The sequence below is a fragment of the Toxotes jaculatrix genome, chromosome 3, assembly GCF_017976425.1.
Source record: "Toxotes jaculatrix isolate fToxJac2 chromosome 3, fToxJac2.pri, whole genome shotgun sequence".
NCBI classification, from domain to species: Eukaryota; Metazoa; Chordata; class Actinopteri; family Toxotidae; genus Toxotes; species Toxotes jaculatrix.
In genome coordinates this window covers 5,127,153-5,271,331 of record NC_054396.1, presented here as the reverse complement: position 1 = coordinate 5,271,331, position 144,179 = coordinate 5,127,153, and the positions used below count along the sequence as shown (strand labels likewise).

At 39.9% G+C, this 144,179-nt stretch overlaps 1 protein-coding gene across 1 annotated transcript; it reads left to right on the top strand.

Moving 5' to 3' along the window:
- The first annotated feature begins 41,527 nt into the window (after positions 1–41,527).
- On the top strand, positions 41,528–138,893 carry cntn4 (contactin 4). Its single transcript, XM_041033436.1, has 22 exons — positions 41,528–41,582; positions 43,712–43,844; positions 49,842–50,017; positions 73,635–73,730; positions 90,822–91,025; positions 93,479–93,581; positions 94,617–94,801; positions 99,192–99,331; positions 103,061–103,190; positions 104,088–104,238; positions 120,904–121,031; positions 129,675–129,850; positions 131,914–132,034; positions 132,492–132,650; positions 133,528–133,677; positions 134,677–134,747; positions 136,141–136,375; positions 136,662–136,777; positions 137,701–137,887; positions 137,977–138,089; positions 138,180–138,348; positions 138,792–138,893. The coding sequence occupies exons 1-22, from the start codon at positions 41,528–41,530 to the stop codon at positions 138,881–138,883; spliced, it is 3,090 nt and encodes a 1,029-aa protein (XP_040889370.1). The 3' UTR covers positions 138,884–138,893.
- The last annotated feature ends 5,286 nt before the right edge of the window (positions 138,894–144,179 follow it).

Sequence of the window (144,179 nt, the reverse complement as noted above, 5' to 3'; positions counted from 1 at the left end):
GTAGTGTCCGTCATTCTTGTTTCTGACCTCATGCCTCTTTCATAAATATGCTCTAAAAGACAATGTAAGATTTGACAGGTGTATATTTCTACGACTGCCTTGCTGATCAGGTTGCGTTCAGAGTTCTCAGGTACACACAGAAACAAGCAGCGAATAAAAACAAATACCTGGTGTCAGTTGTTTAGCGCCGCTGCTTTTCTGCCTCACTCTGCTAGATTTTCAAAGTGAACAGCGCTGTGAGATTTTCCACAGCACCATAATGGATGAGAAGGCTGCAGGCCCCTGATACTGCTTCACCAGAGTGCGGTGTGGTTTTATGTATGCCTTGCATTACTTTCTTGAATCTGGCAAAACAGAGTTGTTTTGACAAGCTGAGATGTGAGTTATGAAGAAATCTTGTCTTTCAAGCAGGATACTGGAAAATAACATGTTTCTTCCTTCGTCAAACTCCAAAAAACTGGTCTGATAGTTGTGATTAGGCTGTATTCCAGGAGTGTCAGCATGCCATCGAGCACGCACGGGAAAGATGAATTTTGTTTTCACTGTATCAAAGCGACTGTGGCGTATGGAGTCAGCATGGAATGAAAGTGAAAATAATGTAGAGAACTCGCTGTGTCTACCACTTTATACAGTTGTGTGCATCGTTTTTTCCTTTTTTTTGGGAACTGCTTTTCTTAAAAAATACAATTACTCAAAAAAAAACACTCTTCAGAAGTCGATGTCTGCAAATGAGCTGCCTTCGTTTTTTTTTTTTTTTTTTTGTTCTGCACGGCACAGACTGTGTTTCAACGAAATGAATCTTTTATCTGCATCTGTCTGCGTTCAAAATCTTCCACCCACTACTACACGTCAAAGAGCATGAAGAGTTGTTGTCTAATTCAGTCAAATGAAGGTCATGAATAAGAGTAATTTACACACAAATATGTCCCTTCTTCACCATCCAGAGTGATTGTGTGCACACTGCTGTGAATTGGGGGCCAACAACTGCCAGGAATGAGTACACTTGACTATAATATAGCAGAGCTCCTCAGAGTTGTCCACCTAGTCCCATCACTCTGTTCATTTTTAGTATTTAAAATGAAGAGAAAAAGATCCAACACAGCTCAACGAGACAGCTCCATTTCCTGCTCTATTTATGTAGTCTCATTGGTTCTGTAAACGCCCTATTTGTAATCCAATCATATTAGAATAATTTCCCTGGTTTAGCAGTGCTTTATGATGCTCCGTCACTTCTAGGCCTTTGGTTTCGAGGCGCCGTGGTCCTTTGGGGTAAGTCTTCACAGGCTGTCTGAGGCCCGCAACATTTCCTGATTCAAACATTGTTGCACACTGCCTCTCCTTGGGAATGGTTTTAATTGAGTGCTTAATAAGAGCAACACCACACAGCAACCAACTTCAAGGGGGGGAGATCTGAGTACTGGGACTGTTGCATTATTAAATGTACTTATATAAGGCCTGCAAACATCTTCTTTTTAAGTAGTCTCTGGATGAAGCCAGGTCGATGATTCTCCTCGGTGGATTTGTTTTTCACTGGTGATCCATGAGAGGACATTTTCAGAGGTGTATTGTGCTCCACTGGGTGTGGCTGCTGTGTGAGAGCCATCTTTTCCTCCTTCATTTAGCACAGTGTAAGCACTCGATAAAACTGGGATGCAAACAGGGTATTGTTATTTTCTTTGTCTGAATCAAGATTAAAGGACTGAATAGAGCAGGTGGGATGACTCAAAAGAAGGTTTCAAATACGCCCTAAACGCCGTGTCTCTTTCTATTGATAACTGTCGATGAAATACAAGCAGCCTCACACTTTGTGTCTGATTCTGTCACAAGCTTTTTAGGGTAGAATCACACAGACAAAAAAAGTAAATGGGCTATCTCAAACCACAGGTGTAGCAATTTGTAAACTTCTCCTTTAACCAGTTTTTCTTTCGTTTAAATGAATGCAAGGAAAACAGAGATGCTAGAAAGTGTTCTCAGCTCATACATCGTCCTGTGAAGTGCGGGATCATACCCTGTTTTACTTTACATAACAGCATCAAAATAACAATTAATGCACAGACAGTTTTACTTAAAAAGCACTGTTTGTCCTTGTATTTCTCCTAAAACTACAGAATCTTTGTGCATGTTCCTTGCCAGGAGCTGCATAGAAACGGTTCCGAACTGGAGCATCAGACCAAACAATGTGTCCTGGTTATTTTAAAAGAAGAGGATTATTTTGAGCAAGACAAACAAATTAGAGCAAGAGATGGAAATTAAGGTAAATAAGCAAGGTCGTAGTATCCACTGTGGCAAATCTAGTTTTCAGCTGTCTATGTCAGGTAATTCTTATTCAAAAGAGATTTGACACATTCGAGTTCAAAAGAAACTTGGTACTAGTAACAATGACATCCAAAAATTCATCACTTGCAAGTGCATTTTGATTTGCTACTATAATGGAATAGCAGTTGGTAATTCGTGTTGTCAGGATCTATTGCAAAAGAATTCATGCAATTTATGGACAATTGAACAAAATCACTGGCACCAGCTACTTGTCATGAAATTTCCCAGCCGCAGTTAGTGTAATTTTTTTTCCCTGTTTTGAATTGGATTTAATCCTCTAGTATAATGGAGGTAAACTGGTGTTAACAGCCAATAAAACAGTATTTTTCTACTAGAAGACCCAGAATGCTGATAGAAAGCATATTAGTAAAAAGTTCACTTAATTTCTTTTTTTCAACAGTTGGTTCTGTTTACCACTTAGGGTTTGGGGAAACATGGCCATCTTGGTTTAATACAGAAAAGTTTCCCAGAGGCTTGAAGTTTGAAACATGGGCTGTTTATTAGTATCTAATTAAAATCTTTCAGTTTAACATCTTTCCCTAACCTGAACATCTTTAGTTGTGTAACTCTAACCAGACTTGGGACTTACACCCTTCCACCTCTGCAACTTCTGTGCTGTAGAAAAAACAGAAAAAAAAAAAACTGACTGAAAAAAACCATCTGTGAACATAATTCATACAGGATTCCCATTACAACATAATTGGAAAAACTAAACTGGTTAGTTTAGTTTATGATTCTTTCAGAAATTCTTTTTGTATATGTGGGACTGGTCAGAAAAGTACTTTAACAACTAAACTAAAAACTAAACCTTCTTTCTAGAGGACAGGGTTGCAACAAATATCAAACTCACTGATGATGATAGATCATATGTTAATGTATATATTGTATAATAAATTAAAACTAGAGTGAAGTTTGACCTAAAAAGAAATTAAAATGAGCCTCTTGAAGAGCCACTAAACTCTAACAGATAAGTCCTGACAGGGATGTTACTTTTGATGAGTAACTGTTTCAGTCATTATTCTACAAAATATTATTTGGCTTCAGATACCACTAGATAAAATACGAAACCTGAAGTTTTTTTTTTTTTTTTTTTTTATCTTTCTTGTGGTTAAAGTTCTTGTTGTTAATCTTTCTTGCTGTTAATTTTCAGTCCCATTACCACCGGCTACAGATACCACTGCCACACACCGCTGTACTCTCGCTAAAGTCTTACACATTTTTCCCTTTATGTATCCAAATCAAATGAAATTCTGAGCATACTTACTGTAGTATTTTTCAGTGTTTCACACACGTGTGAGCTGCTAAGTACAACTACAGTCTGGAGGGTCCTCCTCAAGGGCACCTCCATAGTATCAACAGCCTCTGGAGCATGGTTTGTTTTTATGCATATTTTGACATTTATTTGATGGTTTTTGAATTAAACTAATCAATTAGAGGTCACATTATGAGGCTCCGTCATCCACATTCACCAACAACACAGTGTATTAAATGAATTCCTTACTGGAAAAAAGATTGCGAATATGAATTTGGTGATGAGCCCGGTGGTAAATGGACACATGTTGCAGCTGTGCAATTAATGTTTTGAAATTGTTAAATGAGGAAATTATGATGTGGCGTCTCTGGTCATTATCATTACTTCCATTTTATTGAAGTCCCTTGGAGACTTTTTTTTTTTTTAGTTTTTGTATCCAGAGAAGAAAAATTTTCTAATGAACATTTTTACATGGAGAGAGAGAGAAGTGCAGATAATGCAAAGTGCAGGTATTCAAAAACTCATCTGTTTCTCAAAGGAAATAATTAGGCATTCCAGAAAGGCACTGTTTGTTTAGCAGACCATTTCAGATGTCTGTGGTTCAGATAAATGAGATTCTGTAGTCATTGTATCAGAGTGCAATTAGCTGGTTCATCCATTTAAACCAAAGACAATAAGAAAAAAGGACAAAATAATGCCTGTTTGGAATGCCTTTGGAATCAAACTATGTGTTTTGGATCATATAAGAAGTGCAGATCTAATTTGTGTCAGACCAAGTGGAAGTTAGGTTCGTATTTAGGGAGGTTCAATCAAGTCCACTCTCTACGGCCTTTGTGTGGTAATGTGACAGTTGTCAGTGCATTTGTATAATTTGAGCTGGAAACAATAATAACTGTGCGATACACCTCACTTATTATTTTGCCTGAAATTTACCTTTCTGAAAAACTGATGCATGTCATTTTTGTCTGAAAGTGTTATTACTTGACCTCAGATAAGACCTGACAGGATTATGTGATACTGAATTATTGAACATGAGTCAAATTATTATGTAAGCATCAGAGTTTTTGCCATAATAAGACAAACAAAATAGATTAAAACATAATATAGTGAGTGATGTACTGCAGTTACTACACTAGGATTGTGCCAGCTATAAAAACACAGCCATGCTCAAAATGCTTCTAAACAAACCATGTTAAATCTGGGACTGTCTTAAAGCAAGTTATAAATAGATCCACTATGCAGATACATGCATAAATGTGGACATAAGCTTTTTTCCCTCAGTAAAAGCCATGGCTCATGTCAAAATGTATTCATTTTATTAGTGCAGCTGTAGTGTCCTACATGCAGAGACGCTGCATGTTTTGAGTTATATATTGAGCAATTTTGGGTTTTCTTATTTTACAAAAACAAGTAAAGCAACTTTCAGTCGGCACAGTGAGTTTGTATTGGGAGTTACACTCACAGTTACGTGTTTAGTTGTCCTCAAAGGGAAACAGGTTTGGAAATGTGTGACAGATTTTTATTTGGTGTCTTTTTGTTGTGACTACATTTAAGAAGAATGTTGAGACCTTGTCCTTAGCAGAGAAATGGCAACATCAATTGAGTGTTCAAATACCTGAAATTACCTACGTTTATGTTGTCCTGAGTGAAATGGAACAAGAAAACACACCAATGAAAAAAAAAAAAACATAAAATCATAAGATCTTATAAAAAAAAAAAAATCTGTATTTTATTTTCTCTCAGCTCAAGTTTAAGTTCAGTTTTTCTTTAAGTTCTCTGCCTTGGAGTGGCACTTGAGATGCATCAGGGTGATAGAGTTTGGAAAAGTCACTCTCCGGTTCCAAACTATCCGAATGTGCCACCCACATCAGCAGTGATGTGGATGCACAGCAGAAAGCGGCTTCATGGGGCTGTCACAGTTTGGCTTTACCACCACCATAGCTGTGCACAGAGCTTAACATAACAGCATGAAGTGTTAAATTGAGCCTCAGGCCTGTGGCATATGTAAATTACTTCACAACAAAGGTGCTGATGCCCATGTATGATAACCCTCTTACAACTAGACCTGTTATAGAATAGATCTGCAGCTGGTGTCATGGACTGTAAGTGTATGGAAACGACAGTGGAAGGCAATTAAATTCAGTTTTTATTTATTTATTTATTTATTTACTTGCTTAATAAGACAGTAAGAACAGCCACAGATGCTCTGACAAAGTTTATATCTGACTGGTAATACAGCTATTTATAATTAATATTTATAATAAAGAGTCAAAATTAAATTAAAATTGGCTAATATGATATGTGTATCCCCATGAGTGTAGATGCGCTGATTAAGTGATGTTGTTGCTGGTATCACTGTTGTGCTTTGGGCACTAAAATGTGAAGAGACAATCATAATAATCTTTCTTGGACTTCATTATTTCAACCAGGTAAATAACGTGAAGAGAGGACAGCTGCGTATTGCTGACATTGTTAGCCATCAGGGTGTGTCATGGAGCTAATTTAGACGTGACATTTGTGAAACTCAGCAGCCATTCAGCTGAGGTGATTGTTGAGATGAATGGCCTGAGTAAGCTTGGTAGAGGACAGTCAGTGGAATGCAAGCAAGCAATATCAAGGCTATAAACATACATCTGAATGTTATATGATATAACATTCAGTGTTGTGTTTCCTGATTACTGTTCAGCTCCTCTAGGTGGATGACCTGCTTTCAAGATCCTAGCAAACCGAATCCCTGCAATTACTACATTTGCCTACATTTTGTCATGAATTTCTATTTTCACTGTGGCAACCAAACCTTATATACTATAGGTTCTAATCATGGCTGATATAGTAACTGGTGTAATTTATGCCAAGGAGCAAAATGGGAAACTTAGGTTTCTCTGCAGAAAAACGTGACATTGTGGTAGATCCGGTAAATTACACTGTATAGCCTACTAATGGCTTTTATGTCTGCATTTCTGTAGCTGAAACAAGAACTAGAGAAATATAATAATACATTTGTTCATCAACTTATTTATTAAGTGAGATCCAAGTTAGCCTGCAATTTCTCAGTTATGAATGTTTCCTTTTCCTTATTTGGTACAACTGCTGAATGAATACATTACTGTTTTATTGACTGCTTATTTTTTATTTAGACTTTGATAATTTCTGGTGTGGATTTGTCATTATTTAAATCATTTTGTACACTAAGTGATTAATCCACAGGTAGTTGTAGGATTAGTGGGCAGATTATTAACCGCGGATATGTAATTGATCATAAAAATAATAACTTCAACCCTAGAGATATCAGCTAATTTATTTGAAAATTACATGTCTTCCATTTCTATTTGTGTCACAATTCCATTATCTTCTCATATACATCAACATTTCTGTGCAGAAATATGATCAATTTGAATTATACTTTTATGATCTTGACTGGTGGGTAATTGCTGCAGATACATGTGCTCGCCTTGTCAGTGTTATCAGGACTGATCAAGCTGAGATAACTTACATTTTTCATATACTCATGTAATCTAACTATGTAGCTGTGGTATCATTGTCATCCAGCATAAAGCAGTCGGTACCTGGCACAATGCATGAGGTGGCTGCATCCTGTTTAGATGTTAGAAACTGAGCGGTAGGTACACCTGTCTTAAATTTGAACAGCGCTTTCGATCACCGCTGGTTCTGTTTGGCTCTCTGCCCTGATATCATTGAACACTCGGCGATGGATCTCTTAGGACCAGCGCAGTACATTAACCAAACACGTATCTCCTCCCAGGCTAATTTAATTCAAAGTGCGATTCTGCACAAAGACATCAAAGCACAAAGATTTCAGCTTCTTCTTGGAACAAGGTTTTGTAATTCATTGATCCCAAACTGTTCCGCGTATCACCAAAATTTGGAGTGGCAAACAGTGCACTGACTTTAAGGTGAATAAAACAGAGGATTTAAGTGAGCATGCCCATCTTTCAGCAGTATTGTAATTGTAAGTGATCATTGTGTTGAATTTTTTTTAGACACACATCCTTTTATCTACAGTGTGTGTGAGTAATTTCAAAACAATTGTACACTTCCATTGTTCAAAACTTACAGCAGAAACATACAGAACACCGCAGTTAGTTGCTAATATAGTGAATAGTTTTTCGTGTACACACGTACATTCCCTTCACCTGGATATTCCTATTCAGGACCGTAGCATTCACAGTAGCGTTTCTCAGAATGCAATAGGCAGAATAACCATGCAATCACTTTCTTTTTTACAAAAAGGTCCTATGTGTATACTTACAATTATTGTCCTCATTTTGCACATGAAATTTTTAATTAAGCCGTTGACTATATGATGGACAAAAATCTATCAATCTTTCAATTTTCTGGTAATTTGTTACTGACTGAATACATTGATTATCTCCTCCCCTTGTTCCCTGAAGCATCATCAGTCATTTTCCTCTAACAAATGCAGCTGCAGTATCATCTATAATATGTAACGCTCGAGAGGCACTGAGCCCAACTGCAAATTAGGGAATTATGGCAAGAAGTCAAGGAAAATCAGCATTATAAAAAAGGTGAATGATATCTGTGAATTATAAATTAACACAATAGTGGCAGTAGTTGTGCTATCAACAGTAGTATTAATAATGGCAATATTATTATAACCAGGCTACTGGTAGGAATAGTCTATATTAATAGTATTGGCAGCAGTAGTAGCAGTAGCGTTTGGTGATACTGCAGCAGTAGTAGCACTGTTCTAATTTTAATTTTAATACAGTGGCAATGGAAGGGAATGCATTTAAGATAACCACTCATCCTTTCATCCTATTTGAATGTTTTTAATCACTGCAGGCCTTCTCTGTGCACAAACAGCAGTATGAATTCTATTATTTGTGGGTCAGAGTATCACCACAGTTACAGAGTGTCAACCTTGTTTTTAATTTGTCTTTTGTCATCTTTGCCTTTGCTTGTTAAGTGTTTTGAAAATTTGTCCTTGTAAGTGAAATGAGTAAGAATGTGTCATAATGTGTGTCAGAGTTGTAACATTACAAGCACTGGTAAACCCTGTAATCCTGCCCAGAACCCTTGTTAATAAAGCACAGCTGGATATGCTCTGTGTAGCCAGAACATTTATCAACTTCCATTTTCCTGGCATCAAGTAACTAAATAGATTAGAGCAGCAATAGGCAAGAGCAAGTCTGTGAGGTGCTCAGTAGTGTGTTATCTTTAGCTGCCGGGGTGCTTTATCAGGTCGAGTTGAAAGGAGTGGAGGGACCAAGGCAAGGCTCTGATACTGTAAAAACATCTCTTAACAAAGTGGAGGAAAGTAGTAACCAAGAGTAACTGCAGCTGTGTGTAAGACCTGATGAGGCAGCATCATGGTGCACTGATACAGATCAATGCTTTAACTGCCAAATCAGATGCATACAAAACTTATAAATGAACAAAGGGCCAATTGGCATGGAGTTAGAGGGTGGGTGGGGGGAGTCGCTGGCTCCAGGTGTGGCACTGTGGTCCAGCACGAAAAAATAAATCAGTCTCATGCCTGTTATAAAAGGATGCATATGAGCCTTTTATGCCACGCTTGTGGTTAAGGTTTTGTTAAGCAGCAACTAAAATGATTTGGTTAACATCACAGAAAGATTCAAAGAAACAAAGGTTAACTGTAGGAGACAGGATGGGAACTAAAGTCTGTGCTTGGTTCTTGGCTTTCAATTGTTGATCTTTAAAACTGTGTTATTTTTGTTCCTTTTTTAAATTTATTTGTTTATTTGTTTTTGCCACTTGGGGGTATCTGACTAATTTATGTCCATATTCGCTTTCCTTTGAGCTCTGTATCTCTGTATTGGTCTCTACCAGTTATATACCTGGATCTTTAGCTGTGTTCACCAACTAGTTGCTAACTGTCTGGCTGCTGTTTGGTCCTGGGCAGGTCGTGTTCAGTGGGTTAACAGAGCTTTTTTCCACTGAAAGCAGCTGCTTGCTGCTGGAATTGAGGTTGATGTGAGTGAACCAAAACAGTAAAGTTTTTAAAGCCCAAACAATGAGCTGAAAGACACTCAAATGGTCTCTAGAGCTGAGGTGAACTGCAGAGTCAGATTCTGTGTGGGTTTGTCACTGAGCGACCGACTGTTCTCACATTACACTGTCATTTTTTCCATTGTTAATATAAAGATATTGATTAGTGCAGCTTTAACTTGTCAATAATTAATAAGGGAACATGATCTATAGAGACTTGGACCATCTTTGTTACCTGATGTTGATGTTAATACAGTCATATGCTGCATTTTGCCTGCTCTAGTTTTCGTGCATCATGTCCCATGTCCCTGCTGTTGAAAGTGGGATTATTACAGGAGATGTTGTCTTCTTGTAAGTAAAATAACTGAAATGGTTTGTTGTGTCCCCAAAACAGAGCTCTGCTATTATACCTGTCATGCTCCCGTGCATCATACGAAATGTTTTGCACAATTTCATCTATCAAATAAATGCTGGTGTAAAATGTTAAAAGTAAACTAACACAGACAAAAGAGACATTAGCATAATAGGCACAGGGCTGGGTGCTTTCACAAGCCACACTTTAATATGCTTAAAACAACTCTGTAAGAGTTAGGCACAGCTTTGCACCGCTGATGTATCCGAGACACACTCTGACAACCTTCTATATGATGGATGAAGATAAAAGGCCTCTTTTCTGTAGGTGGAGACAGGAGACAGAGCTGGAAGGTAGAGAATCTGAGATTAATGAGAACGTGGCCTATTCAAACAGTTTCAGGTGCCTTTTTGTAGGTGTTTTTCACTGGTTTTGTCTCACTCTTGCTCACTGTGTTTTAAAACTTTGTGTTGTCTGTGTTGAATCACAGCAGGGTTCAATCACAGAGAGCTCTTCTGTGTGTCTTTATAAAGGCAAAATTACACAAATAGTTGTAATTTTGGAGAGGTTTCTGTCGAATATGCCTCAGCTCTAAATATATTTTTACCCAGGAGACATTAGATTAATGCTGCTTGTTTCCTGGAGGAGTTCTGCAAAAGGTAGATTTCACTTCTTAGCTGGTTGTATTGCTTTAATTCTTACATCAGTACAGCTTATCCAGAGGCAGCTGCTGACATTTCTTCCAACTTATTTTGTATTCTGCGCTCAAAGTTCCTGGCACACTAAATCTGCCTCCTTCGCTGTGCCCTATTTACATTCTTTACTCAACAACCCCTTTAAACCAAATGTCTATCAATTTGGTTCCAAACTTGGAAAATGTTTCAATGTTTAACCTGGTAATGGAGAATTAAATGTGCCCCGCTAATACTTGCTAATACATTGGCATTGGCAGTATTAGCCATTTTTGACAAATGCTGGCGGTGTAGAGCAGTGTTTCGAAGAATGGTTTCTTGCATTGTCTGTATCCCATGTTCCCTGATGTGTCTTCACAAGGAGGCACAGGTATGCCATGAGCACACAGGTGCAGGACCCACATTTCAGATGACTGCAGAGGGCAGTAATGCATATTTATATTTGGTTGCTGTAAAGGTTTTTAAAAGAAGAATAAGTGCAAACTTGCTAACCCACAGAGCACTAAAATTGTTCCCCTTCTTTTGTTCTTGATGTCAAAAATCTGTCAAATAAGAACACACATACTGATGGAAAAAAGTAAACTCATTCCTAAGGGTGCGTTCAGGCCGACTTCAGTCCTGTGTGGAAAAATTGCAGACTTCTTATTCATCTGAATGGAGTCACCTTTGAGGGCGGGTACAGCAGGAGTGCCAACGCAGAGGGCTCCGGCAGATAAGTTTAATGTGGCTCAGCTTTTGCAGCAACACATGTTGTCATCGGGCAAGACGCTCCAGTGGCCAATCATTCAGTAAATATGCAAGGACACATTCCTGGTAGATAACTTTGTAAAATGAACAGAGTATTTCTTGTGTTTACCTTGTCATCATTGTGACAAAAGATAAAATAGTTGCTTCCATGATAACTTTCCAGAGGAAAAACCTCTCTCAGAGTATTACCAGCTGTGCCTTCAGATTCATGGATGTGCTACTTAAACTGGACTTTGTGGATTTTATTTCATTTCTCACTGCTACCTAAAGCAACACACACCCACCAATGTGTCCTTGCATTGTTGAGAGGAGTACCTATCTATCCTATGATGGGGTACTCAGCGGCCTTGTTGTTAGAGGCATGCCATATAAGCCTCAATGTGCTTGATCAGCCAGAGACCATCCAATCAGGAAAAGTGCCATCAAAAATGATCCTAAGCCATTTTCTTGAAGCTAGATGAAGATAAAAAAAATCCATTACTTTGTTAAGAAACAACACAAACCATAATTTAATTTTTAGAACCTTTGGTCTTGCCTCACAATTTAATTGAATCTATTTCAGTCAAGGCACAAATCCACAAACTTCAGCTGTGAAGACCACACCTAAGACACTAATTCCATGCCAACATTTCAGTGTTTTCAAGTCACAAAAAGAGAAGTGATGTATTGAATGATTCAGTGTCTGTGACAAAATGGGTGAGACACTCCATTTGTCCCCCTTTTCACCCCTGCATTGCCATATTGCATGTTTCTTTTAGCCATAGTTCCATCATTGGTTTGTAGCTTTTAGACACACACTATGCTGGTTAAAGTAAAACACAGACAAGTTTTGTTAAGTTTAGTCATTGTTTATTGGTTCAATTCATGTGTTCCAGGAGTTAATAACTTTCTTCCTTTGTTACTCACCATATCCACCTTGTGTTCCAGGGACTAAAGGAGGAGGTGCCCAAACACTTCCTGTCTTTATACACTGATCAGTGATGTCACTGGGATAGACCAAGTATGGGGGTGATCATTTATATTAAGTGAGTGTTATTTACCATATATAGACTGTTATTTGCTTATGTAAGGTCACAGTGTATGTTATGGGGTAAACTGAAGTATGAGAAATTGAGTAACTTTATCACAGACCTGTTTTCAGGAGTGGTATGGTAAGCAGTTATGGTACAGCCTAGATTGACTCCTGCTGATAAAGGGACTACTTAAGCAGTTGCTTTTTGCTGTTGGTGGTGGATGGAGCTCAGAGAGTAGCTGTGTGCATGCAAAGTTAAGTTGCGGTACGTAACTGTGGATTGAGTTTTGTTCAGTTAAGCTAGCTGTTCACTTGGTTTTTGGGGGATTTTTTTGGTATATAGTTTTGGTTCACTTGTAACACAGTGCCACTTTTTATAAATAAATCACTGTTTGTAATATCTGGACACAGTTTTTTGAGTGCCTCCTACAGCTTTCCCTAACCTCTATGTATTGTTATTCATAACAAAAGGAAATGAGAAAAAAAAAAGAATATATAGCATGCCTGGAAGACATGTAGTCACTATGGCAAAAGTCTGTGGATAAAGGGAGTGAAAACTAAACAAAACCAGCAGAAGGTTCAAATTATAAACACAGTGTTGTGGTAAGAAATCTGCAAAGCTCAGTTTGTAAGTTTTTGTGTAACCTAATCTGTTTTTAAAGAAGATTGCTGACAAGGCAGATGACTCGCTGTAAATCCTCTTTTGTACTCAGTACAACATGTATTGTATCAAGATAATGAATGTGTCAAAAACTGTCATGTATCAGTGAGTAGTACATCTCCAACAAAAACAATTTCATAATGTTTGGGTTTCCTTTCGGACAAAAAAAACAAAACAAACATTATAAAGCATCTTCGTGAGTACTGACAGACTTTTAACGGAGCTTTTTTTTGTTTGTTTTATTTTGTTTTGTTTTGTTTTGTTTTTTTTCACCTCAGCTTCAGTCATACCTTGAGCTCCTTTCCTGTTGCGGAGGTTTAAGACCCTGAGAAGTCGTGCCTTCCTGACACTCAACAAACTTTCGAGTTTTAATTCCTACTCCGGGGAGATAACGTCTGAGAGGGAAAAGCACACGATTGTTGTGAAATTCCTCTAGATCTTTCAGAATTTTTCATCTTTTGGCTGCGTGCTTTTATGAGCATAAAAGCTATGAGGCTTCAAGCAAGAACGATGCTGTGAGAACTTATAGGAATGGCTTTGCTTTTATATTGACTGTCCCTGGAGTTGCTTAAGATATGGAAATGAATGTATATGAGATATTTTGTGTTCATGTGCCCGGCACTGAAATCTTTTGTTTGTTTTTTCTGTGGTGCAACTTTTCAGAAAGTGGAAACAGGAGTAATTTGCACTGTGGATTTGATTAAAACAGTTTATTCATCATACGGTCACAGGGTTGAGTTAAGTTGTGGCTATCAGCTATAAAAGCAGTTCATTATTACTGCGATCACAGTGCTCTTTGTTGTTCGGTCCTGCTGTCTCTTCACGTTCCACACCTTCTGAAATGAGCATGCTGAGCAGTAAAAATAAAAAGACTCATTTTCAAAGGTGCTGCTAGGAGAACCTTGCCACCACACTCACCTTACCTGTTTCTTTTTCTACAGATTGGGAAACCAGACAGGTGCAAATCGGATTCCATACATTTGTGATTGAATGTGAGACTACTTTGGCCCTACAAAATTGAAGATGATGTTGCTATGGAAACTGCTGGTGCTGCAGTCACTTATGGGGTGCCTTGCAGGTAAAGTATCTTATTAAGAACTTTTGATGCATGCCAAAGCTGCCTTTGTGAAGTCTGAGTCCTTATTCATATGTATTTGGGGCAGGTGACAGTTTGAAAGCCGTAGATTTGAAAGGAGCAACCTCAGGAAGATTAGCCATGAGGAAACATTTTTTTTTCCTGTTGATATAAAATAATAAGAATGTAGAATCCATTCCACAAGGAAATTATTGTTAAAATAATCCGTTGTCTGCTAAAGACTTCCAGTCACAGGCAATATTGCATTTTGGCTTTGCTTTAGTGTTGTATCTGGCACTCAGAAAAGGTTATCGATATCATCCTGAATATGAATGAGGGGAACGTACCACAAAATGGGGATGAAAATATTCAGTCCAGATGCACAGATCACAAATAAGATTTTATCAGGAGGGGGAAACTGCCATTGAGCCCAAGTAGCATAAAATCAGTAATTATATCAATTAATATACACACATTAAAGGTACACTGTGGAGTTTAGACCACTTGATGTGCTGTGGAGCAAAAAAAAAAAAAAAAAAAAACCCCTCCACAGAGCAGCTTTAATTCTGATTTCAGTACAAATGTATAGATAATACATCTAAATAGATTTTAAAAACATTTATAGAAATAAAATACAGCTACAGATAAAATCATTTGTTCATATTCCACATGTAACAAAATGAATCCAGTGTGACCTGAATTAATTTGTATTGAGTTTCTGGGAGAGAAGTGGTGAAGCATTTTAGTTACTAATCAATGAATCAGTCAATGAATCAATCAGTGAGTGAATGCATGAGTGTATATGATGAGCAAGTGAGTGAGTGAATGACTGAATAAATGAGTTAATAAATCAATGAATGAATCAACCAATCAACAGTGAACCAATCAACAAAATATATAAAAACAGCACTTTGAAATTTTAGTAACAGTAATGATTTTTTTTTTTTTTTTTTTAAGAAATACTATAAAAGAAGGTTGGATTTAAGCTAATTTCTCAAACTGATATATAAAAGAGGCAGCGAGTTAACGGGTAATCCTTTCTGGGTTCTTTCAAATGTCCATCATTCATTTACCGTGCAGTAAAGTTGAATTATAGCTTCATTATACCGTGGTGCCCATTTCAGCCAGAGGCTCTGTGGCATTGATCACATTTTGATGGAGGACTTTAATTTGTCTCCTTTACAAATAGGAGGGGTCAGCAGAGAGCATCAGTTGAATCACTCAGAGTGTTTAATCAACAGGCATTATACGAATCAAGATGAAGAAAAGGCTTTATTGAGGTCTGTGTTCTGGTGAAACACTCCTTCTCATTACTCAGCACACATTAGGTCTGTAGTGAACCCCTTGCCCTCTTCTGAACATAATATTATCAGATTTGTTCGAGGGAACTTGTAGCTATATTGCATTGCCCTCACTGTTTCGCCTATGCACGTCACTGCTCTTCTCACGGTGGGTCTAACGGTCCCACATGATCTTGAGGCAGACAGCTGGTAATAACCTAACAGCACACTTAGGGTGTAGCTGAATCCTCATGGAGGTGACACATTGTGGAGGTCATTTCTGTTACGGAGAAATGCATCAAGCGTGCAGAACATAAGCTGACACAAATTAACAGCCTAGTGATGCATGTGGATGCAAACCTTTGCGGACTACATTCAGAGTAAGCTAGTTTACCCCCACTGGCATTTGACAATTCCCAGTAAATGCTTTGTCCTAACAGTAATGGCGTCATTTCATATCTGAAGTGATGACAGTATTGAGCAGAAGCATGGAACAGTATATCATTAGCTAAAGAAGCTTGTGATTAAAAAAAAAAAAAAAAAAAAGTGCTTCCAGTCGAGATTGAATGCTCTCCACCTTCAAATCATGTCTGAAAACCCATCTGTTTAGATTAGCCTACCCCACATGATCCTCACCATCCTCACCATCGCACTTATTTATTTTATTCATCTTTGTATATTTTTAAGTCTGTGTTTTAGGCTGTTTTGTGTTTAATCCTTTACATTTTAGTCACTTTTATATATTTTGTGTATTGTTTGTAATGTAAGGTGACCTTGAGGGTCTGAAAGGCTCCTAGAAATAAAATGTATTATTATAAGGCTAACAGAATGGGATAGCTGGCTGAATTTATTTCTTTTGAACTGTTTCTTTGATAGACCAGCATCTTATTGAAATTATGAATTTTCCACAATATTCTACAAAATTTGCAGCTCCCATAATAATTTACCAGCTCAGCAGTGCAGGTACTTATGCCACTGTGTAACTTTATTTCATCCAAAATTCACCAGCAGGGTCTTCCTTCGACTCTCTCGTGGACTCAGCTCTTCTGTCAAGCTGTGACGTTTAATCCACATTAGTCTGGGGCTCATGGGAAATATTGTTAATTAAAGGCCACAAAAAAGGAACAGACATGTTGAATAAACAACTAGATTAGATTTTTTTTTTTTTCTTTGGAAACACTACCATCCCTGATCGGCACATTTCAGCATCTCTATATTGCATCCCACGTGCCCCGTAATGCCTCCAATTCAAGTTCCATCTTCAGCTATAAATAAACCTTTAAACATGTTCTAGAGAAGGTGATGTCAGGCAGTATATACAGATACATCCATATCTTTGCAAAACGAATATTTGTCGTCTTCTACATTCAGACGTCTTTGATGTGAGAGTGAGAGCAGTGAATGCATTTTTACATCATGGAAAAGTGGGGTTAATGAGGACAGAGTTCCTACATTTTTAAATTACAGAGTGAGAGCAGTGTGTGCGAACAGACCCACTGAGAACGTCCATGAACCACAGCCGTGAAAAGGGTTCCCCTTAGTCTAAAATTGGTTTATCCTCCTTGGAAAATTCACTAGGAATGAACATTTGCTTTAAACAATCTTTCAGGGAAGCATATGCTCAGACCTCTGTGCCACTAATGTGTTTTCAGCTGAGCTGGAAATGAACATTTTGAAGCATTTTTTTTTAGATCTTTAATCTTGAGCACAGGATTATTGTGCTAACCCTGCCGCTTATCAGTTTGAGAAAAAAAAAAAAAAAACTGGCTTTACAATGGATGATATGGCCTCGATGATATGGATTAGAGCAGAGGCTGAAAACTGGCTATTGGAAACAAGAATGATGCGCAATATGCAGCCCGGCTTGGCTTTCAAATGTTGCACAGAGCAAGAATGGATTTGCAAGTAGAGTAAACCACATATAGGCTTGGGGAAAAGGAATTGTACAAATGGTTATTGCGGCTTTAGTTACACTCCTCAGCCTGGGGAGTTTAAACTTGATTTGTTTTTCATGCACAAATGAATAAAAAGCTTGATAATAACACATGTGCCAGTTGAAACTAAAAATCCAATTACATTTTTAAATTAGTCACCTGCCTGTTCAACAAAATTATGAGAAGTGTGTTGCTTCATTTCCGATAGAGTAGCATGGCACAACAACTGAAACAATGCCATTTCTAGTGTTTTAGGATTATCTCTGAGAAATTGAAGGAAAACTCCAGTATTTGTCAATATTGGTGTTATTCTCACATATTCCCATTGTTAATATTGGTCATGATAAGGTTTTGTTTGTCACCTTTGTTGTGGAGATTTGGGAAATGCAGATTCTGACTGGAAAATTCTTCATACATTTAACCCACTGATGCATACGATCGCACTAGTGTGAGGATTTTTGTAGTCCCTGCAACATACTGTGTGTCTGCATTAAAACCACATTCGTGGTTTCTAATGGAACAATTTTAAACTTGTGTGCAAAAATGTGAAATCACAAGCAAGTTAAATTTAACAAAGCGTTATTCAGTCCAGGCAGTGGCACACATGGCCTCCCACCACATCCACACAGGTAAACAGTATTTGATCCACCACTTTGATCTAGACTGAACTATCTCAACAACTATTGGATGGATTACCATGAAATTTGGTACATACATTTATGTTATCCTCAGGATAAAGTCCAAGGACTGTGGTGATTCCTCTGATGTTTCATCTAGCACCATCACAATGTCAAGCATCTAGTACTCAACAGTATTCTGTGCTGGGTGGTAGTAAGAAAATGCTAGCATGCTAAAATGCTAAGATGGTAGCATGCTGGCACGGTTATTTCGAATAATGTTAACTTGGAAACCGCTGTGTATAATTTCAACCTCACAGAGCTTGATGAAGCAGAACAAAACTGTCTCCATTTCTGTCCATTGCATTGGTGTTTTATGTAGTGTGGGTGGAGGTGTAGATATTTAGAGTTTCTGGCATTCTTCGTTTTCTAGGGGGCAGCATTTCAGATGTTGAAACAAATTTGTGGTACTGCTACCTTTTGTTGCAAAAGTTTTTGCTGCATATTTTGGAGTTTGCCGTTGTTCGTCCGTGCTGTTTCGTTCCAGAACCAGTTCATCCACTTCTTTTATCTGTTACAGCTTCCTCACTCAACATGTATAAACTGGCTTTGGAGCTTCGCTTCTTTTGCTCTCTCCAGACTCTTTCTCTGTACCCTCCAGATACAAAAACACACTCTGGCCCAGGAGAGTGTTTGGATGAGTGGGTGAGTGTGTGTGTGTGTGTGCTATATGTATGTGAGTTTTTTTTGTCTTTTTGTGCCTGTGAGAGGGAGAGAGAGCCATAGGAGAGAGCGAGAGAAGCCAAAAGCCAAAGCAAGTCTCATGCTGGTGGCTTAAAAAAAATACCTGACAATTTGCTCTTAGTGTTTGCTATATACTGTTTACTACACCCCACATAGAACAAACCGTGAGCATATTCAACATATCACCCACCCCTAGTTCTATGTATATTTTTCTTACTGTCAGCAAATCCCATGAAACCAGTGATGACTTTATCCCAGTAGCAGGTATCTTGTCTTTGTCTGTGTAGCCTCTGAGCTAGAGAGCTCCATTCTTATGGAAAATTATTGAAAGGAACTGTTGCCATGCGTGACATGTTCCTTCATTATAATGAACCTGAGCGCTGTAGTTTATTTTGATTCAATCCCACATACACCTGCTGCCATGAATACTCACTACAGCACTAACTGTGTATTAATCCACAGATGAAAATAGTCCATAACAAACACAAAGTTTCCCACTGTTTGAGTATCTCTTGAGTGGCTGGTGCTGCAGAGAAGTTACACTCACATCTTCAACCCGGCAGCACAGAAGATCTATACAATCACCGCAGTAGGCACCCAAGATAAGTGTCACCAGTTCAGTATCCAACCAAAGGTGAAATATGGTCACAATCCCCCCGCTTCTTGAGCTGAGCTATGTTGTTGAATAATGGCTCGAAAAGTCACATGATGTCACAGCAAAGTTGACCTTCATCAGCATCAGCCTCAATATATTATACTACGGCATATCACCAGTCTTAACTTCTAAGGGTCGGCTGCCCTCGTTCCAGGTGACATGGTAACTTTAATGGATTTTAACAATAGCAACACAATCTTTGTTTTGTTCAGAGAAAATAATCCTAGCTGTTAGGGAAACGGGTGTTGAAAAAGGGTGGGATATTTTAAAACCTGAAATATTCGATGTTAAAACTCAAAGAAGCCATGCACTGACTGCACTTCGTCTTTTCTTGTTACCCAACCATTCCTTATTTAATCCATGATGTCGATGTGTTGTTTGGGAGCCAAAAGGCTCTCAGGAAGTAAATTAGGTGGGTGGAGGGCTGTGCTGATACTGAGGTGATTTAGTGTATATACATGTTTTCAGTTATTTTGCTTACTTTTTTTTTCCCCTGTGTGCTCAGTGAATCACTCCTCTCTGTTAGAGAGTGATTGCCTACCGCACTCCTGCTTCCCCATACATCTAGAATCTTAATTCCCTGCTTGTTGCCCCAGCTTATTCTACCATGATAATAGGAGCACACACCCTTTACTTTTGTTCACGATCTCTTGCACATTTTTCACCAAGCTGCTGTTTTGTGTGTGATTTTTGGATCCTGTTTCAAATCCGTTTGATTTCTTCACCCTGGGAGTTGCTGTGGAGCAGATTAAAGATGCTGTCATTCCAGACAGGCTCAGCATTTTATACAGGCACACACACACACACACACACACACACACACACACACAAACACATACGCATACACACACACACACACACACACATTGGACACAAGCATATTTTTGCTTTGTGAGCAAAAGAGCCTGGTTTCCAGACATTTTGTTTGAAATGGGCATAACATCGTAAAATGCAAATATGTGCCCAGTGTATGAAAAGTGAGAAATATTGTTTTCTCTCAACAAAAGGATTCTGGGGAGGAAACACAACCAGAAACAGGAAGTCATTTTACACAGAAATAGCAGCTGTAAGCATCATGTTCAGGGTGAGGTCTCTGGTTTCATTTAAAAGGTGGTTTCATTTTTCATTTAAAAGATGCACCAGGATTTTTTTCTACTTTGAGTGAAAATTACATATTTTACTGAAAGTTTCTCTCTTTCATAACATCTGCCACAACTTTACCTTGAAGGAATAGTTTGACATTTTTGGAAATGTTGTTTGCTTTCTTGCCAGCAGTAAAACTGGCAGATTGATACCACTCTAATACTTGTGGGCGAAGCGTGAAGTGAGAGCCACCACCTAAGCATATTGATTGGACTTGTGTTAATGTTGGAGTTTGTTTAGATCTAACAGTTTGTTGACTTTCTGTAGTTCTTTTCGCTATTGCAGAAATTTGTTACATCTCCAACTCAGAGGCTGACGTGAATGTTTTTTCTGACACGTAATCACCGTCTCTGTTAGAGACGATATGATGTGAACTGCTAGCTAAGTTATCGTCTCTACAGTTGGGGTATTGGCTGTTTCTATACATGGCCTGCACAAAAGGCCCAGCTGTTAAATTCACATCAGTAACGTCAATATTTTCTGTCTGCATGCGCCATAATCCTTGGCAGGAAAGTAAATAAGTGTCAAAAAACTCCAATAGCTTTAACCAACATTGATTTACAGATCTGTCAATCTACCTTTATACACCACCACCTACCTTTATACCAACAGGCTGAATCCATTTTGTGATTGAGGAACATAGTTGACATTTTTTGTGTGCACCAATCATAATCTACATTTTAGAGTTTATGCTCTTTTTTTTTTTCCAAATTACAAGAAAGAAAAAGGCATTGAAAAGAAGAATATTCTAGTGTTGAGCTTGAGTTGACCTCAGCAGCTAATAAAACATTACTGGAGCTGCTCACAGTTTTCCCAACACATCTGTGGTTTGTGTAGAGGACAACCTGTTGTGAATTCTTTTGGATTTTTGCAGCACTAATGCACCATCAAGGTTTTCTTTTCAGCTAAAAGCATGCATGACATCTCTAATCAGAAATACAGGACTCGTGTGTTAGCCTTGATACAAGTCCCCGGTGTAGCCTTGCACTTTAATTGACCCTTTTTAGCAGCGACAAATAGATTTTCTCCAACTTGAAATAAGTTAGTGCATAAGCTGTATTTTCCACACTTTCACCCAGACCCACTGACACATGCAGCAACTCTGGTGTTCTGTCTGCTTTCAGTCTGAAAAAATGAAAAATGGATGAAATCCACCCAAACAGACTGTGTACGATCTGTAAAATATGAACTACCCTCAAATGACATCTTTATGTATTGTTTATTTCATTCATTATTCACCACCATACTGTGTGGATTAGTGCATACTGAGAACAATGCGATGTTCAGCTTTCCATGACCTGTTCCTATGAAAAACAAAACACACTGAAACAATTAAGCTGTTTTTGTGCTTTATCTGTGTTCTTATCATTAAGAGTACAGCAACATTTTGTTTGTCTGACTCTGTCAAAAGTCCTTCTCACGCCTGCAGTTTGAACAATATGCAGCAGCCTGAAAAGACTAGATCATATCACCCCAATTTTTAATTTTTGACTTCGGGGCCTCCAGACTGTTTAAGAAATACTTCTGCATTGTCTTAAAACAGTGTCATTATTACATCTTATAAAATGGGATGGTATCTGGTGTCATTTATTTACTCAGAGCCCCTTTCTCACATGTAGGGATCACAGTGGAGAGCTAAGCAAACGGTCGCAACATAATGTGACCATCACCACAATCTTCCCTGAACCTTAACCCAGTGTTTTTTTACTGTAACCAAGCAGGATCTTTCTCTACATCTGACCAGGTCGTTTAACCAGACCTTAACCACAGCTCTGTCTGATCTTAAAACTGATCTTTTCTAAGTGTTTTGGAAGGAACGGACAAATTATGTCAACCTGTCTGTGGGAGACAGATCAGAAAACACTTCTATATCTGGCATGGACAAACAAGGAGCTCTTGCATTTGCTAGCTGTGAAGTGTAACATGAAGTCACTTCCCATAATTTTATTTTCTGTTCCACAAAACGAATGACTTTGACATGACATGCATGATTATGTAAGAGCCCTGTAGCACTTGCAAATTTACCTGTAGTTTCTGAGTGACAGTCATTTGTGTCATGTGTTGGACATGCCTTGAACATTGAGGGTGTTATTTAGAAGTTAAGAAAAGTTCATCTGTTTTTGTGCACATATTGTTCAATAGACGATTTTTGGATGACAGTCTATAGCAGGTGAATTAGCCACACAGTAACCTCGTATTTACCTGCCCTTCTAACATATTCCACCTCACCTTTGTCTCCAACACCTATGGAAGCAAACCTCTGTTACAGCAGATTATTTTAGTGGACATCAGAATGTAAACATTGCGTATGCCTAAATGCTTATTAAGTCACTACCCTGAAACATAGCTAATACATGAATACACAACATAAACTACAGATACACACTTGCTATACATTTTCAAGCACTGCACATATCTTAATGGAAGGAGCTTTTGTTTTATTAATGAAAGAGTAACTAGTTTTTGTTTTGTTTGCTTGTTTGTTTGTTTGTTTGTTTGTTTGTTTGTAGTAAAATTTAATGAATAAATGATGTAGCACATAATTTATCCAAGGTGTGTGTTGCTTATCAAGTGACTTACAAATAGAGCAATTAAACAGATCATATCTAAATTAGTTATAATAAATGATTCAGAGTGCCAGGCTCTTTATTATTTCATATGTAAAGATAACTGCCTACAGCACACTGCTGATGTGAGTAAGTATGCTAATGTAACAAAGCTTACTCTGTGCTATACATTATTAAATATTTATTAGAATTTTTGATTAATTTATTTGAATATTCATTAAAGAAGATTATATAGAGATCATATATCTCTTTTTTTTTTGTCTCTGAGCTTTATTCACGTGAGGATTATTTGCTGAGCACACTTCAGTGTTCAGTGTTACATGATTTATACTCATACTCACAATCTCTCCTGGGAACTGCCCAGCATGATCAAATTTGTGCGTGCTGTTAGCCATTGAGCAGTTCTACTGAGGGAAGTGTGTTTCTTTGTGTGTCTGTGTGTGTCTGTGTGTGTGTATAGATTGAATCAGTTCATAAGCATCTTCCGCTGAAGTAAGAGTATCCACTGATATACATCTCCCATCTGTGATATTCAGCGTCGCAGGCGCTTTTTTATAGAGCCCAAGAAAGGTATTATTGCTGAGGTAACAACTAAATAAACACTAAACAGTACTTTGCAAGTAAGGTCATCCACAGAAATAGGAAATGCCAGACAAAAACACAAGATAAATAAGACATTATTGTTTCCCAGTGGGAAATTCACGTATTGCAGCAGCATAAGAGACAGACTTAGTTACAACAATAAAAAACATACAAATAAATACAGACAAAATAAGAAAAGAAGCGTATTAGAGAGATTACATTACATTACAGTACACACATTACAATGTGTTATACTATGTAAGAGAATTGCGCATAAGAAACTGTGCAAAAGAAATCCAGAAAAAAATCAGTAGTAATGATTTAAGATTAAGAGTTATTTTATTAATACCCGTGGGAAAATTCAGAAATTTAATGAAGAGGTTTGGCACACATCATTTACTAAAATCAAACCCACAACACATGAGAGGTTTATGGTTTCAGTTTTAGTTCAGCAGATAATATTATATTATCCTATATATTATATTACAATCTCCACATTGGTTTTATAGGGCTAACAAAAGTATTAGCTTTAGGTGAATATTCCCTGCACTTTATGTAGTGTCAGCCAGGTTGTATATCCTTTAATTTAGGTTAACACATTACACATTTAGCTGGTTTTTACTTGACAACATTTGACAACATTTCAGCTGCCCTCCCAAACAGTGGAACTGAATCAGATTCATTTGTGGTGCTCAAAACATTGCAAAATTAAATTTGAAATAAACCACATTTGAAAAGCTCAACAGCAACAGCTCTTCCCAAACAGTGTCCCGGTTTCTGAGTTTATTCCACAGACCTCACTATAAAGTGTTTTCTTATTTGTACTGTTTCAGTGGTACAAAGTGGTGCCAATTAAAACAAATTGACAGTGGGGTCTGTGGATTATTCCAAGTAACCAGGACATTGTTTCTGGAAAGACATGTTGATGTTTTTCAAGTGTCATTTTTTTCAATTTGTTGAGCACCAGAAGCAAAATTAGATTGGAAGAAATCTTATTGATGGGTATTTCAAAACCTCAGCAGCGTGAGCAGGGAAATGCTGCCTGAAGTTGTATTTTATCACTTCTTGTCTTTGTTTGAGAGTACCTCACATTGACTGGGATAATGTATCCCGTTTTCTGCAAAGACCTTCAGACAACCCACAAATGGATGTGCTCAATTCACTGTTCAGTCATATATAAGTTGTCCTTACAGTTAGAGCTCCTCATAACTCATAACAGATGTTTGATCTGTGAGTGACTGTGACCTGCAGCCTGCCACTGTCTCTGGTGGCCTTAAACAAGATCACTGTAAACACTAAATGGCTCTAACCATTAGGAATTGCAGTAATTCCATTATATGTAGCGCATCGCGGCAACATGCAATATTTATATCTGAGGCTAGCTCTGCAGAGCAACACACTTCTGTGTACAGGTAGCAGAAAAACATAACTAAACAATTACATAAATAATTAAATAAATGAATCAGACAGATGGCAATTTGATTGCTGCCGCTGACATTTTTATAAATGTGGGCATCTAATCAAAAGTGAAAGCCTAAGAGGAGTACCAAAATTAAAAGCCGAACAAAACTAATCAGAAGCATTTTATAGTTGTTAATTATTGTGCTGCACCAAAGTAGGTCATGGAGATGGGAGAAAACTTGAGTCGGTAATGAGTGCATATTTATAAAAAAAAAAATACTAACGATCATAATGGAAGCAACTTTTTACATGAGAATACAAATGTTTTCATGCATATTAGCGAAAAAGTTAAAAATGAGGTTGGTCGCTCCTGTCAGCTGCTCATTAATTAAAGTGCCGTGTCCATTTACTGTGCGACACATGGAACTAGGATGCATGGTTTTCTGAAACTGAATCAGAAATTATGCAGTTTGTTTTTATAATTTTGCTTTAATAATGCTCTCGCTAAATTATGAGTGTTTTAAACTGTATTATTATTCTGTTATGTTTGGTTTTCATTCTCTCTGTTTTTACTAGACCACTGGGTGTGAACTGAACCCTTCCTGTTAAAACACATTCCATATATCAGTGTCCTCGCTATAGAAAATGAATATTTCCAGCTCAGTGAACTACTTATGTGCTGTGACAGAACTATGTATTCTGATAGTCACAAGGAAGCATGAAAGATACGTGCAGATATTCCCCGTTCTCGTCACCTTGAACACGTTTATGAAGCCTTTACGTCCTCGCGGGTTTGCCCAGACTGTTGGCGGGGGCCTCCCGGCAGCATGGAGAAATAACACTTTCTTCAAGGTTCATGTGTTGACACTGTATCTGTTGTAGAGCAGAGCCTTGTGTATTATCTCCAGCAATCACAGAGGACACTATCTCTAATGAACTCCACGCAGAGTCTCTGAAAAAACATCTGCACAAGATATTTGATCCGCCTCCTCAGAAGATGCGCTCTCTGTGTTTGAGGGCAGGTTGTTATATGAGAGTTAGAGTATGTGAGGGAGTTGATGAAAACCTTATTTCATAAAGTGGACTCCGTGTTTTTTTTTGTTTATGCTGCGCCATGCTCAAGCATAAATTCATACACTGTCACCTGCAGTTGGACTAGAGATTTTTTTTTTTTTGGTTTGTTTTCTTTTTAAATTGTCAATTGTCAGCACGAAAACTGCTCTTTGACAGACCAAAGCAGCTCTTCTGTGAACACTATCTGGAGAGTGGGAGCAGGGAGATGAATAGGAGGCTGATATCCTCTTATTTGTAACCCTTGCCTGTCAGTTTAGGCACATTCTGGATTACTGCATGTGCTATTTTTAGATGATTTTTTTGACAAAGACCACACAGTAAAATAGATCACAGATACACACAGATTCACTGATTGACCTGATTTAACTTTGTACACTTATTGGTAAATGGTAACATAAGGCTGTTAAAAACAACCAGAGCTGGTCTACAAAGTAGGGGCTCTTGATCAGGATTCCAGGGTTCATAGCCAAATGACAATGGGTTTTAAATTACTATCTTTTAATACATAAAAATCACCCCAGTTAGGGAACATTATGTTTAGGACTGACAGTGTAATTAGTAACCACTGTCATCTTTCCACATACAAAGTAGACAGATGTAAAATTTAGCACTAAATTAAGATCAATTTCCTTGTCAACAGGTCGTCAGTTGGAGAGAGACCAGTATACAACTCCTCTTCTGTCATTAAACATGCCACAGAAATGATCATCCTGAAAACATGTCAGTCTAAAAAAGCCTGGTTTGAAATAGAAAATTTTTAAAACAAAAACATACAATGTTAACAACAAGTTTGATGATTAATGTTTTTTTTTTTTGTTGTTGTTGTTGTTTGTTTGTTTTTTGTGACCGAGATGCATACAGATTGGACATGTTTCATTTTTAAAAATTCAAGCTGTCAGTGGTCTCTAGTGGACAAACAACTGTATGTAATGATGACAGTCTTCCTAAATTATCCAATTTCTTGTCGCTGTACTTATGACGTGACATGTACACTGATACTGATATATCTGCAATAAGCTCATATCAGCTGATGAATCAGCCAGGCCAATTTATCCATCCAGCACTGCTTCTCAGCCAAAGCCATCTTGAGTCAAAGTTATTTCACCAAGCTAAATGTAAAAATGATCCAAATTCCGAGTATGAAAAACATGTTGAAATTGTTTGTCCGGTCATCACCTGATTCTTCACATCATTTGTATCTCCAACTTGTAAACCGCGTTTCAGCATTTCACAACATTTTCTGAGACTGTGTCAGAAGTGCAACCAATGCAAGTATTCATCTAAAATGCTCAGTGAGCAGCTTAGCAGCACCTCTAGTCAGTGGCTGTGAGAGCACTAATGCTGAGACAGACACATAGCTGGGGGAACTGTGCAGCCATTTAGCCATGTGTCACCCCAAGACTGGATTCACTAAGTGAGTCATAGGCTGCCCTGAGCAGGACACAGTATGCTCTTGACCACTGCAAGCCGACTGTCATCTCAAATAGGAAAATAGGACAAACTGCTGAAGTCATGGCAAAGGGCTGCAGATGCTGACATTTGAAAACAAGGTTGCAACTATTTTTTTATCATCACTCTTATGCTAAATGAACAAGATTCCTACTTATGCCCTTTTCTAAACCGCAATATAACTGCACTCAACCCTGTTAGCATGAAAATTCCTGTATATATTTAGAATAAATTATATTCTATTCAGATAAAACATTTTTGGCCCTAAAGGGCAGTAGAACAATAGAACCGATAGAAACATCCAGATAACACACCACATAGTACAAGGCTGCTATACATATGAAGTACAATTGTACAATCCTACACAGTACACTGCACCATACATTGTTCCTCATAAAACACAAAAGGATATAGAAGACTATCAAGTACAGTACAATAACAGACAACTCTGCAAACTGTATCTGGAGAGAACAAATGCATTTGAGCAAAGTGCACATTTCTAGATGTTCAGTAAAACCACATCCTGTGCTCACATGCATTCATACATGCACATTCTTCAAACACATCGCACTCCTCAACCTCACCTGGTGTGAAACTGTGCGCAACATCATATTACTAACAATTGCAGGCATCGTGGCAAAAGGACAAACTGTGAAATATGATAAAAAATGGTATAGTTTTCACAGACATTAATCCCCTCAGACGTTAGAGCAACTAAACTTCCAAATGAACTGGCCAATTTGAGACTTTTTGACATTGTAGAAAGGTTAAAGACTCTCAGGTCAGGATTACACTTGTGCATTATGCATTAACCAAACTCATTACATTATGCAATGAGTTGTTCCAGCAGATTTCTGTTGGTGCTAATGTGCAGAATTGATATAGGGAGTTATTGGGACAGACAGATAGATGACTTGCAGGCCTAATTATGACATTTCATTAAAGAGATCTCTGTGGAGGTGTTATTGCAGTTTTTACTCAAGCGTGCAGTGAGAATGCTGCTCCGTTTTGCCTGAAAGTAAATTATTAAGCGGCTGCACATTTGATGAGATAAACTGCAGTCGGTCGAATTGATGCACGGCACCACGATTCACACTTCTGCTTCTGCTTTGCTTCCACAAAGACGATAACTATTTGATGTGATATCAAACATGTGAAAGTACAGGTTCAGTAACAGGCAGTCGTTTCCTGTTTGTGCTGGTGAAGGGTTATGAGCAATGGTGGGGATCATTACTTGTACTTCAAAACATACTTTGAAAGTAATGAAGTCAAATGGCACTATCTACTCAATACATTAGGTTATTGATGGCAACAGATGGCTCTGTTTAGCATATCTAGCCTTTCTCTCGATGCAGTCTATCATTCCGCCCTCAGGTTCATAGCTGGGGATGGCTTTAGACCACATCGCTGCTTACTATAGGAGAAAGTTCGGGTGGCAGTGAGAGGACAACGGCACTGCATTCTGTTTACTTTTGAAGCACTTCTTGGTAAACTTCCTGGGTATCTTATATGTCTTTATTGACCAATTTCACGCTGCACAACATCCCAATACTATTTGGTCCTCGAAAATCTCTGTGTTAATACCGAGATTGGGCAACCGGCTCTTAAATACTAGGCTCCACACAAGTGGAACAATCTGCAAAAGATTATTACATTCGATAAACTAATCCCTTTTAATCAATTTAAATCCCTTTTGACTGACATAGAGCAGTGAGAATGTGTGTGTTTACTTTGAATTGATGTTGTCCCTAGTGCAGATGTCCTTGGCCTGTTTGTTTTACAATTTGTTGAATTGCATATGGTAACTCGTGCACTTTTATTTATTTAATTAAATCTTTTAATTCTTTAATGTGCTGTAATCAGGGCATCCTTGTAAAAGAAAGCTTGCTCTCAATGTCCCTCCCTGTTTAAATAAAGGTTGAAGAATATCAAAGAGTCCCTCCTCTGCCAGTGTGCGCAGATATGATTTGTAATTATGTTGGCTGTGAACATTTTATTCTGCAGTGATGTAATTTGTGTAGAATTTACATTTCCTCACTGAAATGCTTCTTCAATTAACACCAAACCTAGACCAAAGTAGAGAAATAGAAGAGCAGGCCTTTTCATGACATTCTAACATGTGATCGCAGGAAAACCACAGGTGTAAATAATAGTAACATTAATAAAGGCTGCATGGTGCATGCTGGATCATTTGCATGTCTTACTATGCCACGTAAATGGAACAAGAGCCATAGTTAATGTTGTTAGTGGTATTTGTGAAAATGGTCTGAATAAGCAGGGGCAGTACTTTTAAGTTACAGAAACTGGTATGTGCTTGTTAATTGAAATGTTGAAACCCACACAAAGAATGTGTTGAATGGCTTAATGTGGTAAGCACTATTTAACACTGAATGCAGTGCCTTGAAATTGAATGGGATTGTTGTTTTAATTGCATTTCAGCTTTTTTTGAAACACACATGCAGTATCTAGGGGACTTGACTGGAGGACTGCTGCCTCTTCTAAGTCAGCCAATAGTGAATCAGCTTCACTTAGCCAATTAGCCATGTGGCACTGTGCCTCGTTTCCTCAGCCAGTGATCTAGCACTGTAATCCCCTCTTGATGAAAGAGTTAGTAACTGTGTTCTTGCTGCTTGCCTTGGCCCACACTGAGGGATAAATACCCCCGTTTGTTGTGTTGCTGCAGAAAGGTTTGGCTAAATTAAGTGTTCTGAAACTTGGCAGCAATAATTAGTGGTGATAGAATAGGATATACTCCTGTACAATGTAATGCTATCCAGTATAATAGGTCTGCCATAAAATCTGCTTTTTACAAAGCTTATAATGGTCAGGTTTGTTTCAGAGGTGTTTCTAACGTCCAGTGTAGATACACAGGGGAAGGTCAGGATGAGAAACTCTTTTAAATATAATACAGTCCGGGATAAAGCCACCACAAACTGCAATAATAAAGTTATTGTTGAATTTACATTACTCAGACAGTGTCAACAAAACCTGAATATGTACTTTGTAAACCACATTGTGGTTAATGTGATGTGAGGTTTATTATTACCTCACAAATAAAACATTTTTTTACATTTAAATTTCTAAACTAATACTGAGTTGAAGCTGTTAGTCGATGTGTTAGCAGCTATAAGAACCAGCTCATTTTGCATTTACTGATAGGATACACACTGGCATCAGACAAAGATGAAGACTTTTAATTCTTTCACCAAGTAGGAAAATATGGTTGAAATGAAAACACAGCACAGCTCCACGTTTGTTTTGTTGCTAAATGACTAAGTGAAGCTGACTCATCGTTGGCTCAGTGTTTGCAGGCTTAGAGAAGAGAAGGTGTTAGCCATGGCAGACGTCTCAGGAAGGACAATGTGAAGGACATACACTACAAATCCCATATACTTTGGAATCCTGCCAAACATGTCACTATTGTGTTTTTACACGTCTGAGTGTCTTTTTATACCTTTTCTGCTGCTGCTACTTTCCTTTCATTTCTCCAGGCTATGATGAAAAGAAAAATGTAGAAAAACATGCTGAAGATAGACTATCCATCACATTGAATATCATGTCAGCTTTTATTTATATGAGATTATTGTTGTGTGGTAATGCTGCGCAGACTTTCCAAATCATTCTGCATTTACAACTGCATGACCATACAATCGCGATTTAACCACAGCAGCAGTAAATGCTGACAGGATGTTTACTGTGATGTATGACATGTCTCAGGCAAGTTAAGATTCCACAAATTAAGTTTAAAATGTGGTGAAATAAATAAAAACAAGTTACTGTGTGCAAGGTGGCAAGAAAATCTGAAATCATCCTTCAAGCAAACTGAATTTAAAGCTGTGGATAATTCAACAATGACATCCACATTTTTCCCTCATAATCCCACAGTTCAAAATAAATATGCAAAGTAACTGCATTTCAAATAAAATCAACTGGTACTCACCTCTTTTATAGTGTTATAGCTGCTCACTGATAAAGATATTCTCTTCTATCAGTTCTGCGGTTTAAGTTTGTTGACTAAGTAAAGTGTGCGTGTAGCATCTGTCATCGCAGCAGTGCTCCTGGATGTTGCAGTAACTGCCATCCAGAATGATGCACTCGTAATGTGTCCCCATAATCATGACCATTGCCCATGAAGGGCATTCCTTAGGTTGACGTGCATGTCAGATGGCCTTATATGTCAAGGTCTCTTCTAGTAGTGCTGCCCTGATCTCTTCAGGCCATTTTACATTGACAGGATGAACATTGACCTCTGTCATTCCACTGAGTGAGCAGCCTGCGGGTGAGCCTGCCGGTGCCAGGCCAGCTGAGCCATGCTGCTAGGCAGACTCCATGGCCCTTTGCCCCTGAGTCTGTGTCCATGCGCACCTCCAAACCGGCCCAGCTGTCCCCACTTCATTATGTCCTGATTAGGAGTAGATTACTTTGTGAGGTGGGTTTGATCATCTAGTCTGCAGCGCTGCTTAAGGAGGCAACTTCATTTCAATGAAAACTGGTCACTTTTTAGTAAATTTGTACCTGGTAATATGACCTCGGAACTCCACAATTTAAACTATATCACTCACGAAGGTTTTCATTATTTTAAATAATGTTCCCTGGCCTATTAAAGCTTTCATTAGTGTTGAGATCTGCTTGATGACAGTATTAGTGAGAGCTCAGCTGCATCTCATGAAATTGAAGAGCATGTCTAGCAAACCTGGAGCAGGCGTCTCTAGGTGCACTCACCTGCTCTTCCTCAGGAGGAGCAATTATGTCAAGATGAAGGAGGGGGGCATCCCCAGATGGCCTGCGAGCCAAGCCCCTGCTAATTGGCGGTGTTAGGGATTCAGAGCAGGTTCAAGGGAAAGCTCCCTCCTCTCCTCTCTTCACTGCACCTACATCTTTGTTTGGCTTTGTTTTGCTTTGTCAACTCTTGTCTTTTGATATGCATATCAATACATGTTTTATTCATGGCCTTTTGGAGTAAAATCAGTCAAGATCACCGTTCTGTTGTCTGTAGGCACAAGAAGTGTTTGCTGTGAGCGTGTGTGGATGGGGTTGCCATTTCAAAGCCAATTTTGTGATGCCGCCTCACTCTCACGCAACCTGAAGAAATGAATGATTTATGTGACTGTGACTTTGAGGGTGCAGAACAACTCAGACTGTACATCCCATACCATTCTTTTAGTTTTCCGACAGCTTGTTGTTTTTTTTTTTTTTTTTTTTTAACGAGACGGCGATGCTAATTGAGTGGCTGGAAAAGGGCACTGATGAGACGTTCCTGGCACAGTGAGCTGGAGGGGTTTGCTACCCACATCCCAACGGGCACACGTACAGTACCTGTTTCACCAGAGCAGAGACTTTATGTTAATCACAATGCTAAAGATGTGAAGTTTAATTAAAATTTTCTCTCATTACAATCATGTCAGCATTTATTAAATCTCAGGATCCTGTCATGTTAGAGGTCATATCTGTGAAATCAGTGCACGTGTGTGACTATTACAGTGCATTATGCAAGCCAATTCAACGCTTCCCTAATTATCTGATTATCAGACCAGCCACAAGCTGCTATCTGATTCAGCACAGACTTCTGTTTCCTGCAGGCTTTGGCCTCTAATGGGACTCTATGGGCCGGGTAACTCATTAAGAGACTCTGCCTGCAACCATAAACCATAGAGTTACAATGCTTTAGTATCAATAAGGATCCCACTGTTGAAAAGAAGATACACTGTATTATATGAACATCATCAATGCCTGGTAGAAAATTAAGATTTGATTTTCGAGGCGGCACTTGTCTGCCCAAGAAAAACCACAGCATCCGACTTTTTGCAAATGCCCCAAAAACTAGATATGTTTACACTGGAGTGACACAGAACTCCAGGATTTAGGACACTGGTCTATCGATAGAGAAGAAGGGAGTAGTGTGACTTTGTTATAGAGCCGCAAAGTTCACAGAGAGGTCTGAGTGGTAGGATGGGTCATCAAACAAGAGTGAGATCAGAGGACTGGCACCGCTCTTACGCCTGTATGGTAAATAATTTAACTTAGCAAAGTGTCAAGACAAGGGCAAACAGCTCTGCCTGAAGGTAAGAAAATCTGCCAACCAGCAGCTCTAAAGCTAACTAATTAAAAAGGTATATCTTGTTTGTTTAATATGTACAAAACCTGAGGTGTAAGATTTAGTATTTTGCAGAGGGTATTTCTTGACTGGGACCAGTAACTTCCTAGAGTCTCCCAGCAAAGAAATAGTCTGGCATGTAACCCCCTGTGAGACAGTTAGCTTTAAAGTGTGTGTGTGGGGGGGGGGCAGGCAGCCTGGCTTTATAAAAAAAAAAAAAAAAAAAATCCACCTGCACCACAGCCACAGCTTTTTGCACTTGTTTTTTACATTTTACAGACTTTCTAACCCCTGGACACAGTGAGGCTTTGCTTTTTTCCTCTGTTTCCAGTCTTTACACTAAGCTAAGAAAACTGGCTACTGGCTCTAGCTTCATCTCTAGTGTACAGATATAAGTCTACTTATCTAACTCTCAGGAAAAAAGCAAATATGTGTATTTTGCAGATGTTTTTCCTGTCCAAAATAAACCAAACCTCAACCATAGCTGAGCCAGACCAGGAAAACTGTTTGATATTGATATTCTGTTTTAGAGGAGAAATACAAGAGGATGTTGTTCTGGTGATAGATTTGTCATTCACAAATAAGAAATTTGGATGTTTAATGTCTCGGACTTGTTGTGAAGGTGAGGTCTCTCCTTTGTTGTTTAATGCCAGGCGTTGCTGCCCGGATGCTATGCAGGTGTTACATCATACATGCTAAGGCTTGTATACTCATTTGTCACCTCACTGGGGAATTCAGTCACCCTAGTGAGGACTGCGACTACATGTCTGTCTGAGTGGAAAAAACATCAGTGCAATTATACTGTTCAAATACATTGTAATTAGAGAGAGATGCAATAAGAAAATAGGATTTATTTCTGTCTCAACAAACCTTCATTTACAGTATGTTGGTGCAGAGTGTTTACCTATAACGTTGATTGGCTCAGTGTTTGCACTGCAGACTGTGCAGTAAGGCTTTAAAATGGCCACGTTGGAGTGCCATGCTGTTCACTAACCATGCACAATAAATTTACAGCATGTCTAATAGTGTTGGCAGAAGAGCATTGGTGGTGGGCAAAACAAACAAAAAGTCTGTTTGGAAGCAGTCATTTTGTAGTGTATTATGTTCCAAAGCACAAACAGTTCTTACAGGGATTACACAGGAAACCATGAGTCAGGAGTTCCTTTTTCCATTATATTAAATTCTGCTGCAGGAATAATATAATGCATTCATTGTATCTGTGTAATGCTAAATACATATTTCTGAAGAAGAAAAGGTGCTAATCAAATTGTGCAAATAAAATCCGTGTGTTCTTTATTCTCTGTCAAAGCACTTGGCCCACAGTTGCCAAACATAACAATGTTTCTATTGAAACCCACTGACCACAGCCTTTGGGGCACTTAATTCTGTTCCATTCTTGCTAACTTAACCATAGCAAACAATAATAACACATCCAACCAGCTATTTCACATTTCACACATGATGAACCCTAACGTAGATGTCCTGAAATGTCCTTCTCTTTACTCAGAATAGTTTGCGCCTCATCTCTGTGGGTGTTCCATTGTGGCTCCAACTGAGGAAAAACCTTTCCAAACAGGTTGGAGTCAGAGCATGAGAGACAGCTCAGGACGGCCAAATCAGAACCGTTTTCAGGCCCTTAATCTTCTCCTTTATGGCCAGCTTAAGTGAGGGGAAGCATAGTCGTTCCAAAAATATCTCCCTTCCAGCTCTTAGAAGATTGGTGCTGATACCATCTGAATAGCCGTTTGATTGTGGCGCTGTTGGATGACATTAAAACCTGCCAGGCCTCAGTGGATTAGATTCAAAGACCTAGTACGCACATGGCTGTAGCAGCAGGCGATGGAGAGGGTGCACATCTATAATGATGCATATTAACCAGACAACATCGTAGTGTTAGAAAGTGGTGTATTCTTTTGTAAGGTCTTTTCAAATATGTTAAACTAATGCACATGTCAGTGACAGGTGCATAGGAAACTTAAATCATGTTCGCCATGTCTAGTTTTGGTTCCCTGTTTTTGATTGGTTGTTATGTATTAATATGAATAACTTTGTGTTGCTCTGTATAAACCTTTCTGATAATGTATTTTCCATATTCATTTCCCTTCAGTTCTTATCATTTCTGCTTATGTGTTCACAGCTGATAAGCACACGCATCAGACTCTAATTATACAGTCGTCAGCTGTTGTAGAGGTTGTATCACTTCTTCACGTTCACAGTTATAGAGGCCATCGGTTTTGGGTGCACAATGCAAGGGCTATAGTCAAGACCACTTCAGTCAAGTCCAAGTCAAGACTTAGATTTCAAAAAATGTCTCGAGACCGGACTCGAGTACTACAGCCTTCAAAACCAGGTTCAACCTAAATGGCCAAAACACCAGAGAGCTCTTTCTTTGTCCAGGCCTTCATATTTACAGAAGTACAGTGATGTGTCACTTCACTTGCAGTAATAATGATAACTAACACATTGCCAGAAAAACCAACCTACCCAAATGATGGCACAAACTGTTAGGAAACATTTTATTAACCTTGGTCCAGGTTGACACGTAATGAGACCTGAACTGATAATGAAATATTTATAGAATGTAAAAACTTACAGTATAAAAAAGCCTATGATCTTAGGACAAATGGTACCTGTTTAAAGTAACTGTTTAAAGTACCAAAATAAATACAGAAGTTGACTATAATGAGAGAAAGAATTCTCAGGCTGGCACAGGAAGAAGTGAGGACTGAAAAGATCAAAGACTTCTCCTACATCTGTACATATTTTTCATCCCATTTAAAATTTAAAAATCTTTGAATGTCACCATAATGTAGGAAACAGCCAGTTTCCTGAGCGCTGGGGGTATTCCCTGTGGCAGTAACCTGGTGCTTTGGGCTGACGTGTTTCTCCCACACAGTTGCATGCAGATGAATCCGGTTGTAACAGTGAGAAGAGGAGCAGCCCGTTGCAGGTGTATGAGGCCTACAGGGAGGCCCGGTAATGCTACTTGAATGTTAGAGAAACATAGGGTTAGGATTTTAATGGTGACCTATTTCTTCAGCAGCAGGACATGTTGAACAGCCGCATCTGAACTGGATGAGAGGAAAATTTGCAGCAGCTGTTGAAACAAAGCTGGGGTTAGCCTCATACATACTGCACATATACTCTATGTAGACAGACAATATAACTGGTGTGAACAGATACTGTGAAAAGATCCAAACAGCTTCCAAATTTCTGCAGTGATTTTTGTCCTGTCACACAGCTGATCAGAGTCAAACCTGAGTCAAATCAAAACACAGGGATCACATGCACACTGCTACAGTCAACTGAGCTCTCTCTGCCAAAGCGCTGGTAAACTCTCCAATGAGCACATTTAAGATTAATGTCCACAAATCCATTTATAAATAGAGAAGAAAGGTGTTACTTATGTCTACAGATCTTAGACAATGCTTAGCAGAATCAGACTTCAGTATCTGAAATAGCTCAGGCGGCTGGTGTCTGTACAGAATGAGCAGGAACTGATAATATCCAAAGAAACAGGACTTTCCATGATGCAGCGTGACCAAAATGTGAACCATGTTTAAACTGTGGGGGTGTAAGAAGTTAAATGTAGTCAATTTTCATCAGATTAGTTGTGTTTTTTATGATGTGAAAATACTAGGTAAGGTTTAATTAGGTTTAGGCATAACAATTTTGTTGGGTTTATAGAAAAAATCATGGAAAAATGACTACGTTGTCATAGTTACAATGATAACAACTTAAAGCAAGTGGTCATGTTTTAAAGAAATCCATGTTGACAGCACAGGAGACAAACAGCTGACAAACGTTTTGTTGACCCATCCACCCAGATTTTCTTCAATGGCTTTTTTTCACAGACAATCCAAACCAAGTTTATTTTCATCTGGACCTCTTCCATTGCATGCACAACCTTCTTTTACCTCTATTAATAACACATGGACATTTCAGACCAGCTTCTTTTTTTTTTAAACAAAAAATTGTTCCTCCACTGTTAAATCCTTCCATTGTATTGTCACTGTTCATTTCCACCCAGGGTGAGCAGCTAAATTTATTCATAGTATGGGAGGTATAAATATCAGTAGAAATCTATTTAACACAGAAAATATAGCAGGATTTCTGTCGACTTCCATTATAAGCCACACCCCTTTCTAATTTAAAATCTTTTTTTATACAGACAGTAGGTTTGTATCATATCCCCACAGTGTATGCAGCCAACACATGTACTGCTGTTATTCCATGAAGAATGGCATGCCAACTACAAGAGCAAAAGTGAGCATAATGCCTGTAGGAAGACCAGATTAAGATAAATGTGCCTCACCGTCGTCGTTTAGAGCATTACATTTTCAATTTGGCATATAACCACAATAAACAGTACTGCCATATCTGTGCCGATGATTTCACAGGAGTCCCACTGAAAATGGCTCTGATGATTTATGAGTAATAAAGATATTAATCTTCACTGAATATAAAATTGAGTGATGTGGAATTTCTGTCTCTTTATCAACTGACACTGGCCTTGTTTTTTTTTTTTTTTTATTCTGACAGCTGTGGATTAATGGAGACACTGTAGCCTGTTTGGGAAATTATCTTCTTTTTCACAGCTGCACTTTTTTATTACTTTTATTTATTTATTCATTTTGTACCTCAGCCCCCGATTCTTCCTCTTTTGCGTTTTAGTGAGTGACTTTAGATAACACAGAGAAACACTATAAACATGCAATATTCTCTCCTGTTTTCTAGCCTTTGTATAAGGTTTGTTGTAAGGTTTAAATTATTCTTGTAATTCTAGCTAGTGGCAGATACACAACAAGGTTTGTTAAGTGCACTGCCGTTGGAAAGCCCTTGACTCACACTACAACTGCTGTCAAAAAAAAGGCTTTTCTTTGTGACCATGCCGGCTCTTGTGGGACAGTCAGTATTATCTTTTTCTACAAATGGTGCAGTGTTGCCTGTTGGCAATGAACACATAGTCAATTTATTTTGCCTGAGAATTTATGAGGTTACAACAGATATACTGGACTGTTTGTAACCAAAATATTGAAATGTTCTTTGCCAGAAAAGACTTGTTGTGTCCTTGAATGACCTGAGTAATTACTACTGGAGGATCAGGAAACAACTAACTCATACCAGAAATAATTAGAAGGGAAAAGATGAGCAAGCATGTTGCTGTGTTGTATTAAATCCTCTTTTGGGGGGATGTTGGTAAAGGGCTAAAAGGCATTTCTGAGCCAAGTTAAGCAGCATTCTGCTTTCTTTACACAGAACCGTTGTAGTCATAATCACAATTTAACATATAAACCTAAGAAATCAGTTTGAAATCACAAATGCATTGCAAACCTTGTTTCATATAATATCACTCTCCAGACTTTGCAGTTTGCATTGTTGTCAGAGGTGATATATTTAAACATTTTGCATAAAAAAAGAATAGCTTACCCCCATTCTAAAATTAGCATAAGGTTTGAATACTGCTTGGGGATTGGAAGCATACTCTGATGTTGTAAAAATGTGAGATGTGCAGGGAGGTATTTTCCTGAATTAGACTGCCTATTGAGCATCTCTTTGAATTATGCATTACCCTGTACATATCATTCCATACAGCTACGCATAGATCTGCCACTGTTTTCATAACACAAAGCTGAAGGTTCCTGTTGTTTTAAAGTTTCTGTAGACTGAAGACAAAATAAATGGTTGCAGTCACATTGTGGGGGCAGCATCTACCACTGCTGGGCATCAGTAAAGATTGTGTAACTCGGATTCTTAAGATATACAGATTCAAGACATAACACGCTCTCTATGAATTTTGCAGGTCAAAGTTTTAGCCTGATGGAGCTGAGAAAGAAAAGGTCAGAGGATCAAAATGTGAGGTTTCTTCCCTGGGGGGGCTTAAATATCAACTGCAAATTTCATAGGAGTTCTGTCATTAGACGTGGAGAGAGAGCTTGTCAAGGACCAAAAGGGTTTGTCAATAGGAAATTTTGACCTGACTCTGGAGATAGATGAAGGGCCACAGGGTCAACTATATCATTAGAGGCTATCACCTGAGGCTACAAATAACTATAGTAAATTCAAAGGCATGTGGGTAATTGTAGTTGCAGAGCTGTTTTGTGGTCTAAGGAGTACTAATAGGTTTGAAGTGTACCCATAAACTGAGATTGCCACACCTGTAAAACTGGAAGGGTAAATGAGATGCTTGAACATTTCATGCCAAAATAAATGTTAGATATTGACATTGTAGTTTACAAAACTGCAACAATTAAATTTCTATGCAATGGAATAGCCAGTGGTGTTATGATACAAAATTCAGAGTCATGTGTTCTCATTTCTCTCAGTAAATACAAATCAAATCACTGAAGTCAGTAAAAAAAAAAAAAAACAGGTACTGAAAATGCAGTGTTTTTAGAGGATTGTGTGTGATAGTAGGTTAACAGCACTGGCTGAAACTAGATGAGGATAATGCAAATGTTTGCTACTAGGAAAATTAGGCTCCCAGATATCAGCAAAAACTTCAATATCATGTAAGCTCTCCATAGTTAAATAATAAACCATGTCATGTGATTTCTTTTTCTATTTTTTTCTTGCAGAATTGTGAAATTGTAGAGAGTAGAGTCATTTTAAATTCTAACTTACACTGTGGAGCTCCACAGATTGAGGTGTTATTTATTTATTTATACCTCAGATTAAATCTGAGGTAACAAATCATAGCTAAAGTCTGACCGTTTCCAAATCAAAAAGATTCTGAAAAACTCATACCTTTGCTTCAAGCAGATTCGATTACTGCAATGCACTTTTAACCGACCTCCGGAAAAAAAAAATAAATAAATAAATAAAATAAAATAACACTGATAGTTTTCAGCTCATTCAAAACTTTGCAGCTCGGCTGTTAACCAGAACCAAGAGAAGACAGCACATTAGTTCAGTTTTAACTGCTCTGCATTGGTTTCCTGTAACATCTAGAATTGATTTTAGGGTCCTCTTCCTTATATACAGCCCTTTTATGGGCCTAGGACCAGGCTACATTGCGAACTCCCTTGCTAACTGTTTGCCTTCAAGAACACTGCGATCATCTGCTGCTGGTTTATTGAAGGTTCACAGCAACCGCTGAAAGAACATTGAGGATGCAGCCATTGTCAATTATGCCCCAAAGCTATGGAGCACACTACCTATAGATATCAGGGAAGCCAGCTTGTTAAATATTCTTAAAAGAAAGTTAAAAACTTCTCTTCACTTCAGCCTTTAACTAGCCATGACTGTCCCGATGCAGGCATGAAATTCTTTTTTTGAGCTTTGTTTCGCACTGCTGCATAAAATATTGTATTTTCTTTGATTTTTTGCATTATATGTATTCTATTTTTCAAATTTTCTTGTTGTTGTGTTTGTTGTTGTTCAGTGGGTTTTATCTTTCATCTTATGTCCTCTATGCATTTTCATCTCTATTTTTTAAATTTTGTTTTATTATTATTGTTAAGAAGTGGGTTTTAATTTCACCTTATATTACATTATGACAACCTGTCGTTTTTATGTATATTCTGTGTCTGTGTGAAGCAGTCAATGCATATCATTTCATCTTTTACTGTAAAGCTCTGCATTTCTTGGATGAAAGGTGCTATACAGATTCAGTTTATTATTATTATTGTCCCAACCTACCCTGTCTAGGCATGTAGTGCTGTATTTGACATGGGACCACCTTGTCCACCTTGCTTAGTTTAAATGTAATATTAACAGGTCTCCACCCACCTCCACAGCTCAGGCCCATTTAAGACTCAAGAAAAGCTTCATGAAGCCACTTGGACAAGCGTGGAAACTCAATAAGGAAGTGGGAAGGGCAGAAAAAAAAGACTTCCTGATAATATATTAATGTCATCATCCGGCTTCAACTCACATACTGTCAGACCATGATTCAGCTGTACAGCACAGCCTATGTGAAGACTCTGGAGCTCATTATCCACAGTATAGCCAGAACACCAGTCATTTCCCAGTCATTTCTACAGTAGAATGAGACCTACTCTGTTCCTTATGTCACTAAATAATGCCTGATTTTCCATTTCACTGTAACTGCTGAAGCGTACGCCATGTCTCACTTCTTACATATTCATTCTATGTCACAGGTTGAATCATCTTAATATTGTTGAAATTTTAATAATCTGGCATAAAATAATAAGGCAATAAGGCGTTTGCAATAATATCTGGCATGCTGGTAGGACACAATCATATTTCTAATATGCAAATTTATTGTCAAAAAATTAATGTACGATGTTTTAAGGGGTTAAAGAGGCCAAAAGGTGTTGAACCATGAATCAATGGCATAAGCCAAATTGATTATATGTCTGATAGAAAGAGAGTTTTTAGTTCATTGGGATTTCATCTGTTGACAGCACCAACACAACATTAGGCAGATGTCTCGTATGTAATCGGGTCTTGTCCTGCATTTATTATATTCCCCACAGTTAGCATGTGGTCACATTATACTTATTTATATTATGAGTTTTTGCCCAATCACCCATTCACTTCTAATGATGCTTACAGTTTGGATGGTAGCGTAATGGGATAGTACCTGAACTGTTTTTACATTCTTTCATCCCTATGGTACGTAGCAGTGGTTGGCTACGTATTTATATAACTGGAGTTACATTCAGGTAACTTCTTTTCACCTTGTCTCATTTCTGAATAACAGACATCTTATTTATGTTCATTCATTCTCTGTGACCACCACCATAAGCACAGGGTTTTCAGTGGCTTTGGTAGATGTGTGTCATTGAAACAGAGAAGATTACTTTAAGTCTTTCTTCAGCTTCCAAAGCTGCTGTTGGTCTTATTGTTCTATGATTCACTGTGCAAGCAGGTGAGTGGAAGTGATTATATCAAGATCATTTACAGTGGCCGACAAGGGCAAACACACCGCGATGGCCCAAAACATTTGCATTAGGAGAAAGTTCAGAAACCCATTCAAGAACACATCCAAAAAGCGCCAAGTGGAGCAGCTTGAGCTTCCCCCCAACAACACACAACACCAGACACACACCACAACAGTTTACCTTTGCACTTTACACAACTTCAGTGGAGTTATATTGTTTGATGTCATAAACGTTTTGCTGTTCTGTCTTAATGTCTGTAAGTTTTATCATCATCACCATTTCCAAGGCTGTATTATGTCTTCTGTTTTGTATTGCAACCAATGAAAAAAAGATTTTTTTTTTTTTTTTTTTCTCAATTCCTTCAAGTACTGTACCATCAACACTGCTGCTCAGTGTGATACTTTTCATCTGGAATGGGTCCAGACTTCTAAAGAGAAACATGCTTTTTAAATAAAAAAAAAATCTTTATAGTTCTTCTTCTTCTTCTTCTTCTCCTTCTTCTTGTTTCAGATTTGCTTAGGAAAATCCAAGAGCCATGTTTCTTCTCAACTGGATAAAACTTTTAATACAAAAAAACACAAGTTTCATTCACATAAAAAAGCTGACTGATATCAGATAACACTGACTTAGTCAGTGTTATCTCTTATTCTTAGCTTAAAAGAATAAGAACAATTTAAGCAATGACAAAGAAATGAAAGTGATTAATACTTTTTTTCTTTTCCTTGTCTTCTAAGCTTCAATGATGCTATGCACAAGAGGCACGCTGTGTTATTTGGCTGCCTTAATGGTGTAACTGAGACTTCTGTTGCGTCATTTACAACAAAGAGCTCTAATCACATGAAACCGACTGATTGCACCTCTGCATGGACACATAATCCTTCCATAGCTGGGCAAAATAAAATAAATGAACATATAAAAGCAGGTGGACAGAAGTAAATGAAGGCATTTGTCCAGACAATTGTTCAACATAAATCAGGCTCTATATCCTGTTACCACCTAAATAGCTGGTGAAGACACGTCTCTCTTCGAATCATTCTTCTCGGGGCTGTGTTGACATGACAGGCTGTTCAAATTGATATCTTTTGTCTGCTTGTGGTTTTGCCCTTCGAAACACTTAAAGCAGCATCAACCTATTTCTGCCACTGACTAATTGGCTGTTTTACAAACAGGCCGGTGTCTAAGTTTATACTCAGCTCTGTTGTGTTTGTGCTTGTCATCCTACAGAAAGCAGTGTCCTGCAGAGTCCTGTCTTCACAAAGCAGCCTGGCAGCATCGTGTATCCAGTGGAAACCTTGGAGAGGAACAGAGAGGTGGTGTTCAGCTGTGAAGCCCAGGGAAGCCCACCTCCCATCTACCAGTGAGTGTGTGACTGCAGCGTTTCATCTGTCCCCCTCTGCACAATGCTCCTCTCCACTCGATGCTGCTTGCTCATGTACAGCTGACAATGTCAACATCCCTCAGTTTTAGAAAACCTGTCACGGGCAGATGTCTCCGTTTGTCTTCTATCAGCAGTGCCTCTTCACATGTTGACAGCCCTGAATGCCAATAAAAGAGAACTGTTCGAAAACTTCAGTAGCCATAAATCACGTAATGTAATGTAGCATGATCACGTTTTTTTTCCAACTCAACCAATAAGTGATGCTTTATACCAGGCTACTGTTGGCACACTACACATCTGCACCCATCAGCTGATAGCACCTGAGAGAGATGTTAAAAACTGTCATCATTCAGTTAAATGGGAGCACACATGCCATAGACAGGCACAACTTGAAGGGTATCTATATATTCTACATTTTCTATTCTGTATTATGAATATTCTAAATATACATTAAATATAAATCCTGTGAAAAGTTTTGCCTGACCTTTGGTAATAACTAAAGAGCTTAAACAACAACTCAGTAAACTTTTTGCAGAAGTAGGTGGCTTTAAGGGTTCAGTTTAAGAAACAAGCGTGCGGTGCTTCTTGCTATTTTAGCCCCATTTAATAATTTCATATTGGCATTTTTTTACCCAAATACATCTTCGAGCTCTTTTTGATATGTGTTTGATAATAATAGAAATGAAATCTAGAATGAGTTAAAGGGTTATTAAAAAAAACTTCACAGTCTTCTTTAGGAATGTTTAGTCTGTGTAATTCTTGATAGTGTGGAAAGAATACAAAGTAATTACAGAGTTATGGATTTGCAGCTTTCTCGTGCAGTTCAAGCTCAGTCACAAAGCAAAACAATGAACCCTACAACAGAGATCACATACTGTTATTTTGATCCCAGATACTTTAATCCATTCACTGTACATGACACTTCTGCTCTAAAACTAGAAACCAGCAAGTTTCTAATCTGACAAACCCTGAAGCTGCCTCACTGACAGTGAGTTAGACTCTGTTTTTGTCTCGAATGTATTCTGAAATATTTTTTTAATGTGCTTTACTACACTGTAGTCCTAACAGTTACAAAGCATAGACTTCGTCCATATCCTGTAATATCACGCTGGGTATTGTAATTGTGTCCTCAGATTCAGTCTTCCATTCATCTCGGATGAAACCGCTCCTGGATTTGTCTCCTGATGCAGCAACAAGAGAGTCTTGGCTCTGTTGTTTCTAGCTTTAGAGGAGACTTGTTCTTCCTTGCAAATCAAGCCTGAGCTGATCAGGATCATAGGAATGTATTACATGAATTCTATTTTGTGGTGGATTTTTCCTTCAACTCCCTGCTGGAAACGTGTGTTGTCTATCTGTAGCCTGGGAGCGCATGTTAAGCTCTGCATGAACCCAGCTCAAACATCGTTTTTCCTCCTGCAGAGTTCAAAGAGCAGCTGTTTTTTCCCTTCTTTATTTCCTCCTCACTTGGACCATTAGTCTATTGAAAGGGTGTTGTGTTGTGTAGCGGCATCTCTGGCAAGTAAAAGTTCAAATCAATCATGTTTGCTCACTGAAATTGCTGGGGTAAGATTTGGAGGGATTGGTACATTTAATACTTGGGATTGAGCCAGCTTAGAGGATGACCTAATCAGCTGTTTCCTGTCAAGGTCGCTGTGCGGTCCTGTCAGAGCGGCTCCCGCCTTCTAAAGATGTGTTGCAGCAGCTAAGTCGTGTTCAAAGTTTATTTTTATTTTAAGTTTATTAATTGCACATCACACAGCAGTAAACTGTGACAATTTAAGCTGCAGCATTTACATTACATGCCAGGAGCAAAGACATGTGTTCAGTATTGTCCGCACTAAACCCAGATGAAGGAAAACAAAGGCAATTTTTGGCATTTTAAAGATGTGGCATAAAAAATCAATGCCAGGCACTGAAGTGGCTGGTTAAAAATCCTTTAATATCTATGGACTGATATAATACAAAAACACACCGGCATGTATCAGCACACTTGCCCACTTAAGGGTTTCTTGACACACAATGTCTCCAAACCAACAAGCAGTCTAATTCTGCACACCTGCGTTAAAGGAATAGTTCAACATTTTGGGAAGTTTGCCTTCTTGCCAAAGTTAGATGAGACAAATTCAACTCAGCAAAATTAGCTTGTTTTCAGTGTGGTTTACAGAATGTGTGAAAACTACAGCCCAAATGAAGTTTTATATATATATATATATATATATATATATATATATATATATATATATATATATATATAAACCCTAAAAAACTCATACAGCTTAAAACTCCAAAACATTTATACAACTACTGTAAAACAAATATAAAACTCTGTGACTATTGTGTTTTTTTTCCTATTTGGGTTTCATTTTCTTATGTACTTTTATTTTGAAGCCTTGTGCTGAAGGTGCATCCTTTAAAGGCTTGCCATCTATGTGTCTGGATAACTTATATAGACCCTTTTAATAGCAAATATATAGTGTTTTTTTGCATATTCTATAAATCAGGCTGATAAAGGCCCTGTGTGCCTGTGTGTTAGTGTCTAGTTGTCAGGTGAAATAGTGACAGCACATTCCCCCTGGTTTACTTAACTTTTTTTAGCATTTCCTCTATGAGCAGCACCTAAAATACAACATGCTAACATGCAGCTGACAATGTGTCTTAACATCAGACACTTTTAAAGAAACAAAAGGTGGTTAAAAACTGCACTTACAGTTATGTAAGATGAATTGTTTTATGTGAGTACTCCAATATGTTACATCTATCAGTAACTAATGAACCACATCTAAAATGAAGGGGAGAGGTCAACTCCCTCATTTGGGCCGGGATGATTTGTAGCTTTGATGCTATTGATGTAGTGTGCCGCTGGTTTCTTGAGGCATTTGACTCTGTCACCACCTCTGATATTCAACCTTAGGTGTCCAGTGTTTTGTTTGTTTTTTCCTTTCCTTTTCCCACTCTAGTAGTTGGCCTTTGTGACACCCTCCACCAGCTGGTTAATAGGGCTCTTGCAGGCTTGAACTTGTTCCGATCCCCATCGAAGACCTTGCTGGAGTCCAGGTTGTCAAACTATGCCTCCACACTCAGAGTGGAGTCACTGATATGCTGTGCTGCTGGGTAATGCCTGGCCTTGGATAAACAGTTTGATGTCAGTAACAACAACCACACGGGGAATCAAGTCTGTAGACAACATAAGTCTGTGTTACAGTTTATAAAGCCCAGAACTGGAAGAGTTGTCCTGGGAGGAACATCCTTAAAAATCTTGGAATTCCTCCCACATTTTATTCCACATAAACTAGTCAAGAGTTACTTACCAGCTCAGAAAGGGCACAACTGGTTCAGAAGATGCCAGGGCTATTTTCCCTGGAAAATAATTTAATTAAATGTAATTATTTTTATTTAAATAAAATATTTGGATATAATATTTAAAATTTGGATTTTAAAACAAAGCCTAATTAAATGAACTTTAACTGTAACTATCTTAGGTGTGGCAGTACAAACTAATACTTTTTTAACATATTAAAGTACCAGACGTAAGAAAAGGAACAGACCGCCTAACATTCACAGCCTCATAAGCCAGATGGTGTGGTATTATGCCACTGTGTACACGGCCTGTTGTTACATGATTGCATAAAGCATGTGCCTAACAAATGGAACTGCTGTTGTGGCCTGCTTGCCAGCATAAATCATTGTAAATAGAATTATTAAATAATCTAGTTTACATGTGTTTGATGTAATCTGTTGCCCCATACTTCTCACAGAGGAGGATGACACAATCCCAGAATTCAAAGTTCCCCCCATGCTGCTTTCTATCATTGTTCCCACGCTGGTCTGAATTTATCTGGGGCTAAAATGTGCTCGAGTTCTACAGGAATTAGAATATCCGTCACTTAGCGGCTTTAAAGTTGTTATCTAATTGGCTTAAAGCAACAAGAGTTGTCATAGGAAATTCAGTTTGTCACAAAAGAACAGTGGCAACATTGGATGGGCAATTATCTTTAACTACCACTATGTTTAACAGCCACACACACACATCCACAATGTGGCACATTCAGTGATTCTCAGTATCTTCCTCCAACTGGGTTAATTCTTTGGCCTTTTCAACATGGGACATGCTTACTTACTCAGATACATCAAAACACTTTCCAGGCTCAATTAGCTATCTAATCTAATGTTTTAGAAAAGCATAGATAAAGGCGATGAATCAACGACTGTCAGAGGAAACCTTTTGCAACATTTGGTTTTCAAGCTGTCACTCGATTAAACTGTTCCAGTTTGGATACAATGCAGAGTTGCTCAGAGCAATTGCAACTATGAAAAGGCTGCTTTCATATTTGATGGGACCCCTTTTCAGAGCCTAAACTATCTGAGCCTGATACTGAGGTTTGGCATCATCGCTCCCCTTCTCCCCCTCCGGTCCACTCCGCCTTTCTCATTCAATTTGAAGGTGTTACTCAGCTGTAAAATATTTATGTTGATTTTTTTGTTTGTTTCACTTGAGCTGCAAATGAATCGCTGCTGTCGTCCTGTGAGACTGCAGCCACCCCCCCTCAGGCCCTTCCCTATTGTGTGTAGTAATAAGGCTCTAGAGAGTGTGTACTTACTTATGAGTGAATTGGAGAAGGGCCATGAAAGACCATTGCACTACACATTTTGTCTATTAAAAGAAAAAGGTCTGTAGAGGCACTTTGTGAGTGCTGCAATGCCCAACCCACAAATATTCAGCTGTTTGTGAGTCACTTCAGTGTACGGGTAGGCGGGTAAGCAACACAGTCTGACATTGTTTTTCATGTAATCAGCTCCTACTTGTGTATTATGTGATGATCCTGCACCGACTCCTGTGGCCACAGCGCCGAACATTGTTGACTTTCTACAACAAAACAGGCAAATGAGTCTGTTCTATAAGGCATTACGCTGTTTTAGACACAACATTAAAACCTATGCCTTTACTGTAGAAGATGTATTATCGCAAGAAAATACCACAGTGATAACACAATAGCACTGTCAGTGTTTTCTCAAAAAGGTTCTTATGCCTCAAAGGCACCAAATTGGCACAACAAGGGGAGTTAAGATCGCACAAAACAGCTTTGCACAACTTCTGTACAAAAGGGCTTTAGCAAAGCTCTTTTTTTCACATCAAAGCTGCTTTCTTTTTGAAATGAAACAATGCGCTGTTTTCCCAGCTGAACCTCAAATCATTCAATGAAAATTAAAAAATCAAAGCAGAAGGAAATTTAGAAATTCTCCTCAAAGAAATAATCAACCGCCAAATCACCTTGGGCCCTAATCAAATCTGCATTGTCCATTTTCCAATAAGGTATAAAATGCTCCTTTCATGCTTGTTTATCTGTGCAGACCCTTTTATTGCTTTGATGGTTATACATCATTGATAACAAGTACCAGAGTGTGAGCTCTTTTTTTGCCCTGGCTGAAAGTAAGTTATGGCTTGAAAGCATTTTTCTGAAATGACAGATTTTCCACCCACCTGTGTTTCTCCTAACAAGGTGCATCTGTGCGGAGAGATTGGAGGGTCTGTTGCCATTTTAAGTGAATTATACCCTTCGTTGATCACCCCTAACACCAATGATAATCATGTGGACCGGTCTAGAATGCACAAGTGTGAAGGCAAGGTTGCAGGCATTTGTTTTAATTGTCGCACCATCATGATTAAGCAGCATTTTTATGCAGTTTGACTGGGGTCTGGCAAGATGGATGGCCTGCAATGCTATCTATTCTCAGAGAGTCAAGTCCTTGGCACCATAGTGGTTCACTGCTGCTTAGATTAACACTAAGCTGGAGGGCATGATTTCTAGGCCCTCTCCACCTTTTATTTCTTTCCTGTTGAAAAACAATCAAATGTACAAGTCACATCCTTCTTCTTGTTGTCTGGAATGTTTCCATCGCCCCAGTCTACACTGAACAGTGCTTAATTTGTTAATTTACATTTTAGCATTACTCTCACTTATTTAATTTTTTTTTTAGGTGGAAATTGAATGGCACGGAAATCAGTCCCAAATCTGGATCTCACTACAGCCTATCTGGAGGCAACCTCAGAATCAGCCATCTGAACAAAGACCAAGATGCTGGAACGTATCAGTGCCTCGCCTCCAACTCTTTTGGGACCATCGTCAGCCGAGAGGCCAGTCTAACCTTTGCATGTGAGTCTTAGTTTTTTTTTTCATCTCTCTCTGGGGCAAACTTTTGTGGCGTCTGAGCCTCTGCAGTAAAATAAAATAAAATTAAATTAAAACATAAATAAATAAATAAATAAATAACATGCCAGTCGCATTTCAGGATAACATCATGGCCCCTGCTTCTTTGGGTAGGTATTAAGTCCTTGTATTGACTTTCAGCTCATTGTTTAGCTGTCCGGCTCACAACTTTTTGGTCCACTCTCACTTCTCTCACAGAGTTGTTTTTCAGCCACAGCAGGCAATTATTGTCAGTGAAATGGCTCTAAAAAGGCACTTTGCACTACCTGCTCAGCACCCAACAACAGACAGACAGAATTATCAACTAGCTGGTGAACATTCAGCCGTCAGACGTTTCCCACAGGAGGTAGTAGAGACCATAAACAAAGCTGAGTATTAGACTTGATCAGGTGGCCACAAACAGGACTCCAAATGAATGGTAATGTCCTCCCAGTGTATAAATAGGCAGTGGTTTGCTAACATGTTTTCTAAATCAGCTTTATAAGATAATAGTTCAGCTTGTTTTGCTGCCCCTAAGAAGCCAAGAACACTATAATGCAGCTTTAAGCAGAGAAATATTAACAGCTAAGTCTACTTAAGTATTTAAAGTAAAAAACATTAATTATCCAGAACAGCCTCTTCCCAAGTGTTATTTTAGCATATTACCCTGCAGTTGACGCAAGTGGACCTCATTTTAGTTTATAACAGTGCATCATGTTATGAGCTAATTGTGTGTTTGTGTGTAAAATATCAGTCTGAAATTGTTACTATAGCTGCCAACTAAACTAGGGGTATAAAATATGATAAAATCTCAATAAAGTACAAGTGCCTCAAAATTGTGCCTTCCACCTCTGCACTTTTAATGTCTATTTATCTGATTTATACATCAGGAAATGCTTTTGGTCAGTTTGGTTAGCATTCATGTTTGTTATATGCCAGCTGAGCCTGCCAGCCAGATAACAGTTTGATCAGTTTAACTGGGATGTGTTCTACATTACTTTCCACTACTGCAAAGAAGAAATGAATGTCAAACCAAAACTTAGGACACATTCCAAAATGCAAAGTCAGCACTGTCAGTTTTGTGGATTAATGTTTCTGATGACTCTTTTGTAAGCGATTTCTGACCATCATGATCATAGGTTGTTTGATGGATCTTGATGAGTCTGACTGACAGCCTCTGGACTTAATAGTCCTAAAGCAGGAGGAAGTCAATAAGTGCCTACTGTATGTGCCAGTTATCGGACAGACATAAATGATGACATTAACAGCAAGTGAGTGATTGCTTTCTGGGATTAGATTCTGAGGTTTAGCGTTAGGGGACAAGGCCACCAATATGTCTCAGGCCATTTGTTTGGTTCCCTGGACCAGTGAGAAGTCAATCCACAATCAGATTCTGCTGGTGGATTTCCACAGTGATAGGATGACAGTTCGATCAATTGTTAGGTTCTGACCTTACCAGCCTTCAGTTGTCACTGCGTCAGGACGTGCATGTATGACCGGGTGTCATCTATCTTCTTTATTACTCTTGGTATAGCTTAATTAACTCCACAGCATGATTGAATGGTGAAGGTTCAAGCGAATAATTTAAAGGTCAACTGGTATTCCTGGAAAGTGTAACACAATTATTTATAGAAATTTACGGGAAATAAAGTATATGAGTTCTTTTCCACCTGCAGGGAGATATTCTGCTCCTGTAACACAGACTACCAGTCAAATACACACCATGCACACTTTAGGTGCAAGTGGTGTTTCAGCACCTATCCTATTTCTCTCTCCAGTGAAGAACGTGACCTTTTGGTGGTAATTAGTTTTCTACATAATTTGACTGTGATTTTGACACAAGACAGACTTTGAGCCTATTCATACCTCTAATAAGCCCAGCGGTAATTACAGCTGTCAGAGCCAAAATGGGAGTAATCATCTGTAACTATAAAAATGCACATTTGCCTGAAAGGTCAAAAGTCAAGACTTTCAAAGATTCCTATATCCTGGGTATAATTTTGTACTGTCCTAGGAGTAATTTACTTCCTGTAATTGATTTATTTCTTCTTAGATCCAGTAGGACATAATGCAGGGAGAGGGAATCTAAGAGTGTACTCAACTGAAGTGAAGAAGAACCTAATCCTAACAGTAATGTGTTTTTATATAAAAAACAGAACAAAAAAAGAATGTTTTTGTTTGTTATTGTTGAAGGATAAGTCTTCTTCAAATCCCATGACAAAAGGCAAAAAAGAATTGATCCTGCTAAGGTAAGGAAGTGTTCTCTGCGTAGCCAGAGGCCGGTAAAGCTTAGCCCCGTGCATTGAGCTCCATTAGCACACAACGTGTATTAATCCAGAGCTGAAAATAGTCCTCAACAAATTCCCTATTTACTCCTGTTTGAGTAATGTTTGATTAAAAACTACAGTGCTCAGCTGCTGCAGGAAATGACTGATTTTTTAAAAATTAAACTGTGTGTGATTCATTTTTAAAGATTTACATTTTCAGATGGAACCAGAGGGCTTTGGTCTAAGAGCCAGAGACAGGGTAGGGAAGTCGTACAGTCATTGCTTTTGGTTTTTTTATGGGATTTGTCATCAGTAAAGAAATGTAGAACATCTACTTTTTCTTAAAATAGATGTTTCACCTATTCAACAATATGCCTTTTTTTTTTTTTACATTGCTGCTAGCCAGTACAAGTCTGGATTTGACAAGAGGAAGAATCACAAAATATAAACTGACAGAGCATCTTGATCATTCTACACAATTAAATTAAGTTACATTTTTCATTCATTATTTTAAAGCTTAAAATACACTTGGAAAGTAGATATTAACGGTTTGTGCGATTTCTTCCTCACTATGACAACCGTTTGACACTGTCTCTGTACACACTAGCTGAGTGATTTAAAATGAGCACTCTTTATGTTGTTGTTAGTCCTGCACAACCCACACTTACAAGAACTCTGCCCCATAGCGTACATATAGAGATAGGAGGCCATATTATCAGGCCGAGCTCGCGGGCAGGAAGTAATTCTGAAACGAGACAGAGGTTAGAACAACAAAGTAAAACAGGGGCACACAAACTACCTGATTCAGGGGCTAGACGTGACAGTACCCCCCCCCCCCCCCAGGGCCAACTCCTGATGGCCCAGGTAGGTCAGGATGGTCCCTATGGAAGTCCCGAATGAGGGCAGGGTCCAAGATGTTACTAGCAGACACCCAGTACCTCTCCTCTGCACCGTATCCCTCCCAGTCAACTAGATACTGGCGACCTCGGCCCCGACGTCGCACAGCCAGCAGCCGCCGAACAGAATAGACAGGGTCACCATCAATGAGTTGGGGGGGGGGGGGGGGGGGGGCTTGGAGGCGGGAACCAAGGGGCTCTCTTGAGTGGGTTTGACTCTGCTTACATGAAAAGTTGGGTGTATCCTCATGGTCCTAGGGAGCCTCAGCCTAACAGCCAGTGGGAACTGGGAAAGGACTAATGAAACGAGGGGCCAGCTTCCGAGACTCCACTCTCAGCTCACTCGGTGGCCAGGTCTGTAGGCTGGGGCTGGGATTCGATGTCGCCTCACTAAAGCTCAGGCTGATGGTACCTTGATCTCCTTCTCCAGGGCTGGAAACAGGGGTGGTTGGTATCCATAGGCGCACTGAAAAGGAGACATACCAGAAGAAGAGCAGGGCAGTGTGTTGTGGGCATATTCTACCCAAATCAGATGTTTACACCATGACGTGGGATTCTGGGAGGTAAGACATCACAGTCCCGTCTCAAGTTCCTGATTAAGACGCTCGGTCTGTCCATTGGATTGGGGATGGTACCCAGAGGAGAGACTGACTGTGGCTCCCAACAGCGAACAAAACTCCTGCCAAAAACGAGAGACAAACTGGGGCCCCCGGTTTGGGACTCCATGGTGGGAAAACCATGGAGTCTAAAAACATGACAAAGGATGGCCTCTGCCGTCTCTTTGGCAGAGGGGAGCTTGGGCAATGGAATGAAATGCACCATTTTAGAAAAACGATCCACAACAGTAAGGATAGTGGTGTTACCGTCTGAGGGAGGAAGTCCTGTGACGAAATCCAGTGAAATATGAGACCATGGGCGATTGGGCACAGGAAGAGGTTGTAGCAAACCAGGGACGTCGGGATGTCTTGTTACGGGCACAGATCGGACAGGCGGACACATACTCCTTGACCTCTTTCTCCATAGACGGCCACCAGAAGCGCTGTTGGATGATGAACATAGTTCTTCTGGTTCCAGGGTGACAGGAGATGCGGGAGGTGTGAGCCCAATGGATAACCTGAGAACGTAAATCAGAGGGAACAAATAGCCGGTTTGGGGGAACCCCGTCCGGTACATCAACACTCTCAAGGGCACGTTTGACTCGTCTCTCTATTGCCCAGGTAACCGCCCCCACCACACACGAGGAAGGCAGAATGGAAGTGGGAACCTTAGGGCTGGGGTCCGGGTCAAACAAACGTGACAGAGCATCAGGCTTTGCATTCTTTGATCCAGGGTGATAGGACACGGTGAAATTAAATCTGACCTTGGCTGGATCCATCCGCACCTCTCCTTCGGAGATAATGAACCCTAGGAACGACACTGTGGAAACACGAAATTCACATTTCTCAGCCTTGACATACAGTTGATTGTCCAGAAGTCGTTGGAGGACCTGTCGAACATGTCGAGTGTGGGTCTCCTCATCGGGGGAGAAGATGAGTATGTCATCCAGATACACAAACACATACACATTCAGCATCTCCCGGAGAACATCATTCACCAAGGCCTGAAACACAGCTGGAGCATTGGTTAGTCCAAATGGAATCACCAGATACTCGTAGTGACCACTAGGAGTATTGAATGCAGTCTTCCACTCATCCCCCTCCCTAATCTGAACCAGGTGATAAGCATTACGTAGATCCAGTTTAGAAAACACTCTGGCTCCTCTCAACAGTTCAAACGCGCTGGAAATCAAAGGGAGGGGGTACCTGTTCTTGATTGTGATGGCGTTCAATCCTCGATAGTCAATGCAGGGATGAAGGGTCCTGTCTTTCTTGTCCACGAAGAAGAACCCAGCCCCAGCTGGAGATGAAGAAGGGCGAATGATCCCTGCCGCCAGCGAGGAGTCAATATATTCCTTCATGGACTGCACCTCTAGACAGTGAGTAGAGTCTCCCCTTGGGAGGGGAGGTTCCAGGGAGGAGGTCGATGGCGCAGTCGAAGGGACGGTGAGGAGGTAGAGAGGTGGCCTTGGACTTATTGAACACCTCCTCGAGGTCCCAATAATGTGAAGGCACGTGGGAGAGATCAGGAAAATCCATTTCAGAGGCATCCTGGTAAACCTGAACGGAACTGAAAGGCTCCGGGGGAACACACTTCTCACTGGGAAAGCAAGTCTCTTTGCAGCTCTCCCCCCAAGAAACCACAGTCCCTTTAACCCAATAAATTACTGGGTTGTGTTTTACCAACCAAGTGTGTCCCATAATTAGGGGATGAGAAGGAGCTCTATATAAAAAGAAAACTTATTGTCTCTGTGTGGTGATCGGGGAAAGAAAGTTCAACTGGCTGTGACATGTGGGTTACTCAGCAGAGTAAGCGTCCATCTAGAGCACTGGCTTCCAGGGGTTCAGGGAGTTGTGTCTTAGCCAGGCCCAGTCTCAGAGCCAGGTCATAGTCCATAAATTCAGCGTCTGACCACAAATCCACTAACACAGCCTAAGGGAGAGAGAGGGAGAAGAAAGGCTAACAACAGGCAGTGTACGAGAGGGACAATCAGAACTTGTGGTATGGCTCACCAGTGTCCTCTTCCTCACTGATGAGCCTGGTCTTTTACTGGGCAGGTGGCCAGGAAATGTCCCAACTGCGTGCAGTAGAGGCACCGCCGCTCGCGAAGACGGCGCTGTCGCTCTTCCGGGGTCAGCCGGGTCCGTCCCAACTGCATGGGTTCCTCTGACGCGGCAGGGGCCGCTGGGTGGGCAGGTTGCAGACGCCAAGGAGCGGACTCCGAACTGGAGTGCTGCCTACTCAGGTGAGGCAGGGACTCACGCTGTCTTTCTTTGTCTCTCTCCATTAGTCTCTTATCGATCTTAAACGTGAAGGCAATAAGAGAGTCCAAGTCCGCGGGAAGCTCTAAAGGAGCAAGCTGGTCTTTTACGGCGCTGGATAGCCCGTGAATGAATGCGTTGAACATCGCTGCCTGATTCCAGCCGCTCTCAGCTGCTAGGGTGCGGAAATGAATGGCGTAGTCGGCGACCCGTCTTCTCCCCTGTCGAAGTCCGACTAACACACGAGCTGCCTCTCGGCCAGGAGTTATGTGCTGGAAGATTTGTGTGAAAGTCTTAGAAAACAAAGGGAAAGAGGAACACACCGGTGATCTCCGATTCCACTCCGCTGTGGCCCAGGCTTCAGCTCTACCGGTGAGGTGGGAGATGTACGCAATCTTGACTCTGTCTGTCGGAAAAGCTGCGGCTTGCAGCTCAAAGTGCAGGTCACACTGGGTCAGAAACGCTCTACAATCACCCAAATCTCCAGAAAATCTCTCCGGCCGGGAAAGGTGAAGTGGTAATACCGGGTAGTGATGAGGGGGAGCAGGGTATGGTGCGGGTGCTGCTGGAGGGATGACTGGACCGACTGCTGCCGCAGCAGTCTGAACTTGCAACTTCTGGAATTGTTCGTTAAGGTTAGCGAGTTGCTCGCGAACCGCAGCCTTGACACTTCCCTGCCGATCCGCCATCTCCCTCATCTTGTGTCTCAGGAGACTAATCTGTTCCTCCTGGTTACGGATCTTGTCCTCTTGGATCTGGAGGACGAGGCGGACCTGGTCGGAGTTGGCTGAGTCCATGTTGGCCAGTTTGTACTATCAGGCCGAGCTCGGACCGGAGACTCAAAAGCACAACTCAACGCTGGCTCCGGTGAGTTAAGGGAGGTTTATTAACAAGCAGGGTTTGGTACACGGGGGTCAGAAGAACAAGGCAAAGGTATCCAAATCGTAAGGCTAACTCGAGAAACACAAGGGGAAAAACTGGGTGGAAAAACACTAGAACACACATGAGGAAAATACTGCTGGAATGCTTGCCACAAGGACGAAGATGAACTGGCAGAGAACAATGGGGAAGACACGACTAAATACAAGAGGGGGTGGAGAGAACAATGGGAAACAGGTGCAACACATTAGGGCGGGGCCAGGTAATCAAACAAGCGGGAAACACAGGAGGGCAGGAAGTAATTCTGAAACGAGACAGAGGTTAGAACAACAAAGTAAAACAGGGGCACACAAACTAGAATGACAAGCAGGAAAGAAAAGCCATAACCTGATTCAGGGGCTAGACGTGACACATATTTGTTGTAAATGGAACATAGTCATTGTAGGAGACACATCATAAGATAGATGCTGCACAGATCCAACATATACTGAACTAAACAGATTACAGGATACATTATATCTGATATGAGGACTACTGTCATAAAGCAAACTTTTAAGTGTCCAGAATAAGCAATCTTAATCTAAAGCTGCCATGCGTGCATTTTTAAGCTACACAATGTATTTTGACAGGCAGGTCAGAAATCTGAACTCTGTAGTAGAAACACAAAAACTTGTTTTAAAAGGTTTTTTGTGTCACAGCACAGTAACAGAGGAGAAAATGCCTCTCATATCAGCAGTGATTCTGCCAGCTATTCCTTTCCTGAATGCTCCAGTAGGAGCCAGGCTCAGCTATTAGCTGTAAAGATGGACCCCGTGAACCTGCTCTTTCCTAGTTACATGACTGGCAGGAAGTATCAGAAATCAAATATAGATGAGAGGAGTTGCTTTTCTGGAGCTGACATGAGACCAAGTCTGTTTTTACAGATCAGTGCCCCACACAGATGCATGATACAGCATGTGGAGTATATGGACAGGATCGTGGGATATTTGTACAATTAATTAAAAGAAAAGAAAAATATATATTATCAGAAGCACTGATTTTATATATGACCCATTTCTCACATTCTGTTGAATTGAATACAAAAGTATATACTCCAAGTGACATGAGGACTTACTCTCTAAATGCTTGTGTCAGCCACCAGTACTGTAGCATTATGAGAGGTATTTTAAAGCAGCTAAAGGTGGAGAATGCATGTAGAAGCTGATATGTGAAGTAGCTTGATATCCTAATGAAAGATACATCTCTCATTTACAGCACAGATTAGATTAGAGCCATTTTATTATGCTTTGTGTTAAATCCCACCACAAAGGACAGTAAAAACACTGCATTGTTATGTTAGCCCTGCTTAAAACCACAGTAACTGATATTTTTTATATCAACAATGTGTCAAATAACTGTGTGTAATGTGAAAAGTGTCTCTTGGAATGAAAAAAAGGACAGAGTATTATGACCTGATTGAGCAGCTTCCCTCAGCTCTACAGTGTTGAGCATTTACTAGCTACAGATATTTTGTTGGAGTTGGTGGAGACCAAAACAGAGTTAAAAGAGAGTGAATATTTGGCTTTTATTCCGCAGGTAGCCAGAAACACATGTAGCTACATGTATGCTGGATGTGTAAAGAGGGAGCTTTGGCTAACATGTTAGCCATATCAATTGTATAAGGCTATAATATCTTAACTGTGTTGCAGTGTTCAGCGTGTCATGGATTTCTGCTCTCAATTGGCCCAAAACCAAAAACAAATTAACCCCTTAACACTCCGGCCTAATTTGCCCAAAACACCTGTCAAAAACATGCCCAAATTAAATTCAAAGCTGTTCTTGAGCCCTTTGAAGGACATTCAAAAGTTTGGTCTCTTTGTGAAGGTAACACTCTAAAGTTTTTATTTCAGCAGTCTGATGTACTGTAGGTGTAACTGGTATCGAGTAAGAGAATATTAAACACAGAAAAAAGATAGGATTAGATGACAACATATTTCTGTAGACTGAAGTCCTACCCATTCCATGTTAAAATTTCATAGCAATTGTACAAAAAATTGACTGTTTTGCACAGGTTTTTCAGTGGGTATGTCCAGGCGTTCTCAAGAGCTATCCAAAATGGCCACTTTGGATAGCTCTTGGGCACGCCAGGTGCCAAGTGTATAACTCCTGAATGCTTCAACATACAGACATCAATGACGGCTCTAATGAAAGGTGACACTTAGAGGAATCATATTCCATATTGATTCCTCCAATATATTAATATTCATATTAATATTCATATTCATATTCACAATTAGTAGTACAAAAATCGTTATGGAAGAGAGAACACATTGAATGCTCATTATTCTATTGAAACTAAACCTGCATTATAAGAAATTAGTCAGAAAAAGTGCTATGGTCAGAAATCAACACCTTTATGTGAATGAATCACATACTATTCACAGCAAACTGTTTACATATTTACAATTTCACCTTCCTAAGTTTGGCCGCCTGGTTAGCTCAATTGGTAGAACATGAGACTCAATATCTCAGGATCGTGGGTTTGAGCCCCACTCTGGACGGCACCACCTCCACCTCCCCAGGTGGTGAGCCCACAGGTGGTGAGCCCACCGTAGAATTTCGGTGTGGACTGGGCGGCCGCAACCTGGGCCTGGACCCATATAAGCGGCAGATGATGACATTATCACGTTATTCTCAGCATGCCATGCAGTAAAGTAAGAGACTTGACTCATTTAATCAACGGATCTCAGTCTTCAGACAGTTGATTGGTCAAACTGTGTGCTCTTGATTGCTGGGAACAAAAACCCACAGCCACATGGCCCTTTTGCTCTCTCCTGTTTCTAAGTGATGTGTCGGTCGCGACCGCAATGGCCATCTTTGAAGTGAACGACGGGAGCCGCAGCCGCTTTGTTTTTGTTTTTTCGTTCACGTGATTGGTCAACTACGTGACGTGCGGCGTGTCCGCACTAAGCCGAGGGGGGGGTGTTGCGGTAGCGGGGGTTACAGACACAGAAGAGAAAGAGAGAGAACAGCCCCTAAAGAGACAACACGCTGAGAAGGTGACAAAATGAGTGACCGCAGGAAAATTAATTAACTTTACACGTAATTATTTTGTTAATAAATCAATTTAAGCAACAAAAAACATCTGCGGAGAACCTGGGGAGCTGAAAGAACCGGCACTTTTTAGCGAGCCGAGCCATAAGAAAATCACTACTGTTTTCAGTTTTCAGTTCGTACGCACGACTAGCTGACATCCAGTATATTTGTTTACGCACGGTCTTGTAGCCCCTCCTCCTTCCACAATCACAACATGTGACACTTCCCCGCTACTGCAATTTCATTGGCTACACGGCCATTAGATCAGATTCAGCGTAAGATATGATAGGCGGAGAAGACAAGCGTCAAAGTGGGCGGTGCACTTTAACGTGTTAGAGTCGCTCATTGGCTATTTCTGGCTGTGGGGGGGCCATAGATCTTCCTGGATGGCCAAATGAGGTGTCAATCAAAAGCAGAGGGCAAGGACTACAAACCAAGCTCCATGGTATTAATTTTCAAAACAAAACAGAGGCGACAAAACGTAGAAACGAAGGAGCAATAGTGCACTGTAGTTTTCAGTCGGAAAAATTCGATTGCAACTTTTGATCATTTATGCACCTAAAGAAATGTTTTTGACCGCATTTTTCAACTCGGCGTGATTCTTTAGACTTTTCCCGACAAAACAAGACCATTTTTGTTGTTGTTGCGCTGCGTGTTGAACCGCAGGGCGACTAGTAAAAAAATAAAAACAGTGAGCGACGACAGTTATTACTTTGTTGTTTTTTAGAAGATGGTTTAGTTCTACCTAAAGTCGTTGTTTTATCTTGTAAAGGTTTATATCGCTGAAAAGATAAGACTTTCAGCTTTCAAATGATATGCTGCATGCGCACCACCTTAAATGCAGTAGTTATGTAGGTACAAAAAAACACAGACATGTCCGAGAAATAGCATGACGGCCCGCCGGCGGGCCGTCGGAGTGTTAAGGGGTTAAGGCAGCTTTAACTCAGTGATTACCAGTGTATTACTCTACAAATGCGTAGTATAATGTAAACTACATGTATATTTTGAGAAAAAAAATACTAACTCAAGATCTTCTTACTAGCTTTTCCTGGAGCTTTTTAATCACACCTCACAGTCCTTCTCAGTGGATACAGTTTGCTCAGTATATAGTACACAGAACACATTGTACATAAAGACAGAATGGAAAAGTGAGTGGAAGTGCTGAACACCTAAATCCAAAACCGGTGGCATTCAGCAACACAGCTGCCCTTTTTTTTTTTTCAGCACTGATGCCAGTCTGTACTTCAGAGATGCATTTTGTTCACTCTACTTCCTCAGTTAGGACAATGTACTTTAACTTTTTCTCTTGTCAGCTAATTTCAAATATCTGAGCTTAACCACAAAAATAGCATTTTTGACACAAATCAAGGCAAAATCACCCAAATTATCCTCCGGTATTGTTAATAGATGGTAAAAGCTATATACACAATCTATTACTGAGTTACAAATATTCAAAGGTTTCTTTATTTATTAGTTAATTAATCATCAATCAAAATTATTGATCAAAATATTGAGGTTACATGTGCTATTCTCGATATCTACCTCTGATTTTACAGCACCAAAATAAAATGAGACATTTTAAGGCTTAGCAAAGATACTGAAATCATTAATAAGTGAACTCGTGCATCAATTTGAGTCTTTGAAGATTTGATGTCATTTGTTACTTTAATAATTTATAACCTGTACATGCAAAGGATCTGTTGTAGCGTGTTTTTAATGCAGTGGAATATTTTTAATGCAAAATCCACCATGTACAAGAAATGAAAGAAGTTTTTGAACATTTACTTACTTCAGCTGCAAGTTTCTCACCAAATCAAATATATTAGTGCCTTTGCTAATTGTTTTGACTCATTGTGAAGGTCAACTGATATTTAATTTTGAACTGGCTCCTAAATTTGATCATGAAATCCTGATAGCGAGTCATTGGGAGCAGGAGCTTTCAGGTTGTTGTTCAGTGAACATGCTCTGCCTTCTAATTTAGTCATTTAGCACTGGGTGTGAGGGATTTCTCCCTTTACTTTAATTAAATAAGCATCAGTGGCGTCTTAATCTTGTTCCTGGTGCGTAATCTTCCTAAAACACATTACTGGTGTTGTTGAAGTCACAATAAATTGTCCCGTTATAAGGTTGTATTTTCATCTTAAATCTGTTCTCCCAAATATTTACAGCCTTTCTAAAAATAACTGAAAACCTACAGGCTGAATCTTTGTTGTGCTCTGCTTCCTGAACTTGTTCATATTATACATTCTGGAGTCAACAGTAAACACGCTGTATAATGACACCCAGTTCTTCTGCAAAATTATATTTTTCACTTAACATTTGTTAGTCTACATTCTCTACTACACCTTCAAGGTTATTCTTTGAAGCTGGCGGGACTCCAAACACTTCAGTATTCCTCTCCGCGTCACAAACTTTTGATGGATGATGCTACTCCTCACAAGGGTTGTGGCTGTCTACCTCCTGAGGCAAGGATAACTGATGGGCAGTAGGTGCTCCCACTCAATACTCGCTGCCCTTGATTAGTATGTCTATTGATTCTATATCAGTGATTATGTAAAAGATGTACACCCATAATTCATACTGATGAAAGGCTGTGTATTCAATATCGGACTTACTGTGTAGGCCTGTTATATGGGTGGCACCGTGGAGGGCTGTGCTTCGAACGTGACGATGAGCTTATTCAGTGTTGAAGTTTCCATGATGCCACTACATGACCAGAAACGTCAAGAAGGTCCAGAAAAAGACACTCTTGAAAATGGAGCTCGCCTCGAAACGTATCCTGCACCATGTGGGAGTTTATATTCGGCTTCTTACACAATGTCTCATCAGTGTCAGACAAGCTCATGTTTTGCTAAGCATATAGGGGTGAAAATTCCTGATGTCACCAGAGTAGGCTTTAAAGCCTGGAGGGGAAACATGAGTACCTCATTTAAATGCAAATAAATCCTCTAGACTCCTCTCAGCTGTTGTGATAATGTGGAGTGAGTATATTGACTTAGTTAATGAGGTGTAAATAGCTAATTGGTGTACTCTGGCTTTTATTTTTTTATCTGCAGTACATTATCAAGATATCACTCTTGAGAACCTGCTATAAGGTGGCATAACATACTTGGGATTCACCGTTTACTGCTTTCTGAGAACCAAATGGGAACCATGTCTTTGGGAGACTTTGGGAAAATGTTGGAATGGTGAAAATACAGATGCCAATAAAAAGTCTCAGCATCAGCTGTAATGTCAATGTAAACTAAAAACCTCTGGAGCAGATTGTGACCTCAGATTGTTGTTAAAGAGGAACGTCGCCAGTTTGAACGTGATCAGCTCAAGATCAGTTCACTTGCTAAGGTTCAGCCCCGTCTCGTAGAAATTACTTACTTACTTTTACTTTGTAAATAATTAGTTAGTGTTGTAAAGGATTGTAATCAATATCAAATTTTAAAAAAAATGCATATACAGAATGAATTTGCAGAACATTCACTGACAGTGTTTTATTAGTTTTTCATACAATATCTGCTCACAGCAACTAAAGTGTGATTAACATTTTTTTTTTAATGGTTGCGTATGGTTTCCCTTTCAGGGGAAAGAATACAGTCTTGGTTAATTACTGAAAAAGTCAGCAATGACTTGAGGCTCAACACATGATGAGTTCACATTATCCACACTGAGCCAAAACTCCAATCTTTCACTAACCTTGAGCAAAGTGCTTTTGCTGAAACTCAGGATGTGAACCACAGTCTTTGATGGTGATGATGATCATCATCTTCTTCCAACTTGTGTGAGGTACATTGTTTTATTGAACAAAATGGCAGTTCTCAAAATGCCTCCCTCAAAGCATATTTGGCAAAAGAAATTACTTGTGTATATAATGTAAACATAATTTCTAGGTGATAATTGAATGGTTTACCTCTCCAGTGTCAGATGGGGGGGGGGGGGGTCTAACTTTCTCAAACTGACAAACCAACATTCAAATACAGACACTTCACACAGTGACTGTGGCTGTGTGGAGGTGAGAAAGGAGCCAGGATTTCAACTTCTCTCTAACTCGCTTTTCATTTCTTACTCAACTATTTGTGGCACTTTTCATGTCAACAACCAAGTGCAGCACTTAAATGATATCGCATCTCCCCCTCTCTCCGTGGAGAAGGGGGAAGGCTTTTCACTCTGTCTTCCAGTGTGGCCACTGAGATCAGGTAGAAATATTTTTGATCTCAAACATGGTTGGACAGTGCGTCTTACAAACTAGATCTGAGAGACCATAAAACAGGTCTTAGTCTGTGAAAACAGGCTATGTGATGTCTTGTGTGGCTCAGGAGGAGCTTTGTTATGCCTGAAATCTGGGCAAAGTCAGCTTTTAAAAACTGGAGGAATGAAAGATGTGGTCATTTTACAGGCAGGGAGGACCCAGTGTGATGGCTCTGAGTTGCAGGATCCAGTGGCTGTAGAGCTTGAGCCATGCTTTATTGTGCCTGTGCTGCATCACTTGTAAACATTTTTATTTATTTATTTATTTATTTTCACTTTTAATGTAGCTCCCCAAACTTATGTAGGGAAAATCTGGACTGCATTTGAGATGGACAGGGTTTAAAATACATAGACAGACATTTGGTTTTATTCCAGAGGCCACAGGAACTGTAAACAGTTGAGGTGAAAGGAATATTCAAGTTACTCTTTGTGTAGATTGTTAAATGAACTTGCACTTTTTTGTTGATCACTTCCTTTAAATCTTTTAAATCTGTCTTTTTAATCTTTGCTTCATTTTAATTCTTCATCTTTACATGAACATATTTTGTTTTTTTCTGTTGTTTTATGTGTAACTGAACTCTTTGTTCCAGGAGGCCATTTGAGACCAGCTGGTCTCAAATGGCCTCTTGAGGACTGAGTGGCATGCTTTAAATGGAACTGAACTGGATACTTGTTAGGTGCTTACATACTGATATGACATGAGAGGTTAAAGGAAAGCCAGAAAAAAGCCTCTAAAACAGGTTTAAAAAAAACCAAAAAACATTACCTTCATTTAAATGTGATTATATTCTCCAGCAAACTGTTCAAACAGAGCAGTGACACACATGCATATGCACACACACACACAAGCCACCATCCACTTGAAGACAAAGAGCATCCTTAAGGAGTCGCAGGTTGTGATGAATTTCACGGTCACAGTTGGACAGGCTTGTTGAAGTATGATAAGTTGTGCTGGCATTTGGGAAGCTCATATGTCTGGGATGTGATCATCAGCCTAATCTAGATCATTGTTCGTAATGCCAGCCCAGGTTTGTAATAAGTGATGCTAATGGATCTAGATGGGACATCACGTTTACCCGTTCTGAGGCTATTAATCATTGTTAGCTGCTTCCCTTTTGAAAATGACACTGAAGCTTATGCATCACTCAGTGTAGAAAACATTAATTAACAACAATTTAATATTTTTTTTTAAATGAAAATTTGAAAGGAGTTACGTTTACTGCTGTTCCTTTATGTGACAAATTAAATGGATATGTTATTTGAAATATCCCTTGCAGGCAAACTGCGTGCTTTCATGCTTTCTTTTGAACTCAAAGTGAACATGTGCACAGCTGTGTGTGCTCAGAAAAGCCCCCACACAATGTCCCCCTGCATCTGAAGGCATCGGCCGTACCGTGTTGTAAATTATGCTTTTCGCGGCTCTCCTCCAGCCCTTTTCACAACAATGCTTCTTTTGCTCTTTTTTTTTAGCTGTTCAGAGTGGATAGATGGGGAGGGATAGTGGGGTGGTGGTGCTGGGGGGGTGCCAGCGTTGGATTGTACCACTATTGCAGCATGCTTTCAGCACGGGCAAGGCCACGTCTGTGGATGTGGACAAGGACAATCAGTGGCTTTAGTGAAGTAGACATTGCCACTTCACAAATCACAACAGCTTTGATCTCAGCCAAAAATAATGCCAAAAAGACTGTTTTGGAATAAATTCAGTACCTTAGATGTCTCTTGCTCTTGTCTACTTTGTTCTAGGCTCGTATTTTGGGGAGGCTTGGGTGCTTTTATCTAACCTTCTATCGTGCCTTCAGATGAAAGTAAGTGGCGGGGCTACTCAAAAAACAAAAAAAAACAAAAAAAAAAACACACGCTTCTGTCGCCATTTTGGAGTGGCCACCTTGTTTCAGTAAGTCTCTGAAACAGTATTTTTCCATCAGTTCTAACCATGTTTGATTAAGAAAAGTCTTTCTTCCTATCTGTGGCTTTTTAGTGAATCTCCAAGAGTGGAAAAGTAACATGCAGCCAAAATAATTCATTTAACTGAAGGTGCAGAGAAGTTGAAGAAAAAGCAGAGCAGACATTTCAGCTAAAAGCTTTCATCAGTGATCTCTGATGAGCCACACCAGCCAGAGATAAAGCCCACTGACAACAGGGAAGTCAATTAGCCTTGCTGTGGCACTAATCACCTTTGAGTGACAGTTAAGAGATAACCAGGCAGCCAGCGTTCCTTAAAAAGCTGCTGAAAAGTAGCTATTTGTAAAATATGACAAGCCATAAAAATAAATCACCTAATTTAAGCACAGAGACCAGATTGAATTCACAGCACGTCGTAAAAGCCCCAAGAAAGCATCTTAAATTCAGATCTTCAGACGTCTTTGCTCCGTCCTTCTGTTTTAAGCACTTTTACAACCTGGTTACCTACCCGCCAGTGTTGAGAGACTTTTTTTTTTCCCACAGCCCAGAAAATATAATTTGGAAGGACAGTGATTTGCAGAGTAAAAATGACTATAGACAGCGAATTTGTCATCGCATCTATGGACCGCACTCAAATGCTCAATTATTCTGGTTTGGCGATGACGTGTTGTTTTTTCCAGGACAGAGCAGGAACAAACAAGTACATAAATCAAATGATTGGATTTACATGTTATGAGTAGTTTAATGCGGCACTTCTTTTCCCACTTTGATGGCGCGTAAATAATTCACACTTGAGGTGCTGGACAGAAGAAACAGACCTCCTGAGGTTGCATTACGCTCTATGGTAGAGGTGGTGAAAGCACTATGGCAGCAAATACTTATTTCTTTTTTAGAGTGGAAACTTTTAATGACAAATAATGGAGGTTAAGCAAGGCACTTTCATTGTGTAGCACTTTGCAGTACTGATGGCTTATTATAAGGATATAGGGAATTATAAATGTCAATTTCATATCACCAGAATTCAAAATATGACTTTGAATAAGCATGCTGGATCAATAAGCACTATATGCTTTTGGTCAATTTCAGTGATTCCCAGCCTTTTTGGTTTATGATCTTTTTAATAAGGTAATGGAACAGTTCAACCAGTTTCCTTTGAAATGTGATCATTTGAAAAAAAAATGTTATTGGTCTGAAGAGCCAGTATAAGCAAAAAGGGGAAAATGAGAGACATAACCATAGTTATCCATGGTTTCAAAAATGCTAATGTAACAAGTAACAAAGAAATATTGGATTAGTCATGAAAAAGTTGTATTATTTTTTTTCACATTCTTTACTCATGTAGTCATGCAGTGAAATTTTATGCCAACCGTGTTCCCTTGAGTAATGACCTAAAGACTTCATACCGTGTTAACACTGCCAAGAATATTATTCTGATTAAAAAAAAAAAAAAAAAACAACTAAATTTCAGTTTATTTATTCTTTTTTTTTCCTTTGGCCTAAAAGCAAAAACCTAACCCTGAAAGCTATCAAATTCACTCGTCCTTGTAAAATCCTCACATTCCCTCAAACAACCTCAGGCTGTGTTGAATAAATGTCCTCAAAGTCCTCAATGGCAGTGCTGGAAGAAATACTTTGATCCTATACCTAAAGGGGCTATAACTTAAATTTTACAATAATAATTTATCAAATGGCAGTGTGTAAACAGTGTGAAAGGGGCTATTCATACCGACGAACCTTAAAAAGAATTATCACCCAGATCTGCAGCTCTCCTCAGGTCTGTGGGGCTTTGTGGAGAAGCTGTGAACGCAGCATTGACATGACATCACCATTTAAGGTGACCTTGTTAGCAATCAGTTGTTTAATTACATTACATTACATTACATTAGTTACGGAGCAACATTATCACTCATTTAGAGTTGTCTTTCTGGCCACCTGATGAATGTAATCACTCTCTTTCAGCTCTGTTTTTGATCTCTATCAGCTCCTGAGGGAAATATCCGGCTCTTCAGCAGGTCGTCTCTGACTGTGTCTGTCAGCCATTTGGTGCTGAGCAGGTAGTGCACACTGGATGTTTCACTGCAAATAGCTGCCTGCTGCGGCTGAAATTACGCCACAAGAGTGAAGCACCACAGTAAGGACAGAGCTGAGGGGAGCTGCTGATTCAGCTGATAATTCTTCTTCTGTAGGTTCATCACTACAACCGATCGCTTTACACATTGGTCCATTTTTCTTTTCTTTTCTTTTTATATTGTTATAAAAATATTGATTACAGCCGCTCGTATTTTGAAGTAATCATAGATTTTGTATGGAAAATCTAAACTATACACAGCTGACAAATAAGTTAAAAGTACAGTGTGGGCCTCTGACATGTAGTTGGGTTGAAGTATCAACTAGCATAAAATGGAAATATCTATGTTGTTACTTGCCACCACTGGTCAATGGTCTATAGCCCTGTTTGAAATATTTCACATCCCCCAGATTAGGAACCTTCAGTGGTTCTCAAACTGTGGAGCAGACCCCACCTGGCGGGTCCACACAGGAACAATAAACCAACAGGAGCTCCTGTCAAGATTCAGGTTTCAGACAGAGAAAATTAAAATACGAAAGACAGTGGACAGATTTCTGACAGGTGAGAACAGAAAATCAGACGATGCTCATCAAGCAAACACATCAATCAAAGCTGAAGTCAAGAGAAAATGATGAGGTGTGTCCTGCTCTCGAGTTCACTGGCAGTGTTACAGAAAATCAGTGTCTCCTTTAGGTCCAAAAACTTGTGTTTGTGAGGGAAAGGGGGGCACAATAGATAAACTTTGAAAACTTTGTCAAGTTGGTTCCACCTGCACAGCAATCTTGTCTTAGTGTTACTACTTTCTCAGGAGGCAGTCTCTCTCTCTCTCTCTCTCTCTCTCTCTCTCTCTCTCTCTCTCTCTCTCTCTCATGCCCTGGTTCAGTTTATCTCTTAAAGGTTGGAGTCCTTCATGCTCCTTCCTCACAAACACAAACAATCCTCGATGAAACCCACTGGAGCACAGTGACTCGGTCTCTGCTGCAGCAGATGGGAAACTGGAACACAAACACTACCAGTTGCGATCAGCTCCTGGGGGCTCAACACTCCATCAACACGGTTGGATGTGCTACCATCCAGCCAGAGCAGGGGCAACATGAACCTCTGCCTCGCTTTGTTATACTTTCTCAGCGGTGGGCTCATCTTAGTGTGTTTTGACAACTTGCTTTTAAATGTGAATAATCCATAGCGTGTATACACTGGGAATGACCAAGATGCTTTTCTCAGCTCGTGTACCTGACTGAGCACCACAGAGACACAGAGAGGAAAACAAAAGCAAAGTCCTGCTGCAGTTTTTTTTTCTTCTATCTACAACATCACAATAGACCAGGTGATACCAGGAAGACTGGGAGGTATTTTTGACATTATAGATACTTTCTTTATAGATCATTAAATGGAAACAGGGTCAAAAATGTATGTCTTTTCTTAAAATGCGGCACTCTATCAAAACTAGATAAAGGTAAATTAATTCCTGGTAATACCACAGTGAACTATATGTTATAAAAATGACATATATCCCTCTCCATATAGCTTATAGTTTTAGAAGATTTTATATCCTTGAGGTAGACACATCTGACTGACCTAAATCTGGCATTAATCTTTAGAAAAAATATCAGGAATTGCTTTCTTAATAGGGCTTAAGAGTCTTAAATAGCTATTAGTTAAGCTATGCTTGTGGGTTAAAAAGAGATTTATGTTTAAAGAAATAATTAAAGGCTGCTTCTTAATTGACTTGTCCTGCAGCCAATATGACATATATTAACTGACCTTATAGTCCTCTTCATAAATCAGTGAGCCCAATAATTTTACATTTAGATCACTTGGAGCTGAACTAATCAGTAATCTCGTTTGAAAGTGGATTGGTTGCAGTTTTGCGACGAGCAGGTCTGCAAAGAGAGCACCCCTGTCAGCACCGCTGCTCACACTGACTTGAGAATATGCTGCATATTAAAGAGCAAGGTTAATTAAGGTTAATTAATCCAATTTGGAGAATATATATGGGTAAATCTGAGACCCCATATCACCTGTCGTCATATATTACTGTACTGTAGCTTGTTATTTTGTTTAAATTAAAACTTAAAAAACTTAGAACTTAAATGATTGCACTTTGACCTCAAAGAATGCAAGCACTCCTAAATGTACAAACTAAAAAAATCCATAAATAAATAAACAAAATGATCAAATGCAAAAAATAAATAAAATATTTGTGGAAATGGAGCAAGACAAGTTAAAGAACTGATAGTTTTTGTACTGTTTAAAGATATTTAATGAAAAAAATGTTGCCACATAACTACAATTTGTTGTAACTGTTTCATGTTTTCCTGCTGTTTCTTTAAAATGTCTGTACCTCATGTTTGAAAATTGCTTAACAGCTGTTCTCCGATTTAAGTAGCTCCAATACAAACATATTTATCCCCTCCCATCCTCCGACTCAGTTATCAGTGCAGACATGGAGCCTCCATGTGATGTGTGAATTACATTTACCGAGCTCGATCAGGATGTACTCCATCAGCGCAGAGAAATGTTGGGAGTGGTTATGACATGCAATTGTTTCCATCAGCTGTCAAAAGAAAATTAGTTCAGTTTAACAGTAGGTTGGTGTCAAAACCAGACCAGGAATGGCTTTGTAATGTTTAGTGGTGGTGGGCGTGATGAATGAAAGGTAACCTGATTACCACCGGAGCAATTAAAATCCCTCATGTGTGACCCACCACAGCAACCCTCTCTGCGTCGCAGTGGGGCTGCACATTGCTGTTTGGCTCATATTAGTGGGTGTGTGTCACAAATGATTTCAACTCTTTCAGCTCTCTTCTTTTCTTTGCATAATGCATTTAGCACATGCAGGACTTCCACAGCATACAATTACTGCAGCTGGGTACTGGATACAGTAATAGCCCTGATTCAAGTATGCAATTATTGAGCAGGGTTATATTGTATGTCTTCTGCTACACGCAACATGCCGTTCAACATACCTCACTGAATATGACTTTTAAAATCAGTAAGAGGAGAAATGAATCCAGGGAGGAAGCACTGTCTGACAGGGATATTGTCACAGTGGGGGCAAGGACTAGGACCCAAACGCAAAAACCCTCAAGACAGGCAGAAAGGTAGAATTAAAAGAATTGAAATAAATACACCAGGCAATGGGGGCTAGTCATGACAGATGTCACACAAAGCAGGTGCTCCTGGTGCACTGGGAGGAAACAAATAAGTATGTTCTATGTGCCTGTTTTTATTAATACTTTCAATTTGTACATAAGAACACCTGAATGGAACTGCTCGAAATTAAAAAAAAAAAAAAAAAAAACTTTCCCACCAAAAGGTTTCCACTTTGCAGAGATGGAAAAGTTGGCATATAGTGTAGATAAAAACTAAATTTGACAGTGGAAACAGACTAATTCAAACATGAATTAATCATGACACGCAGCATAAACATCACTCTGAAGAGAACTTCTACTGAAGAGACGAAAAATCAGCAGAACAGATCAAAGAACAGAACCTCAAGCAGGTCCAGTTGCCTTTGTACAGCTTTTGCAAATACCATGACCTGGATGACTGAGAATCTTCACAGACAAACATGAAACAAACATAAATGTCATATAATTTCATCATGTTTTCTATATTGTTTAATGGTTTAATAGCACCTGACTGAAAAATTAGCACCAACAAGAGTTTACCTCGACGAATCAATGCCTAATATTCACTGAACAGTAGTGAATGGAAACTTGCATCACTATGAATTTCCTTTTACTGATTTTCTGAAAATTTGGTTAAAGATTCAAACTACATTTGGATGGAAACTTGACCAGTGTCCAACAATCCACGGGAACTGAATTTCATTCTGTCTCCTAAAACACACAAAGACGATGTCAAGTTGTTGTATTCTTTTTGTGAGTCCCATCTGAAAATCCTGAGGTTTGCTGCTGCCTCACATGACTCATTGAAACTTTCATTAGGCTCACCATCTTCAGTTTTTGTAGTTTTTCACAAACATTCCCAGATGTTTTAAAAGCCAATTAGTTAAACCTGATTTTCACCCACGTTATTTTCCTGTACATCTGAAACTTGCTGAATTTCCTGAAGAGGGAACAATCCACTGCAGTTTGCAGTAAATAAGGTCATTCTGATGCTCTGAAAATTCATTTACCAATAGAAGGGGGAAATTGGGAAGGAATGCAAACGCTCAGTCCCTCAAGGAAATGTATTAAAAATAAGTAAACACCAGTAAATTGTTATGTTATAGATGAGGTCATTCAGCCACAAACAAACCTCATCGTAAAAGTCCCAATGTGAAAGAGTGCTGAGAAAGCCCACAGACGTGTACAGATAAATTCATATTTATTTTCATTCATATTCAGAATAAAGTCTCCAGCCCTCCAGTACCAACTTAATGTACAATTTGATTTAATAATATCAAATTGAAACAAATATAAATGCATGAATGTTACGCTGTGTTATCTAGGATGTCCTGGTTATCTTCCATACTGATATTTTAGGCTGTTGTATTTGCTTTGTTTTCCTTTAGTACCACATTGTTTTCAGTTTCCTGAGGCTCAGCCCGTACATTAGACATTTTTGGAAAAATCAGGGTTTTTTTTGGGTTTTTTTTGCATCTTTCTTGTATTTATTCACTCTACGTCGCAGTGTTTATTTCCATAAAATCTTCCAAAACTTGCTAACCAGTTATTACGGTCTTCTTCCAGCCTAAATCCTCACTGGGGGCCCTTTAATTCACTTCTTTCTGATGTGGCACCATCACAATGAGCCTTGGATATCAACAATATACACAGATGCACACAGGGGGTGATTTGGCCTGAGGCAAAGCCAAAGGCTGTTTACCACCCAGTAATTTTCAGTTTGTTGCTGCCGAAGATTCAGCCAGTCTTGAAGATCCACCCCCCACCACCCCCCACTCTTGAAAATGTTCCTTACACAAGTGAAGACAGAGAGGATAATGGCATTGCTGTATTTGTATACTATTTGTTTATGAGGGAGGTGCAGTGGTTCAGTAGTTTGCCCTGCTGTGTGTGTTTGGACCTTAGCCCCTGTTTACAGGTTTAGAGTTTACAGGTACTGTATTTATAGTGCTAAACCTCAGTTTCTGTCCACAGAAAGAACTAGGCCAGGAATTTTCTGGTTCAGTGTGAGCGAAGCAGTGTGAGTGTGAGCTCTATAATGAACTTGCAACCTGTTGTGAGTGTTTCCCCACCTCCTATGTTCTGCTTTATAGGCTGTGACCTTGAATAGCAGTAAGAGGCAAAACCAAAACAATGAAGTAAGAAAAATATGAATAATAGCACACATCATTTGTTCATGACAGCACTTTCATGTGTTGAAGGATCGGATGGATCAGCCTCAGACTTGTGGGGATATTTTACTTACTGTGCCATTTTTATTTTTCAGACTTGGAAAACTTCAAGACTCACAGAAGAAGCTCTGTATCAGTCCGTGAAGGTCAAGGAGTGGTTCTGCTCTGCGGCCCTCCACCACATTCTGGAGGTAAAACGATACATTTTCATTTTTAATTACTTTTCAACCCAGTTGGCAAGCAAACAGATGTCTGTTTTAAACTGGAAATTAGGCGCTGGCTGGTCGAGAAACAAAATGTGAATGAGATTGTGCTGTTTGAAATGTTTTCAGATGGGTATTTGCGGTTTGAAACGCTTAGTGTTTGGTTGGGACTCTGCTGTTTAAGATCCAGCTGTTTCGGTGGCACCTTTAGCTTGGTAATCAACACCTTACATCTGTCGCCATGGGGGACTGAAAGATTTCCATGTGAGTCTTGCATTGCTCAGGTGTGATCTGTCTCGGTCAGGCCATGGGAAGTGCGACAGCCTCGCTGTCAGGAGCCTACAGCTGGGTCCGCTTTGATTCAAGCCTTATTTTTATGCCTCACTTCATAACTATTGTGTTGCCTAATTTATTCATCATTATGTGTTCTCGAGCAGAAAGCAAACAATGCTCTGGATGGATTATATAAAGTGTAATAAGGTACAAATAATGTGCTAATTGGCTAGCGAGATGAGGAGATAAATACCTTCTTATATCTGAACTAAATATGAGGGTGTAGTCAGGATTAGCTTGGTGTAGAATAGCATGAAGACTGGAGTAGTTTAAGGTCACAGTGAGATGGATGTTAAGATTGTCTTTATCTTATGTAATGTAACGTGTGTAATGTAAATGTGTGTTAGATTCAATCTGGGCAATTTAGAAAAAAATTAAATAAGTTATTTTGGAAACGTAAACAGTGATTTTGGCCAACTAATATCCACACACACACACCCCTCACCTATAATGTTAGTAGCTACTTGGACCCACAAGCTAAAGTTTTATTTATATTTTTTGTGATTAGTTAATTCCATTTAATCCCATTTTCACATTGGATAAATTCATGTATACGCCTCTGAATTCAAGATGAGTCATCAAAACATATTTTACTGTTTTACAGGAAGAGAAACAAGAGGAATTCTGATACAGAAACTCAGTTTTTTTATATATATTTGATATCTATAGTGGATCATATACAGTGGAACAATTAAGATGTAAGAACCAAAGTTTAAAAACCAAACCAGTGAGTTCTAGCTATGAAGGCAAGCTTTATATTGAGCCAGACATGAGCATGGTATCAATATTTTTGGCCAAGTCTCTGCAAGAAAGCAAATAAGTGTATTCCCCCAAAATGTCAAACTATTCTTTTAAAATGCTGCAAAGGTAGCAGTGTGCAAAGAGGGCCTGGTAATTTTTTTCTTCAGCTGCTACACACTCCACAGATATTTGAGGAACATGTGGCATGAATTGGATGGGCCCACTGCCTTGTGTGAAGCTAAATGTCTGAATTAAAACTTAGTTTTCCAGCAAAGTTCTTCATATTTTGTGTCTAATTGCAGCAGATGTGTCCTTTCAGAGCTTCTTCTCTTCTCTTACTGGAACCGCTACACATCGCAGCTGCTTGGATTACATCCCCCCAACTGACAATCCACATAACAGAGATCCCTGATTCATGCACTGGTCTGCGGTGGTAAAACTGATGCTTGCCTGGAATTGATCGTAATTGTTTGGAGTTTGTAACCTTTTGGGGGTTTTATCTGGTGAAAGCTTGGCAAGCTCGGTGGCAATCTGGAGTTTTAGATTTATTTGCAAATAGTTCGGCTGACATGCCTGTATTTGATTGTCCTTTATACCGCAAACAGTTGCTTCGCTGAGTCTTTTCATATCTGCCAATTTGTGCTGAAGTAATCCAATTAAGGTCTGGTTTTTAAGACCAACAGGGAAATAATTCCAACATGTCAGGCATCTTCAGGCACATGAAAAGCCCCCTCAAGACACTTGTCTCCTCACTAATATACAGAGCCAATACAAGCTGTCAATTAGAAGTCCATTTTAGTGAGTTACATGTCTCAGCTGTAACAGAAGCTAGTATCACTTGTCACTTGGTTGTTGTGGGGTCCTTCTCGCATTAAGCAGATGCAGTAAACAGAGTGTGTTAATGTGTCTCCAATTTACTGTACACTGGCTGGTCCCTGTCGTGTAATGGTTACTTTGAAACCATTTGCTTTGAAATATGTTTAAGATGCATGTTTGTTTCCATGTTAATTAGACTCACTGGCATGAAGAACAACCAACCAGTTCACCAAAATCACCATAAAACATTTACCTGTGCACTCCAGTACATAATGTATATCAGCACACAACAGTATATTCAGTTCCAGTTACAGTACATCCATCCATTCACTCGTCAGAATAAAATATTAAACAGCAGGCACCGGATCAAGATTCAACAGGCTTCCCCACACATCCTCGGCAGGCTGTTGGCGCTAACACACACAAACACACACACACAAATACATGTTCAGCCAAGCTGCTGGTCAGGGCATCAGTATTCAAACTGGCAACAATGAAAAGCAATCAGTCAGCAGGCAAAGAGCTAAGTGTTTTGCCAGTGCTGGTTTTCTTTGTTGACCTGATATGCTACTTTTGTTACATCTTAAATGGCCCTTGCCTGTGCCAGTAGCAGGAAGTACTGCCGGTAAAGTGGCAACGTAGATTTGTTTTTCCACGTCATGCGGAAACCAAAGTGCTTGCCTTGAAGGAGGAGGATAGGATATCCATTTACTAGAAAGCTCTGCCATTAATCGGCCAATCGCAGTTTCATTTTATATTCTGATGTAATTTAAATTTAATTGGCCTGGAAAGGAAATGAGTGGCATCAAACATACTGAATCAAAATATGTCTGACTAAACTTCATTATACTTGGTGATTGCTCATTCTGTGAAAGTAGTCAATGCTTTGTTAACTGGTTGTGGTTGGCAGTGTATGACCTGTAACTACATATTGCAAATGTGCCAAATATTTGTATAAACTATAATTTTTAGTGGATAATTTCAAAATTTTCCAAGAGCATGACGCAGACTCCTTTTGATATTGCTTGATTGTTATAGAAATAATAGTCTAACTGCTTTTAATGTTGTGGTTCACTGATGTACACTGTCTTGCTGCTGTAAATACTCCATTGGAGTGTTGAGTGAAGTCCACTTAAAGCTACAGTGCCCCACTGTTTTAGTTAATTAGTGAGCCTTTTTGAAAAAGGAAAGAGAATTCAGAAAGTACTAATACATTGTTGGTTTGCTCTTGGGATTTATGAGGAAACACCACCCTTATTCTTAAACTTCTCTCTCTCTCTCTCTCTCTCTCTCTCTCTCTCTCTCTCTCTCTCTCTCTCTCTCTCTCTCTATCTATCTATATATATATATATATAGCGAACAGAGTAATGTAGCATGAGTAGAGTGTGCTTTTGCTAACAGATGCTGATTTCTATATTGTCATTTATTCGTAAAAAGCAGCAGCATGGTTTGCAAAATGGTCAGCTATGATGTATGCATGATCTGTAGCAGCACACAGACTAACCTCATAAACATCCACTGAACATTGACACACCATATGATGGGCTGTCTCAGGTTATACAGCAGATGTGAGCTCTCCCTACCAGCAACACACTCACACACCTTCATGCTTCCATATTCCCTTGAAATTTCTCTCCCTCCATCACCGTCCCCACACATTTTCTCGTGCTCTTTCTTCTGCCCAACACGTCTTTCTGCATGGACGAGCTCATGCTGCATACAGCGGGTGGGACAGCTGTCTGCCATGCATAATGTGTCCTCTGAGAGCTCCCCCCACACCCCCCCCCCCCCCACCCCCCCCCCCAGCAGGTGGAACCCCACCAGAGCCTTGGGCATACACTAAGGGTCCCACCACCATGGGAAGGTCTACAAACATATGGTGCTGAATAGGGATGTGCAGAGCTTTTCCTTGAAAGTGCCACCCACATGCAGAATTTGATTAAAATGCAATGAGGTCCTTGTGAGAGCAGGAAGGTGGCTTAGGTGGCCTGACAGTCATTATTGTCTTGTTATTGGCTGTCAGGCTGCCGATGCCACACTGAGATACAGCTCCTCTATGCCAAAGCAATGTCATGTAATATGACTGCACATGACTGAATATATGAAAGATTTTCTCCAACTCTAAGCATGCAACGGAGCACTACAAGCACTGAATATGTATCATCATCTTTTTTTCATGTTTTATTTTCTCAGATATAGTTAGGTATTCTGGGTTTTGGGAAGGGTTGCCATGCTTTATTATACCTGCTCAAAGCCGCCTGATGCAACCATGAAAATGTCCAATATTCCCTCTGTTCAGAAGCAGGGAAATCGGACTCTCGAGTACGACCCTGTAATGGCAGTCACCTATATCAGGACAGTGCCACCTACACGAACAAAGTTAAAAACACAAACTTTGAAATTTAATTTTTGGATTGTAAATTGTCAGGACAGGAAAGTCTTCTCTCCAGGTCAAATAGGCCTCAGAATCAGAAAAACTACATTTCACAGATATAATTTGTATTCTGTGATCATCATCACTCTTCATTCCCTTTTTAGGCCTCCTGGAGATTTTTGTGTTTTCTCACATCCTGGGTGTATTCTCTCACATCATGCTGTTGTAGCTGGCCTTTTCCTCATTAGTTATCTTGTTTCCATCAATTTATGTGAAAACGTACACCATTACATTTCTTCTGACAGGCCTAACAGATTTGCAATAAAATTAGACCACAACTGAGATTGATGACTGAGCTGCTTCCTGGATTCCTGCCCCTGGTAGAACATGAAAAGGCACGAAAAAAACTTTCACTTTCACTGAGGCACCGCAGCCTTTCACTGCTGTCCAGTATAATCACGTGGCATTCATCAAACTAATGTTGGTGTCACACATGACCTGGAAAGGAAAGTATTGGTTGAAAAGCAACCATTAGCAAAAGAATTGCGTGTAAATGCAGTTTAGTTGTAGCCTGATTTGAAATGTCTGCATTGCTTTATCTAATCTATCTATAAAAATAATGTAACGGACTGATTAATGCAGACCTGTTATTCACTGTAATGCATTACACAGTTCAGAAAAGTTTTAAGAGCCTGATTATTGATTTTAACATACTGTAATGAAATGAAAACAATGGCTAAATAGCAGGAATAAGAAACTAACCAAACCATTTGGTGATGGTCCAGTATGCAACATACTGATAACACATTAACGGAAAAAAAAAACAGCACGGTGAGTCCGTGCACGTTCAGGCAGTTTTTTTTTCTTCATTTTACTAATTCACCCTCATGTGTGGAAAAGTTCTCCTTCTTCTGTTTCACAAATTTAACATTCTGATCTTGATGAGTTAAAGTGAGTGAAGTTTATGATGGTAATGGCGAGGGTAAAAATAGCATGCAGGCTGTTATCTTTGTTAAAGTGAATTAGCGATGAATCATCCTCCTGCAAGAATCATACATCAATAAATAGCCTTATTTTCTGTGTGATCCATGATGATGAAGATAAAGAAAAAATAGAGATGCACTGCAAAAAGGACATATTACTATTAGTAGTCAGTATTTCAGAGCCCTGATTAGACCATGTTTTGCTCATATTGTCTTATTTCCAGAACATACCACTGCGAAATTAGAGGTCTGAGTAAGACTCTGTTTCACCATGAGTCAGCTTCAGTAGTTTCTCTTTGGGTGTAGGACTCGACTGGAGGAATGAACAGCATTCTTCCAAAAGATATTACTTATAAACAAATATGAATTATTAAAGAGCCACATTTAATAGAAGTAATGCAAATGCATTGAAACCAGCAGGTTTTTAGTGTTTTTTTAAATTTTGTGGCTTTCAGTGTCACATACATAATCTTCGACGTCCTTTTGCAGACACCACAAGATGAAGGTAACATCACAGTTTGTTCTCAGTGTCTAATCTCTCCATGCTATGATGAAGAACATGTTTATTCCAGTGGTATTTGCTGATGATACTGCACATGACTCATATTTAGTAGTTTCTCGTTTTTTTTTCCACCAGGGATTATTCTGCCCTTAATCTGATTAGCAGACGACACATTTTACAATCTCCATGAGTAATTTCCTTTCACAGTCCCATAGTCAGTCACATTCCCTGCTTCATCTGTCTGAGGACTTTCAGCTCTCTGAAATAATATCACATGTCACTGTCACACCATCCATTGCTGAGCTCACAGAGCCTTTTCTCCAAAGCCTTACATTTCTGACATAATGTAGCAGTTACCTTACAGTGAAGAGAAACTTCAGTGACAAGCAGCCAACAACATGACAGCAGCATGAAATGGGATATGCTGTACTTGCCGAGAGTGACACTCCGAGTTGATTGGAGTTTCTAATCACGTATGAAAAGGTCACGGAGGAGTCTGAGTGTAGCGCACGCACATTCCCCAGAAGACATGTGTGAGTGACATGCTTCCTAAATCTCCTTTTAAGCTCCTTAAAGTTTGCAGTACACACAGCTGTTGTTATTGTTGCATTTGAAGTGTGTGCATGACAGTGTGTGGGGTATGATGGACAAAAACAGAGGCAGTGTCAAAGGATGTGGAGCATACTGTAGGTTCACATATATACATGCTCATCTGATTGTGTGTGTATACAAAACTTCAATCAGACACTCTCGTATCCTTTTCTTTGTGCAAGCACCTCCATCCTCTCTGCTGGGCTACAGTCACACGTCATGTCCTCAGGCTCCCCGGTGCCGCTACATAAACACAAATCCCTCTGTGCCCGTGGGGATTTCATCCCAGAAGAAATGTGCTGTCACCTGCTTTGCAAGGGGAAAATAACAATTGTTGAAAACATGACAGCTCCGTCCACAGCACCTAGCTTGCTTAGCAGAGCACTGGCCTGCAGTTTTAAGTTGAATCCACAACACCTTATAGCTGGGTAGCCTTTACGGCTATATTTTGGATGCATTTACATGTATGTTGCAGAGAGTTCAGCTTAATTAGTGGGATTGTCTACTGCGTGTGTGGGCTTTGCACAGACCAGGTTTACTTAGTGTTATCAGGCAATGTTTGCTCTCTGCATTGGCCATAGATTTATGATAAAATAATCATATCTAATACATGAATCCTTTACATTTGCTGTTGTACACACTTGGTAACTGTACATATTTACAAAGAGTGTCCAGGCTTCTGGAATAGAGCATACCTGGGAAGTTAGTGGCAACACTCACCATGCTTTAGTTCAAAGCTGCAACTAAAGATCATTTTCACTGTCAGTTCATTTTCTCAATTATTTTCTCAGTTAATTGTTCAGTCTGTGAAATGTCAGAGAAAAGTGAAAAATGGTAATCACTTGCAATCAATTCCAATTTCCCCACATCCCAAGTTGACAAAGTGTCAGATGTCATGTTTTATCTGACCAGCAGACCAAAACGCAACAGTCATTTTATGATGATACAAAACCGAGAAAAGCAACAAATCTTCACTTTTGAGAAGCTGGAACTTGTTACGGAGCATTGGAGCTGTAGCTTAGTTCATCAGTGTCAATGATGTGTCAAAATACCACAGAAATTAGTTAGTCCCAAAATAGCATCAAAATATACAGGGCCGTTAATGACCTTAAAGGGGAGCTCCACCTCTCCAAAGTCTGTTTACAGGTCTTGGTAAGTCCTGCTGCATATGTGAAAATGTTGTATAAAACCTGTTGTGGCTCCAGAGGGAGCTCTGTGAAATTCCCTCTAGTAATGTCACTTGAATCAGCTTCAGTTAGGTCTGAAGGCTATAAGTTTGAAAATGAATGAAATCTGGACGTGTGGACTCACCAGACCTCTGTCACCTGCTCCTCATATGTGCTTGAGGCTAGTTGCTCAAGGCTATCTTAGCCATTACGAGCATGACCCACCTGAATCTCTGACTGTTATACGGCACCAGGTTTTGAAGAATACGTGGAATATAAAAGGAGATATAGACTCTGGTTCTGCTGCATTAATTTTAATCCCTTTTTTAAATCGTCCATCACGACATTGTTTCAATGCAATGCTTGATCTACGTAGTACTCTGTTAATTATAGCTCTTATTTTTAATGTATATTTTCCAGAGGTAATTTTTACTCATGGTAAAATGAGGTTATTGACTTGACCTGTGTGTAGCTGTATCACTGTAACTCAGCTGTCTCATGTGTGCAGGACCGCTGAGGATTCATGTTGTCCCATGCATCCCAGTGCGCTCAGTTTTACCTGTTGAAAGAATGATGCAAGCCAGAGTCTGTGCTAAAGCTGCATCAGATAGTATGTTGCAATCTTGCTGTTCTCCTTCAGGGAACAGTGATATTCATAACATTTGGATTTCTCTGCGGCTTGTGTCTGTGTTGTGTTCTTTGTGATCTAGACTCACTGAGCACTTCATTAGGAACATCACACTAATACTGGGTAGTTCCTCCCTCCCTCCCTCCCTTTGCTCTCAAAACAGCCTCACTTCTTCTTGTCATTGATTCCACTCTTTGAGATTCTGCTCCATGTTGACATGATTCATCACATCATTTCTGCAGATTTATCACCTGCATATTCAAGTTGCCAATCTGTTCTATCACATCCCAGAGGTTCTGCTGGATTCAGATCTGGAGACTGAGGAGGACACTGAAGTTCTCTGAACTCACTGTCATGTTCATGAACCACTCTTTAGCTTACTGACATGGAGCATTATCCTGCTGGAAGTTGCCATTAGAAGATGGTGAACTGTGGCCATAAAGGGATGAACATGATCAGCAACCATACTCAGGATGTGGTTGGGTCCATGGATTCATGCCGCTGAAATTCATCAGACCAGGCTATGTTTTTCCAGTCTTCAGTTATCCAGTGTTGGTGAGCCTCTGTTCTTGTCTGACAGGACTGGAACCTGATGTGGTCTCTGTTGTTGTAGCTCATCCATCTCAAGGATGGACGTGTTGTTCATTCTGAGATCCTTCTCTTCTCACCACAGTTGGTTTCTGGTGGTTATCTGTGTTATCAAAGTCTTTTCTGTCACCTCCAACCAGCCTGGTCATTCTCCTCTGACCTCTCTCATCAACAGTCCACAGAGCTGCTGCTTCACTGGATGCTTTTTGTTTTTTTTTTTTTGTTTGTTTTTTGCTCCATTCTGAGTAAAAACTCTAGAGACTGTTGTGTGTGAAAATCCCAGGAGATCAGCAGTTTCAGAAATACTCAGACCGTCTGGCATCAACACTCATGCTACACTGAAAGTCTCTGAGATTTTTGTGTGACGTTTGATGTGAACATTAACTGAAGCTGCTGACCTGTATCTGCATGATTTTATGCATTTCACAGCTGCCACACGATTGGCTGGTTGGATGATAGCACAAATAGGCAGGTGTTCCTGTATGAAATGCTTGATGAGTGTATTTGAAAGGAAGTTACAGTTGGAGGCAGACATCAAAGGTTAATGTTCCAGTGATAGACAGATTGTAATTCACTTTAATTTGTTTCTTCTGAGCACATTTGATGATCACTCATCCATTTTTACACACTCTTCAGTTTTTCTGGTGTTTCCTTGTCTTGTCTTTTGGTGGTTAGTTTAATTAAATAACATCACACCCCACATAATTTAGATTTGACCACATATATGCTGTAATTTTTTTAACCTTTTTTTTTTTTACAGTTTGCTCAAGATTTTTTTTTATGTATTTGATTTTATTTGAAACCACATTACTTCACCTACATGACAGTACAAACATCATGATGTACAAAAATAAATCCTTTATTTACAACACACATTCTTTATCACCTACCACTGTTACTGTAACATATATTACAGATTAGAGAGGAATATCAGTGGTGTGATGACAAATCCCAAGATAAATAAATGAGGACAGATATAGAAGAGTAAGCAAACCAGGCCAGTCACACCATCACTTATCTCATACTGTATAGGTCAAAAACGTAGGACAAGTGTGTATCATTCCTTTTCTTCTTCTCACTGGCATTCACATTCTAGCACATGCATACACACGAACACACACACACACACATATGTGTGTGTGTGTACACATACATGTACAGAGTCACCTATGCAGCTGTGAGTGTCATCCTTTATTCATTCAGCAGTGGACAAGAAAAGCAAAACTGTGACTCCAGCTAAAAGAAATATGGAACTTCTAAAAATAAGATGTTTTTTTTCACTTCCACTACCCATCCATGTTACAACCTACCTCAAAATATGAACCTGCAACATGACCATAAAACCCCTCTAATCAGCGATTATCAAGTCCTCAATACAATGTAAAGCCACCAGATGTAGAATTTTAATGTGATTTTAGCATCTTAAAGGATTACAGATGCATCTGCTCATTCAATTTATATTTTGTTATTCAAAAGGTCTGTAACCATTTTATTTCTTCTCACAGACTAAAATCCTATTTCTTATTTGGACTACTACTATTTGGTTTATTTTGTAGCATCCCAAGGTAGGCATGAAGAAAAACCTCCCAGCATGCACTGGGTGACCTGCTCCCCAGTGTCAGTGCATATAATGGAATGACTCCAGTTTAGTCATCAGTCCAAGAGTTGGATGTATGACTCTTTCTACTGTCCTCAGTCAGGACATTGAACCTGGAATTGCTCTTGAATAGACCACAGCTTGCAAAACATGATGTGAAATTCAATACCTCGACATCTGAACAAACTTTTTTTAAAAAGGAGATAACCTATTACAGTTTAAATAGATAGTTTGTCCAACGCTGCTCAAATGATTTTCTCTGGCTTTAATTTCAATTCAGTTCAGGTTCAGTTAAATTAATGGAATTATTGAATCAACAGAATTGAATCAACTTAAAGTATTTAGTGCATCAAGATTGCATTTTTTTCACTGTCAATGGCACATGTGTTTTTATAGAATGAGACAATCTGGGTAAAAAAATAGTACAGTCTATGTGTTGGCAACCATTTCAAGAAGAATGGGGTGGGTCTTTTTGAATCAAACACAGGGGACAAAGACAAAGACAGAAATGTTCAGATTGTAAACATAATCAAAACATGACTACTATCACTTTGGCCTCCACTACTGATGTTTCCTAATGTGACTAGTGTCTTTAGAGATCCTACCTGCTCCTACAGTCAGCACTGGAGAGACAGGGAGAAGAGGCTGAGTGCAGATCCGGCATGACACACCCTGCCAGGCCAGATCCGAGCACAAAGGCAGAGCGGGGTGCTGCCTCCATGCTGCATCCACGCACTCACTCTCCAGCTGACAGGCCAATGTCAGAGCCAGCCAGAAATATATGGTAATTACTATCTGCAGAGTCCAAGGCAGGGGAATGGATTAACACAACCTGGTTACAACACGAGTAGTATTTTTTAAACCAATCCGCCTCTGAAATGTTCGCTTCTCCCAGATGTGCGGTTCAGTTCCCCTCCTGTCTGTCACTGTGGATCAGAGGCAGCAAGAGGAGCTGAGAGGCTGTCAGTTTCTGTCTTTTTCAAAGCCAACTGCATTAATGGGCTGCTAGTGTGACCTAGCCGCACCCTTTGTACTACACGATTACTGTGTTTAGTCGTGGACCTAATGCTGCTGACCTCTATTTTCTAATGGGTAGAGACCTTTAAGGGGCACTCAAGATTGAAATCACTTGTGTGCGTCTCTCCACTCTGAGTGTTTTTTTTTTTTTCCTAGTGTCTATGTGTGTGTGTGTGTTGACCCTGTTTGTGCTTTGAAAGCACGGAGCATGTGCATCCTGTCCAGTCCTGTAAAGGAAACAGTGGAACAGAGGATTCCTGGAGCCTGGAGCAGATATGGGAGTACAGCAGTCAGTAACACAATGTGGGATGACAGTAGTTTAACTGAGGAGGCGTTTTTCTGAGTTTCTTTTTCTATTTGTTTGTTTCTGGGCAAAGAGGCAGCCTTTCAAAGATGCTCCCCTAAATCAGTGATTGTGTAGATTGTAATAGGACCAAATTGTGAGTTTGAGACTTTTCTTATACTCGGTCTGTGGCCATGTTGTTTGGCTGTGTGAGTGCTCCTCTCCACGGCTCTGGAAATATTTTAGAAAATGTAGATCACATTGTACCCGATCAGCATGCTTTACCCTGTCTGACATTTCCCAGCAACCCATCCTACTCATGAATGTAATACCATGGTACTGACATCTGTAACCAGAGAATTATTCAGCCCAGAAAAGGACAAGTGTGCCACAGTTTTGTTGTAAATTTGTGCATTTTGCAGCATTCCCACATCCCACTGCTTTGTAATTGGGTGATTAAAAATGCATATTGTTGTCACACTGTGCTCTTACATGTATTATTAATATCAAGTGATGAGGCATCTGATACTGATAATATATCATGATGCCAGACCGTCCTGATGTAACAGTAAAACTGCAGACGTCCTTTTGTATTGACAGATGGCTGCTTTGTTTATTGGCAAAAAAAGAATTTTTTTTAATGCTGTTGTTGTTAATCCTTGTCGGAAACGTTGTCTGTGTCTAAATGAATATGTATTGCTTTAAGCAGTAGGGGCAGACGCCCCTGGGGACAGTGTCAGTGGCTGGCTGTGCTATGAGGCTGCAGAAGGGGGATGAGAAGCAGGCCAGGGCCTGTATTGTGCAGAAATTAATGACATTACAGGAAAAAAAAAAAAACATGGCTGGTTTTTCAGCTGCTGACTGACGTCACTCTCTATAACAGATACACGAGGGCTGCCCGACAACGCAGTCATTTTCAACGACTGCTCCACTTTACAGTGAGTTTACTTAGATGTCACCTGCTGCATTTTGTTGACTTGGATGATGCCATATTTACAGAGCCGAAGAAACCTCTACAGTAAACTGAATGTGCAGGCTTTATTTGAACTGTAGCGTTGAGTGGCAGTGTTCACCCTGCATACATCCTCTAACGAATGTCTTGCATGGATGAAGGGATCAGATTTATTGGTTTTGCTGTGCACAGTGTATGTGGCAGAAGTGAGGTAATAAAATAAATAGAAACATTCAAATTGAAAATTAAATATAAGAATATACTGACATTAAAGGTGCACTCTACCTGTTTTAAGCATGAAGGTCAGTTTACTCATCATGGGGAGAACAACTCAGCCTGTGAACACAGTTGTATAATGACATCTGAGGCTATTTCTAAAATCCGAGAAAATAAGATAGTGGACATGTTGGTTATCTCAGACTTCATATTTTCAATCGGACGCCTGTGTTCCAAAGGCTGTGTGTGAAGTTTTGAAAGACGTGGGGTATTTACCAAACAGGGAGGTGTCTAACAAAAGATGCTATCAAGTTGCGTTGTGCAAAGTGTAGGATATAGCATTTATCTGACCCATATTTTGGAAGATAAAAATCAGAATTTCCTAAATCTATTTTGTTTGTTTATTCTGTTTTTTGTTTGTTTGTCCCCCTGCTATGGAAGAGCAATACTGTTACATCCCCTTAAGAAAGAAATATGAAATATCTTTTGGTGTTTACTGATTTGATTGATTCATCAGCTAACTTGTATAGAAGAGGTTTTTAGTGCTATGAGCATTAGTGTTGGCTGTTTGCTCATTGAGTGTGCTCGGCAGGTGGCGAGATGACAGCTTATTCAGTTTAACTGACCTGTGGAAAGTAAACTAAATATACTAAGTAAATATACTGTAGAGTAACATTTCAGCGCACTGTATATACACACACAACTGTACATGTGTCCTTCCACAGGTGTACCAAACGGATAGAGACTTTCCTTTTCAGACCTTCATAAAGAATGATAGGCCTACTTTGGGATTACAGCCCACCTTCTTTGTCTGCGTGCTCCATCTTTACATTATCACAATTCAATCTGGGCATGATCTTAGCTATCCGAAGAGACGGGCATGTCTGACTTGCACGTCTTGTTCAGCCTTTGAATATTCAGTGAGACCTGTCCTTTGAAGCTGCTCCTGCGTCTCCTTATGTCAGTGAAGCAGCTTTATTCATTGTGACTTCTGCAAAGTGATCTTTAACCTACAGGGAAACCACAAAGAAAACCCCCAATTCTTCTGGGACTTCTGCAGACCCCTCTCCAGTGGATCATCTTTTCAAAACGCTTTTTTTTTAACTAACCAAAAGAAGCCAGTGACAATTACTGTATCTTACAAAAAGTGCAACACCAAGACTGATAATATATTTCCACTTTGCAACACCAGTTTTTCAGAATTTAGTCTAAAATTTTCATTTAGAGCTCAGGTGCAAAGGCTGCTGTTGTCATAATACAAATAAGGCTGATTTCCTGTTACCATGGCAGTGATAGTGATGCTGCCAGGGCAGCTGGATTTCTTTTACAGTTTGTCTTAGAGATGTCCAGGTTTTATACCACAGAGCATTGTGTAACCCATAAAATCAATGCCCTGGATGATTTTGTGAAGACTGTTCGGCCAGCTGTGTGAGACATCTCATTATGTTTTTGCTCTCTGTGGTATTCTGCAGCTCATGTTGTGCCGTGTAGGCATATGGGTTTTAAACATAGAACGAGAGCAGGTGCAGCCATAATCCAAAAGCACTGGAGAGGAAACAAACACAAACAACATGCCTTATCCTGCCTTGAAGTGTCCTGTGTCCCCACGGACTTCTGCTGTGCCATTACTCTGTGTTCAGCTCCACACATACAGCATCCAAACCCTAAGCCCAAGCCCAAAATGGTGCTGATCGGTACAGTACCTGCTCCTTTCAGCCAGCAGGAGGATGGGATCATGCTGTGATAAATGGCCAAGCAGCTAGGGGAGAGGAAGCAAAGGGTTCCTCCTGGACTGTTTTGTTTAATTGCTAGTCTGCTAACAAGAGGTAGGGTTTGATTAAGCTCAGCATGAAAGCAGCACGTGCCTGTCAGTTAGACGGGCTACAAAACTCCAGCACAGCAGATTGTGTCACAACATTCAGATTTGACGAGTCAACATCAATAATGTGAAGAACCCATCCAGGAGTAGGTCTCATATCAACAACCCTGACCTATGGAGGACTATTACTGAGAGTGTGTTCAATGCATTCGACACGGCTACTGAAAGATAAATGGAGGCATGGCAAATATTATCTGACAGCATACAGTGTTTCATATATGGAGGACATAGTGTATTTGCATTTTAAAATGATGCTCGTTTCTCGAAATTGCAGGACACCAGGAGGTTAGATCTCCTTTAAAAAAAAAAAAAAAAAAAAAAATGCTGTAGCAATGCTTCTCTGCAGTCATTCCTGCATCTCCTGCATCACATTTCTGATTTCTCTGTGAAACTCATGGGAGAGATGATGTCTGTGGTTGAATTGTGATTGTAAATACTGGTGAATGTCAAGATGTAGTGATTTTAAAGGGTGTTTATCAATGAAATTTTGTGTTAATCACATAGTGTTATTAAAGACCTGCATTGTTTGCAATTTTGTGCAAAAAATTCAGTTCCAGTTTAAACACTGATTCACTCGTAAATTGCATTATTGACCAAGTTAATGAGTCTCATAATTACTTAATTTCATCTACTGTAGCAGTTAGTCATTAATTATTTTTACACTGTAATTACATAATTATAATTACTTCATCAAATCATCAATAATTCTCAAGGTCATTGATTTTTATGATTACTTCACTTTCTTAAAAGCGTCTCATGATGTCAAACTGGAAGCCTAATGAACCAGGTTACTGACTGAACTGAGTCTCCTGTCCTGATTGGTTTCTCACCACTGTACAAAGATGATTAAAATGAACTCAGCCTTAAATTCTCACCTTTTCTGAAGCCATCCATTAGGTTGTGTATGGAACAAACACCACTGATGTCAGTAGATTAGGAAAGGAATGAAAGAAAGACAGACAGAGGAAAAAAAGGAATGAAAGAAATGATTGAGATCCAGTCCTTTGGTATCTGGATCTCACGTCTTCAGAATGTGTTTTGCTCATTTTGAAATACCCAACACAATGAAGTGACACTGGGGAAAGGCTGACATTTAAACTCCAACAATGTTCATTGATTTTAACAGTGTGACAGGTACTTGTCAACATGAGTGCCACTTCCTGTTGGTGATAAGTCACACCTTTAGTTGATTTAATAACAGCATGTCTGTACAGCTCCTGCCAAATTCTGAAAGTTTGAAACAGAGGAAAATAGACCTGTTTTAAATTATGAGAAATACTCAAGAATTCACTAGTCAAAGTCAAATATGCAATTGTGGCTCAACCAGGGATAATGATTTTGAGTTTAGATGTGTTTCATCCTTTTTATAGATCATACACTGTCTGCTCAAGAGCATCACATCATCATACATCCTTATAACCTGTAATCAATATGAAATGTTTTGCACTTTAAGGTAAGATTATTTAGGTAAGATACAAGGAAGTAATAAGGAACTTGAACTAAGAAAGATCAGGCACTAATATACACAAGGACTTCCTGAATAATTCTGAAAAAGGGATTAGATGACAGATAATGATAAGTTTGAAAAGAACAAGCGAGTATCTATGAGTCTGCTCACTAACCAGCTAACTCCAAATCAGCTGCAATGGCACATAACCTGTAATAATTAATGATTACTTTGTTATTATGTGAATATGCATCACACTGAATTTGTTTCTAAGGGCACATTTTCACTTAGTTTTTACCTTCAAATTATAACAGGCAGTATTTATTTGAACAAAAGCAGTAGTTTAGTAGTTTAGTTGTTTAGTTCAGTAGTTCAGGTATAGTTTTAGCAGCACACACTGTCTCAATGTTGAAAAGCTGGAAGCTTGTAGACTTCTGTTGTTCATGAAGTTTGGAGAAAACAAGGAGGACATCCTGTTGTCTCTGAGAGATGGGACTGATTAGCTTTAGCTTGCCAGTTACCACAATAAAATGCTATGTTATTTTGCCCGTTAGCTGAATAGCTTGTAGTGTGACCGTGTTACCTAGTGTTGTGATAATGATATATGTAACTATTCATTATTCTCTCAATTTATTTATTCATTGGTTTCTTTAGTCATTTGTTATTAATGTTAGCTGTTTGTCTGGTGGTTAGCATGTTGCATTAAATGTTATCTGAAGTGTCCTTAAGCGAGAACTATTTAGAAACTATTTGTCATTCATTACTTAGCAACTTGTTGTATTATTGGTCTTTATTCGATCATTAACTATTCAAGATTTTATGTACTGTATTGTGAAGTGTTACCAATGTTTTTTGTTGTTGGCTCTAGTTGGCTTCCCTCCACCCCGTTCAGTGACCCATCCATACAAGTAAACAAAGAGTGTTTCATTTAAATTAAAAAATTGTTTTTCTCCTCTTCATCCATAGATCTGATATTTTCCTGGATCTTTAATGAGTACCCGACATTTGTGAAGCAGGACACTCGACGCTTCATCTCACAGGAGACAGGGAATCTGTACATCGCCAAAGTGGAGCCCTCAGATGTTGGCAACTACACCTGTGTGGTGACCAATACCGTCACAAAGACTCGAGTCCAGGGTCCACCCACTCCACTGGTGCTCCGCAGTGATGGTGAGCCCTGCGTTTGAACACACTAAGTGCACTCACAACATAAACATTATCAACCACAGCATGTATGACTGCAGGCTTGTTAGTTAAGTTTCATCACACGATAACGTGACGATCAGACTGATTAGACTATGCTGTCAATGTGGATTCAATCTGTGGTGTGTATGTGTTGTTACAGGAAGATTTGTGATACTCCTCTACAGTTGTAGAGTTTTTGTGCAAACAAAAATGCCCTTTTACTGCTTTGGTCACATGTTTGGATGGTGTTTTTCTTCATGCTTTCATTAGTACTAATAAAAAAGTGCAGTTCATCCATTCTCTGCTGGGATCTCTTGGGATGATTTAATACAGCAGTACTGAAAATCAGCACTGGTCCTGGTCGCGATAAACAAAAAGCCAAACTTCTTTCATTGAAAGTAGGACGAGTGGTTTTAAGGAATACAAATGAAATTCAAAGGTTAATTATCTCATTGTTCGCTAATTTCAGCATGTCCTTTAACACGTGGATCGGATGCTTTAGGCTGGCCTTATCAAGGCACTCCAGAGGAAAGGTCATTGTCAGCAAGTAATCTAATTGTAGGCTTTTGTCCTAGAAATGTGTTCCTTACCGTACCTAATATAATGCAGTAGAAGAAATATGAAGATAAATGTAATGTACACTAGAAACGTCCTTTATGACATTTATGTGGGCTTTTACCGTTAATTATAACTGATCTGATTTAACAAGATCCGTATACCTCTTATCAAACAGCTTTGTTATAGGAAACCATGTGGTAATGATTTATTCTCTTTCCTTATTAATTGTTATACTTCTTATAAATGATAAGGATTAAAATAAAGAGTTACCAAATTGGTTTTAGTGTTAGTATTCATCCCAGCAGTGGTAGCATTATTAAGGACATTACGTGTTTACACGAAGAATTAAATGTTTGCACAGGAAGCCAAACCATCATTACATAATATGGGGTTCAGTTAGCAATTTTGTGCACCACAGGCATACCCAGCAACAAAATAAAAAAGGATGACGCAGGGAAATTAGCTGACAAACTTGTGTAAATGTCACAGGGATATCACGTGTAGTTTAAAGAAAAAAAAAAAAAAACAATCAAGTGGGTTGTCCTTGTGCTTTTAGCATTTGATAGTAATAATAATATATAGCATTCAAACTGAGGATGGGAACATATTCTCTGAAAATAAATTCAGGATTGTGGACAGCAAATCTTCCAGTCAGTTCTCCTCCCTGTTTGCTTCCTCTCTTTTTTCACTCCACCTTTATTTCACCGAGGCAGCAGCACAGGCAATAAACCATCAGCCCTACCTCACGGTCACGGGGCCTCAGGTAGAGAGGGGGCAGGCGGGCACATTAAGCAGGTGTCCCCTACAAAAGGTTATGGTATGAGACAATTACCCATCCACTTCCACCTGTCTGCTTTAACATGGATGATAGTGCTGTGGTTACATTCAAGTATGAGACAGTTGTGATAAGGATCTGAATTAGCTTTCACAGTCACTCAGGGAGCCATCCTGATAACACATGCCTCACCAAATCAGCGAGATGAAATTGGCCTGTTTCCTCCATCTCTAGAGCTATTTGTGCAACACAGCCCTGAATTACAGCGAACCTATTGTTACACTGCTGAATGAGAGTGGCTCAAAATACCATATTGTGCACCCAGGATGAGAACTGGCACAGCTTGGAGAAATGAAAGTATTCCCAATTACAAATTCATTGATATGATTCACCTTCGTGTCATTTAAGGAGAAGAACACAGTAGCCTGCACACGTGCCTTTCCAGTGATGTTAGACACTCCAGTCTTGATTTATGAATAAGTCTCTCCTGAAGCTAGAATACCAGAGAGCCAGCATTCCCATCTTCTCCTTTATCCAGAGAATTTTAGCATGCACAGCAGCAATATTATAATCCACCAGAGCTGCTTCACCGACGGTGAATGGGATGCTTTGTAGACACAGTGGCAGTACCCAGGGGGATTTTATGGGCCCATTTTCTGGTTCACAGCTGTTAGCACTACAACAAGATGAAACTCATCTGGATGTAAAAGCTCAAACCGTGTATGAATTCTCAAAGTTGTTTTTTTTTTGTTTTTTTTTTCCATTCAAATCAGTGTGTTGCATGTCCGCTGGAGAGAGAGTTGTGCTTTGGCTTCTTTTTTTTTTTTCATTATTTTCAATGGGAGAGCATTCTGTGACAGCACGGAGAGCAGAGCGTGTTTCTGCTGCTCACATCCCACAGCTTTGGAAGTTGAAAAACGTTCCAGCTCGTAGTGAAAAGACGGCTGTACTTGAAAAAGGTTTTTAGCTGTTGTGTAGCAGCTACAGAAGCTACAACTGGTGTTTATTTATTTATTTATTTTGCTTGAGTTGTTTAACTTGAATGAAAAACACAACTTTTTTTTTTTTTTCGCACTAATACAGGTGCTCATTTTTTCTCTTTCAGGTGTGATGGGTGAATATGAGCCAAAGATTGAAGTTCAGTTTCCAGAGGTTGTTCACGTTGCCAAAGGATCCACTGTAAAGCTGGAGTGCTTCGCTCTGGGAAAGTAAGCCCACTCTTAGTCTGGCTCAACATGCTGAATAACATATAAAAGAAAGAATATTAGTAGAAAAGCACTGAGATATTTTTTTCATGCTTTCCACCACTTTGCTGCAGTCCTCATGTGCTTCAAGCTTGGCTGCACAGCAAAGAAATTAGAGGGCACGTGTTGTGGTGTAAGAATCTTCACTTAAAATGTTTGGTTTTATGACACTGTATTAAAGCCCAAAGTACAAGACTAGATAACATGCATAAAGTTAAAATACTGGAGTGTAAGTTAGTCTTTCTGAGATTTACACATGAACACATGAATTAGCTTTAGCCAAGTATGTTTCTGCATACCATGAATTTGATTCATTGATGTGTGTATACATGTCTATGTACAGTTTATACAGTCATCTTAGTTTTATATTTGATATTTACTTTATTCTGTGTTCCATATATACTGTACTATATCTGAATGGTCATGGAATAGGCATATGTATGGGGTAAAAAAAAAAGTAAATGTAGTGCTCCACAGTCTTCTCTTATGTTAAATATTATGACACAATTTAAGTTTAATATGAGCATCTTTGCCACTAACCTTGCAAATTTAGGGAAAATTAAGACATAAAATTCAAATATTTTAGGGGTCAAGAGTAATGTGCATTCAAAAGGGGTAGTTGAAGCAGTTTTTGCATTCTTAAAGAACAGTCTGCTAATAATTTGGTTTGGTGTGTTTCACCATCCAAACATTTTGCTGTACAAATTCAGCACTAATTTAAATATGAAGACATGTCTAATAAATGTATTGAAAGTTAACTTTTCATAGTTTAGTTTCAATTCCTTGTCTGAGAGATCTAAAATCTTACGTGCTTTTGAGTTTGTGTAACTCAAGATTTTCAGTACAAACCTGATTTTCACTTTGAAAAAAAGCAGAGAGGTAAATACATGTTTCTGCTTATGGTAGATTTTGACTGCTTATGAGCAATAAATCATTCATAAAACTTGAATAGCTGTGGATAGCTGTGACTGTGAGGGTTAAACTTCTCCATTCTCACAGCCCGGTACCCTCTATAAACTGGAGGAGAATGGACGGTGTACCCTTCCCCAGGAAAGTGGACATGAGGAAAGCCAGTGGTGTCCTGGAAATCCCATATTTCCAGCAGGAGGACGCCGGCACTTACGAGTGTGTGGCTGAGAACTCCAGGGGAATGAACACAGTGAAAGGAAAGCTCTCTTTCTACGGTAGGTGATCCTGTCCTGCATGAATATTTGACCAGCGTGCACTGCATCTGTCAGACCTGCTCAGACTGAGAAGCAAAAACTGGAAGCAAAAGCAGACACAACTGGTCTTATAAAGCCGTCAGTGGCGATCAGCGGAGGCTCGTGTGGCATACATGAGGAGGGAGGCTCGTTTTAACAGCACAACAGAATGATTAAAGGCTGTCAGCTGTGATGCCTCTAATATTTTGATCCAGATTAAAGGAGTGATGCGGATGAGACTGAGCCCTTGGATATGACCTTGTTGGTGAGCCTTGTATTGGGTTCCACCAGATGGCATCATGATTGACATCCAACTTGACTGGAGATCAAAGCTGTTAAATGTACTATACATAGACTAGTGGCACATATGTCAGGGACATAATCTGCACCGCAGCATCTGGATCGACAGGAAGGGGGTTAGTAGATTGACTTATTGTTACAGATAGTCCCGTGGTTAGAGCCACACCTACTGAGTTTAGATACGAGAAGTCATGATAACCACCCACTGGAATATGCAGACCATTTCATTCCAAAGTTAAAGCTCCACGATCAGAAAAAAATGATTAGCTGCTCTTAGTCCACATTTTAAAACATTTTTTAAAGGACAAAGTTTGTTCCTTTAGACTCCTGCTAAGAAACATTTATAGGTTATTCAGACTTTTATTTTTCTTTTAGTAATATGGTTGACTCGTATACAGAAATATTACATAAGGCAAATTTATTCACAGAGCACCTCTCAACAGCAAGGCTAATTCAAAATTCTGTACATAAGACTTGCGAAGGCATTAAGACGAGCTATAACAGAAACACAGGATATTATAAGATTACGCATAAATGGGATTTACAGAATAAGAGTCTCTCAGTTCCTTACCACATAGAAATTATCAGCAGGTTTTATAAATGTATACTCGGAACAGTCCTCAAACCCCTGATTTCTGGATGTGCTGTCGGTGAATTTTATTCTCCCACAGTGAAACGCATAAAAGAAAATTGAGGATTCATTCACAGCTGGACAAAAATGAAAGCTAATTGGAGATGGTGATGGAGCAGCTCCAGGAACACCTTAGAAAACCAGAAATAACTAATGTTTTTAAGTTTCTGGGAAACTAGTAGTGTTTTTAACAATACATTGAAAATTATTTTAGTAGGGTATTTCTTTTCCGTTCAGGTTTGCCTGACTGTTAACTTGTGCTTTCTGCTTTGAACAACCTATTGTTTTTTCCTACCACCTCGACCACCGCTCTCAATTTTTTTTCCTTCTGATTTTCTCCCCTTCAAGTCGTGCTGTGTCAGCTGTCAGAAATAACTCATTTGGAGCAATTTGTCATTATTTACAACCCATGGAAGCTCTTAGCCTTGTTCACTATAACAGCCCAGGATCACACTGTGATCTACCAAGGCTTGAATTATCCTTTTTAGCTGCTGGTCCCCTCTCATTTTTGATGTGTTTTGTCAGTCTCTCTCTCTCTCTCTCTCTCTCTCTCTCTCTCTCTCTCTCTCTCTCTCTCCCTCCCTCCCTCCCTCCCTCCCTCTCTTTCCTGCTGTCTGCAGCCAAGTGATAAAAATCAGTAATCTTATTTTGAACTCCTTTTGAATTAAGCCTTTGAGACATTCGTCAGCAGTGTAAGCCAATGGGGGAATCGATAAACGTATCTCTTGTACATCCAAGCAAGCTACAGTGGAAAGAGTGCTGGGCTTTATGTTAGACAAGAAGAAATAAAGGTGTTACTTTATGGGGGCACTATAGTCATTATTTAAACACCAAAATTTAAAAAACCTTGCTTTGTCCTCTTTCTTTAATACATTAGATGGAATGTGTTTTGAGTTTCTTCTGATTGCTCTGGCTGTGAAAGAGCTGTATTGCAAATTTCAAAATAGTGTTTTTCAAGATTTTTCAATCTTCCAATCTTTCAATCAAAAAGTCTCAATGTGCTTAGAAATATATTCACAAAACATTAGATTCAGATTAGATTCAATATATCTTAATGCAAAATAGGTTTTTGGGTGCATCTAGTCACCGTCTTTCTCCCTATTTGCCATAAATCTCTGAATTGGAGGCAGTTTTCAACTAAATTCAGGCCAAAGACTGTTGTGTTTGTTGAATTTCCATCCATGAAAGAAAAGCTTTGAAAAGAAATGGCCATTTGCCTGCTTGTTGATGCTGAAATTACTCAGAGGGAGAGTAAATGCAAAGCTGTGACAGGTTAGTTTCCCTGTTGCGTTCACATTTGTGTTTCTGCAGACTTACTGCTGCATTATCTGATAGTGATTTCACTGATAAAGCAAATTCCCATCTTTCCTCTGCTTTAGCCTCTTGACGTTTGGCCTGATTGTATACGCGCTTGGCCCGGTGCAGGCTGAGATGGGCTGCCTGCTTTCATTTGGTGAGCGTTGACTGAGAGTCGATACGTTCGCAGTGGGTGAGGGATAGAGTGAGAGACCCTGACAGTGAGGAGAGAGAAAAAAAACAACAACAAAAACAAGAGCGCTGTCTTGAAAGGTGCAGTGGGTGGGGCAGCTCAGCCAGGCTCTGATAGAGGGTTGCAGTAGCATGAATGGATGTGGTACTAAATGACTGGTGATGCAAGAGTCTTATAGAATAACTTTCCATGTCCAAACAAGTACAAGCAGATACCACACTAATCAAGCGTAGCCACTGATTACAGAGCTTACACTGATTAAAAAATGTCTTTATGAATATTTGAACCTTGCATTGCATTGTAGAAAATACACCTACAGCAAAGATGGGGTCGTGTAGGGGGTGTGCAGATGTTACATCACAAAGATGGAGAATAAAGGTTTCCTCTTTTCAGCAGGATGAATAACAGATCTTTCTACAGCTTTCAGTCAAAGGACATCGTAACCCTTTATACTGTTTGCACAGACAGCAACAGCACAGCCTCCATACAAGTTAGATGTTCATTAGTTCAGCCAACCTTGTGCCTCAACAAGACCACACAAACACACCCCTCTGGTCTCTACATCCACGTCTTTTTACCAAGTCTTTTGTCTGTTTCCAAACACCCACATAGGCGCACCCTCTCACATCGTCCACATGGTAATGCACAGAGATAGTATGGGGATACATTTGCAGTTATTGAATAGATTTCTAGCTGTTATCCTGCTTTACTCTAAGGCAAAATACTGTATAGCAGAAGCCAATTAGAGCAGGATTTGTACTGTTGCTGAAAGGCCTCCACAAAGGTCAGTCCTTGAGAGTGGCATTAGGTGAGGTGGAATGGAGAAGTGCGGTCAGCCATTACTCTTGTTCTGCCACTGGCCTTGTGTGATATAGGATGATAGTAGCGTGACCTACACATCATCCAGAATGTATAGAGCATTGCACACAGAGAGAGAGAGCTTTACAGATCTGGTTTTATGTACCACCTTTTTTGGCTTCATCATTAACTAGCCTTGAGTTACTTGCATGACACAACAAGAATCAATTCTCCTCCTGTGTAATTATACCATCATTTACTCAGACTGTATTGAAGGGAGGGTTTTTATGGCACCAGTAGCCACCCTAATGTATATGGATCTGGTTTTCATCATTTTTATTCCAGCAAAAGTGCACTGGGAAACTGAAAGAAACCATGAAAGCAAATAAACGCAATAGATGTGGGATCCACACTCCAGAGGACTGGTAGCTACTGTCAGTCCTAAATCAATTGACTGGTCTTTTAGTACATGGACTGAGATAAGAAAGCAACTAAATTAAATGTTATTTCCTGTTTTGATATACATTCATATCAGTCTACCAAATAAGACATTATGGATAACTTTGTTAATTGTATTGTCCACAATAACAATATTAGAAAGGGTCTGGATGTTGCTGTATTAATGAATGCATCCTATAGTATACTTGTGTTTGGTTTTCCTTATAGAGACCTGATCATGATAAATAACAATTCTAATGATCAATAAAAAATAATCATCAAGAATGCTGTCCTTCAATGTACTATCTTCGATTGATGTTCAATTAATTGTATTTCTTTGAGTTTCTATGGGGGAAATATTGAGATTATTGCAAATAAAACCACTAGTAGGCTTCATACAGCCCCAAAAACCTCCAGCAGCATGACAGCGCTGCCTGGGAGTAGCCTGTCAGGCAAACTCTAAGGCTAAAAAGTTTGTAAACCACTTGTTATTGTGCATGAGGCTCAACTGCTGTGAGCACATGGTAATAACTGAAGGCAAACTCAGATAAGCACACAAACACTGTTAACAACTCGTCTGGATTCTGACAGCTGGGCAGTCTGAGGACTAGACATGCGGCGACTGTAAAAATCAAGGATTTTGAATCCCGCTGATCAGTATGTGACAATTGTTTCCAGAATTCTCCAGTTCACTCTCATGTTTTCAATGTTTCCAGCTCCTCCTCATCTCATCGAGAAACCCCAAGATGTGCAGAAGCTCATTGATGACTCAGTGGTGTGGGAGTGTAAAGCCACAGGGAAGCCGAAGCCTTCTTACAGGTGGATGAAAAATGGAGAGAACCTTGAGTCTGCTGAGGTGAGACCTGCCAAGCACCAGCATGTCTTTTGAACTGCAGATAAAGTCCCGCTTCCAAGGTTAGACGTACGACAGCAGCTTTGGCACAGATGCTTCTTGCATACTCGCTGCTGCTGAATGAAGAATGTGAACAACCGTGTACTGTATTTCCAAAGCTTTATTGTGATGCTTGTTCGAGCTTCACTGACTAATTACCGCGCATTATCGTCTTCTTCATTACAACACAGAGCCTCCTCTGCTGCAATACATTATCTTATTCAACTCTGCAAAACAGCATTTATTTTAAAGGAATTAGACTGTGTCTGCTGTGCTTTGCTGTGCTAACAGACTAAACTATAAACAGGCCAAGTATTTCATGCTAGTCTGGACAGCACAGTGATGTAGGAGCTACCCTAATCTTCTGTTAAATCTCTCCCTGCCAAGTGCGCTTATTAATCCTGTGCCACCAAAAACGAAAAAGTAAGATTCTTTATACAAACACTGTGTATCCTACTTTTGTTTTAGCTCCCTGTCCCCTCTGACTCTGTTATGACTCTCTCTCTCTCTTTTATATCTATATCTATATCTATATCTATATCTATATATATATATATATATATATATATATATATATATATATATATATATATATATATATATATCAAACTTAAACTGTATTCTGTTCTGTTCTATTCCTTCATTAAATTAGATTATTATTTTGAATGCTTTAGCCAGGTTGTTTGGAGAAGATTGATTGGACACTCAGGCACAGCTTGCACCTGATAAATAAACAGGCATTATGTTAATTTGCTTCATTATGCAAAAAAGGCGACAAACACACCGGGGGTTATCGATCAGTACTTGAAAGTTATACATGTCGTCAGAATGAACCCAGTCTGTCGTTATATTAGCCGAGGAAAGACTCTGCACAGCAAAGCCTCTTTCTCATAAAGAACAGATTTGGCTTGCTATCAAGGAAGAATAATGAACAGCGTGTTCAGCCAGTGGCTATGTAGTTTCAATGTACATGTAGTTTCTTAAAAGTATTAAATATTGGAGACATTCTAGTACGTCATCAGATTGTTTTTTGTTTTTGATGATGTGACCTTGCTCCTGCTCCTTTCTCATTTCATTACGAGCTGAATCAATTCAAATGAAAGCATTACTGCTTTAAAAATATCCTCATGAAGAGATGAAACTACAAACACGCTTCACCACACTCAGCCATCTGGATTCATAGGATGCATGACTTTCAGGTTATAATGACTGTGTTGATTTTTTGTGCAGCAGATTTCCTCTTAACATAGACGTAATAAATGGATATGTTCAGAATGCCTGGGTGAATGGATTAATCAGCAAAGGTGTTGCATTGTCTGAAATGCCACCATTAACCACAGAGGCTTAATGGGTGGAAGAGGGAAAGGTCAATGATGTAAGGAGCAGTGGGGAGAGGATGCACCATTTGTTGTTATTTATTACAGTGAATCAATTTAGACCTTTCTGATTGTGTAGTTCACTGGAATTTATTTCTGCTGACAGTTTTCTAACTTTGAGCAACAGAAATAGAGCAATCAATCTGTGGAAATAACAAAGCGTAAGCTATGGGATGTATTTGTTGTTGGAAAAACTGAATGCACAATACAGTAAAGTTCTTGGGGGGGCAGGGGATCGTCATATATAAAGCTGAGTATACATGCATTCAGTTATTCAGTGTCAGTCATTTAAAATATTATAAGAACCCCAACTGTTTCGAGTGTTTAATAATGGTAACTTTAAATCTGTTTTTGCAGTTATTGTGTTCTTTGTTGGACATGCTGCTGTGTCCTACCAGTTCTGTTTCTGAGGCAGTCCTTACACATCATGAGACACCCTGTGTCAAATTTGCAATTTTTTATTCAAATGCTTTGTTTCTTGAGGACCCCTCTCACTGCTACTTTATTGACTATGGCAGCAGGATTAAGCGGCTGTGCATTTAAAGGGAAACTCCAGCGTGAAACAGGATTTAGTCCATTCCAAGAAGTATGGGGACCACCATACAGACAGCATACTGTAGCGTACTTGAACTGAGGGTATTCCCTCTAGGACACTAATGTCGAAGCCTTTTAATTTCAAGAATGAATGATGTTATTTTAGTGACAGTCTGATAAGAAGATGGGAGGTGGTTTGGATTTCCTGCATTCCCTAATTATTCAAGCTCAAATGGAGCAAACAAGCTGAGCTTTTATTCTTGCTATTGTAAAACCATATTCGATTAATCAAAAATCTGTCAATAAATGTGAACACAGTTCCACCCTGGCAAGTACCAATAATTACTTGTTGATAAGATTGAAGTCAAGGTGATGTTTTTTATTTGTTGTTGTTTTTCTGTTTTACATATTTGTCTTTGAAGAGGAGAAAAAAATATTATTTTCCTCCTCTTCCTTAAACCCACAGCAGTGGATTGATATTGCTGTGATGCTGTATTATAAAATGTAGCTTGTTTAAATTTTGCAGCTGTTTTGCATCATTCTCACAAAGGCTGCCAGTAATTAGTAATTCTGGGGAACGTGGCTGTAGACAGAAATCAGATTTGAGAAGCTCACTTTTCTAAACCATAAAAGTCATTTCCTTCATGCCCTCCATTGTTTTACATGTTTTTGCAGTTTTATATTGAACAAATCAACCCAGTGTTTTTCGGAAATGACATTGCCAATCATTTTCATTCAGCATAAGGCGTACAGATGGTCCCCCCAGGTCCCTGCATGAAAAACTGCTGATTTGAGAGGAACGTCATGCTTAATTAATAGCAGCCGTAAACGGGGGTGCTTTCTATGCACAGACTGATATACGCCACCATTTGCCTCCCTTGCCAGCAGGGATATTCATCCCTGCACATCCAGAGCTTCCAAGCGTTATGGAAATTCAGGCACAACCTGCTCAAACACAGGATTAGTTTGTGATCTTTCACTGAGGACAGTCTCTCTTTTCATGTGACAATACCTTAATCCCCCGCGACTGGAGTTCAGGCCGCTGAGACACCCCTATGGAAATGGGCTCTAATGACATTATGGGTGAGCCCAAGGAAAACACGGGCGATGAAGGGCACGAGGTGGAAGAACCTGACACAGCTGCATAGAGATGTATGAAAACTGCTCAAGGATTTAATGCTATAGTGAAGGAGCTGAGTGAGAACCTAGGTTCAGAGAGATAAACATATATTGAGGATTAAATGTGCAACCGATGCACTGATCCAACTGAATTTTTAGTTCATCAGGCCCAGCCGTCCTTAAATAGATCTTAATTTGATGGCTCAGTGACGAGCAAGATTTCCCCTGCAGGCAGGCAAGAACGATAGTCCAAACAGATGAAGAGGTGCTACAGCATGACCATCTACACAGCACTTAGTATGTATTTGGCATACCTATCAGAAAAGCAATTTTCACAATGCTGTATACCTCAGATGTTACGATATTCCCCCCCTCTTATCCCCTCCTCCTGCTGAAGGGGAAACAGGCCCCGTGGTGCAGTCAGAGATATAAATAGGGCATGGTTTTATTTCACTCTCATAAACATGCAGATTGATTAGGGTCATTTTCTGCTAGCCTGCCTCCATCCACCCAAGCCTTTCCCTCCATTAGTGATGAAAACCTAGATTTATTGCCACGTCTGTCACTTCCAGACCATAATTCACTGGCCCACTGGCTGCCTGTTTTTATGTAGATGAGCACTGGGAATAAGGCATATTAAAAGCATGTGTCTCTGTGTCCATAGGAGCGCATACAGGTTGCCAATGGGGCGTTGTCAATCAGTCGCCTGACCCTGTCCGACACAGGAATGTACCAGTGTGTGGCTGGGAATAAGCACGGCGAGGTCTACTCCAACGCAGAGCTCCGAGTTATAGGTAAGACACTGGCTGCGCGTGTATGTGTGCGTCTGTGTGTGCACACGCATGTGTGCATACACTAAGTGCGTTGGCATGGAGATGTGTGCGCAAGCATACATTTGTCCGTATTTGTTTTCAAGTTTGTTCCGTCTTCTTCCTCTGCTCAATACCGGCAGAAGACCTCTGGCCTCTCTGTTATTGGCCACTAATTGAAAAGCATTAATTATAAGATGAATGCGTCCGGTTGACAGTGATGTATGCCAGAGCTGCTCTGTGCACCAGCCTCGCCCATCTGCCCTGTCAAGTCTGTCACTCTCCACTCTGGGCAGGCAGCAGCTTTCATTCACTGTTCAACCGCCAACATGTCTCATCCTGACCATGTCGCTGATTGGAATCAGGCTCAGGACAGCCGAGTGTGCTGGTCAGACTCATGGGGGGGGGGACTCAAAAAGAAAAGTTCAGGGACAGTATCAGGCAGTGGCTCACCTTTTTTGAAAAGGGCACATGTTTATTTTAAGCGGTTTCTAGTCAGGGAAAGTTATCGTGCCGGATCACTTGGTGAAAAACTAAACAACAAAATATTTCCCTCTCTGCCGTGAAAATGTCACAGAGAATCACATGCAGCCTAACTGAGAATAATAATCAGTTACACGGATTTCTTCAGCTCTTCAATATCCATTGTGGGCAGTACTACTTAGCTTTGTGGTTACTAATTATTCAGATTGTAAAGAATGTAATCTAGTGCCTTTGAATTATCCATGGCAATAATGTGGTGGATTTATGATCCTATTTTGCGCTTTTTTATTTGGAAAATGAGATTAATTTAATATCAGATAAATAATGAGAGATAATTTGGAGGAAAAGAGATGTGAGACTTTCACAAACACTGGCTTTAATATGCTGCTCTTGTCTCAGCTGTTGCCCCAGATTTCGCTCACAATCAACTGAGGAGCCAGACGCTGGTGAAGGTAGGAGGAGATGTGCTCATCGAGTGCAAGCCCAAGATGTCTCCTTGGGGCGTGATCTCTTGGCGGAAGGGCAGCGAACCACTCCGAGAAAGTAACAGGTAACACAACATTTACACATTTTGTTCTGCTTATACCCCACTGTGAGGACTGCTGGGCTTTCTCCCCTGCACGTGCTCTGATTACTTTTTCAAGGTGCAGATCCCTGGAGGTCGTGTTCATGTGTATTATTACGGACATGTCTTATGCTAAACAGCACTTGCTCCTTCCAGATGTAACATCTCTAATGTGATGTTGCCCCCAGCTGGTTGGAATATTGGACAATAAGCACATATGGTAAAAAAAAAAAAAAAAAAAAAAACATGGTTATAATTAATTAGTGCATTTTCTTTGACAATGTCATCAGTTAGCTTAGCTTTGGCTAATTAGATTTATTAATTAAATAAGCTTGTAGTAAGTTTCCACTTACTATATTGTGAAAGAACAGGGCAGAGACAGTTTAATAGTCAAACTGCATGATTGGAAGTGCAGGATGTAGTGTTTTTGGAGCTTTTAGAGACTAAAAGTCCAAATAACTCGGCTCCTTCTTGTTCAGATGTGACCAATCCTTTTTAAATCTCTGTAGGGAGTCCCAACTTTGTAGAAGTGCTATATTAAATATCTGGAGTGCCTCTTTAAAACATTCATTTTGAAGGATTTGAATCTTGCACTGACAACAGACCTGGAGCAGCCTACAAGTTTGGTTTTTTTTGCACATTATCTGATGCTCTGCTGCAAAATGAAAATGCAAAAGTGGCCACTGTTTTGTTGCTCCATCAGAGTTGTCACCACTAGAAATTAATTTACTTCTCAACATCCAGAATATCTCTCAGATGACGGACTTTGTAATGAGATGCTAGGTTTTGTATGATTTATTTCTTCCTCGAGCAGTTTTGATTTTTGAGAATGTTTTTAGAAATCTAGTATCAGGGTTCACCAGAAGGCCCCCGTCACTGTGGCATACTTTCTTGCTGTATGTCCGTGGAGAGATTTTGATGCTGTCCTCGGATGTGGTGAGAACACTCCCAAAACAGCTAGAAGGAGAAGCAGCATGAAACCTAACTGAATAATGGTTAATGAGGTTTGCAACGTTTTATATCCTGCTCTTTAGTGGTGGCCAAACAGACCAGCTGCTGAGTAAATCCAAAGTGCTAATCAAGTACTTTTCACCTCAGCAGGGATGATAAAGGCTTCAGAAATCAAATTATTCAACTTCTGATACATTTCCAGGTTCCTGAGAAGCAGAGGGCGATCTTCGCGTCCTGCCACATTTGACCCCTGAGGTGTGATGTGTGCTACATGCTATAACTTTTGCCAGTGTTTGTGCGTGTCTGTCTGAATGAGGTGTGAAGTCTGGCCCAGTAGCCTCATTTGCAGACAGGGGTCACCCATTGGGTGTCACCACTCTAGCATGACTCCGCTCTGACAGCAGGCCTGTGTGCACAGTGTCTTGCCAGGCTTTGCATATATACAAAGCAGTGTTGTTGCTTGTCAAACAAAGTGGCGGGGAATTTGCATAGTGGTTTCGCTGTTGGTGCCCTTCACTCGCCCTGTGCCACCTCCATCACACGTTTCAACCTCTCAGCACCAGGAGCGTTTGATTCTGTTGCTCTGAAGTTTAGTTAGATTTCACATTTGTTTTCATAGTTTTCATTTACTTTGGTGTGACATGAATTCACATCCTCCATTAAGTGATAAATGACATGTGTCTGTACCAATGTCAAATAGATGCTTTGTTTCCCTGAAATTCTGTCACTGCGTGTATTTGTCCTTCAGTGTTCACACTTATTCCTAATTATAAATCACACAATGACCAGCTGCTGTGATAAATAATGAACGATTCAAGGTTTAAATCATTTAACTGTTATTAAGGAATTACTTATGAATAATTAAAATCAGAAAATTATTTTTGTTGCAGCTGTATCTGAAGGATAGATTTACTGAAGCCATCTAGTTCTTTAGTGAAGAAAGCGTATTGTGATTAGGGACAATTAGTAGATGGATTCCTTTGACACTGTTCTTATTCTGGTAGCTTTGAAAGTCTGTTTGATGTTCAGAAATATGTTTTAATGCTTTTACTCGAGCTAAATGAACGATATTTGGCTCTGGCCACCTGTGCTGCTGCTCCGAAATGAAGAAGAAATAGACACAGATTTGAAATTAAAATTCAGCAGTCCCAGCTGTATTACATTAAAAGGAAATTTTTTGCCAAGATGCCGGATTGTATTGCCAGCTACTAAGTGCAGTAACTGTTTACAGAGCTTGAAAACACATGCCAGAGGCTTTAAACGTGCTGATTACAGCCCACCCCCACCCCTTACTCTCTTTTCTATTATCTCTCTTTTTCTCTCATCTGTGACATACACACATACACCCCTGTGTTGTATGCCACACAATGAAAATGTTCAGCATCTGTTGCAGTTACCATTAGAACAGTTGTCTTTTAAGCGCCTGCCCACTAATAGCTGTCCTGCCTGTAGGTCGAGTACAGAATTTAGTCTTATCCTGCTGCTTCTTTGGAAAATCATACGACTTCAGTGAAAGCACAGCACTGGTGCAAATGTAAGAGTGTAAATGATGGAACAAACAAAATCCTGCTTTCACACATCAGCTGTGTGATAAGCACAAGTGCTGCATTTCTTGCTTGTTAATTTTATTTATGTTTTTCTTTATATATGAAGTCCAGATAAAATAACCGCGTTTGTATGCATGCATGTGTGAGCGCGTCTGTTTGGTTATACACCTGTACCAAAAGGTGCGAAATCATAAGAGGTAGCTGTGAACCCCTTTTGTTGAAGATTAATTGCCTTAATTGCGTTAGCACTCCACAGTGGCTCCGACAGAAAGGGAACTAGTGTCACCAGCAGGGTAATCCATCTTTATAGCAGCAGCCCCCCTTTTTTTTTTCCACGGGAGGCCGGTGGAGGGAGGGGATGTCTTATCTACCCCAGACAACCCTGCAGGGACGAGGTTTAGATGACATCAGCTGGAACAAAGCAGCTGAGAGCGCAGAGCAGAGCAGGTCTTGCTGATGAGCGTGTAAGTGGGCCGTGTCAGCCGTGGAGAGCAGCCTAAAAAACACACCATTTCAATATGTCACTGACAGGAAGAAGTCAGGTTTGTTAGGCCGCTCACACTAGACGCACTCAATCAACTGTCCTCTCACGAGCTGCCGCAGGATGTGCTGACGTTCCGATGTTGCTCCCTTCTTACGCAAACACTCAAGACATTGAGTATTTATCTCAATTGGGTTTGGCAGTCATGCAAATATTTGTGCTGGATCATTCAATCCTATGAAGAAGGTGTCTGGGTGTGGCTCTGATGCGGCAGGGTTTCCTCAGCTGCACAGCAGATACATGTTTGCTTTGTTTGTTTTGGTGCATACTGTTCTACAGAAGAAAAAGGCATAATCCTGTAGTTAGTTTTTTTTTTTTTTTTAAATATTAGAATAACATAATTTTTTTGCTTTTTAGAGTCCACAGTATGGAGGAGTTGATGGACAGTCACAAGTTCAGCATGCCCCAGGTATCCATGGCAATTCCTTTTTCATAAGCACAGTCCAAAAGGTCAAAATAAATTAATGCTAAAAATGTATTATTATTTTTTCCCCTGTGATTTTTTTTTCTGTGTTATGCATCATACCTCTCAAATAAGAGCGGTATTTAGAATGGGGCGAAATATGAACCCCGCTGGTGGCCGGATTCCTGGGGAAGCTGAATTTAGTCCTTTATGTGTATTATAATTGCAGAGAGGAAATTGAACTCCAAGAACAAAATGCACCTGGCAAACTGCTGCCCAGTCAAAATGCCAGACGGACTCCCATTGTGTCCGTAAGTGCACAACGCAGACAGACAATCTATTAGAAATTTGGTTTATGTATTGATTTATTTATTCAAAATCCTAAATACTTCAAGTAATTGAGAATAATTGCTAACTTTATTAGATTTCAGATTCAGAAATAACATGAACATTTTCTGAACTCTGGAAAGAAAAAACTAACAATAATAGCATTTCAGAAACTCAGTTTAGGAGCCTAAGATTCCACTATTTATATTCTGTTCTTAGGTTTAAAATGAAAAGACTTTCTGAGTTTGCCTAAAATAAAAGTACATATCATTAATACACTGCTCACTGAAACAGTCTACTCTGATGATCTCTGTGACTTGAACTGGAGGGGAAGCAGTTATGTGATGGCTGTAGAGGGCTTGAAATGGTGCTGATGGTTCTTTAAGGTACCGTGATGGTTTAGCTACTACTGTTACACACCCATTGAAATTGTGAACTGCATGAAACTGTGCACCAGTGTTAGCTGTAGCACTCTTTGTTCACTTGGGAGTAAACCATTTGAGTGACATCTTTGAACAAAGTGAGTACATGAAGCTCGTTGCCAAGGTAACATCTGTTCAAAGTTTTATCGGCTCCTTTTTTACCCCAGATTAGTGGTTTCAAACAACTACAGATGTGCAGTTCCACGGAGCATAGAGAGAAACATAAAGGAAGGATTCTACTGCAAAGAAGTACAGAAGTAGTAGTATATATATAGAAAATCTCCCGAATATTGGCAGTATTAAAATTCATATATCATTGCTTGTCGTACATAAGCTGTCAGAGCCTTTCATGCATTCTGAGTACAAATGCAAACTCTTAAATCTTTGCGCTGCCATGCATTAAATGTGTTGTTGTTGTTGTTTTTTGTTGCTTTAGAGTTCACACATCTTAAATTACGACATTTTGTCCCTATTTATGTAGTGCTAAACGTCAAATCTGCATGACAATGGTGTGTGATTTTTACTGAAAAGGTGACAAAAAGAAAGATAGTGGAATTAACAATTTAAATTGAAGAACTTAGAGTTGCATATTTTAGCGCTTTTTGTTTTTATTAAGCTGATAAGGCCTTTAAGGTCTGCTAAAACCATGTGTAAAAATAAAATGCACATTGCTGCCAAGAGATCTCACAGCAGCCACTGTCACAGTGGCCTGCTTGGCCTCTGATCAAAAATGGCCTTTATTGGTTGGTTTGGTTGTGAAATGATAAGACAGAAATACTAATCTTGTTGGAAAACACTCCCCTCTTCAGTGGCTTAAAGAATCAAATTCAACAGTCAGATTCTGTTAGTGCATTTATGGTGGCTCAGTACAAACAAACTGCATCCTTATCACACGCTGCGAATAAATCACTGCTTATTCAGACAGTCAGTCGGGACAGCCATGGGTTAAAGAAAACACTACAGTTAGCAGGATGAAGACTGGAAATGTTTACACTGCTGTCTTCTGACCAGATGGCAGGGATTTTTGGCATCATTGGCGTGAATGGTGGCTGAAGCTGTAGTAATGGTGGCAGAATGTGTAGGTGACATGTTTTAAAGGTTAAAGATAAAGATTTAAAAAAGTGTAAAAGTAAATCTATGATACTATTCATTATACAACATTAAACTGGTCATTGTTGTTATATTTTGCTTCGGTTCTAAGACATTTGGTTTTCTATTGACAATGATGATATTTGACCACGATGTAAACAGTAAACCTGACTGGTATCTATTCTGTCTTTGTTTGTCACTTTTCAGCATCCAATCTTTGGAATGTGTCTTTTTTACTTTAAGCATCTGAAGCACCATATGGATAAGATAAGATAAGATAAGAGAATCCTTTATTAGTCCCTCAGTGGGGAAATTGCATTTAGCAACAGCAGGGGTACAGTACAGTAAGTGAAAGTAAGATATAAGTAAGAGACCAATATGGCCAGAACAAGATTAAATAAGGTAGAATAACTAAGAGACTAAACTAAGAAACAAGAAAATAGCTGCTGTAAAAAAAAAAAAAAAATCCAGGTGTAAGATAACCCTGACCCTAATAATACACTTCCAGACTCCTCCTGTTGAAATACTATTTGTCCAAAGAGAACATAGTCCTCATCTGTGAATCCTTTTCTCTCATAAAAGTGAAACATGAAATATTTTAGCAGGATATAAATCCCGTGGCTTGTTTACCAGTCAATGCTTAGAACCTAATGTCCAGAAAATAATAGCTTATGTTCAGGACAATACAGTACTTCATGTTGGATGAGCAATTTTCCCATCAAAATATAGAACACGTCTTCATCTTCTTAGTATTTGTAAATCTGTGTGAAACAGGAGTACACTAAGACAAGGTTTAAAAAATCATCATGTCCCCTTGAAGAGTTAAAGATGAAATAAAAACCATCATCATTCTTTGTGCTTTATTTCTGATGGCGCAGTGATTCCATTTTTAACGTGCAAATTATACTTACTCTCGGCATATAGAAAACACTATCAAATCTCAAAAGGGCCACATCCGAGGAGCTTGACACCCTAATGGGCCAGTGGTTTCAAAGTCGGCACAATTTACTTTGAGAAATCAAATGCCGTTGGGAAATTGGCGCAAACATCAGTCTCCTCTCATATTTCTTATTTTATCGCTCGTCACGAATTGAGCACAGATGTACATTTTGAGGCCTCTTTAATTCTGCTTTTTACTTTTGCCAAACTATTGACACACACGTTGAAGAGCGAGTGTGCCACATGAATCAGTGAGCATGAGAAATTACTATTGCAGGATGTGCTCTGACTCATCTCACGCCTGGAGCAGTTTTTAAATCATCTGCTAGGTGTGTTTATAGATTTAAGTGGTGTCTGTTAATATCGGAGCTGTAGGTGCGAACGCAACACAACAAGTTTTTGAGTGGCTCGCTGAGTTAAAGTGAGGAGACACAGGAGGATTTCTGTCTGTGGCGTGGATGTTGATTAGTTCATTAGTCTGTAGAGAGAGCAACACTCGCTCTAGCTGGATTGGCCAGATTCTGTCTGTAGTCATGACCCACTGGTATAACTGTCCCTCTTGCATATTATATATCCCTCCTACACTGGCAGAGCAAATAAGCATGGCTGTCACGTAAATGAAGAGATGTCTCGCAGAGTGATCCCCATTTATAGGCCCATCTGCTCTGCCAGACGCACTCCAGAAAGAATCAGTGTCAGGAGAACACCAAAACTGCAGAGGAGGCATAGCAGCGAACATTAATTTACTTATCGCATATCTTCCTATCTTTCTATCATGCCTTTGTTCTTTTTCAAGGAGATTTTAATAAGAGTCTCATCAAATGTCTCAGGGCTTAATTTTATGAGGACTTGGAATTAATAAGCTCTGTATGGAAACAGGTGTATTAATAAAGGTGGTGATTAAATGATCTGTGTGAACGGACGACCCAGCACTGCTATTTCAGTTCCCTCATTCTTAGGTTGCATGCTGTTATTCTTATTAAACACATTGTTTATCATGTTTAAATGTCACTTCACATTTCTTCTCATCAGATCTCTGATTTCCTCGTTTGCTTCTAATTGAACATCTGCTTGTGAAGTGGAGGTCTGACTCTCTGTGGAGGTTAGCAGTGTGAGCGAGCAGTGCCAGTATTTCAGAATACTGAAAGCTTATGGTGCCCAGAAGGACTCATTTCATTACTTTGCCTTGAGGAAAGGTTTACTACCTGACAAGGCTGCAGTGGACAGCTGAGTGGTGCTTTTCATTTTGTCTTTGCCTACACCTCTCCACCACCCTGGCTGCAGTTTAAAAAAAGCCACACGAAGGAGTGCGGTTCCCTTTGCCTGAGAAGGGGAACAAACCGAGGATTAGTGCTTTGCTGATCCTGGCACCTGCAGACAACACCCGCCACGCTGTTCAGAGGTGCCTACTAGCGCACGCATCCGCGTAGCCGATTAAATGTTTTATTTATCCAAACATGTCTCGGAGTTAGAGCTGCTCAGGAAGCGGAAATAATCTCATTGGTTGGTTTAAACCTCAGTGGGCCGAGTCAAAGTCCTACATTTCTTTTGAAGTGGAGGTCAGGTAAAAGCTAGCTTGATTAGAAATCAAAGGAATAATAGAGGGTTTTAAGGGCAAAAAGCATATTTTTATTATTCATTCCTGACATTCATGATGTTGGAAGGTCAGCAGGGCTCACAGAGTGCAGGCTAATGATGGATGCTCGGTCACGCTCCTGACTAACTTTAACATGACAGGGCAGCTACTGCAGGCCAGCTAGCCCATTTAGATGACCTAAAATGGTTTGATCATATCTTATTAACCGTTAGTAGCAATATTCCGAGGATTCATAAGACTAACTTTTCTTTGCTCATCATGTTTCCAACCCTTGGCCACTGGCTGCCCAGAAAGTCACTTCACTTTAGATGAATATGAATCACTGGTTTGATATATTTGTGGCTCTAAGCAGGGGGGACTGCACCATGTGTTTGACATGATGTGATCATCAGATAAATTTGGATTAGATAAATGAGTAGGCCATGATTCACTTTGCTCACTGTGGCCTTACAAGGGTGGATTATAGGCATTTGCCTCTATCAGAGACATATTTTATAGCCAGATGTACAAGTTAATTTCACTTAGATGTTAGAATGAACCCTGATCATCAAATTTTGATTTTTTTTAGGCCATGCAGTTAGAGAATTGTGCTTTATACAGCATGGTAGATTCTTTCCTTTCCACAGTTTACTGATTTGTCCATCTCACACCTGATCCAGCTCAGTTGACTGGTCGCTAAATTCCTCCCTCGAGGCATGGCGTGACGGTAGTCCGTCCTGTGAAGCAGGTTTACTCTTATAATACAGTTTTGTCAAATGGTCTAAATCGGTGTATGTGCATCCATGTGTCAGGCTTTTCATTTTCTTTTATAGACTAAAAGTCCTAAAAAGCTGCTAAATGTAATTTAATTTTAATTCTACTGTGTTAATAGTTTGAAATGCCTCTGGTGCCTCTTTGCCTTCTGGTCAGGGTGCTTCATGTTGAAGGACACATTGCTGATGGACAGACTGTACGTTGGCCTTTGCTTGTCAGGATCACAGACATTAATTGATTTTGTTGTTGTATTTAGAGACCATCAAAATGATTAGTAGATCAATTCACCTTCCAGCTATTTTGGCAGTACTCTCACATCCCACTGCATCACTCACAGACAGGGTATATCCTTCAAACAATTAAGACCCCAGTTCATGTAGTGCTATGAATTTTCAATCAGTCAGGCTGTACATTTGCTTAATTAGCTGTTTTTCTGTAAAAACAGGAGCAGGAGGGGGGAGGGACTGTAAGAACTGTTTGTGCAAGAATCTAGTGCTGACTGACTAAACTCAAATAAATCTCAGACCAGATATAAAGTGAATTCTGAGATGTTTGCTGAGATTAGGTCAGAACCCTCTTTACCCGTCTGCATCCCATGTAGTGCTTGCCAGGATTATTTTTATCTGGAAGACTGTGGCTGATATCATTTTTCAAAGTGAGAATCCGCTAGCACAGCATGAGTAATCCATCTTGGTTCCTCTGACAATTTCCTGTGGAACATGTGTGTGCTCTTTATTCCTGAAGGGATACCTCAGCACATGAGAGGAGATGAATATCTCTGGAAGGGGAATAGACCAGCAGAGCAATTTGCGATTAAAGGAATCCTCTGGAAGTACATACGCAAACCCCTGTGTGGCCCAGGCCGATAAACTCCCTCTCCTCGCAATGCAATTACCAACACAATCACATCGTGGTCCACAGACGGGAGTTAACATGTTCTCAATCAGTCTGCTTCATTAAGACAACTTCCAATAAAAAATGCACTTTTACACAACATTTAATCTGAGAGGCTTCATTTGCACCGAGGTCCTTAGACAGTAGACTACATGTGTGCATGTGTGAGAGAGAGGATTGGGGAGAAAATTAGTTTTTGTCCTTATTTTTTCATTATAGGCACTAACACAGTAACAATATCTTCACGACTGATGACATTTTGTCATCCTGAGCACTTTTTCCCTTTATTGTTGAAGTGAGACCAGATACCAAATTGTGCTGTACATTTAATTTCATTTATCTCAGCATTATGAATATTGAGACTATTCTTAAAATAAAATAATAAAAATAAATCTAGCAACCAATTCCTGGAATGGAAAAATCCAATATTCAAATGGTCTAATAAATTGTAACAAGTTAGTTAGTGTACAATGCCTGCTGTATCTATCAAAAAAGTAAAGGAAAAAAAAAAGAGGCTATAGGGAAGAACTTTCCATTTCCCTGCTTACATTATGGTAAAATACACTGGAGCTGTGGCAGTAGTGTGCATTTCACGGAGTAAGAGATTAATACTTGCGTCGCAGCCCAGCACCCCTGTCCCCTGGCCGTGTTTTTATAAAGCAACCGTATTGGCAAAGACGCTTTAATGCTAGCCAGTGCCCCGGAGACAAGTGTCAATACACAATGAACCAAAAGGAAAGTCATTTCAAGTATTGCCTGCAACTTACTCCACTAGTAATGTAGCCGAATAGACAAAAACAGCACATAGCCCTTCTGGCTGCAGAGCCTGCCTTTTTTGAGACTTGGAGAATGAGTGAATATTTTGTGTCAATCATTCTTAATCATTTGCTCTATCTTAAAGCAAGAGCTGCGTGCAACAGCCGTTGCAAAGGCACTTGTTATATTGTTGTTGAGCTTTGATTGACACCTCCAAAAGATCCTTGTCAGATGGGCATTTTCTACACGATTGATGGTAATTGTCTGCAAGGTACAGTGGTTTCTTACCACTCAAAGTCTGGTAGAGTAAACTGTAATTGAGCTGCCTAATAACTTCTAACACTGAGGGAGTGATTTGTGCTGCTTTTTTGGCCACCAGGCATTTTTAATGTAATCAGGCAGAGCACTGACTCACTGGAATATTTAAAGCACAACCCCTAGCTTCGACCCTCCAAAGCAAGTTAGATTCAATACACTGGTCACTCACTCTGCAATAAGACATCACACTGTGTTCTCTAGGGTTTTTTTTTTTTTTTGAGCAGCGGGGGAGATGGCCAATCTGACTATAAAGGGGTTTGAGGTAATGTGCAGGTAGTATGCCTGGTGTCAGAGTGAAAGTCACTAATACAAACTTCTAACATCTAACTGTTAGCTAGTTCTTTTCTCTCTCTTCTCTTTCTTTTTCTCTTGTTTCTCTGTTTTTTGGACTTCTATGTCTATTGCGTGCAGCTTCCTGTCTACATAGTTGTAGAAAATAAATAGTGATAGTTACCAGGTCAGGGCTAAATTTAAAATTAAATAGAGTCACGACACGCTTTTGATATTTTTGGGGTCACGTTTATTGAAGTATTCAAAGACCCTTTTATTGGCTGTATTAAAAAGATGAGAATACTTGAACACAGAAGAGTTTATAGTTAAAACTGTGGTCAGATTTGCTCAACATGCTACATGCAAAGTTTACAGTCAAAGCTAGAGGCTTTATGACATGTTACTTAGGCACAATGGTGCTGGAGCTAATCCCTAATGTCAGCATACTGTTATTCTGATATTGGCACAATGACAATACAACATCAACATGCTGATGTTTAGTAGATATAAAGTTTACCATGTTCACTGTAATATTTTAACATGTAAACATTTGTTAAGTAGCATTAAACTAACTAAATTTTGACCTATAGCAGCCCTAGATGAAATGTCAGGGCATCTTCAAAATTTTAAGTGGTGAACTGACCAGTAGACTATAAAATGAAAAGAAAAAAGAAAATAAGGACCAGTTTGAGTATGGCCAGAGCTAACCTGTCATTCAAGCAACAGAGTCACCTTTATACTGCAGAGTTAGCTGGATAGTGATATCATTTTTTTGGAATTGGTTTGATTAACTCTGACTCAGAGCATTCAAATTTTCCCAACTTCACATTTCAAATTAGTTAATCATCTCTGATCACAGGGCCATGTGGTAATGCTCTGATCGGTTGCTGCAGCTAATGATCCATGTGACAAGGTGAGAGTCATTGGTACAGGTCTGAGTACAACAAAAATCAATATCAATTACACCTATATTGGAGAATTGTCAAAAGTAAATGCCCAGGTGTCCCTATTTCACCAGCGTCAGCCAATCGCTTTGTTGGCTGAAAGAACAACAAAAAAAAGGAGCATACCTGCTTTGTGGTCTCTAATTGACCGTTAACCTTGATGTTGACAACTTCACAAGAAAATAGAAGGCACATTCATTTAGTCATGATGCTGCATAAAGCAGGCATCTCAGAAGTTGTACCGCAGTTGCATCGCACTCGGCAGGTTTCAGCGTCCTGGGTCTACGCTACACAGCTGGGCTTGATTTATGCCGCTGACAAGGCCGTTTCTCTCCAGCACAGCACACTGTGGGGAACCTGAGGAGAGACAGCCTTTCAATTTATCTCAGACAGCCCCTCCCCCCTCTGCACTTCAGGGCTTTTAAAGCAGTCAAGAGCATAGATCAACACCTGAAGTTAGGTCCCACCCCTTGTCCCGACTCAGAGGATATGGTGACCTCGCCTCTTTCTCCACACACTCGCCACATTACAGCCTCTCGCCTCCAGCACTGTTAGCAACACTGATGTTTTGATACAATTATGATTAGAAACATCACCTGCAGGTAGGTCGATGACGGTCAATGTGGATCGGAAATAGTAACACACACACCTCACCTTATCTGTGAGCTGACCGCGGTGGGCAAACACAATATCAAACACATCCCCTGCAGTACTTTTTTCACTCTTACTTTTTTCCGTTTAGTTAACTGGTATTTGGAAGTGAAAGTCTGCTGCAGTGGTGAGTTGAGCAAGCGGCCTGTGCACTGAGGCAATAATCTTTGTGTGTAGAAGGCCTTAGCTGAGACTAATTATTTGGTGAAATCACCATAAGCTTGTGACGATCACGCTTCCTGTGGTCTCATGGCTGAGTAATTCCATTGATAGAATCTTAACCCCTGTTTTCACAAGCTTTTTATTTACCCTATTAATTAAGTAGAGGAGCACACAGGCCTCCAGCCTGCAATCAGCCATGACATCTCAGAGTCGCTAAGTATTCATGAACGGCCCTGTTTAGAACTCTCAAATCAGAATCTGATCTCTGATTACACATATTGTGTGCATGTTGAATTTTCATGAGTGCCCTGCTATTCTTCGACGGCATTAGCGAGTTAGCGTGTTCATGTCGAAAGAGAGCTAACATGATTTCACTATTTGAGCACGAGGCTCCCGCTGCTACTATTAGAAACTCGCTCCACATTCTAGGCCCACACGCACTTAGTTCAAAGATGCTGCTCTCAACTCACAATTTTCTTGCCTATTTTTTTTTGTGACTCATTATTTAGATTGTGACAGTTTCCTCTCACAACGTAGAATTTATCAGACAGATCAAAGACAAAATATGTCTGAATGAAACATCAAAACAAGCCTTTCAAGTGCCTTTCTGATTGTGAGGAAGCTTACAAAAAGGCAACGTCTGCATCTGTTAACAGTGTCTCAAAGAGAATGTAAGGAAATAACAAAAACAGGCTTTTACTTTGGACTAGGCTCTTTCCTGCGATTTCCACTTCACAGTGCCCATGATAGCTCCTCAGTGACTGATGTTATTTGTCTCTTTCATCTTGTCACAGAGCGGGGAGGATCAACACTGTGCTGCCCCTGTCCTCAGAGGCTTGATCTCATCCAAAATACACACCTGTGTTTTTTAGGATTACGCGAGTGCACTTGGCCATCTCGCTGTGTTCAAAATAATTGCCTCCTTTTAGGAGAATTATTGCCATGTCCATTAAACCTGTGTGAGGCACGGATGAAAGGAGTGGCACTTGTGTTCATCTCACCTGTGAATTATTGATACCTGCCCCACCGCTGGCTTCTCTCGGGATGGAGGTGTGAAATGTCTCCTCACATAATGGGCACATGGTGCAGACATGTTGTCTGGGCTAGGGCAGAGGAGAGGGAAGACAGGAGCAGAACTGAAATGTGTTAATAGTAAGCCTCCATCTCTTATTCACCACTGCTGTGCCTCAGTTGACTTCTACTGTGTTTGACCTCATCTGCTCTTCCATTAGCTTCAGACTAAAATGATGAACACTTATGCAGACACCCGGTCTGCTCCTCTTTCTGTGATGTCGGTGAAAGGGAGGTGCCTCCTCAGTCTTCATATAAAGCTACAAAGAAGGCAAATGATGCAGTGAATGGCCAAGAATGGTCTTGGCTCCACAGGAGGGATACTGAGGATTTAACTCTTTATAAGAGCCATTGTACTTGCACGCTGCACCACTTGTTCGCTCTCAGAGCTCTGCAGAGCCTCCTCTTACAAGATGCATGGTGAACAAGTCCACATGATAGCTGTTTTGTCCCTGAGGATAAGGGGATTGTGGATATACAGAACGCAGTGCACAAATGCAGGTATTTAGTTATGTTGAGGTATTGCTGTGAGGCTTGTGCTGGCTGACTTGAACTGGGTCAGAGCTTGTTCTAGTTAAAATATTATGTTTTCCCATTTGTTTTCACCCTCACAGATTACCCTAGTTAATTGATAATGGATGCATATGTGGTGGGAAAAAAAAGCTCACTGTAACGCAAAACTATTACCTTTAATTCACATTTTCCTTAAGATAATGTGACTCATTCCACTAACTCTGCTAAATACAGGAGCACCAGCGATGTAATTAATGTATAGCAGTTGTGTTAATTGTGCTTACTCTGCTCAGGGTTATGGTCTGTTGTAGTACTGTGGTACCATTTAATGGGCCATTTTCCTAAAATTTATCAGCCTCCAGGTTTGATGTCATTAACTGTGGGCCATCCCACACAGCGATATGCCCCGCATGTAACTGATGGTCATTGTTGGCTACTTTGCATTCAGCACTTTTCCCTCAGCCTCATATAAACCAAGAAGTCTCCACTCAGCAGCTCCATGTGGTTTTCCAAGTAGATTACCTTACACTAACTGTCTCTGCACTTTCTTATCACATCCACCACTTGAAAAAGACTGTGATGGTGAAGCACTGTAAAATATATAACGTTGTGTCACAGTGCATCAGCCGCAGTTCACTAATACGTCCAGTTAAATGCATCACTGGTGCAAACACCTTGCTCATATAACAACAGTGAAAGCTGCTGAACTGTTTTCTGTGTCATGTGTAATTTAGACCCCAACCACAGCTATTAAACTCTTCTCTGTTTGGTCATCAATTATCTTGAACTGCCAAATATAATCTGAAAACGGCAGTGACAGATTGTTTTAAATTGGTGCTTCACACTTAAGAGTCAGAGGGTTAAAGGAATAACCAGTAACCAGCTGAATGGCTGTAAATCTCACACTTACTCAAGTGAAGTGATTATTTAAAAAATGGCACTGGTTTAAAAAGATTTTTTTGAAACCTCAAAGCCGCTATAATCCTATCATCGATCGATCACATGACTACTTGATTCATAGTGATGGACCTACACAATTACAATTACCTGACTCAGTGGTGCTTTATAACATCTTTCAACTCGATGTTTTGGTTTTGTGAGTGGCAACTTTACCATTTATCATCTCTCTAATTCGCTGTTTTTAGGTTACAAAGAGTTGTTTTCAGCCAAAAAGCTTTCCAATATACACTACCTGCCTAGCACTAAATAGCAGAACATAGTGCAACATTTAGCAACTAGAGAACCAGTTATTAGGAATTGGTTCAGACCAAAAAGAGCTTAAAGAAGAGTGAATGTTGGACTTACATTCTCCAGATGGTTTCACAGTTTAGACTCTCTGTTGTTAAACATCTGGTAAAGAAACAGAAGAGACACTGAGCATAGACTAATCTTAAACCTGCATCAATGAACCTGCATTAACATGACATATGGTCTCTACCAGCCCCTGAGGAGAATATAAGGCTCTTTAGATGTTAAATATTCTACTGTGTTCATGAGCTAGTCTTTAACTTTGTCTGGCTGTTAGTAAACAGTGGGTTTATCAGAGCATTTTTCTTGAAAGAGCTGTGTCTGAAAACAACACTGATGAGAGCTGTAAGCAGAACAGTGAGCTACGTGATGCTAAAACTCTCAGTGGAGCTGTGGGGAACTGTAGAGTCGGGTAGGTTTTTCACTACAAGCGATCCCTACACATCGTCGTTTGATTCATTGTTGATCTAAATATACCCACTGTTGTAGCTGTATGTGTTTTAGCACATTGCTTGCATATGTCTGGGATAACAGGTATGTGCATGTTTGTGTCTGTAAATAAAGAACTCTAATTAAAGAACATAATTTCTCCCCTTTGGTTCATTCTTTGGTTTGTTTGAATCTCTAAAACCCTCTCTGTCATCTCACAGTGGATGAGTCTGTTCTCTCTGACTCCTTTGACTCACAGGTGAACTCATTCATAGGTGAATGGAGCAATTTACCGGCCACACATCATTTTCTCCCCTCACAATCAGGCTGACGCCGTTTCATATTTACAGTTTGCAGATTCAGCAGAGCATTTCAGATAATTAAAATTCAGCGTACTTTGATGAGTTGGTCCACCCTTGATTTCCCACAGTACCTTGGTTTCAAGGGCACAATTTCCATTTTTGCTTGTTATTTAGAAAATGTCAAGTTTTGTTAAGGCCTTTTGACCTTTTTTGAAGCACTTGTGGCCATTGTAAAAAGGGCATGAAGCCAGTGTTGTCCTAGATATCTTGAAGTCATGTGCTGAATTAATCACCCCTGAAAATACAGTCCTATTTCTCATCGTTGTCATTTGCTAAGGAGCATAACTTAATTAGAGACACTGAGAAATGTTCTCTGTTCTGTATTAGTCACTTATCTTTGCTGCTAGGTCAGCCTCATGCCATTTAGTTAAACTTCTACGTTGTATGCATAACAGCTTTTGTTACTAACAGCACAAGCCAGTGTAACATCAGTAATATAAATGATTTGCATTTTTAACCACAGGGTCTCCATTCTGGACAACGGTAACCTTCGGATATGGAATGCAACCAAATCTGACGCAGGCCTCTACACCTGTGTGGCAAGAAACCAGTTTGGTGTGGCAAGCAGCACAGGAAGCATCACAGTTAAAGGTATTTCCTATTCCTTCTTTCCATTTCATCACTGTCTCTTTTGCCGCTCAGTCAGCAGGAACCCTGACCAATAAACTACTGGACACCTTTTTCAAATGCATGCTTTTCACCCTGACAGCACATAGAGTTGCTTGATATTTCATTCTGCTTCTTGAAAAACTAACCTGAAGTATTCGATTTCATAAATAAAAAATGGCCAAGATAGAGAAGAAGGACACTGATTTTTAAAGCATCCAACCACCTCTCTCCATCTTCAGTAAGTCATGAGGAGCAGGTTTTTTTTTCTCTCTCTACACTGTCATTACTAGAGAGACAGAGACACCTCTGTTGCTATGTCTTTTTGCAGAGGTGTTGAAAACATTCAGCTCACTGCCTCCGTGCCTCTGGTTCTGTCAGAGGATATGCTGTGTGAAAAAAGCCTAGTGTTGTTAGATCATCTGGGCTGGGGATTGCATTTCTGCTCTGGTGCTGTGACTTATTATACTTCATTAAAAATGAATGTGAGCTGGGTATAAAGTGCTGTGCATTGAGTGGTTTTATTCTGTGCACACTGCTGTTTTTCTGTCCTATTTCCACAGGGGGGTAGTGTGCTCACCTCCTACCTGGGGGATTTGTTGACACGAAGCGAACTATACCCTCACGGTGACCTCCTTTTCGCAGAGGTTGCACGGTTCATTTGTGTTATTGTTATTTGTTCTGCCTTGATCTTCCTTGTTGGCTGGCTTGTGTAGATTTATAGAAGTATTGATCCTCAGTATATTGGCCTGAGGGAGAAAAGTTCATGGCTCGTATTTCACGAGGTTTAGTATAGATTTACATATATATTTCAACAGTTTGTTGGAACCATCACATCAAATCTTTTAGACAAATCAGACAGCAGCCACTGTATTTCTTCAGTTACACTACAAGCAGCGTATTCTGAGACGTTAAGGCAAACCCTTTGGGCATGATCGTGCTCCGCAAATTGACATCAAGAACATGTATTCACCGACCTAAGAGACAATATGTTTCAGTGTAACCACAGCAGCACATGTGGGCAGCACGTAATAATAATTGTTTGCCTGTGCCAATGTAAACCTTTCACCTGGTAAGGAATGAACTTGCACAGGTCAAACAAGAGAATTTAATAAAGTGGTGCCAAAATCCTTCAAGTTCCTCAGACTATATGATGAAAAATGTTTTATATTTCTCTCCACTCTCTGATATTAAATCATTTTTTCATAAAGTCCAGAAGACAGAGCTTTTCTTTCTTCTTCTGTAGGTTCAATCCATTTAATTGTCTTTCTTTTACAAGTTAACAATCTGTAAAATCCCTTGAACTGCTGTGTCAACAGAACAGCGGTTCACTAAAATATCAGTTGGATTTTTTTTTTCCAAGAGGTTGCTATAGAAACCTGGATTAATTGATTTTTATTTATCACCACAGGCTAGTTCTTGATTGAATACTATGAAAAACAATGATTAATGTCAATGTGAATAACAGCAAGAGGGATGTCCTGCACTGTATCTACACAGTAATTCCCTTTTTACCAGAAAACACATCACATAATGGAATTAAAAAAAAAAACTGTGCACTAACTCTGTCTTCTGTAAATCACTATCAAGGCATGTTTCCTCTTTCTGTTGAATTATAAAAGACAGATTTCATATATTATGAATGCTTGAAAGTCAGCAGCAGTCAAGGATGTGGAGAGAGCTTAAAGTGCACCTTGCTGCTGATTTATGCTGATGCCTCACTCTGTCTCCCATTGACGACTGTGGCTTTCTTTGAAAATAATCAGTAAGCAATGAATGTTGTATTTTTGCACATGTATGTGTTAATTGCTTGTCTTCAAGGCATAATGAAAAGCACAGAATTGCTACTCTCTGACAGTTACACTCTAGACCGTCCTTTTACCCATTTATCACACACTGTGAAATGAAAACGGTACAGAACCCCCCCACCCCCACCCCAGCCAATCAGCATGAGCGGGAGGCCAGCGAAACCTGCCGCTCTCACTGTAGGTTCAGGTCGATGGCCTGTGTGTGATTTTTCCAATCAAGCTGCAAGGAAACACACCCTCATATGTCCTCTCAGCATAAATAGACGGCAGCGTTATCCACTTATTATTCTTGTGAAAGGGAATATGGGTTTTATTCGACACCTTCTCTCACTCGCTTCCTTTCCATCATCGTATGTTAAAGCTGTTTTCTGCAGCTGATGTACAAATGTTCTTGTATATGATCTTGTGCCTTTCTGTCACAGTCGATATTGTTTGGAAAATGGGATGGGGTAATTTACATGCACTATTTCATTGAGGATTGGAAACCTGTTTAGCGGGGAGAAATTTGTGTTGCGTGAGCAGCCCTTATGGGAGATGACAGTAGTTTATTCAAATTGACTTTGGTGATATGAATGCTGAAAAATACCTGTCAAAAAGCATTCAGCTTCTCCTGCTGTGAGTAAGCCACCTAGCAAACAGCGGAGGTGCAGTCACAACAGATGAGCCCTGTTAATGTCCCCATTATTCCAACACTGGGGGGATATTAGCAGATTAATCGCACTTGATTATAGACGTGCTCCCTGAATTTTGATTACGCTGGAGATGAGCTGTTGCAATTAGGGCTGCCTCCGATCATTACAGATGGTCAGTGAACTCAAAACTTCTGAGATCATGCTGCGTTCACTTCTGGTTGCCTCTGTAAACCCTGACTGCAATTCATCTTCCAACACTGTGAGGCATCAGTGCAGCCCTCTGCTTCACAGGTGTTTGGAACACAAGAAAGGGATGTTCTGTCTAAGAGGCCATTGTGTCATGGTCATATTTAACACTTTTTATCCAGTACTGTGACTACAGTCACAGCATAACTTTGGTCTTCCATTTAGTTACAGATTGAAATATCTTAACACCTGTTGGATAGACTGCCATGACATTTTCCTTTATGTTCAGACATCAGTGATCCCCAGAGGATGAACTGTAATAACTTGGATGATCCCTTGACTTTTCGTCCAGCACCATCATCAGGTCGAAATTTAAATTTGTCCAATAAAAAATACTGACATTCCCATAAGCCTCAGGTGTACTTTCTGTTTTGTGCAAATTAGCATGTTGGCATGCTAAGACCCCTACAGTGTGAGATTTTTGTCTGAGACAGAATTTGACAACTATGAGAGAAAGACAACAACAAAATCTGTCATCATCAGTCCAAAGCAGTGATCCTAGATTGCACTTCGATACACGTCAACCAGCCATCCATTTGAAGGTTTGGTAACCTGTAGCAAAATTCAGAAATTTAGTGTTGGAAGTTTAGGGCCAAATCCTCACAATGTAACAGCTGCTGCTTCACACATCTACAAACCAACCAAGTAGAATGTGGTATGCAGTGACACAAAATACACTGACAGGCACAACCATTTGAATGTGACATTTTTTTAATAGCTTTAGGGACAAAATAAGACACATGCACACACACTAATGATGGAAGTGAAATGAAAAAGGAAGTTTATGTTGTGTTTTTCAAAACATAAAAGCTGATTGATGATTGATGATGCAATTTGATCAAGTGTCTACTTTCATATTTTTCTATTTACATTGTTGTGACTCATGTTGCGATTTTATGATACTCACCTCATACAGGTGACATGTATTAAACTTACACAGTCATTGTTGTCATAATCTAAAGGTACTTTAAGATGGAGAACAAAGTAAACATACATGATCGGTCATTGTGAGCATGTCAGCGTGCTGATATTAGCATCATAGCTCAGAGCAACACTGTGTCAGAGCAAAGCCTCACAGAGCCACTGGCATGTCTGTAGACTCTTAGATTTGTAAAATAAAAAGGATTCTCTGGGAGCACATGAGATTTGAAGTCAGTCTTAAAAGATGGTACTGATCAGTGCTTTTGACAGTTTTTGGCTTTTGGAGGTTTTAGACAGAACATAAATCATCTGATCAGTTTATGCACTGGAGGGAAGAAGTGGTCATTTCATTTCAAATCATTCCAGTTTCACACCAAGCTCCAGGAGGTCTTTTTCCAAGCAACCCTTTTCATCCATGTTGAATGCCAACAACTATGTGAAACAATGTGATTCCTGACAGCCATATAGAAAAATAATGAGCAGCCATCTGTCAGTGACCACCAGCAGATTGCTACAGATGTGCCACTGCACAGCATACGAATACAGTATTGAGATCACTGTGTATGTATCTGTTGAGCGATGCAGACTAGGTTTTCCCTGCTATTGAAGTTTGTCCTTGAGAAGAAAAAAGTGATGTTTAAAAAATATGTCAGAGGAGCTTGTGATGTGCTGATGAAAGCATTCTTCTTGGTTTGTTGATTTGAAAGCAAGAGGAGGTAAGACTGGGAGTGGAATGATTTCTTTTTGTAACGGTCACCACATTTTTGTTCCAAAATGACCTGAGAGATCTCACTGAGGAATGAAGGGCCTCTTCAGCAACGTGGAATAAGATGCATAATGTTGCAGTGATTTACCTTCAAATACACGTCATGAACTTTAGCCCAGTGTGTACCGTCAGCTTTTGTAGATCCTGGCAGGCTCTGCAAGGGCTTTGACCTGTCAGAGAAATACCATCTCCTCTACAGTTACGTGTTTGTCTTGAAGCTACATGCCTCCAAATCCACCTGTGTCTCAGTCTGAAGCACTGAGAGGGTGAGGGTGACGTGCTGCTCTGGTGAATTTGTTTTCAGAATTCCAGGATCACGTGGCCCGTGGCTCTTCCGTGCCCTACTCTATGCATTATTCAAGCATACACCATTCGCCTTGTGTGAAGAACTATGGTGTATATTCACTGTAGGAGAATTCATGCTTACACATTACAGCTTTAGACCATTAAAGCTGGGAGGGATGGTCCGCAGGGGTTTGGAGTGGGTGGGGGTGTAAGCATTATTCATGATGGCTGCTGTTTGTGGAAAGTCTGGTGAAACTGGTCATGTGAGCCATGACAGTACTCCTCGGAGAGGAGCAGGGAGCCATTTGGTAACCGTTTGCTTGCTCTCTTTTCTGGTCAACCATATGTCATTGTTGCACAGCTTCTTTGAGTGTTCCCACTGTGAACCAGTGTCAGTAAGTCATCTGTTTGGCTACATTAGGTGTCTGGGGTCCTACACTTCCTTCAGTTCCTTTGCCATTATAGAATCTGTACTGCTGTGATTGTTGTTGCTGTTTAACAGCAGTGGTTCAAGTAGACGTTGCTCAAATAATAAAAGATTCTCATTTCTTTGAACATAAAACACTGATGAGAATCTTCTGCTCTTCTCTGTCAGACTTGATATCGTTTAGTGTTTTTTCCTTTTCACATTGGCTTAAATGCAGATCTCCTGGAGGATCTTCTCACCACAGAAATGAAAATTGGTTGTTAGTACAAACACCTGTGTTTACGTTTCTCTGACTAATGCTGTCTTGCAGTTGTAAGCGTCACCTCTGTCCTCTCTGAGTAAGGCATAGTAGTAAATGTGGAAGTATTGTGACCATGTTATATCCTTGCAAGAGGTCTTAGAGAGGAGGTCAATACGGATGGTTGGCTGACTTTAACACAGGGGACCTCAGCAACGTTTTCCTAACCTTATCCATGGCAACAATATTCCCCTGACCTTAACCAAGTAATTGTAGTTAACCTAACAAGACCTTAAACTATAAGTCTGGTCTTTTTTATCTTTTTTTTTTCTGATGATCAGCACATCTCATGAAAAGACTAAAAGCCACAACAGACTGACCATACTAATAGATATTGTGTGTGTATCCAAAGCCTGTTATATCTTACTTTCTGTGCCATCTGTGGTCCAAAAACATTTAAAAACACATCAATAAGACATGTCATGACCCTGAGGATGTCTGACCATGTTTGTTCTTTACCATGAACATGGGCACTGTGGTCTATTTTGATTCAGTCCCACATACACTATCCTGCTAACGTGAACACTCACTAGCGAAACAAATCTGCAGCTAAGAATAGTCCCCAACAAATACCTGATTTTCTCCTATTCGAATTACATTTGCTAAAAGCTACAGCTGTTTTAGGATATTACTCAGCTGTTATTAAAAAATCAAAGTATACACACACTAAACACTTTGTCAGGAACACCTGTACACCTGCTTATTCATGCTATTATCTAATCATGTGGCAGCGGTGAAATTAATAACATCATAACAGGTCAGGAGCTTCAATTCATGTTCACATCAAACACCAGAAAGAGGAAAAAAATCTCAGTGACTCTGACTGTGGCATGATTGTTGGTGTCAGGCGTGCTGGTCTGAGTATTTCTGAAGCTGCTGATCTCCCTGGGATTTTCAGACACAACAGTCTCAAGAGTTTTTACTCAGAATGGAGCCAAAAACAAAAAGCATCCAGTGAAGCAGCATCTCTGTGGACTGTTGATGAGAGAGGTCAGAGGAGAATGACCAGGCTGGTTGGAGGTGACAGAAAAGACTTTGATAACACAGATAACCAATAGAAACCAACTGTGGTGAGAAGAGAAGGATCTCAGAATGAACAACACGTCCATCCTTGAGATGGATGAGCTACAACAGCAGAGACCACATCAGGATTTCAGTCCTGTCAGACAAGAACAGAGGTCTGAGGCTGCAGTGGGCATGGGGTCATAACATGCAGCAAAATCAATCTTTTAAGAATAAAGGTGCAAACATGTACATGTATACCACAGCCACAGTCAGCAAGTAAATCATTAACACTTGAATGTCTGTTGTTTCTCCTATAAATTCTTCTTCTTTCTTCTAAATTACTAAACAGTCTGGTTTCCATGTCTGTACATTAGAGTCCGTTGACCTACTAAACTATGTTTATTTAGTTCAGGACACCCCTTGGTTTGACATGGTTGATTAATTTATGGTCAATTATTCATGTCAAACACTGTGACGTGCACAGGTGTCCGCTGAAATTTTCTGCATCGTGAGTGCAAAAGTGAAACATGTCAGCCTGGGTTTGACCCACCTGAGCAGCTCTCCCTGAGATGCCACCTAGCCTGTCTGGGCGTGTTAGCACACTCTCTGTCATGTCTCTGATTGACCCCGCTAAGTGAGTTGGTTACTATCCTCTCATTTACAGTGGCAGTAGGTAACAAGGCATTATACAAGATAGAAAGCAATCAAATTATGGTCAAGAGCCCAGTGTGTGGTTGTGTAACCAACCTTGGTTGTCCATATAATCTGTCACAAATGATGACAGAGGAGGGTAATAAGGGAGCATATTCCCACCATCATTGTCACAGTGAGTCCCCGGAGGCAGCAGACCAGGCAGCACACATCGCAAGGACAGGAGTTCATATAAGAAAAGATGCAAATACACCAGTCCTCCTGGATAAATAAGAGAGGAAATAAATGTTTATGGTATGTTTCCATGCAGAGATACAGGAGTAAATATGTTTGACTGTGGGTGCATGTAAGTACTTCCCTGCAGATTCGTCCTTAGCCTTTTATTTTCCCCTACATCCTTCTCCTCACATCATTTAGAGTAACTGTCTCTCCATGAAAACCTGCAAAACAGTCAGTCCTGACACATTTTTTACAGAGGAGTTTTTTTTTCTTTTCTTTTCTTTTTTTTTTTTACCTTTTAAATTTTTCAGGTTTCCCATTTCCTTCCTGCACTTGTTCTACAAAGTGTAGCCGGCCTTTAGAAACAGAGCAGGTAGAGCAGACAGAGACCCTTGAATAGCTCCTGTGTGTTATTACGACGTTTTACTGCGCCGCCTTCGCTCACCATTTAGCCCCAGCAATAGAGTAGTGGGCCTCTCAGACACACTTTCATTGTGTATATGACAAAACCTAGCAGCTGATAGCGTTCAGGCCTGATATCAGAAAACGACTAGATAAATCACATTGGGAGCGTATGGTGGTCGAGGTGTGTGTAGGTGTGTGTGTGTGTGTGTCGGGAGGAGAGGGAGGGAACCAGTACAATGAAGGTATCAAATTCACTCTGGATGAAGACTGCACTGCCGGCACTTTCTACATGAATCTATGCCTGTCCAGGGATCATTTGCCATGGTTAATTTAGTCTGTGTGCTCAGAGTGGCAATTTCAACCAAGTAATCACAGCACCCCCAAGAGGGAGATAGGTGCTGTGCACTCTGAGAACAAAGCCTCTGCCTCTTATTTCGCCTCTCTCATGTCCTTCCACCTTCCTCCTCAGCTGCTCACACACAAGTGCAGATAAGGGACGCTTGCCTTATTCCCATGGGGTGCCATTGTAATGCACTGCAGGCTTGAAAAGAGAGTAGTGACTGGAAGAAGTGCTCACTGCTGTTTACTGTTTTCCTAGCAGTGCGTTTTGGGAATTTTCGGGCCTATTGGGGGGGGGGGGGGGGGGGGGGGTTGTTCCAGGCTGAAGGCTGAGCTGACAGTGACACATGGAGGCTTCTCAGGATGCAGGAGAGACACGTCTCTGAGTCCCCACAGAGAGGAGCTCAGGCCGAAACTAATACCAGTTATTGTAGCTGTGCGCCCTAGTTTGCTGTGTGCTCTGTCCCCTATATCCTTCTATTAACTGAGTCTGACATATCCATAAGGATGATGGAAGGGCTTGGCTTTTTACAAAGCCATTTCCTCTACTGAATTCTAATGCCAGGAGAAGGGGAACCGAAGAGTGTGTTTGATCAAATGTGGATGGATGTGAATGTGTGTTTCAGAGCCGACCATCATCACCACCCTGCCGTCCACCCTGGACGTCACCGTGGGGGAGAGTGTGGTCCTGCCCTGTCAAGTGAGCCACGATCCATCTCTGGAACTCAAGTTCACCTGGTTCTTCAACGAGCAGCTCATCCACTTCGGGAGCCACGGTGGATTTTTTGAAAAAGTGGGAGGTGTAAGTGTATAATCCCTCATGATTTCTCTGAATGTGTGAGGCTGTCAGGCCTCTGATTTTTAAACCAGCTGTCATGTTGTGAGAGCTGTACACTGACAAATGATTGGAGATGTGTACACAATGGGGTCGGCGGGTTAGGAAACACATTTATATATGGACATTTTGAATGAAATGAAAGGAATTAGGCAACTTGCTGTAAACCAATAAAATTATAGCTTGGCTGTAGATTTGAATATGGCAATTAAAACTAAACTTATAAAACTTCAGTAATAAACACAACAGTTCAGTCTATACTGAACATGACACATAAAATTCCAGTGGGAAATGGCAGCAAGTAGGTGAGACAACGCAAAGTTAGCTCTACAGGCAGAGAGAAATTAACTGTGTGTGCCAGACCAACAACAGGTTGTATTGTTTAAAGGCACAGAAGCAAAAGCTTAGCGTATGTGAAATAAAGAGCACAGTAGTTGCCTTGTATGAACTTCCTGATCTTTACCATCAAAATATATTACACTAGATTTATGCCAGAGATGTTACATTAGTTCAAAACCTAATTATATACTTCGGGTGTATACAGGAAAAATTTCACTCCAAAGAAACTGTGTCACTACAGGATTTAGTATTAAGTATCACTGATCAGCCACACAGGGTCATGAAAAGAGACTATGGATGAATGTTTGTGGATTTTTTTTTTCACTTCTAAGTAATTTTTCCATCCAAAGGCATCAGTTTGTACCTCTATCATCAGTCACCACAGTGATCTAAATGCATATTACCTTTGCAGTGTTAATTCAACAGTCATACACTCATTACTTTTGCCATTCATGCAAGACCTCACACTGATGTCCCCATTAGTTTTCAGTGTTCACAGATTGTTTTCCAGCACGTGAGCTCATCTCACACAGGTGTCAGTCAGAAACCTGTAAGTTGTCACAGCTCTTACACCGTGTTTTCCCTTGACCCATATTACATGATAAATAAATAAGAAACACGCCGTGCAGTGTGTTGAGGAATGCTCATTTTATTAGCACCACTGTGCTCTTTAGACACTGATTTATTTTTCAACCCCCTTCAGAGATTTCATTGAATTAAGGTCAAGAGGTGACTCTGAAGATTCATTGGTACATCAATATTATACTTCTTGTTCTTTTAGCAGGGTCATAATAAATTCAGCCGCAGTGCAGAGGGAATGTTTGTATCAAGTGTATTATTTATGGCCTGAAAATTGCTGCCTGTGGTTTATTTTAAAATAAAAATTTACATACACACCCTGCAACCAACCTCAGTCAGCTGCTGTATACTTTAAAATGTTTGCAGCTTACACCTCAGCATGTGATATGTGGGCTTACTTTTTACCTAAGAAAAATTCAAGGCTCCTTCAAAAACTGCCAGCGTAAAGAATACAGTGCTGAAATGTCCTTCCTGTTCCTTTTATGATTTACAGTATAAAGCCACATTTACAGTCCCCTCACCCTAATGGATTGGTGTACATCTACATTTACCATACATCTACATTTACTTTGATTAAGCTACCAGCCACTCCACAGAATTCTTACTGCCATAGTGCTACAGCTTTCCACTATGCCCAGTTTATTAGAGAACCTGCTGTGCTCCCCTCTGATGAAATGGTAATGTAGGGGTTTGAATTGCAATTAGAGATGGAATAAAATGCTCCTTCTCCTCCTCTGAAGAAATAACTATTAGACCGACCATTAGGCTGCTCTTACAACTGAAACAGCTCTATACCATAATCAAAATTAAGCTATCGCAGCAAGTACATTTCTGTACTTGTAGAGACAAAATAAAAGCATGGAGGGTGTCCAAGGCAGAGAGGCATTTCAGCTTCCTTATTACAATATGGAAGAAAGGGCTGCATGAGGAAATATGGATTTACTTTTTCACACATACATGAAAATGAGCTTTCTGTTCAGCTGGTTTTGTTCCCATGTGGCTGGAAAGGCAGTATTGTTCTTGAATTACAATTGCTTGAGGCTTACCATGTTGCTTATAGAACTCTGTGTGCATGTGTGTGTGTGCATGATTGTGCGTGTGTTGAATGACAGCAGCATTCGGCAGGAGACATTATGATTCGAAACATCCAGCTGAGGCACGCGGGGAAGTACACGTGTGCCGTGCAAACGAAGGTGGACAGTATTTCCATTGCTGTTGACTTGGTTGTCAGAGGTAAGCTACAACGGTGAACGTCCAACAGGCATGCCCCACTTCAACATAACTAGTGACCAGATGTTTATTTCAGCTTACCAGTGTCCGAGATTTCAAAACAGTTAAATGATTCATGATTCATCAACTGCTGAAGAAGGTGGGAGTTTGTTAGTGATGAATTTTTACTGTGACTGGTTGTGCCTCGCTGATGAAGAAATGAAGGAACAGAATGAAATGGGAGGCAAACAGAAATTTCTCTTTTCACGGTTTAAAGGAAATTTAGTGTCTAATTAGACCGAATAGCTCCCAAAGGTTTCACAGTGAACTGACTACTGTAGCCGCAGGTCCTGAAACCACCGCCACTCCTTTCCATCTCGTCCTGATTTACATTCCCTCCCCCTCCCTTCTCTTCCCCCCCTCCTCCATCTGTCTCTCTATCTTTCTCTGCTTTTTCCTGCCTGGCTATGCCATCTATCAGGTCCCCCGGGGCCCCCCACCAGCATCCATGTAGAAGAAATCACTGATACCACAGCCTCTCTGTCCTGGAGGCCTGGTCCTGATAATCACAGTCCAATTACGGCATATACCATCCAGGCCAGGACACCATTTTCCCTCGGGTGGCAGGCTGTCACCACAGGTAAGTTCTCTCCAACCAGCCGTGGCCTCTTCCAATCACATGGAGGGGTCCACTCTTCATTCTGCCTCGCCTGTGAGAATATTGGTGATTACCCCAGCACCAAATGGTACGCATTTTGTAGTGTGACCATTGACCGCCATTTTATCGGACTCCTGGGAATCCTGAAACATGGATCCCGTCCTGATGATGAAGCTTGTTGCCAGGGCTGTAATTTGATAGAGCAGTGAAGTGATAGCACCGGTGTAATTTTTCCCCACATCCTCTTTAATGGGGCCCTTAGCATTCATGCATGATTGGTATAATGTGCTTTTATCCCGTACTGTATACCCTGTTCTATTGATATTTTTGTGAATTAAGGACAGTTTGATCTCAGATAGTTTTACTGGTCTCATTGATTTACCATGTCAGGATTATATATTTGTAACAGAACTACATTATGACCTTGTACGTGCACAGAACTCCTGCCTCAGAAGGAGAAATTGTCTTTTAGTCATATTTAGAGGAATTACCTCTATTTTTTCTGTTTTGTGCATTGCTTTAATTCCAGTTTACATGCACAATGTATGATACCATGCATGTTTTTAATAAAGAATACAATTAAAGTAAGTAGAAGTAAGTAAAAGTAAGTTAATGGTGCATTTCTTTACATGTTATTCTTCTGTATTGTGTTTTTGTTTTACGGGTTTGTGTGAGCATTATGTGTCCTTGTGAAGGATTACACCTGTCCTATGTACCTGTGGTGGAGTCCTACCAGGCTTGTCAGCCTGGAGGACAGTCTGTTGCAAAGCTGACGCACACCTACACACACACATACACACAGAACACACACACAAAAACTTTCTTGATACTGAAGGGGGCACTGTGTGTTTTATGCCAGTTCCTGAGGTGGTGGGGGGCCACCGGCTGACAGCTACAGTAATAGACCTGAGCCCTTGGGTGGAGTATGAGTTTCGAGTCCTGGCAAGCAACACTATTGGGACCGGCGAGCCCAGCAAGCCATCCAAACAAGCAAGGACAAAGGGGACCTGTATGTACTGCATGAGCAGGAAAAAAAGTTTCCTTACACCTTCAAAGCATATATCATGTTTACTTTTTCCTTTCAAGTCAAACGTAATTTACCTATTTTGATCTTACAGCCCTATCAGCAGTCGTAATTTACCTATTTTCTTTTTTCTTTTTCTCTTGCTCAGAGTTAGATTAGTTAGAAGATTGATACCATTCTCATGTCTGTCCTGAAATCCTCTAAAGCAAAAAGACTGAAATAGGGGGGAAACAGGTAGCCTAGCTCTGTGCTAGGGTGAGAATATCCCCCCAGCAGCCATAGTTTTATATATATATATATATATATATGTGTGTGTGTGTGTGTGTGTGTGTGTGTGTGTGTTTATATGTATATCTAAAAATCCATACAAAACTGAAGTGTGAGAATGACAAGTTGTAGATGATTTCTAGCACATAACCTACTGTATTTCCACAACTTGTTGTTACACTTTGGCTTTGTATGTCATGTTCCTGGAACTTTAACATATCTTCTGGTGATTGGTGGATTTTGTTACCAGGCTAGCTGTTTTGCCCCATTTCCAGTCTTTATGGTAAGCCAAGCTAACAGTCTGCCAGCTGTAGCTCCATATTTAGTATGCAAACATGAGAGACCTTTCATCTAATTCTTGACAAAATGCAAATATTCTCAAAATGTCGAACAAGATCTTGATTGTACTAACCAAAATGCAGATTAAGTGTTTTCTCCTCTGCCACAAGAAAGTAAAATTCTATTCAATTTGAACCATAAGAAAAAAAATACTAACCATCTCTGAAAAGCAGCAACACACAGCCTACCCAGAGACAGCAGGATTCACCAAGGCTACATCCTCTGTGTGCTTTCATATCTTTTGGTATAAAAAGCATCATAGGCTCAAAGAGTTACCTCTCTGCCGTTAGGGAGTAGCAACATGGAAAGTGATTACATATGCCATCTCAGCGTTGTGCGAAGTCAACAGAGCTAAGCTGATCTGTCTTCTTCCTCCAGCTCCGAAGGTCACGCCAGCTAATGTGAGTGGAGGCGGTGGCAGTCGCTCCGAATTAGTCATCACATGGGAGGTAAGCAAGCCTGCTCAGGTCCCCCCCTTACCCATGGAGGGAGCCAGACGTCATTATTCTCTGTGGATCTGGGCCTCTGTTTCATTAATAACAGCTGAACGGCTTAATGTATGGCATTTCATTTTTAAGAACAGAGAGGCAATAACTGCTGCTGTCACCCTGGGGGAGAGAAAAATGCTTTTGAGGTTTCAATAAGATAATTAAACTCAATGGCTCCTTCGAAGTCCCAACTTTTTTCAGATTGTTTTCCTTTCCTCTCCTTTCTTTCTTCCATCTTTCTTTCTTTCTTTTTCTCTCTTTATTCCTACAAAGCCACCGCATATCAATCCAGCTCCAAATGCTTATATTTATTCAGGCTGCTCAAATTCATCAGCCCCTGCTGTGAAAAGTTTCACAGAATCAGTGTTGATGTTTCAATATGCAATAGTTTGATTAAAGTCTAACTTCTGCCTAACAAAGCTGCTTTTTCGCCTCAGACCTCAAAAGGCACTTTCCTTTTGACATAAAAGCGGGGGGGTAGAAAGTTATATTTTTAATTTTAACTTTTGCTTTAACAAGAAGGGAAACAGTATGCTGACCACTTCTGTTTGAATAGTAGCTGTAACTCTGAATCTAGTTCAAGAACCAAGTTGAAAACATGAATAAAAGTCTATACTTAATGCTGGTAATCCAGTTATTCTCAGTAGTGGGGCTAAAAATGTAACTTTCGTCCAGAGGGTGACAGTCGTGTAAAAGGCCTTGTGGTAGTTAATGTCAAATGGGGCTAACCCCACTGCAATCTGCCTATAAGATCATGAAAAATATTCCTTTCAGGGTTGAGATGTTGGCCTGATGGTGGCACTAGGGGAAAAGTTTAATTTAGTTTAGCTGCACATGTAACAACACAAAAACCTCATAAAATAATAACATATTAGAATATACAGATAAAAAAAAGAGTAATTATGTTGGTATGGTATGGTAATTGCATATAGTGAGCTGACAATAAAATGTACTGCAGGTGCTACAATATAAAAAAATAACTTTTGTTTTCAGCAGTAAACATCATAAAATTTGATTTATTAACATGTCTACAGCTATAAATACATCAGACATGTTATCAGTCTGGACAACAGCTGAGTTTATGGTATCATGCTGAGTGCACTGCACTGTGTAATGGATGTGTCCAATAATAGTTCTTGTGTGTACAGCATGATAAATTTGAAACCAAGCGTTGCCTCAAAAAATTGAAAGCTTTGTCTTTGGTCTTGCTGTTTAGTCTGTGTGTGGTAATTTATGATTTACAAAGCTTATTCACTAAGTGATGAAGAGATTTAAATCAATACATAAAGATTGATTTTATACACAAAATTGTATGGTAGGGTTGTTTGTGTTTAATCTTTGCGTTGTCCTGCAGCCTGTCCCAGAGGAGCTGCAGAACGGACCAGGGTTCGGCTACGTGGTAGCTTTTCGTCCCCACGGTGCCACAGGATGGATGCAGGCTGCTGTACCATCCGCCGAGGCATCCAGATACGTCTTTAAAAATGAGAGCATCCAGCCCTTCTCGCCTTTCCATGTGAAGGTTGGGGTTTACAACAATGAGGGGGAAGGGCCATTTGGACCAGTTACCACTATCTACTCTGCCGAGGAAGGTGCGTATGATCTCATGTAATACACAGCAGGTTATGGAGTAGCTCTACATGTTCAGCTAGTATTAATGCATGAGTACAAGACTAGATGCATTCAGGGTCTGAACAGTGGCAGCAGTGATCTTACAGCCCTATCAGCACTTGCAGATGTCTTCTCCATACTTCCCTCTCTCTCTGTTGTTCGGATGAAAGAAGTGGCTTTGAAAGAGTTTTGATGTTCCTTCTTTGAGGGGTCATCAAAGCTCAGTGTTACTTCTAAAATCATTCAGTCTTTATACATTAACTCCAGAGCCTGGCCGAGCGCCCACCAGGGTTCGTGCCAAGAGCCTCTCTGCATCCGAGATTGAAGTTTTGTGGAAAGCTCTGCCCTGGAATGCCAGCAAGAAAAGAGTGCTGGGCTATGAGGTGAGCTACAGTGAAATACCTTGTTTGTGTGTGCTTCAATTGGATACAAGTCTGTTTGTGTGTGCGTGCGTGTGCAAGCACATGGCAACTAATGCTGTTGATTCTTGTTCTCTTCTATTATTGATGAGTTTTTCAGGCTCATGCACCTTGGGCATAGGAGATAATAGCTTGCTGCATGCATAGTGGTCCAGCCTAGTCCCATGCCTCTGGGTTTAGCTGTGTTTCTCTTGTTGCTTACCTAAGTACTGTAACCACCCTGATTACTGATGCAATACTCTAAGGGATAGAGCATTTAGTTCCTAATCCACCTAACAAAGCAGTTTCAGACAGTGGCTCTGCTCTCCGTTAGTTGTTGTCATTTTAATTCCGCTCATTATTGAAATCCAAGATTTGTACAAAGGCACAGTTTTCATCCTCGGATTGCATAAAGTGCCAGGATTATAAATTGTTGACCACTAAAAGTCAACAGGGGAGCAGGGCCTGAGCAAACCATTGCTGTGAGGAAAGACAAATTATATTTGTGCTGTCAAGCGTGCCAGCTATTTCAGCCCTGACAAGCGGGGTGACAAAGAAAATCTGTTATCAGTGGAAGTTGATGGCAGGGGATTTTTGAGGATTCTGTCCTTCCTTTTCTTTGTTTTCTTTTTATTTCTTCTGCATATTTGACCTCTCTGTTTACCACATAACTTAAAGCGTGGCACATGTCAGATAAGCATAAGTGAGGCTCACGGTGAGCAAAAGGTACACGAGGTGACATGCTGCTAAAGCTTGTTTTCAGACCGGTTCACATCTTCCATCCACTTGAGTTCACATCTCCCTGTTCCCGGTTTGCACTTCATTGACAGGGTGTAACAGAAAGCTTTTAAGGTGTCTGTCATGTTTTTTTGCGTTCACGTCTGCGGTTCTGCCCTGTTGCTTTCTAGCTGAGGTACTGGAGTAGAAGCGAAAGGGAAGACACGGCCAGCGTGCAAAGAACCATAGGAAATCAAACGTCTACTATTATCCACGGGGTGAAAGGCAGCACCATATATTACATCTCAGTGAGGGCGTATAACACTGCTGGAACGGGGCCTCCCAGCACCACTGTCAACGTTACCACCAAAAAACCACGTAAATATCAGATCTAATTATAAGTACCAGTCGCTTTCTGCCTACGTTCAGGTTTTATTTTAGGTGAGTAATGTGTTTTCTCCTCTCAGCACCCAGTCAGCCACCAGTTAAAGTGATGTGGAACGCATCAAACTCCAAGATTATATTGAACTGGGAGCAGGTCAAAGCCCTGGAAAATGAGTCAGAGGTCACTGGTTACAAAGTAAGCGCCCAGTCGTTTGGTTTTATCAGAAAAATTGCGCTTGTTGCCATGGCTTCTGTGCCTGACTCGCCTTGCAACATTCATCCTCAGGTGCTCTACAAGAAGAACCGACACAGTCGCCCCAATGTCATGGAAACCAACACCACCTCAGTGGAGCTTGCCCTGCCCACTGATGAGGATTATATCATCCAGATAAAGCCATTTGGAGAGGGAGGGGAAGGCAGCAGTAGCAGGCAGATCACCATCCCAAGGATACCAGGTAAGTGGAGAGTTAGGCAGTGCCTCCCTCGTGGCTGAGCTGAATAACACACTCCCCTGCTGCTGTCCAGCCAGAGGAGATTAGCTATCACCATCTCCAAAGGAACAAGGAGATAGGGATAGGGAAAATAATTTGATACATGAACCATTGGTGCAATTAAGGCCTCTACGTGACACCATAATGCAAGCGCTGCATGAACAGTTCAGCAATTTATTTAAAATACTTTGAAAATCTCATTCCCCTGCTCAAGTAATAACTCTCAAATATTTTTTGAAATGAATGTTTTCAGCATGTGATTACTAAAGCAGGCTGGAGAGGCAGACGATTAAAGAAATTAAATGCCAAAGTCTGTATGATGTTGTTTTTTATTTTTGACTGTTGTTTTTTTTTTTTTCTTCACAGCAATCAGACTAACAGCCTTGTTCTTTTCAATAACTTTTCAGGCCCCAACGCAGTCGGCTCAGCATCCAAGGTCTCCACTCTATCAGCACTCAGTACAATAGCACTGTCTTTCACAGCACGGACATCTTTATGACAAACAGCTCCCAGCAGACGCTGCATCTGATGTGGAGACAGCTCTACGGCGGAACGCAAACACAGCCCACTCTGGTGTAACTAGATCCATTCATTTAGATTTTAGAGGCAGAAGGAAGACGCTGACGAAAACATAAAAAAATATGCCACTGAGATGTCAGGGAAGGAGTCCCCTTCAGCACCCAGGCTAAGTAAAGGAGATTGACCGGTGTCGTGACTATGTTGTTACCAAAGCAGCTTTAATAAGAAAAAAGTAAAGAGAAAATTTGTCTTATATGCATCTTTTTGTATGCCATGTTGAGCTTTTATAGATTTTGTTTTCTTAAGAAAGTTAAAGTCAGTCTGGGCTTATTGGGGCAAGAACAATTAGGTGCATGGCAAAAAAAAAACAAAAAACAAAAAAAACACCAGTCTGGAGGTCAAGAATGTGATTTGACAGCGTACCTTTTGTCTTCTAAAATAACGTAAGAAATGTAACTTTGGTTGTGAGAGACCAGAGTGTTTGTTTTTCAAGTGAATGAATTAATAACTGTTACCTGTTACTTCTCTGCATTTCTGTTTCTGCAATATTTCAACAATATTTCACTCAAAGGACTGCACTGGCATGGTGAGTGTTTGTCATCATTGGTCATCTCAACAAGTATGTGATAAGAGGACTAGCATCTAAAACCATGTCTCTGGACAGCACATGCTAATGCTTTACCATACTAGTAAACTGAAACAGCTAAAATGATTCCAAATAAATAAATAAACAAATTAAAAAATATATACATATACATACACACACACATATATCTATATCTATAGATATATAGATACTATATATCTATCTATCGATCCATAGATAGATAGATAGAATGATTTTTGAAATCTCACAAATCTACAGAAAATACAGAAAAAAATATAAATTTTATCTAATTACAATAATGCAAGAGAAATAAAGAGTCATCGTAATCATTTCTCCTGTCCATACTGGCCCTTTGTAGCACAACTACAAAAGTGTAGTGTGCAAAAAGGCCCTTTAAGGTTCAACTTAAGCTGACATGGGGCTTTAACTGTCTGAGTTAGTTAAACCAAGTGGCTTTCTCCAAATTATTTTTTTTGCATGAAATCCCCTCTAATGTTTTTTTTTTTGCAGAGGGATATGTCCTGGTAATCACATGTGTGGGTTTGCTGCTAGGACGATACATCAACAATAAACCTGCACTTTACCAGCTGAACAAGTCACCTGGTTTTTACTAATTGAAGAACACTGAAGCTTTGTGTTAGGTTCTGCAGAGCCCTAGAATGAAATTTTTCACATTATGGAGGGCTGAGAAGGGATCGTTTTACAGCCAGTATAGACAGATGGAATGATTACAACCACCAATAGCTCTTTCAGCATACCTCTAACATGTGAAACTTGAAAAAGTCCACATTTATCTGTTAACATGCTATATGCTAATGTGTTAGCATGCTGTTTTTGGGGTTTTTTTTTTTGCCAGTCCTCTCGGTTAAGTTGACAAAGAACTCCCGAAAAGTTGAAGAAGTCCTTAAAGCCACTGATGTGATTGTCACTGACCTTGTTACCAGAAACAGAACCATGCTGTTGTTGGAGAGCATCTCCCCTAGGTTCCTCTACCTTGGCCACTGAACTGCACTGGTAACCGGACCCTCGTGGCCGTCTCATGCTCCTCATTCTTTCAGTTAGCCCTGTGTCTAGAGCTATTCTTTGCCTTCTGTGTGCCTCATCATATGTTCAAAATCCTCAGGTCCTTAAAGAGCCTTAACTTATCATATGTATATCAAAAACATTAGGAACATAGAATTATGAAGCAGCCACAGTGATGTTTACATGCTGCTCTGTTGATAGAAACTGTATGTGGTCAGGATCGGGGGGGGGGGTGAGGGGCCAGCATCCTTTGTGCAATGCTGAGGTTACTGAGGTTAGTTTGAATGGCGTTCTGCAGTTTCGCATGGGATATTGGCAATATATGAGGCCTGGTGCATTTTTATAGGTGTGTATTCTTAATAAAAGACGATGCTGCTGATCTTTTCCTTTTTCCATAGTCTCCTGATGCCATGTGGGACTGCTGTGCTGCAGAGGTACAGTGCAGTCTGTATGTAGCTTGTAAACCAGTTAAGTAGTTTGTAGTACTTTGAAGGGAAGTGTACTGTAGGCTACTGGGTCTTGCTCGGAATCATGCATCAAGAAATGTGTAATATACTGTTTTGTACACTTCAAATCATTTATATAAAAGAACCTTTCTAAAGAGATGATTTACTTGGTTTTTATGTAATAACTCTTGTTTCATACTGTAGCTATAACTGTTGCTTAGCATGACTGTACTTTGTCCCCTCTCTTCTGTCCATCTGCAAACTGACTGAATAGCTTTAGGAACATGCAAGGTTCATACATCTAATAGGTTTGTGTATACTGTATGTGTACCATGACAACTGAACCATGATCAGCCCCATGTCTACGCTTCTGTCAAAGTCAGCCCCTCTGAGATATACTGGGTCTACTGTCCATATATGCTCTACACAGGGGTTTCCTCTGTTGCTGTTTGTTGTTTATACTGTGTTAATAAAGATTATTGATTTATACAACAATGTCAAGCTCTGTTGGTCCATTCCTTAGACATAAGAAATGACATAAAAGAGTCAAAATACAAAATTCATTTTGACACTTTAATGCAACAGATCTGCCCTTTAGGAAGAAGAGGAATGTTCAGTTTTTGTTGACACTGTCAGAGAGATATTAATTCAGCTACAGTGTATGTTTATTATTGAGGCTGTGGTTAGTGGTGGTGTTGTACTGGACTACATCGTATTGAAATGTGTTTCTAATATTCTTCCATTCTCAGGGTTGTAAATGGGGCGAGCAAAACATTACAAACAGCAGTTCAACACCACAGCAAACTACAACGTCAAAAATAATTAAAGCTGCAAGCACCCCTTGCGAGCCGCGGGAGTCACAGCCAGCACAGCCACGCACAAGAGTCCTCCTATGTCCTCTCCTCTCTCCTGCTCTTCTCCCCCGAGAAGCACAGTTGTATACAGCAACAGAAAAGACATGGCCCCCTCCCAGCAGGGGGCACTATGAGTGTATCATCATATGAGCATATAAATGAGTTGAGAGTGTGAAGGTCATCCTGATTATCTGTGCAGAGCAAACATGTAATTTGGTTTAATGGTCAGTGTGTTATTTGTAAATTACTTTAGTGTTGTTTAGAGTTTGTGTAGACATTTCAAATGGTGTTATTTTCAGCCACATATGTTAAGAATACCAGGATGTCCTTGGTTTAATATATCCTGGTATTTGTGGATATATATATGAAAAAGTTAACGGACATTAATGGAGTTAATGGACATTTGTACTTTGAGTGAGCTGTGTTTATGTGACTACATGTGTAATGTGGTTACAAGAAAGTTGCACATGTTAAGAAAAACTATCATGAAGTTTGTCAGAGGATAACTCATGCAGTCAGTGTTCAGTTTGAGAGATACTGATGAAGCAGGTTAATGGAGCCTGTTGTTAAAAGTTAGACATTGTTTTTCCAAGCATTGTATAATTTGTATTTTAACCATACACATTTCATGATTAAATGTAGGGAGGTGGGACTTGGTTCAGTGGTGTCTTATGATTGATGAATGATGTCTGTGGCCATACCCCTTTTTGTTTTGGGAATTCTGCCAACGTGTGAATAAAACAACAACAAGGTAAGTTTAGGTGGACATTTTTGCCATGTGGATGATTTGGTAATAGTTAAATCTTGGTATAGTGTATAGTGTGTTGGTTTTTGGTTAGATGGGGTTTATTTTGGCAGTACAAATGTTGATCTGCCTTGTAAGATGAATTATCTGTGCAGATAAAACATAATTTGGTTTGATGGACAGTGTGTTATTTGTAAATCACCTTAGTGTTAGTTAGAGTTTGTGGATGGAGGTTGAGAATGTTTTAGTGATTAAAAGCAATTTTACAATAGTTGTGGCTTGTTGGTGTACACAGGTGTTGTTGATGTACACATTTAAACAGTTCTAGCTTTGGTGTAGTTGAGATATTACAAAGTTAATATAAAAGTTGTAGTTTGTAATGTAGGGAAAGAGTGTAATAAGGATATACGTCTTGTTTTTTTTTATATGGGTGTATACACAGTTCACATGTTTTGTGAGATTAACAGTGTCTGACTTGTAAATCAGCGTAAATGTTGGTCAGATTTGATGAGGGATGTTGTTAATGTTTAGCTAAATAACAGCATATGTAAAGTGTGTTGTTTGTAGATATACTTTCTAGGAAGCAATGTGAAATTATTGAGGAAAATGTGTGGGAAAATGTAATATGTGTCGAGGTTTGGTTTGATGAGACACAAAATAAAGATAGCCAGTCGCACTGTTGATGAGGCTTCAGCAGACTTTCGCAGTTTGTTGTACAGTGTTTGCAGTCGATGGGAAAAGGTAAAGTAAGAAGTAAAAGGAAGTTGCATGTGTGACAGATTTAAGGACAACAGCATCTAAAATGAAGTGTCTTTCACAGGTGTGTGTTGTGGACTTCCCCCCACGAGTGAATGTTGCTGTGGAGCTGCAGGAACTTCTATGACAAGAGTATCATCGTGTTGCAACATCTATGGGTAGGTGTTATTGTATGAGATGTCAAATTGTGTAATAGTTTGTACTGTGGACTACATTCTTGGAAGTCTAACTCCATTTTTTTGTTATGTAATATCTAGGTGTAAAGTATTGGCATGTTGCTGATCATTTCTCCATGAACAGTCTACATTTGTGGAGCAGAGATGGAATAAGAAAGAAAACAGTTGCAATGACATAACACAAAGCTGTGGAGCATTTATGATCATGGGATGCCAGTGCTTGTGGATTCCAGGTTAGCTGCATTATATATGGTAAGTGAGTAAAACAGCATTACTGTAAGTGATGTGTATGTTTTATGTGTAAGTGTGTGTATAAGATTGTATAACATAATGTGGTTTGGTTCTTGTTCACATTTTCAGCTACTGGAGACAGCAGCACCCAAACCAGCAGCTGTGGCTCCAAAGAGATCACCGCCAAAAGTGCTTCCACGTGTGGTTGTCTCAACAGGGCAACCCAGCAAACCACCCAAAGAGGCTCCAGGACCTCTGGAGTTTGTACTTGTGAAACGAGGCAGCAGGGTAATAAACTGTGTAGTGTGACCTATGATTTGATGCAGTTTTTGTGTGTTGTTTGTGTGAAATACAAGGATGTGTTATATTTTTTTTCATAGATGCCTGCAATGCGTGTGGTGATGAAAGAGTGTTTCATCCCTTTGAATCCCATCAAGT

Bases quoted from the DNA above. Each gene is read 5' to 3' on its own strand.
- cntn4 (XM_041033436.1), top strand. From the start codon at position 41,528: ATGATTCAGCTGTACAGCACAGCCTATGTGAAGACTCTGGAGCTCATT. The intron at 41,583-43,711 runs GTATAGCCAGAA...GTCATCCTACAG, and splicing joins TCTGGAGCTCATTATCCACA to AAAGCAGTGTCCTGCAGAGT. The intron at 103,191-104,087 runs GTAAGACACTGG...CTCTTGTCTCAG, and splicing joins CGCAGAGCTCCGAGTTATAG to CTGTTGCCCCAGATTTCGCT.